This window comes from Equus caballus, chromosome 19 (assembly GCF_041296265.1).
Source record: "Equus caballus isolate H_3958 breed thoroughbred chromosome 19, TB-T2T, whole genome shotgun sequence".
Lineage (NCBI taxonomy): Eukaryota > Metazoa > Chordata > Mammalia > Perissodactyla > Equidae > Equus > Equus caballus.
In genome coordinates this window covers 38,662,622-38,785,620 of record NC_091702.1, presented here as the reverse complement: position 1 = coordinate 38,785,620, position 122,999 = coordinate 38,662,622, and the positions used below count along the sequence as shown (strand labels likewise).

Genomic DNA, 122,999 nt, shown 5'->3' with positions numbered 1-122,999 from the left:
GTAAGACAGAATGTGGGAAAATGTGTCATAGATTACATTTGCAGAAATGACCACAACATCGGTTCCTATCACACATGGCCTCCTGCAATATGACATCGTAACCCTTCATCAAAATGGAGGCATTAAGAATGCTAGGCAACTTCTGTTTTTATGCTCTGAAAGAAGTCAGTTGCTTTGAAGGATATCTGACTATCCTAATATTTCTATGTTGTGAGAAGCTCAACTTGCCATGTGGAGAGGCTATGTGGAAGGGAACCAAGACCCCCAGGCAACATCCCCAGTGGAGCTCCCAGTTGACAACTAACACCAAGATGATTGCCAAGCATTTTGGAAATGGATCTTCAAAAGCCAGTTGAGACATTCCAAGTGAATCCATGTGGGAAAGAAATAAGCTGTCCTTGCCCAATTTGTGGAATAGTAAACAAATAAGTGAATGTTATTGTTTAAATCTAATAAGCTATAGAGTGGTATATTATGCAGCAATAGATAACCGAAAGAGTATGTTTTAACTAAATCTGTAAAGTTTCGATTCTTTGAGAAAAGATCACATAGTTGAGACAAATATGGGAAAATACTGACCACGAATCTGAATGTGATGCATTGGTGACTATTACATTTTCTAGTTTTTTTCTTTACATAGGAAATATTACATATTTCATAATTCAAAATTTAAAAACGTAATTAGACTTGCTCTTCTGGCTAGGATAGAGTAAATAGTTCCAAAGGTGTCCTCCCTCCATAAACAATGATAAAGCTGGAGAAATAGGTGGCAATTGTTTTCAAGTACAGGGCATTAGGTAGAATGATCCCTGAGAGAAGATGACTGCATGAAGTGAGCCTCTCATGCCATTGCCAATGCTGGAGATTGGTACAATTGTCCAACTTTTATACGGGGAGTGGGGTCCAAGCAGAGTCTCTCTGGGGAGGTAGTGCTGCTGACACAATCGGAACTTGTAGGGTAGGGTACTGAAGAAGAGGGTGCTGCACACAGGAGTTCCCAAGTCCTTGGTCAAAGGCTGAGTTGCGTATACTCAAGATGAAACACTATGAGGCCTAACAGAGAGCAGCATCCACAAAGAAGATAAAGGAATAGTGATTCTAGAGGTCACTGGTTGTTGGGAAAAGTTAGATCAAAGACCTACTTAGAGTGAAGAGATCTCATCAGCACACCTGGCATTCAGATAAGATAGTGAAGAGGCCATAAATTATATGGATAGCCTACTTGCAAAGGCTGTTCTGGAGCTAACCTGTCAAAGCCTAAAACCAAGCTTTGACAGAAGGAAGAAGAGCTTCTAGGAAATAGCTATGTGCCAGCTCAAAACTCAGCAATCATTAAAAAAAAGGGCAATCTAATCCAGACTCTTTACAATGTATCTTTCACAACGTCCACTAAAAGTTACTAGATGTACAAAGTAGTAGGAAAATGTGGTGAATAATCAAGAAAAAAGCAATCGGTTAACACAGATGCCAAGATGACCCAGATGTTGGAATTAGCAGGCAAGGATATAAAGAGGCTATTACTATCAGTTATTATAAATATTTTTAAGGACTTAAAGCAAAATATATGGTTATAAAGAATGAACAGCTGGGGAATCTCATTAGAGAATAGAAACTATACAAAAATCAGTGAACAGATATAGAGTTTTAGCAGATAAAAAGTAAGAAACAAATGGAAATTCTAGAAGCAAAAAGGATAATATCTAAAGTGAAAAAAATCACTGGATGGGCTTGGTAGTAGTATGGAGATGGTAGAATAAAGACTGTGAATTTGAGAACAGATCAATAGAAGTTACTTAATCTGAAAAAACAGAAAATTGTTTTTTTAAAATAAGTCTCAGGTAACAGTGGTATAATATCATACTGTTTATAATTCAGTACTTAAAGATCCAGAGTGGAGAAAGAGAGAATGAGGCAGAAAAAATTATTGAGAGAATAACAGTTGAAAGTTTCCCAGATTTCATTTCAAAACATCAATCTACGGGTCCAAGAAGCTCAGGAAACCCCAAAAAAGAGAGATATAAAGAAAAAGCATCTGGGCCGTTCTAGCCCAAAAACTAACAACCACAGATGAAGAGAAAATCTTCAAAGCAGCCGAAGAAAAATGGCACATTACATACAAGGGAATGATTATGTAAATAATGACTGTCTTCTAATTATAAACAATACGGGCCAGAAAATAATAAAATTACAACTTTAAAGTGATAACAACAACAAATACCTGTCAAGTCAGTGTTCATGTGTAGCAAAATTATCCTTCAAAAATAAAGATAAAATAAAGATATTTTCTGATAAATGAAAACTAGGAAAATTTGTAACCACCGTATCTACACTACAAGAAATATAAAAAGAAGCTCAAGGCTAAAGTAAAGGATAACAAATGGAGTTTCAGATTTGAGGGAAGAAAGAAAATCTAAACATGAGGATAAGTTTTCAACAGGCTAGCTTCTTTTATTTTTTCTCTTTATTTCTCTAAAAGACAATTTATTGTTTAAAGCAAAAAAGAAAAAAATCATTGTAAGGTAGTGTTTATAAAGTATGTAGAAGTAAAATTTAGGACAATAAAAGCACAAAGTAATGGGTGGATAAATGAAATTAAATTCCTATGAGGTTAAAGTGTAAAAGATTCAGATAAGTTAGGAGGAGGGAACACTACTCAATTCATTTAATGTGTCCAGCATACACTGAGTACAAAACCTGATGGAGATATTATATGAAAAGAACAATATAGACCAATATCCCTTGTTAAGATAGACACAAAGTCCTAAACAAAATATTGGTAGATCAAATCTAGAAATATGTAAAAGAAATAATACATAAACAGCAATTGAGGTTACTCAGGAACCCAAAATTAGTTTAACATTCAAGAATCAGTCAATGTGATTCAATATCTTGATCATCTCTATAGATATTATCAAAAACAATTTTGACAAAATGCCACGCCAATTCATAATTTGAAAAAAAAGAAAGCAACTCTCAGCAGACTAGGAATAGAAGGAAGCTTCCTTAGTATCATAAAAGGTATGTGTGAAAAACATATAGCTTGGTGAAACATTGTACTGCTGCTATGATTGGAAGCAGTGAAAGTATATTAACTCTCCCTACCTTTATACAACATTTTACCGTGCAACATTCCACAGTGCAATAGGAAAGAAAGAGAATAAAATACACTCATTGGAAAAGAAGTAAACTTTATTTATATATGATATTGCTTAAATAGAAAACCTAAGAAATCTGCAAAGCAACTATTAGAAATAATAAATTTAGCAAAGGCACAGAGTATGAGGTCAATATATAAAAAACCAATTGTTTTTCTATATACTAGCAACCATTAGACAATACAATTTTTAAAAGTCTAATTACTGTAGCATCAAAACCTAAAATTCTTAGGAATAAGTTAACAAATAAATGCAAGACTTCTAGGCTGAACACTACAAAAAATTGCTCATGGGGGCTGGCCCTGTGGTGTAGTGGTTAAGTTCAGCATGATCTGCTTTGGTGGCCCAGGTTTGCGGGTTCAGATTCCGGGCACGGACCTACACTCATCAGCCATGCTGTGGCAATGACCCGCATACAAAATAGAGGAAGATTGGCCCAGACGTTAGCTCAGTTCTAATCTTCCTCAAGCACAAAAAGAGGAGGATTGGCCACAGACGTTAGCTCAGGGTGAATCTTCCTCAGTAAAAACCAAAAAATTCTCATAGAAATTGAAGATGAACTAAAGTAGGGAATCAATCTGTGTTCATGGATTGGAAAAATTAATTTTTTTTTTTTTATGCTGAGGATGATTCATCGTGAGCTAATATCCTGCCAATTTTCCTCTATTTTTTAGTATGCGGGCCACCAGCACAAGATGGCTGCTAACAAAGCAGTGTAGGTCCGTGCTTGGGAACCAAACCTGGGTGACCAAAACAGAGTGTGCTGAACTTAACCATTAGGCAACCAGAGCTGGCCCAAAGACTAATATTTTTAAGAGGTCAGTTCTCTCAAAACTGACCTATAGATGAAATGCAATTCTATTTAAAATTCCAACAGCCATTTTTTCCTTTGGTAGAAATTGGCAAGCTGATTTTAAGTTTAATACAGAAATGCAAATGATTAGAATGGTCAAAGTAATTTTGAAAAACAGCAAAGTTGATGGTGTGGGGGATCAGAATGGGCCACCTCAAAATGTGTCTGTTTGGCTTGATTATTTTTAGGGATAAAAGACTCTGAAAGAAACTTTGACCTTTCCCCTAACTGCCTAAAAGGATTTAAGACAGAAGGCCTGTCCCAGGACAGGCCATCACCATGGATAACTCTGGGTATGGGCAGAAAGGAGGGAAAACAAACACAAGGTGGTGTTTTCTTTGTAAGCCACATTTTTACAGCAATGGGGACTCCCCACTTTTAACTCTCTTCAGTCAGATTCCCATATTACAATTTAATTTGAATTACTCACTTATTGCAGTGATCTTGCCCTTTCCCCCATCTAACAAAGGTTTCACATTATCTTATACTTATGGTCTAAGAGTATTAGCCTGGGGGCCGGCTCTGTGGCCGAGCGGTTAAGTTCGTGCACTCCGCTGCAGCGGCCCAGGGTTCGGATCCTGGGCATGGACATGGCACTGCTCATCAGGCCATGTTGAGGCGGTGTCCCACATCCCACAACTAGAAGGACCCGCAACTAAGATATACAACTATGTACCAGGGGGGTTTGGGAAATAAAGCAGAAAAAAAAAAAGATTGGCAACAGTTGTTAGCTCAGGTGCCAATCCTTAAAAAAAAAAAATTATAAAAAATAAAAAAAGTATTAGCCTGTCCGTCAAAGCCATTTGCAGACCTTTTTTTTTTTTCCTTTTTTTTGAGGAAGATTGGCCCTGAGCTAACATCTGTTGCCAATCCTCCTCCTTTGGCTTGAGGAAGACTGTCATCTGTGCCAATCTTCCTCTATGTTTTGTATGCGGGATGCCACCACAGCATGGCTTGAGGAGTGCTGTGTAGGTTGGCACCCGGAATCCAAACTGGCAAACTCCCAGCTGCCAAAGTGGAGCGTTCAAATTTAACCACCACATCACAGGGCTGGCCCCAAATCACCTTTATTTATTTATTTATTTTTTTGATGAGGAAGATTCGTCCTGAGCTAACATCCATGCCAATCTTCTCCTATTTGTATGTGGGTCGCCATCACAATGTGGCCACCAATAAGTAGTGTAGGTCCATCCATGCCCAGGAACTGAACCTGGGCAACCAAAGTGGAGTGTGCCAAAATTAGCCACTAGGCCATGGGGCCAGCCCCCAGTTTAATTCTTAGACCACCCAAAAGGACATAGAGGGAGAGGAATAGTTCTTCCCCCCTTTACACTTACTTACGCTTTACAGGCTTACGCTATGTGTTCTCAAGTTTTACCAAAAAACTAAAATAATCAAGACTATGTAGTATTGGCATAAGGAAATAATTCAGTAGAATGAAATGGAGAATCCACAAAGAAACTTACATATATATATTTAATTGATTTTTTTTTTCTTTGAGGAAGATTAGCCCTGAACTAACATCTGTGCCCACCTTCCTCTATTTTATGTGTGGGATGCCTGCCACAGCATGGCTTGCTAAGCAGTGCATAGATTCACGCCTGGGATCTGAATCTGTGAATCCCGGGCTACTGAAGCAGAGCATGCGAATTCAACCACTACACCACCGGACCAGCCTCACATTTAATTGATTTTTTTCATAAATATGCCAAGGTAATTAAATGGGAAAAGGATAGTCTTTTCAACCATTGAAGGAACTGGAACTCATACATTACTACTGTGAGTGTGAAATGTTACAACACTTTACAAAACTGTTTGATTATTAATGTTAAGTATACAGTTATCCTAGGACCCTTGACTTCCTGTAAAAATGTGGCTTGCAAAGAAAACACCACTTTGTATTTATTTTCCCTTCTTTCTGACTCATTTTCTTTTCCTCTTTACTCCTGTTGCTGTCACACCTCCCAAAAAGGTTAGCATATAGTAAGTTTTGACGTAAGTTCTGTTTCCTAATTGCCCCAGGCAAAGATAATTGATACAAAGAGTGACCCTCAAAAGCCAATCCTTGCGATAAGATTTTGTGGTTAGATCACTCATGTTCTGGAAGCCAAAGCAACTCACTCCAGTGCTATTGTTAAATGAAGTGGCAAAACTTCCTGGCCTGTAATGGAATCACAATTATTAAAGCTTTCACCTTTGGTTGAGTGGAATGAAGTATAGGTGGAAGGAAGGCATTAGGAGGTCAAGTGGCATTACACTTGATCGGTATAGAGGCATTCGTAATTACCAAGTTGCAAGACTTGCAAAAAAAGAAGTAAATGCAGACTTGATGGATCTCTGAAGATGAAGGAAAGGAACAGGTCTCTGATGCCTGGGATGAGGATATTTGGGTTTTGAACCTCCTAAATTCCCTGATCCCTCATGACCAGGAGAACCAGTCCTTGCCACCTTCTGGAGGAAAACAACCTAACCTAAAGTATGCAATAACCTTACTCAAAACAGATGAATTTTAATATGCCCATTGGTGTCGTCAGGATCCATGCCTTCCATTCCTCATTGCCTCCAGGGCTGATATCCAGAATCTGGTTTTGGTAAAACCTGAATAGGAAAGTACGAGCCTAAGAATTTGCTGGTATGGTTACTTGAAGCCTGGCAATAGTGATGGCCTGCAGTAAATGAAGTGGTGATACCAGAACATCCATGCTGTTGTACTGAGGAATTTGTCAGAAGAGGAAATGTTAGACTGGATTTATTGTGCAGCACCTGAGAACTATCACCTAAAGCCCAAAAGATACTACCTTTACTAAGGCAATAATGAATGCATGGGTAAGGAAGGCATTCACATGATTGAAAAGCTCAGTGGTAGCTGCCTCCATTACTTGGAGATGCTACTGTGGAACCAGGCTATCTAATAAATATGAAGAATATGGGATTCTGGAATGTCACAGTCAAATACAAAGTTAATGTGCAGAAATTCTGGAGTGACAATCAGAGTAGTTTGACCATCAGTAAACTATGGTGATGGTAAATGTCATGGTTTTCCTAGGCATAACAAAGATGGACAGTTGTAATATATACATAAATGGAGAGAGAGAGAGGGAGAGGTATATAACATCGAATCCACATTGGAAAATCACAACTCTTTCAGTTTCCACATCTAAGTCTATTCACAGAGCTAGGTCCTTTTCATTGAAGCGAGGCTGGATCCCTGCAAGCATGTGCAATACATTTTCTCCAACCTTCTCCATAGGGACCTGTAGACATTTGCCATTTGACCACATAACTTGCCCTGGGTGATTTTTAAAAGACTGTTAGATATGAGATCTGAATTAGGTAATATCAGGGGACCTGAAATGCTGTCTTAAACCCCTGATGAGAGAGAGACTTTAAAGAAGTATTAAGTGAAGTTGTGATCCAAGTCTGTCTCTCAGTGGGCCCTCTCTGTCTATAGACTAACTTATGGTTATTTCCGTAATCAACAAGTGCATAATCAGGATGGATATACTTAGCAGTCAACAGAACCTTTACATTGATTCTCTGACCTTGGAATAAGAGCCAACTGGAGGTGCCAACTGGAAGCTTCTGCAGCTGCACTTCCCTACCCCAAAGATAGTAAAGAAAAAACAGTATCACATTCCAAAGAAACTGGAGATTTGAGTCACCATTAAAGACTTAATAGATGTAGCAAAGTTAGTCACCAGCATTTTCCTGATCAATTCGTCTGTCTGACTTCCATAAAAACATGTTGGATCATGGTGGGTAATGGGAGATGACTGTAACCTTAATCAGATTATAACTCCAATCATTGCTGTTCTGCTAGATGTCAAGAAGTGTGAAGGGTCTGAGATTTTATTCCACTTGCAACCTAATAATTTAGCCTGCCACAGTTTCATGGATGATGGCAGAAAACACAAGATTCCTGGGGTAGAGACAAAAGAAGTTTATTACTCACAGAAACAGCAGTAGACAGCAACAACATTTGCACCAGTTTCCCAAGTCTCAGTTCATGCAGGATGATGCGAAGAGAGCCGAATGACTCTTTCGCACTCAGTTGGGTGTGTCACAGGAGAGGAACCTCAAGTTGGGGATTCTAAATCTTTTATAATGGGCAGTAAGCCTGCTTGACCTTTGCCTTGATGGGTGATATCTGTCTTATACTCAGTTGTAAATAAATCTACCATTTGCTCTGAAGGAAGATGCTTTCTCTATCTTCCAAGGCTGTCATACAAATATCCTTTGGAAGATAGCCTAGGACAAAGGAAGTCAGTGCCTCTGTTCACAAGATGTGCAGGAATGTGGGATAACCATTGAGAGTTGACTTCCAATAGCAGATCTATTACCTTTATTGAAGCGTATTAACTCAGTCTCTGACACTTGGTATGCTATTATGGAATTAGTGATCCCTTTAGCATGGAGGATCAAATACAGTTTTCCTTTACATGACTATGTCAACTGTCCTACTCTGTTTTGTAATATAGTCCTCAGGTGCCTTGACCAGGATGATCCTTCTCACATTCTGCAGAATATCCTGGTGGTCCACTCTACAGATGACATCATTCTCATTGACCTGGTAAGCAAGTGGAGATAAGAATCCTCAACACTCCATAAGATACACATATGTCAGAAAGTGGAAATAAAGATTCAGGGGTAATGTTTTTAGGGTCTGATGATCTGGGGCATACTGAATCATTCTCTTTAAAGCAATGGTTATCAACCAGGGATTTTGCCCCCGAGAGACATTTGACAATGTCTGGAGACATTTTTGATTTTCAAAAACTGGAGAGGGGGTTGCATCAAGTGGACAATAAACCAGGGGTAGAGGCCAGGGTAAGAACTAAGGTGGTAGAGTCCAGGGAAGCCACTAAGCATCCAACAGTGCATAGGAAATCCCCCTCGTAATGAAGAATTACCAACTCCAAATCTCACTAATACCAAGACTGAGAAACTCTGCTTTAAAGTAAATAAATATGATGTTGCCTCTTGCAACTTCTACATGACAAAAAGAGATAGAGAGCATATAGGCCCTTTGGAATTCTGGAGGTAACATTTACAGCAACTGGTAACACTACTGTGGCCTTTTAACTGTGTGACTTAGAGGCTGCACGTTTTGAATGTGACCTTGTACAAAAGAGGGTTCCCCAGGTGGTCCACGTTGCAGTGCAAGCTGCCCTACCACTTGGAACGTGTTCATGTGGCTCACCTCCACCCTTATCCCTGGGCCTAACACTTGCCTCGCTTCCAAACCACAGAGGTTTTAGCAATAGCTCTTGCCATTCCCATGATGATAAAGGCTCAACTGTTTCTGCTTGTCCCACCAACACAAAGGAAAGAGCCCCAACATAAGGTACTGACTGACAAGGAGAGACCACTGCAATGGCTTTATTGGTGGAATGAAGTTGAGGAGGGTCTAGCTTTCCTACTGGATTCCTTCGGGGCAGGGAGGGGAATAACACAGCCTGAAAGTGCAGGGAGTTAGCACTCCATGGGGTTGATCAAAGATACAAGAGATGAGAGGGAGGGAACAGAGAATCCCTTGCCCTTCCAATCCACCGTGGACCCAACTGAAGTACAGTGATTCCTTGAAGTCAGTCCAGATTTATTCTGCTGGACTCAGCAATTGAACATGTTTTTATGTGAGACTGTAGCTGGCACAGAAACACCTCACCCTGTATTTGCTTTCCCTCTTTCCATGTCTTTTCTTTTTTGTCTTGTGGTCCTTTGTACTATAGGAGAGGAAAAGTACCGTAATCCTCTTAGGTTTTTTTGGCTGGGCCTGAGAATTATATTGACATAAGATAGATTAATAGGAGAAAAGCAAAAAATGTATTTAATGTAAGTTTTACATGACAGAGAGCCCTCAAAGGGAAATGAAGACCCAAAGAAGCAGTTACATTTGAATGCTTATATATGAACTGAATTGGACGAAGAGTGGCAAATTGTGAAAATGCGACAAAGCAGAGAGGCTTGGGCTAGGGTAATTAATTGGGTAGAGAAGTAACTAGAAAGATAAGGGTGAGTGTAACAATGTTTATTTTTACAGATTTCTCTCAGTGATAGGAATGTTACTTTCCTCCTGGTACAGGAGACGTCTTCCATATGGGGGTTTTATCTTCTGCTTTCAGGAAGAAAAAGAGGAGGTCAGATCTCCCTTTTCGCACCTGCTGTTTTTCAAGTGCCTTTAGCTCAAAATAATCCTTATGTCAAAGTGACATATTTTGAAGTGGTATATTCTGCCACCTTTTCAGTACCCTCCAATAAAGCTTCAGCATGTAATTTTGCCTCAAATTTTCTTTTCTAAAGGACTCAGGCTAAAACACAGTACTAGAATATGGAGGGCATATAGAAACGTGGTCAGTGTGGAGACTGGAGAAATAGGTTGAGGCTAGATCATGGAGAACCTTCAATGTCAAGCTAAGGATTCAAAGCACACTCAAGTTCCAAGAATCTCTGATTTTGTATTCACATAGAGTGGTGGGAACAGGACTCCACATCAATAAAGTGACTCAGTGCCTGTCCAGGCATTCATTAGCTAATTAAGCTGGGTAGTGAAGATTGCTGATTCTTTCACTTCACATAATTCCTATGAATCTCTCTCATTTAATTATGTGGGTTGCACTCCGGTTACTGTCAGTAGCCCATCTCTCATGTGCTGGGGAGGCAGGTCTGCTAGAGGTGAACCAAGGCTTCTTTAGGGAATTAGTTAATGAGAAATCAGCAGCATCAAGCATGAAAATTTCCCCTCCTGACCGGCGGGGACTATTTAGTTCTCAAGCAGCTTACAAACCCCAAAGCAGGTCTTGTGTACTATTACCAACTTCTCCATGGTGCTTTAGGCAATTTCTGAAACTAATATGGAATCAGGTTGCTATTTTATGTTTCTGATTCAAATTTTTTGGGGGTTGAAGCAAAACTAGATATGAATTAACAAAATACATGGCAAATCAATTATTTGCAAATTGTAAAATGTGCTTGGGTTGAATCATCATTATGCCTAATTTACTGATGCCTATGCCTTATTTGCATTATGCCTAATTCACTGATGATGAAATCAGTGAGCAGGTTGAATATATCCCTGAAGTTAACTTGTGCTCTTTACATTTTTAAAACAATGTAGACTTTCTTTATCTTATAGGATACATGAGGGAAAAGATAAATAATGTAAACATATGATGTTTTTAGTGAGTTTCTGTACAATGGAGTTTTGAGGTTAAAAATGAGATGTGAATATTATATTCACATTGTATTAGAAGTGTCTTAATTTGCTTTCTGCAGAAGCACACCCTGAGACAAGTATTCAAGAGCAAGTAGTTTATTTGGGAGGAAATACCAGAAGAAATTGATGGGATGAGGAGAAGTGAGCCCAGGAAAGGAAGAAAATAATAGAGTATGCTTTCAAGCAAGTTACCACTGTGGCCAACTGGAGCATAATCCACTAGGGAACTTGGGGTCAAGGTGAAGAACACACTTCAGAGTTGTCTCAACCAAGGTTAAGAAGCTGGCATATTTATTTTCCAAATTCCTCTCTTTCATTGGATGAAGGCTGTTTCAGGGAGTTCTGCTAGATTTCCTTTTAAGGACATCAGCCAAGTATCTCTTCTGCAGTACATTCTTCCTCAGTGAAGGGTTTGGTGCCAAGTTGGACCTAAACAACTGTGCCGCATTCTATTCTATATCTGGCTACACAGAAAACTGTAACCCCAAATGGCTTGAGTGTCGGTCAAGACCGTGTATATTATACTTTACAGACAACTGCTCTTTGTGCATCAGCCTGAAATACTAGGAAGAACACTGGATGAGGAAGAAGAAGATAAAGAAATCAGGACTCAGCAATTGTTGTGACATTTGTAAGTAGTACATCACAGATTGAATTTAGGCATCCTGAATCTTAGTGATGGGCTTCTTCTATCATGGAACACAGCTTCTTGAATGATTTTGTCTCTCACATCGCTTAGCCCACTGATGGTCACGTGGTTGGAGATAAACAGGTACTTGTGAATTAACAGTGATATATTTTTTAGAAGGAATGTGTTCCCAGGTACTAACTGTCCAGATTCTTGTCTTAAATTCCCCTTTCCTAGAGGGAATATCTGTCCAAAGGATGTAAAGGGTGCCTGATGGAGGTGTCTCATACCAAAGCTATGTATGGAGCTGAATCTCAGCAGCCAACAAATTGATTGTTTCTACATCCTCCCCCTTCCAGGGACCCTTTTCCTCTCAACGCACACCACTTAGCAAAGCTCCCAGGAGTAGCAATAAATCTGAGTTCATCCTGTTATAGTAGTTAATGGACTTACGAACAGTTGAGCTGAAAAGTCATCTCCAGGCAGGAGTTACAAATTACACAAGTCAGGATAAAAGCTTCATAAATATTGACTCCACCTAATGGTTTCTGTCAGAGGAAGAAATCTCATTATGATAATGGCATCTTCTCCCTAAAGCACTGAGGTTCTCTAGATATATTGATATCACCAAGAATTTAGTTAATAAAACTGAATTGTTACTATCTATCTTCATCTATTACTTAATGTATTGATAATGTAGAAGGTTCCTCACAGTGAAATCCTCAAAAATATTGTGGCAAGAGATAAAGGGAAATTTGTGGAAGGCAAGGTAGCATCGTGAATCAACTAGGACCGATCAAAATGGATCCTGCGAAGCCAAGGATGTTTCAACTACTTGATGGTTTTCCATCCAAATCTTCAGGCCGTCAGCTAGAAGGAGACAAATTCTCCTGATGGTTTGACTAAGGCTTATGTAAATTCTTAAATCTAGTTGGCTACACAAAGACTTGCTGGAATCCACCTAAGGAGGAGGCGGCAGCTCAGTCAAGAGGAGGAAAGTGACACCACGTGAGTAAGCATCACGTCCTTCCTATACAGGTTTCCTCTGCTGTCCGATAGGAGAGCTTTCCTATGAAACCTTCAAAATGGCATAAAGCGAGGAAGAATTACCTCAAGGCACTTGTGTTAAAGGATGCACAAAATAAATGGAGACAATGCACAGATGCTCACAGACACAGTTCAAAGCTATGGCGGCTTGATGCTGAGATGCTGAGTGTAGTTCCCAGAGAAGGAACTTGGCAGTGGCGCTCTCCTTGCTGGGGGTGCGTTCTGCCTCTATAACAGCTGGCTGCAAAACAAAGGCAGAACGCTATTTTTGCTTTTTGCCTTTTTTTGTAACAGCGAAAATCCACTTTGGATTTCTTTCAGTTAGGAAAAACAGGTACTAATGTAGGTCTTTCATAAAAGCCAAGTGGCTTAAAGCAAACTTTCAAAAAGCAGGAGATACCTATAAACGAAAGAAAAGGAAGTAATAAACTAGAATACACATGAAAAATAGATTTACCGAGGAAAAAGAGTAACCATTCTAAGTTAAACAAAGCAGTGACTTTTTCATAATTCAAGTCAATGAATTTTTTGTGAGGCTACTGTGGATCTGTTATTGTGCTAGGTATTATGTTGGGTGTGAAAATGTATGACAAGAGTCTGAAATTATCTTTTTTTGTAAAAAAAGATAATTATATGCTACAATAAGAGAAAAATAGGTTATAAGAAAGTGTTCAGCAGAATATTGCCACAAAATATTCAAGGGGAAAGAATCTCGGATATAATTAACCTCAACATCTGACACATTAGAGACCAAAGCCCAGAGCTAGGAAGTCCCAATGTTATAAGGCAGAGGCAGAAGGTGTTGGTTGGATAACAATGTAAATATTTCTTTTAGTGCATTATATGATGAATAATGTTTTCTTAAAATTAATTTTCTTATTAAATAGGGATAGGTGAAATTAAGATAATCAATGTTGGAACGATTATTCATTTTAACCAACATTTATAATCATAAACTATGTGGCAGATGCTATGCTAAATTTTTTACATCTGTTTTCTAATTTAGTTCCCACCGCAGGTTGGAAGGTATATATGAGAATGAAAAAGGAGGAATTACTGTCCTCGTTCTCAAGCAACTCAGATTTAGGAGACCCAGACACTTACTTAATTAGTAACAAATATAATACAACAAATGCAATAAGACAAGTTATCTTATGCTATAAGTATATGGAAGAAGAAGCAGTTAATTCTGCCCTAAGGAGAAGATCAAGGAATTCTTAATTGGAAAATATAATCTTGGACCTACTATTTTTCTTAATGAGTTTTTCAGGTAGGCCAAATGGAGGATAAGGATCTTCTAGACAATGGGAGCTGTGTGAACAAAAGAACTGTCTCGAAAGTATTCTTCTGTCTTCACTGCACAGTAAGGCAAGGTCTAAACCAGCCCTCAGAGTAAGAGAAAGGAAAAAGCTGAAACCAAGGTCAGAGAAGAATAAATAGAGATTCATTCCTAACAAGAGTAAAGTCAGGAAAATGGCCAAACACAGAAGTATTACTCCATGAGTCAGACAGTTCTAAGGGACAAAACCTTGAGATTAATCTGCAGTCCAAATCCAAAAGTTACACCAAGGAGAAAAGGCACAGACATTATAGGGATGCTCTTCATTTGAAAAGAGCCTCATAGAAAAATGCTTTTTGCTTCTCAGCTCCCCTGGAAGGAGGCTTGGTTCAGACGTCAAGTGAATCTGCAGGATGCTTGCCAGTTTCCTTTTCTGGCTTTCTTGGCTTCAGCACTGTTCTTCCTCACTCTATTGACATTCTTTCTCAAGCACAGACAGCATCGTTACAGTTTATTGCCAGGTCTATATACACATTACGGTGTTCACATATTATGAATTAATTTGTGTGTTAAATCAAAGTCATGTTTGGTTCCCCTTCACCTCTCTTGCTCAATGACAGCTGTTTCCTCCACTTAGGAGAAAAGAAAAAAATATATACCAGCCTTTGCCTTCTCCTCCTCTTTCCCTCTGCACACTGCAGAAATTCCTCTAAATTTGGAAATCTCAGCCCTACTTAGTTTTGGAGACACTCATCCTTCCCCTTTCCTTGAGATAGCCCTATTCTGTGTCTAGAATAGTCAGGAAGCTGCTTCCCTCTAGCAGGTGGAGTTTGAATTGGTCATACTAATGAGAGGCACCCAAGTACAAACAGAACTACAAATGGAGTCTTATTCTACTTATTTACTCATTTGTTTAATCATTAGATATTTTGTGGGGGACCATGATGGACCAGGACCCCTTCTGGTGCTGAGAATATGGTTGTGAACAAGGCAAACATACACCATGGCGTATCGAATCTTATAGTGCAAGGGAGACAGACAACACACAAGAACATATATAAGGAATTGACTTACAGTTGGGACATGAGTTATCCAGGAAATGCACAGTGCAGTGAGAGGCTATGACAGGAGGACCCACCTAGACTGGAAAAATCAGAGGAGATCTGCTGAGGAAGTGAAAATTTTACTGAGGCTTACAATGGAATATGAGTGTGTGTGTGTGTGTGTGTGTGAGTAGGGAGAGGGGAGCGTGCCTCGCTGCAGATGCAAAGTTCTTGTGGCAGAAAGTAGTTTGACATTTTTGAAGAACTGAAAGAAGATTACTGTGGCTGAACTGTGGTAATGGAAAGATGAGTCTGGACAAGATTGAAGATGTAGATAGATGCAGGTAATGTGGGAACTTTCAATCTTTATACTAAATGTAATGGAAAAGAGTTGAAGGGTTTTAAGTAGGAGTATTACAGACTGGTATTTGCATTTCCCAAAGATTACTCTAAAAGCTTTGTGGAAAAGGGGTTGAAGGGGAGCAACAGTGAGAATGAGGAGACTTGGTAATACGGGTATTTTAGTAGTGCAGGTGTGAGATGACAGCTTGTTAGTCTAGGGAGGTGACAAGAAAGATAGAAGTGAGAAGATCTGAAAAATTCTTGAGAGGTTTAACTTACAGAACCTTGCAATTGGTTGGAAAAGATGGGAAGTAAGGGAGAAGAAGGGGTTTCTTGAATGAATTCCTGGGTAAATGACCAGGTTACTTAGGTGGTAAACATTGAAAGAGAAGTGAAACACTGGAGTGAAAGTGAATGGTTCACTCTTGGACATGGTTGAGAAGCTTGTAAGAAATCCAGGTATGGCACTCAGAAGAGAGGGGAGAAGATAGATATGAGTTTTGGAGTCATTGCCACTTAGATAGGATTAAAGTAATTTCCAGAAGAGATTGAAACATGATAAGAAAAAAGAATCTAGAATCAAACCTTGAGAAAGTTCAGAAGAGGAGGAAATGGTAAAAGAAACCAAAAGAAAAAAGACTAGCAAAGGAGGAGAAAACCAGGGAGTTTTTCAATGAGAATGGTATTGTCAACCAAGGAGATTCTGCAAAGATGTCCAAGAAAATGAGGACCCAAACGTGTTCATTGCATTTAGTGGCAATGAGATTATTGGAAAGCACTGCTTCAGTGGAGTTGGGCAGGGGAAGGTAAAAGCAAGATTGAAATGGGCTGATGTAAATATGTGGGAAAGAACTGGAGGGAGGAAATTATTTCAGAAAGTTTGGCCTTGTTGGGATGGAGAAACTAGAAACAGTTGGTGGAAGATTTTGTGAGTAGCCTAAAAAAGTTTATTTGTTGTTTGTTTTAAGAAGGAAGAGAAAAAGTTTTGTTTAAAGGATAGTGGCACATGGAGACCCTGCTCCTTGATGGAAGGATAAATCATCTTTACAACTACCATCGCCAAGATAGCTGAAGTTCGTAGAAGGTAAGCTTAGCGACGTTTATCATAACCCAGGGCCTCTCTCGGCCAAGGAGTCTACCCTTTAAACTGAGGCCCAAACCCTTTTTTTGGCAAGTTCCTCCTCTAGTCTCAATTCTAAGAGTCTGGTTTCCTGCTGCTTACAAAATCTTTAGGCTTAGAGAATCTTTTTTAAAACAATTTTTTGCACTTGGGCCTGGCCCCGTGGCCGAGTGGTTAAGTTCGTGCGCTCTGCTGCAGGCAGCCCAGTGTTTCATTGGTTTGAATCCTGGGCGTGGACGTGGCACTGCTCATCAAACCACCACGCTGAGGCAGCCTCCCACATGCCGCAACTAGAAGGACCCACAACCAAGAATATACAACTATGTACCGGGGGCCTTTGGGGAGAAAAAGGAAAAAATAAAATCTTTAAAAAAAAACCATTTTTTTTTTTGCACAGACACTGCTAATGTAATTTTGCATCTTCTTATAGATCCTGGATTTTTTATCCAGTTTTTCCCCTCTTCCTGTTACTGTAGACTATATTTCATATGATTTTTTGCTTAGTGGTTTCACCTCAGTTATGATCCTGAATGATGTTACGTTTTTTATCATGTGCTACAAGTGAAGAATCATATATTTGCTCCTTGATTAGAGGTCCCCAGTGTGGACCAGAACCTAAGCCTCTACTCACTTCTTCTCAGGCACCTTCCATGCTGTCAACCATTACCGAAAATGCTACTTGAAAACAGACTAAACTCTCACATGACAGTGTGTCTGTGCCTAGAAATTCCTGCTGCCATGGCCCCTTCTGGATGTTAATTCTGGTTGGCATTCAATATTTGGTGTATATGTTATTATTAGTATCACTTGCCCGTGGGATCTGCCAGAGAGGTCTTTGTATCTCATGGCTCTTCTTAATAAAGAAGTGACAAAATATCTCAGTGTCTTTTTCTATATTTAAAATATATATCATCAAATTACAGAGGTTTGGGACATTACTACTACCTTACAGATAAAAAGGCTTATAAAGAAATACTATGAATAATTGTATGCCAAAAGTTAGGCAACCTAGATGAAATGGACAAATTCCTAGAAAGACACAAACTACTAAAATCAGATCAAGAAGAAGTAGAATAGACCTAAAAGAAGTAAGAAGATTCAATTAGCATTTCAAAAATCTTCCCACAAAGAAAAGTCCAGGACCTGATGACTTCGCTGTTGAATTCTACCAAACATTTAAAGAAAAATAAACATCAATCTTTCAGAAACTCTTAAAAAAATGAAAGAGGAGAGAATGCTTACCAATTCATTCTATGAGGCCAGTATTAGCTTGATATAAAAACTGGACAATGATATAACAAGTAAAGAAAACTACAGAACAATATCCCTTACAAATACGATGCAAAAATCCTCAATAAAATACTAGCAAATTGAATCTAGTTACATATACAAAGGATCATACACCATGACCAAATGGGGTTTATCCTAGGAATTCAAGGTTTGTTTAACATAAAAAAACCAATCAGTGTAATACACCATGTTAATAGAATAAAGGTCAAAACCACGTAATCATCTCAATAGAGGACAAAAAGCATTTGACAAAATCCAACACTCATTTTAATAAAAACACTCAACAAACTTGGAATTGAAGGGAATTTCCTCTGCTTGGTAAAGGTCATCTACAAAAAGTCCAGAACTAATATCATACTTAAAGGTGAAAGATTGAAAGCTTTCCCCGCTAAGATGAGGAACAAGACAAGAAGGTTTTTTCTCACCATTTCTATTTAATATTGTACTGGAGGCTATAGCCAGAACAACTAGGCAGGAAAAAGAAATAGAAGGCACCCAGATTGGAAAAGAAAGAGTAAAACTACATCTATAGATGACATGATCTTCTATACAGAAAATCCTAAGGAATCTGTAAACAAAGAAACAAAAAATTTTGTTAAAGTTAACAAGTGAAGTCAGTGAGGTTGCAAGATGCAAGATCAATATATAAAAATCAATTGTATTTTCATACCCTAACGATGAACAATGCAAAAATTAAATTATGAAAATAATTCCATTTATTATAGCATCAGAAAAACAAAATATTTGGGAGTAAACTGAAAAATTAGTGTAAGACTTGTCCCCTGAGAACTATAAAACAGCTTTTAAAGAAATTAAAGACCTAAATAATTAGAAAGATACCCTGTGTTCATGGATGGGAAGATTTAATATTTTTAAGATGGCAATATTTCCCAAATTGATCTACAAATTCAATGCAGTTCCTATCAAAATCCCAGTTGCTCTTTTTAACAGAAACTGACTAGCTGATTCTAAAATTTATATGGAAATGCAAGAGATCCAGAAAAGCCAAAACAATCTTGAAAAAGAAGGACAAAGTTGGAAGTCTCATACCTCCTGATGTCAAAGCTTACTACAAAGCCACAATAATCAAGACAGCTTGGGACTGGCATAAGGTAGACAAATTGATCAATGGAATAGAATTGAGAGTCTGAAACAAAAGCATACATCTGTAGTCAGTTGGTTTAGACAAGATACTGAGACTATTCAATGGGGGAAAGAATAATCTTTTCAACAAATTGTTCTGGGACAACTAGATATCCACATGCGAAAGAATAAATTTGGACCCTTACCTCACATTACATATGAAACAATGCAAAATGTATCCAAGGCTTACATTTTAGAGCTAAAACTATAAAACTCTAAAAGAAAACACAAGCACACATCTTTGTGACTTTGGATTAGGCAATGGTTTCTTAGATACGACACTAAAAGCAAAAATACAAAAGAAAAAAATAGATAAATTGGACTTTATCCAAATACAAACTTTTGTGCTTCAAAGGACACTATCAGGAAAGTGAAAAGACAACCCATAGAATGGGAAAATACATTTACAAATTACGTATCTGATAAGAGACTAGCATCCAGAATATAAAGAATTACAATTTAATAAAAAGACAACCTAATTTGAAAAAATTGTCAAGGTATTTGACTAGACATTTCTGCTTTATTTTGGCAAATAAAGGCTGTTCTGAATTCTCTTGAATGAAAAAAAATCCATGTACTGGCTTGTTAGAATGCCAGAGCCTCTATTTTTGCCTTCTTCCTCTGCCTGCTGTTTTCATTCACTCATTTAATTATATGTTAGGAATTCTACCAAGAATTAACAGGGTCAGAGAGAGGTCAAAATGAAATTGTTCTATTTTTCTACTCACTGGGAAAAAAAGCCCAAGTGTTTAATAAAGTCAAAAAGTAATTATTCAAATGTATTTGAGTTGTCATATGGACTCTTGTTATCTGTGCTTTTCCTGTGCTCATTATGAGAAATAGTTATGATGTAAGCGAATCTTATAGCTATGTGTAAATTATCATATAACTTGACAATGTCTTCACTGACAAAATGGAAATGATTTTTATATGCTATAATTGAAATACAGACTAAGTGATCAAAATGATTGCTTTTGAAAATGAGAGGTTAAAAATTGTAAGTGTCCTTTAAAATTGGGGTCTCTTATTGGAATAGTCCATCATTTTCCGTCTCTGTCTTTCCCCAATCATGGGCAAGAGACAACTTGGGTTAATAGTGTGGCTCTGCAGTTGGATAGATGTAGGTTTCACTTTTGACTTCATAACTTTCTTCTTTTGTTATAAAAGGTGAAAAATTAAAACAATTTTATAATTGCTGAGGGACTGCTATGGGAATGAAATAAGATAATATATGTGAAGTGTTTATAACAGGGCCTCACATGGGATAATTGCTCAGTAAATGGCAACAATAACATTGGTATGTATTATTACTGTGTGTACTAAGGGCTCCAGAAACAAATATTGAAAGTTTATCTGTTCAATACAATCTGTTTCAATACAGTTCTAACATTTATCTGTTTAATACAATCAATAGTGAAAATTTGTTTTTGTCTGGGCAATTAATTTCATTATACACTCATGAGAAGAACTTAATAAAATACTTTGATTAAGGAAAGAGAGAGATGAAAGACTTATTGAAAGGTCTTTGTAGGCTTTTCCCTATAGTAGATGGAAAGGGTCACAGATAAGGAAGTTATTTTTTATTGCTTTGCCAACATCAACTAAAATGTAACAGAAGAAAAGTTTCAAGCAATTGCATCAGATTTTCTGAAACAAATGTTTGTGGAATAAATGTCATACATATCATTTTGTTTAGAAATGAATCATCAGTATCCTATCTTATCAGAGAAGGCAGTTAAATTATTTTGCCTCTTCTAAGAACACACCCGTGAGAACTGGACTTGTACTGCTTACCATCAAAATTTAAAAAAAAGGAGAGAGAAAAATTTTATTAAAAAATTTTTTTTTCTTAATTATGGAACCATGAGCCGAACATGTCTTTAATACTGGCTCATATTTAACTTTCCCATTTCATTGGGTAATATATTCTGGTCTTCATTTTGAATTATTAGATTTATTATCAGTATTTTTAATAAGTGATTGATTAGATTTATTATCAGTGTATTTTATATCTTTTTACTTTAATATTTAACTTGTAATTATACTAATTTTCATCATATTTATATATTCTTTGTCCATCAAGTGATACTGATTTCCCATTTCCCATATTGATACAAATGCTTTAGAGTTTAAAAAGCCAATTTAAATAACTTACTAAATAAATTGACAGATGACATCAAAGTGTATTTGAATGACAGAAGGTTTTCAAACACTATGGGATGATAAACTTTTAGGATCAAGTTTCAAAGACATTGTTTATGATTGAATTTTTAGGCTCAAGAAAAAAACAGACGCTTAAAGAATTGTGATTATTCCTTCTACTCATTTAACTTTATAACTAGACATAAAATTTAAGAGCGCTATCCCATTTGCCTTTAAATTATCAGAAGTTTCAGTTATTACTTAAACGCATGTCAAATACATTTTCACTTCAAATCACTCTGATATTTGCAAATGGGGGCAGAAGTGGCTGTGACAATAACTGCTGTCAAAGTATTTACAATTTAATAGTGGAGGTGGACACATAAACACATAACCATAATTAAAAGAGGAATGGATTTTGAGTTATGATAGATATATAAGCCAGGTATTGCGGCAGTCCAAAGGAGGTGAAAAAAGTTATGCTGGTAAGTTTCTTGACATGAGTCTTAGCAATGTCTTTGTGGATCTGGCTCCAAAGGCAAGGGAAACAAAAGCAAAAATAAATAAATGGGACTACATCAAACTAAAAAGCTTCTGCCCAGTGAAGGAAACTGTCATCAAAATAAAAAGGCAACTTACTGAATAGGTAAGGATATTTGCAAACCATATATCCAATAAGGAGTTAATATCTAAAATATATAAAGAACTGATACAACTCAAGAAAAAAGAAAACCAAACAACCCTATTGAAAAAATGGGCTGAGGATCTGAATACACCTTTTACCAAAGAGGACATACAGATGGTCAGTATGTACATGAAAAGATGTTCAACATCACTAATTACTAGGGAAACGCAAATCCAAACCACAATGAGATATCATCTTACACCTGTTAGAATGGCTATTATCAAAAAGACAAGAAATAACATGTGTTGGAGAGGATGTAGAGAAAAGAGAACCCTTGTACACTGTTGGTGGGGTTGTAAATTGCCACTATGGAAAACAGTATGGAGATTCCTCAAAAAATTAATAATAGAACTACCATATGACTCAGCTATTCCACTTCTGGGTATTTATCTAAAGAATACAAAAACACTAATTAGAAAAGATATATGCACCCCTATGTTCATTGCAGCATTATTTACAGTAGCCAAGATATGGAAACAACCTGAGTGTACATCAATAGATGAATGGATAAAGAAGATGTCGTGTGTGTATATATGTACAATGGAATACTACTCAACCATAAAAAAGAATGAAATCTTGCCATTTGCAACAACTTTGATGGACCTTGAAGGCATTATGCTAAGTGAAATAAGTCAGATGAAGAAAGACAAATACCATATGATTTCACTCGTATGTGGAATCTAAAAAGACCAAAACAAGCAAACACAATAAAACAAAAACAAACTCATAGATACAGAAAACAGATTAGTGGTTACCAGAGGGGAAGGGGATTGGGGGGAATGGATGGAATGGGTGAAGGGGGTCAACTCTTTGGTGCCAGATGGTAACTAGACTTGTGGTGGTGATCACTTTGTAATGTATATAGATGTCAAATTATAAAGCTGTACACCTGAAACTTATATATAAAAAAAGTTATGGCTGAAAGCTAAAAAAAAAAAAAAAATAGAAATCCAAAAGACTAAATAGAGTTGGTGACATTTGAACAGAGGCTTGAGGAATTAATAGGTAAAATGGTGGTGGAATAAAGGAGTCCCAGATGTACAGAAATATGTCAGCAAAGCTCTGGAGTAAAGAAAGTATAGGATATGTTCAGGAAAGTGCACAAGGACATGTAGTGGAAAATGAGCCTTGAAGGAAAAACAAGACTAAATATCAAACTACATAGTTTAGACTTTATTCAGGGAATTTATTAAAACCATGGGTTAGTGAAAAGTTCGGTCATTGTCCTTCTTTAACATCATCATGTACTGCAGTGTATGCACTTGGAACTGAGTCAGTCTTACTGCTAATGCAACTAAAGTCTCTTAGGACAGGAAGTAAATGCCAAGGCCAGAGGTCATCATTGCATCTTTGGAGGCATAAAATTGGAATTGGAGATACACTGAAAGACTTTGACTTAGAAAGAAAACCATCACGATTAAAACAAGTATTAAACAGAGTAATTGACGGGACATTTGCCAACTTTGAATTAATTAGATTTCACCTTAATTTTTTAAAGTGCTGCTTGCAGCAAAATGAAACCATCCTTCTTCCATGTAGTGAGACGTTAATGTTCCCATTATGATTCATTGCAAATTTGAGCTCTTCCCAACTCAAATCTATTTGGTTGGTTAAAAAATGAAGTGATGGTTGCAAATAGCATCACTGTCAGGAAGACCTCCATCTGGCTCTAAATTGGTCAAATGAAAGGCATTGTTCCCACTTTCATCTGCCTTCTACACACTCATCCTCAGTATTAATAGGATTTGAGGTTAATTAATCCCAGAATCAGGAAGTTAAACAATAAATTATGAAAATCTAACCAACAGGTTCTACATTCTGAGTTTGTGCTTTATGCTTGTGCGTGTGTCTGAGTGTGTGGGCATGTATAGGAATGCCAGCTTTTAGTGAAATTGGCAGGTATGAGATAAATCGATTGGGTTCTTCCTGTCATTGACTGAGCAGCAAACCTGTCACTTCTCCAAGTAGTGAATCATATTGACAGGATGCATTACACTTTATACGTTTTTTTTCTTCGTCCAGATCATTTGTAGTTGAAGCACACTTACTGCCTTTTATAAGTGAGCTCTGCAGCCTTCCAGAGCCATTGAAATATTCGTCTTGACCTCGGTAGTCAGTTTTCCTGCTAGTGCGGAAGAAGATTTTTAAGATGCGCAAGATACTCTCAACCACTCTTTGCTTTAGACTCTTAACTTTGTTATCTGTAATGATCACTTTAGAATCGGTACATGGACGGCCATATCTTATCCAAGGTATGTACATAGGAATTAAAAATCCTACAGGTGGGTAAATAGTTCTTATCTTCCTGTTTGCATCACTTGATTTTTCTGTCATTATCACGATAACGTTTTAAGACATTAATATAATTATATCATCAAACATCCCTTCAAGTAGTTGCTGTTTTAAATTAAATGTAATCTGTAATGCTGTTCTTCTCAAGTAAATTAATCTTAACCAATATTACACTAATTTCAACTACATTTAATTTTTTTCTAATCATGGGGCATCTCTTTCTCATTGCTATTCCATCACCAAAAATAGGCAATGTGTAAATAGTAATACAGTCAATTTCACAATCTGTGCATATTTTAAAAGTATATCTTGGGGAAAGAAAAATGCAATTTTCATCCTGTGAGATTGTTAGTAAATCACTTATGAGAGGAGAGTGGCTCAGAGAAAAACACATCAAGACAGAAACTTGTGTTTGCAGAAATTTGAGGACAATAATGGATGGCGAAATCTACTTCATCCTTTGAGGATGCCACCAGCCGCATTGTGAATTGACTGTATTTATCAGATTTCTAACATATTTATGGTACTTACGTTAAATGATATAATTTAATTTATGATTTCTAAAAACATGTGCCATGATAAAGTTGGAGAAAACAAGCTTCTGCTCTTGTAATATTGTAATTTGTATCGATGTTTCTTTAAAATTTCAATGCACTCAGTGGATAGAGTTCTTAATCAGTGGGGCTAGATTTAGTGCTGATTTATCAGGCAAATAATCTCATCGAAACTTTTGAATATTTCTTTATTTTTTAAGAATAGTAACTTAAAATAGTGCTCTTTACTATCCCTTCCAGTTTGAAATTCTGAGGTTATCTATTTTCTAACTGATCTCCTTGTCAGGAAGAGGGAGATATCCTTTTACTTTTGTTTTACACAGAGGAACCAAGAGAGAATGTCACAAATTTTGTTTACATGACACTGGTTTGTGAAAAAGAATCAAGTTTCTCCCTTTTGGATCTAATTCAATTTTTCTAGACCTTGTTGCCTGAAATGTGGTTTTAAAAGTCAATGAAAATTAGAGCAGTTCTTTTGGCAGTGGAAATAAAATTGCACAGACCTTTATTATTTATTCATAGGGATTTTCCCATTGAAAAACATATTGTCCCAGAAACCTAAATATAAGCTGGGGAATCAAAGTTTCTGGATTTTATCCATGGCACTCACATTTTGTTATTGGCCAGTCAAAATCATTGCCCTTGGTAGGCTTCTGTTCTCTTCCTGTGAAATAATGAAATTTTCAATGTTTTTATCACAGTGTAAATATGCAAGAAAAAATGTGGCCATTTATCGAGGACTTTGCAAAATTGGGATGTTACTAGTAATCTTAACTTCTGATTTCATGTGTATATGAAATACAGAAAAATCTAACATTTAGCATTTTGCTAGATTACAATTATATAACACTTCAGAGCCTAGAATACCACACATTGATATGCATATGTCACTGGCAGCATATTAGAAAGGTTTCTCTCTGGGACCCCCCCTTTGATCTCAGTTTCATATGTAAATGGTGAAGATTAAATTATTAGAAAGGTTATTTTCTAATCTAAATTATCCATGATTAGAGTACACATTTTTCAAAGCAACCAAATGTTTGATTTATCTTGACACATTTTTTCAAATAATCATTTGTCTGCTGACAGACTACGATTTGGGGTCACCATCCTGCTCTCTCTCTGTTAGACAATATCCGAGACAAATGGCACAATCTGCCAGCTTTCATTTGCTTGAGACCATAGAAGAGCATACCTCAATGCACAAGCCTGAAACTGGGCAAATTGGCTGCTACAAAATGTGAAAGAGTGACTGTCATGACCAAGAAGACTATGAAAATTTAAATTTTTGGTTATATTATCATTTTGGGGGTTTCTGACTTTCTTTCCAGCAAAATTTCTGTCTATATGCAGTAAAATCATCACATTTGAATGATAAGCAAGAAGACAACTGTCTTTTAAGATTCAATATCTCAAGTAGTAATCAATCAGTACTTTCTGTGTATTTGCAAAAGTAGTCACTCTCTCATATCTGGGTAACTTTTCCATCCATTGTGCTAAAGGTGCATCTACATTTGGGTATTTTTTTATTCAATCATATCTTTTATCAATATTAACTTTTAGTTCAAAGATAGAACATATTAAAAGTACATGTGATTTTTTTTCTTTTGAAGCTGTATCTGTTTTAAAACTAAAAATGAAAACAAACAATAAAAGACATTTTCTACAATTTTTCTTAGCCAGTATCTTACTTAACTTTAGAAATAGAAAAGAGTTTTTTAAAAAAATTTTTTGAAAAAACTTTTTCTTCAGAGATTCCTATAAAAGATGGTTATCTTAAAAGGTAGTGACAAGAATTTCTGAGGACAGTTATGCAGATGTAATCACTGGAGATAAAACTGGTAAAGAAAGGCAAATATATTAATTTTCCTTTTAGAAAAATGCTCCATTTAAATAGGCAGAGAAGTGGACTGTGAATTAAGCAAATAAAAGCTTCAGATCTGCACTTTCCTGGTTATCTTCCTCCCAGTCTTATAAATTCTCAAATTGAAGGCAATGGATCTGTTTCTGTCATTACAGTTCTCTTGTGAGACAAGTGATCATTATCATCTGGCTATAAAATGTACCTTATTTGTTTTTTAATTTAAATATCTTAAAGATTACAATTTAGCATTTTAATGAACCACCATAATAAAAATTACATTATTGCATAATCATGTCTTCTCTTAAACTAAACTATCTCTGAGGGTCTTCATATAACTCATGTTAAGTAAAAGGTCTATTGATATTCTATTAACATTTTAATCACTCACTAAAAATCCCCCAAAATTTCACAGATAATTTCTATGTCTATGAAGTAAAGGAAATTGAAGAATTGAGCAACAATTGTCTTTCGTCAATGTAGAAAACTCTGATGCTATCGCCTGCCCCAAGGCATCCATTTTCTTCCTCCACAAGGCTTCTGTTGTTGCTTTAATCAGCCACTTAATTGTTTGAGTTCATCAACTGATATTTTGCAGACACAGGGAAAGACAGATGATTTAAAGGAAGAATCTAGTCAAATTATGAGCCATTTCTCTAACTGAGACCACAATATTCTCACTTCTAAACTTCAACCTCACTAATCTAGCTTCTGCCCACACTGTATCAGTCAGTATGAGGAGACAGAGAGAAAGAAGAGTGATCCTATAGAAATAATATGATAAAGCTTTGATTTTTCAAGCCACCTCACAGAAGTTCATTTTGTTTGTAATACGCTAATTATTATCTCAATTGCATTGTTTGTTAATAAATGTCTTGTTGAATCTTCATGATTTATAACTTGAATAAATTGTATTGCTCTGATTTCTACTCCAGATAAAATATTTAGAAAAATGTGGGTGATATTTCAGTTTTTAGAGTGCTGAGAGAGTTGAGCATCTGATAATGAATGGGCTGTGAAGTAAAGAATTAAGATGGAAAGACGTCAATAGGGAAAAGTAGACATCACACCACCTCTTCCACAAGGCTCCCTTGGATGGTTTACAGGTGATCCCCAGAACACAAAAGGGCTCATATTTAAGTGTTATATTAAATAAAATCTCAAAATTAATGTTATTTATTTTTTCTTTTAAAAACAACTTTTAATTTATATTTCTCATGTCAAACACAATAGCAGAAAATTCAAAAACACAGATAAAAAGAAGAAAGTAAAATTTATCTGCAATTCTACTACCCAAAAATAATTGCAGGAAAACGTTAAGGTGTAATCTTCCACGTGTATGCTCTGTCTCTGCTTACCTGTCTCTCACAATCTGTCTTTGACTGTTCTTATATATTCAATGATTTTTAAAACAGCCCATGCTTTTGGATTCACACCTCACTCTACACCCCTTTTATCAGTGAGTATACACATTGATAGTTACCTGTAAAACCAATGTAATTAGAAACACTTTCAGGGATACAGGTTGAAAATGGAGGTTTCATCACATTGAGGTTATCTTTGCAGGAAGTGAATTATTTCCAGACAAAGAAGATACAAATCAAGAGGAACTGTTGCTGACTCTACTGAAAAACAATGTTGATTTCCAAAGACCTTCCAACATTGGTGAGTTAAGAATAAAATCGAGCTTTATTTACTCTATCTTCTGACCTGCTCTTTCTAAATGTTAATTTATATTAAATAAAATAATAACTACTCCCTTTTTAAAATATTTTATTTTATTTTATTGAGGTCATATAGTTTATAACATTGTGAAATTTCAGTTGTACCTTATTATTTGTCAGTCAGCATATAAATGTGCCCTTTTACTCCTTATGCCCCCCCATCTCCCCTTCCCCTCTGATAACCACTAATCTGTTTTCTTTGTCCATGTGAATAACTAGTCCTTTTTATGTTGCACTGAAGGTTTAAGTGTTTTTTAGTTTCATATTCATGCTAAAAGCAATGGTATTATTATAAAGTATTAAAATCCTGTTTTGTTCAACTAGAGGGTCCTGATGGGATCAGTAACCATCTAGCTACAAAATAGTTATCTTTACTCATATTTCCTTCTCATCTTTGCAACTCTCCACTAGTACGGTTAATATTTTCTTTTATTAAATGCTTCAAGATTATTACTAAATGCTTCAAATCACAAATTAACCACAGTTTTGTGGCAGTTAAATTAGCACCTTTTGCAATCAAATTCTTTCAATTTGGGAAATGGTTGGAGTAGAGACCATTGGGAAATTTAAGCTACACAAATTGAGATTTTTTTTTTTTGAAGAACAAGAAAATCTGATTTACAATTAGGGATCAGACTGCTCTCCTAGAAATGGCAAATATTTCAGAAACTTAGCAAGGCTAGCTTAAGAGAAAATGTGACAATGTGGGTATCCTCTCAGAAGACGCCTGGTCTTGGGGCTGGCCTGGTGGTGCAGTGGTTAAGTTCGCACATTCTGCTTCAGCTGCCTGGGCTTTGCCGGTTTGGATCCTGGGTGCGGATCAACACACCGCTTGTCAAGCCATGTTGTGGCAGGCATCCCACATATGAAGTAGAGGAAGATGGGCACGGATGTTAGCTCAGGGCCAGTCTTCCTCAGCAAAAAGAGGACGATTGGTGGCAGATGTTAGCTCAGGGCTAATTTTCCTCAAAAAGAAAACATCTGTTTTTTAAAAAATTGTTTACCCATGGGATAATGTATTAGTTAAAATAATACCTTTAAATATGTTAAAAATACAGTGTATTAAAATTAGAAGTAAGAGATTCTCATTGAAGAAAATGAACAAAATTATAAAAAAGAAAAAATCATACTAAAATTGTAAAACTCAGAGGGAGATATTACTAATATTTGGGGGAATTTCCTTTTCGATTGAATTATATAGATAAGATCTGTGTCCTGCTTTTTTTCACTTAATATTGTTTCATGAGACTTTCCTGTCAGTAAAATCGTTTATTCCTAAATGACAATCCTTGTTAGTACTATGATCTACTTTAGAAAAACTTGTGCTTATTGTTAGAAATTAGGTGTTTTGTCATGACATAACTGATTACATTTCAATAGTACAGAAAAAATATTTGGGATTTTTATATTAGGGATGGGTGTGTCATCTCAAATCATGTGAAAAAGACCTTTGTCTTCCACATAAGATCCTGAATATACGTCTTAAAGTGAATTAAACATTACTTGCAATGTACATTTTTCATATGACAAAGGTGTCTTGCAGATATAGAACTGGCTGACAAGTTGGAAGAACTGAACCAGGTAAGAATGTGAAATACTTAAAGTTTCAATTTCTTTTTTTAAGATTTTATTTTTTTCCTTTTTCTCCCCGAAGCCCCCCAGTGCATAGTTGTATATTCTTCGTTGTGGGTTCTTCTAGTTGTGGCATGTGGGATGCTGCCTCAGCATGGTTGGGTGAGCAGTGCCGTGTCCGAGCCTAGGATTCAAACCAATGAAACATTGGGCCGCCTGCAGCAGAGCAAGTGAACTTAACCACTCGGCCACGGGGCCAGCCTCTAAAGTTTCAATTTTGAGGCAATTTTTTGATGCAGTAATTTAAGCAATTCATACTTTTATATTGTGAAACTTTTATTTCCGCTAGAGAAAGAGTTAAGTAATTGACTAGGGAAAGAAAGTCAAATTATACTGAAAAAAATAATTTAAAAAAAAAGCAAAACAGGGGCCGGCCCGGTGGCGCAGCGGTTGGGTTCGCACGTTCCGCTTCTCGGCGGCCCGGGGTTCGCTGGTTGGGGTCCCGGGTGCGGACATGGCACTGCTTGGCAGCCATGCTGTGGTAGGCGTCCCACGTATGGACTAGAGGAAGATGGGCACGGATGTTAGCTCAGAGCCAGGCTTCCTCAGCAAAAAGAGGAGGACTGGCGGTAGTTAGCTGAGGGCTAATCTTCCTCCAAAAAAAAAAAAAGAAGCAAAACAAGACTGTAGCTGAAGTGATCATGGGATAAAATGTCTAGAAATGTGGATTCTGGTTCTGGCTTTCCAATTACCTAACCATGAGACCTTGGACAAATTAAAATTCTTTAGACCTAACTCTTCTCATCTGAAAATGCGAAGCTATAACTAGATTGGTGGTTTTCAAGAGTTATTGTTATTTTTAAAAGTGGAAATACTTTTTCCCAAACAAAATTGGATGTGGCCCCAGGAAATGAAACATACAAAAATGGAGCTGTTTTGCTTAGAGATGGTTTGGGAGGAGCCTGAAGCTGCCTTCTTAACCTGCATTTAGCGTCCTGACAGTGGCCTTTCAGCACACTTTTCCCCCAACTCCGTGATAAGCTATGAAGAAAATTTGCAAGTCGTTAGATGAGATAACTTTTAACTCTTTCAAATACAACTGCATGGAAGCCCTTATTATACAAACTGTGTGTCTGTTTGGGAGAGAAAATTACGCCCCATCATTCTGAGCAGCTAAGGCATGCACGTGCAGTAGTTCAGGCTAACTCTACTTCAGCAGAGTTAGGTCTTTGGCACTTAGGCAATAAGAGCGCTTGCTAAAAATTAACATGAGTTGAATTCTGGGAGGAAACCCTAGGGCCTCAAAATACTTCTCCCTTCCTGCTAGAAAGGGCAAATATTTTAGGAAATCCACACATTCACATAACTCTTTGGAGCTCCTTAAAAAGGACTGCTCATTATAGGTGACATAAAATCAAGTCCAGCTAAACAGGCTGTGTTTACAGGCTCCCCATTAATTAACACCCGGAGGTGACTTCCTTCACCATAAACTGTTTCTTCCTGGTCTACTGTTGAGTCATGTACCTTTCCCAGCCGGTCTTTAGATGCAAGTTTCCTTTTACTTTTCTATTTAATTCTTTTTGCTTATTTTCTTTCATTTCATTTCTTTCTTTTTCTGTTTCTTTTTTCTCCTTCTTTTCTTCCTTTCTTCCATCTTTCCTTCTCTTTTTCCTTTCTGCTCTATCTTTCCTCTTCCTCAATAGAAAACAGCATGGTTGTTGTTAAAGACTAATAATTTTCATATTTGATTTTTAACAGCTGGAAAAGCTAAAGGAACAACTCATGGAGGCAAATGATGCTGAGATATCCTACACTATAGATGGTCTAGCCTCTTCCTATCCTAATAAGCGAGGTAAATTTTCATTTCACACTTTTAAAATTGACTTCTAAAAGATCACTTTTGTGATGATTTCCGAGAGAGAAGAGATCTAGTTGACATTTCTTAATGCTATGGTGGTGATCAAGATCAAGGCTCATATTTTTAAAAAAAGATTCTAATGAACATGTTCCCACATGAATGTATCTGAGCTCTGTCATATTTACAACAGTGGGTAGCAAGGTCAATCACTCCCGGTTTAAGTTTAGCAGGCCCTTATTGTTTAAAATTGTGGCCTCCCTTTGCTATTTTGCTTAAACACTGGAAGTGGGAGGATCCCAAATAGAAATAATCAAGTTTTAAGTCAATTCAGTATGTTAGAGCATTTTCATTAAAGTAAGGAAAGCCCTCCTTGCTAAAACACTTGGTCCAAGGTTTGGTTCATAACCTTTAATTTTAGAAAGATTTGTCATTTGGATCCCTCTAACTTTTTATAACATTTCCTGTGAAATTCTTGTTTCTTGCTAAATTAGTTCTTATATTTGAAAAAAATCGTGTGTATGTGTCCCCATTCTTGTAGTGACATGAGATTCCCTAAGGCATGTTTTATTTATCTTTACTTATCCCCCTCCTCCCAGATTTGTCTTTAACTTCTGCAAAAACCTGTTCTTAAAATGCTACTAAGAGGGAAGAGGATGAACTTTTATTACTAAAACACTTATCACATACCAGATATTTTATATTTTAATACCTCAAAATGTTATGGTTGAGTACATGGACTCTAGAGATAGATTGCCTGGGTTCAAATCTTCACATTGACATTTCCTACCTGTGTGATCTTAGGCAATTATCTAACTTCTTGTGCCTCATTTTCTTTGCCTCTAAATGCAAATAATAGTAATTATCTTTATGAGATTGTAGGTAAGATTTGATGAGAATATATGAAAAGCATTTAGAATAATACCTGGCATATAGTAAGTTCTAGGTAAGCCTTTTTTTTTTATCACTTTGATCATTATTACTATAATTATTATTTTATTCTCATCATAAACATCATAAGATAGCTATTACTCTGCCTATTTAAAAGATAGGAAAATTACATCTCAGAGGGGTTAAATTACATGCTGGAAATTACCCAACTGCTAAGAGACTTAGCTAGAGAGCCTGAAGGAGAGAGTGGTAGAAGGTGAATTGGAAGGTGAAAGGGAGGGAACCTTCAGGCTTTTTAAGGACTTTAGCTTTAGGAATTAAGTGGGAAATCATTGGAAAGTTTTGAGCAAATGAGTAATATGAAATGTTTTAACAAAACCACTCTTGATGTTTTGTGAAGAATACACTGCAAAAGAGGGGCGAAGATGGAAGCAGAGAGACAGATAATGAGGCTAACTTAATGGTCCAGATGATAAATGGTGGTAGCCTGGATTAAAGTGACAGTAGTGAATTGATAAGAAGGGGTCTGATTCTGGGTATATTTTGAACAAAACGTCAGCAAAATTTGCTGTAGGATTACATGTAGGTTTTACAAAAAAAAAAGGAAGATGTCAAAAATGACTTCGAGGTGTTTGCTCTGAGTGACTAGGAAAAAATGGCAATTCCTATTTATTGAGCTGGAGATAGGTGGAGGAGGAGAAAGTCTGGTAGTGGAGAAGAGGTGGAATAGAGATTTATTGGACTTTTCCATAGTTAGTATAGCCTAGGCTATGATGTGTTACCAATTTTAATCAAAATCCCAGAGGCCTACTATAATAAAGCCCAAACATAAAGTTCAATGCATGTAGTACTACCCTCTTCTATTTTGTACCTATATCATCTAGAATAGTGCTATATCTTGACTGCCTCCAAGATTGCCAGGATGTAGGAGAGGAATGGAGGACACATCCCAGCTCTCTCCTGCCTCAGCTGAGAACTCAGTTGGATGACATGCATTATTTCTCCTGAAGTTCATTGGCTAGAATGAGCCACTTGGGCTGCCACCAAAATATTGGCAAGACATGCTGGTAAATGTTAGGAAGTACACATAATATTTGGGGAGCACCGCCTCTACCACAGTCAACCCTTTGATGTTTACTTGACTACATAAACTATACTCAACCTATTCACATTAGAGAGACGTATGCCCAAATCCCCTTCACTGACTGCACCCAGAACATAGAGCAGGCTCTCCAGCAGATACTTACTAGTCTTCATTGGGTACAATGTGGTTCCTCTTCATTCACAGATCTATTAACTAAAAGGACAAATCCAGTAATAGGCAGAGAAACAAACAGGATAACCACAATCAATCCTGTTCACAAAGGAAAAGATCAAGAGACACAACATCAAGAATGCTGACCTTCTGGGGCCAGCCTGATGGCGTAGTGGTTAAGTGCGCACATTCTACTTCTGCGGCCCGGGGTTCGCCGGTTGGGATCCTGGGTGCAGACATGGCACCCCTTGGCAAGCCATGCTGTGGTAGGCATCCCACATATAAAGTAGAGGAAGATGGGCACAGATGTTAGCTCAGGGCCAGTCTTCCTCAAAAAAAAAAAAAAAAAAAAAACAATGCTGACCTTCAGCAATTCTGAAATCCAACTGTGCAAATATTATAAAGGTCTACCCTGGGGATGGAGGAAGGTTTCTTGATTAGGGCCTGCTGGTATCTATGGGGAGTCTTTTGTCCATTGTGTTGTTATCACTGGCTCCACCCTTTCTGAGATTTTTGCTTTCTCACTTTCATCCCTGGACACATCTTATGTGCTGCTTGGGGAATAATCTCTTCTTGAGGATCACACAGTTTTCTCAGGTCTCATCCTACTCTTGCAAAGTTGGAGGCCCAAGGTTTATTTTGTCTTAAACTGTCAAAGATATTTTTTATGCTGGGGTCTATGGTTTCTTTGGTAATGATATTATTTAAAAAATTTAGGAAGCTTCTCAACTGTTTGCTACAAAACAAATATTTTTTCAACAAGCATTTTAAAAACTATTTTGCAATCTCACTGCCAATTTAGTGGCAGTTGCTTTGAAAGTGTCTGGAACATACCTTAAAGGCTACACACTTAATCTGAGTTTTGCCCTGAGTTCTTTATCTCAACTGATATTTACAGAGCCTCTGCCCCTGGGAGACATTTTAAATCCTTTTTTCGTGTTTGGGATCTAGAAGCAGTTCGTTCTTTCAATATTTCAAGACCCTGTATTTCTGAACTCTCTTTACTCCCTTTTATTTGTTTGCAAAGACACAATTTCCTTCTTAACCTCATCAATTTCTTGCAATATTTTGCTGAATATATCCAATAGCAACCTAAAAAGACTGCCAATATTCTGTTTTCCAAGGTTTTCCTCTAGAAGTTCAAGAGAAACACAACCTGAATCTGAACTGTTGCTGATGTCAGTTTTACCGCATGTTTTCCTACTTCATAAAAGGGCTCTTCGCTTTTCCATCCCATGATATCCATTTCCTTGTTGCCATTAACCAGTTGCTGAGACTGTGCAATGATTTCTGTTCTTAGAGCAGCATGCTACTTCAAGTTATCAAATTGCATTTGGGGATAAATTAGGCAAACTACATTAACAAAATGACCTTACAATCCCAGTGATGTCACTTGCTTCAAGATTTATTTTGTGTTGACATGAAGCCTTATGTACGTGGGTCACTGTCCTTCACTTTGTGCCTTTACCATGTGTCCCTGTAGCAGGATAGGAGAGAAACGGAGGTAAACCCAATCTTAACCTCCAAAATTAGACACATGATCTCCATCTAACTTAACAGGGCTGAGGAAGCACCTGGGAAATGTAGAGAAGCACAAGGAATAGTTGGATAGTCCCATCCCTACCACAAACATTTTGGACTTGTTATACGATGTATAACAAAATCTTCCCAGTGGTGATTTGAGTGGACCATTGAATATGTGAATTTGGGGTTTAGAGAAGCAGTCCAGATTGGAGACATAAATTTGACAGTTATCAGCATATCATTATTGCTTGGTATTGTGATGAGACCATCTAGGGAATGACTCTGGATATAAAAGAGAAGACATCCAAGGACTGAGGTCCAGGTCACTCCAAGGTTAGAGATTAAGCAGATGAGAGAATCAGTGAAAGAGGCTGAGTAGGGGCAGCTACCAAGGAAGGAAGCAGCAAAGAAAGGAATGCCCTAGAAGTCAAGCAAAAAACTGTTTTCATGAAGAAATAGTTCAACTGGATCTAAAGGTATGATGGGTCCAGTTAGATAAGAACTAAGACTTTCTAGCTAAATAGCAACGGAAAGGTTGTTAGTGGCTCTGACAAGAATTTTTGGTGGACTTTTGGTTAAAGAGAACATAATAAAAGAATGGGAACCACTGAAAATAGACAACTCTTTTGAGGAATTTTGTTCTAAAGGGTAGACAAAATTGGGATATTAGCTAGGGTAGTTTGAAAGGGTCACGGAAGCTTTTTGTTTGTTTATTTGTTCTTAAGCAAGGAGGTGTTAAAACATCTTTCCATGTGATAGGAACTAAGTATTTGTGGTGATAAATGTATGAATTACAGACCCAGGTTAGGTCACAAAAATTTAACCCCCATATCTGAAGTGTGGTTCTGTTGGCAGGACTAGAAACTGTATGCCACAAATAACAATGTTGAAAGGTGAAATAGACCCAGAGATCTAGGCGAAGGCAATAGTAACTCAGACTTACTGTGCAATATTATAATTTGTCTTATCATTTAATACATAGTTGATAGGCACCTAATAAGTTATTCCATTCACTAAAAATACCGGTGTGCAACACCTAGCGTCATGCTAAAAACAGGGATTACAAGAGTGAAGCAGACAGACATCAAGGGACACTGGAATGCTGGCTAGGGTTTTCCTTCACATAAATGACAGGCGAAAGATAAACGCTGGGGAGTTGTCTCTACTGGTGATGCCATTCATGACTGTTCCCTTCAACCAAGCCCAAAAAAGTTTCAAACTCTATTCCATTGCCTGCTTAATTGACCTGCTCCTGTGGCGTATGTCTTGGATATGTGTCGATTTATATTTTCCGCCTAGACTGAGATATTCAAAGATATCTGAAGGGACAGGAAGGGTAGTGACGCTAATTTTCCAAAGCACACTATAAAAAGAAGGTTGGATTAGTGAGCCAAGCTTCTCAGTTTAACGTCTGAAAATAAACTTCTCCTTTCATAGGATTTGAATGTGGTTTTGTTTAAAGGAAGCTGTGGCTCTTGTAGAAATGAAAAGTAGACTCTGAGTGCTAGCATAACACTGCGTGTGTTTGTGGTATGAGAACCTGGGCTGCAGTTGACAGAGTGAGTAGAGTCAGGAAGGGAAACCGGGGCAGGCAGATAGACTTCTATCATTTACTTCACTGAGTGCCTTAACTGTGCTATAAGTTTTCAACTCTTTTCATTGTGCATCTCATCAATCAAGAGTGAATCAAAGACCCATCTCTCTGAGGTCTTAATTTGATAAACCATTTAAATGGAAGGAAATTAGAGAAATTTATGATTAGCTAAATGAAACTACTACAAGTCAGGCAATTGATTGGGAACAAACTACAGAAGATTTAAAGTGACTCATTCATGCGTTTGAAGATTAAAATGCTGTTAGATTTTTGATTTTAGAATTTGATTTTTCTGAAGAATTAGATTTAGGTTTAGAATTAGAATTAGATTTAGATTTAGAATTAGAATTAGATTTTAGAATTTGATTTTTCTGAAGCATCGTTTTATGAGCAGGATGGGAAGACTCAGTGTGACAAATTTCTTAAATATCATTTGGTGGTTTGCAAAGTGAACTTTAAACTCTCTTCCTTTTTTCCCCAATAAATAGAAACACATTTATCACGTGCTTTTACTTATGTGACCTCCTCTTTGCAATTTCAGTTACCCCAACTATAAAATAGAGGGGTGCATCTAATAGGACAACCTGCTATTCACCGAACTGTATGACATGCATTATAATGTAGAACAGTGCTAACAGATCTTTCTGTGATGATGTGACCATTCTCTAATTCGCACTGCCCATTATAGTAGTCACTGGCTACAAATAAGTATCGAGTGCTTGAAATGTGGCTAGTATGATGGAGAAGCTGAATTTTCAAATTTTAATTAAAGATTCTCATAAGCCTAATAACTATCATATAGAACATCCCTTTTACAAAACTCTCTCACACTCAGGCACACATAAACGATTTTTTTCAAATGTAATATTTTATCACATATCCTCCTAATAAAGAATTTGTTTTGTTTACTTTTTTAGCTTGCTTTTGGAAATACTGTGTCTAAAGTTTTTTCTCTGAATGCAAGAAAGAACATTAGAAAAAGATACACATCTACTCAATCTACTGCTTAAAGGTTGTAGTTATTTCAAGCATAAAGAACTGTGGCATTTATCCTGCATATTACACGTTTGAGGTTTATGTTGTAAATAATGACAAATCAGATGCACTTTTGAATGGCATGGGACTGTCAAAATGGTTTTGTAGAGCTAAAGTTGAGAGTGCTGAATCTATTGTATACTTTCTATAAATTCATTGTCTGCATAGAGTTTTGTCCAGTGATGACTATGCTGTTGAGTTATCAATTAAAATATTTTAAGAAGCATCTTGGAAAATTAAAATAAATTATATTATCTTAATTTTTGTGGAAAATATGCACCATTGTCCTTTCTCTTTTTTATGATTGTGCTGGCTACTATCTCTTTTCTGTTAATTTGAACAATTGTCACTGAGACTACTACAACCAAATAAGTACATGACTAGGGAGCAGAAATACATCATTTATTGGACTCTAGGAGAAAGTGGTACTAGATGTCTCAAAGATAGATATTAAGAAAAATTTCTTACAGAACAATTTGCCTTTTGGTTTCTTAATTCTCATCTCTGCCTCCTCCACAACATCAGAAACTATTTGAGGCTCTCAGCATATCTATAAGAAACTAGACTCAGTGTGCTAAAAACAATAAACAAAACAAAACAAACTCATTGGCTTTTCCTTTATTCATTCTTTTTTCACATCTATACATCAAGCTGCTCTTGCTCACATCTGAACAAGATTATTTAATCAGTTCAAAGCTGGGAATTCAACTGCCACTTGTGCCGGCACAGAAACATTGTCAAAGTAACTTTATAATTAAAGGATATTAATGACTAGAATAGCTGGCCAGATGAGCCTACCCACATTCCCTTACTTCATGATATGGGGGAAATGCAGTTTATCTACATAATATTAATTGTGTGGTGCTTAAAGATAAAACTATCTCATAAGACAGATTGAACAACATGGCTTGCACTAAAACAATTTTAAAAAATACATTAAACAGACCAAGTTGAATTATATGCCCGTAGTGCTACATATGTGCTGGTTAGGAGCCACTCAAATGTACATACGTATTAGTTGCTCAATAATGCCTGAGTATTCCCATGTATTTATACCAGTTGTGAACACAAACACAATATTATCATAAAGAAAGACAAAAACTCCTGCTTTCATCATCTCGTATTTATTAACTTTGGAGCAGTTGGACAATATTCAAGCATTTTGAAGCTTTAGGGGTAACGTCATTCAAAAAAGCTTTTGATACTTCTTCCTTTCAGAAGAATCTATTAAGTTATCTTTTAATAATTTACTTTTAGAAATTTAATTCCCTAAAGCTATCTGTAGATTAAAGGTAGAATTTGCTAGACTTTTCCTAGTGTGAGTAAATTTCAAGACAATGTAGCTAGGAATTAATGTCCCCTCATGAAAAACTGGCTATGCAATTGGTGTCAGGACTTAGAAATCCACATTCACAGTTTGCTCTATGAAGCTTCACATAGGAAAAAAGAAGAAAAAAAGATAATGTGTTTCTTAGAAACTAAATGAAAAGTCCCTTTAAGTTGGTGACTTCCCACTGAAATATAGCTGGATTTGGTAATATGCAACACATTGGAGAAATAAATGAGATGATTTGTCATGTTCTTAGAAATTATCTCTTAATTTCCTACTATGTTAAAAGAATGCCTATTTCAAACTATACTGCTGACTTATTTTCTACTCTGTATAAAATATTAGTAAAAATTAAAATGTGAAATAAAATAGTTGTAAGTAGATAAAACATTTTTCTTTTTTCTTCATGGAAGTCTTGTATGTATATATTATATTATGAGACAAATGCATTACATGTTAGAATAGAGTATAAATCAATATACTGTGATTCTTATTTTAATTAAATTGAATTCCATAAGCATAATTTTGAATTAAAAAAATAAGATAGGAAATCAATTTGTTTAATCTCACTTTAAATCTTCACTATGAGAAATTTTTAGGCTAAAGAAGGTTGTAATACCTTTGGTCAAAGCACGAAGCAGCAACACCCGGTTGGATTAGAAGCTTACGAATATCAAAATGGGAGCAAAAGGAAAGAAAGAGCTTCCAAGGAATAGGACACATTTTTATAATTCATCAGAAGGTTGGGGAAAGGTGAGCAATAGAGACTGTAACTTCTTCTTAAATAATTCTTTCAAACAGCAAGTCCTGCAGGGTATTAACTCATGTTCCACTGCTAACTTTCCAATGAAAGTTTATGAAAAGTGGAATTGGTTAGCTTTCTCAAAATTCATGTCTCTTTGCTACAGCCCCTCTATTGCAATGAAAAGAATCATTCATTTACTGTTTTTTCCTCAACTTAAGTTTAAAGATGTTCAGCAGTTGGAAAGTTTTCCCCAAAACTAAAAAGGTATAAACAAAACCACTCTGTGTTTTAAGTACATGTGTTCATTTTCATATTTCTTTGCATTTATTTTATTCTTTGGATTGTAGTTTAATTCATTTTTAGTTAAGATTAATAACTACCTATTTCTCTCTTCTAATACAAATATACCTTCTCATAACACTCTTCCTTTCTATGCTAAAATGAACCTCTGCTCTACTGGCCAAACTTCCTTCCTCCCACATATCAGGTCTGTTTGATAGTGATTATTAGGGTTTAAAGAAGTGCCTTCCAGAGGTTTAATAAACTTCTGCTAAATCTCTGGTCCAAGGAATAAGTTATCTTTGTGTTTTGAAAGCATATCCAATGCACAATGGGCGTATGTGCCTAAATTACAGTAACGTCATAGTTATTGCTGAGAACTGGGCCTTCCAGAATATCAAATCTCATACTTTGATAGGTAAATTAAAAAGAATTTGAATCATTTTAAAGCAATCATTCTCAAACACATTATACTCTTCAATGCCTTATTAAACACAGTCTATGAAACAGATTAAATGGTTTCTTAGGTGATTCAGTAACATCAAGAGATTGCTTATTGTGCTAGGCTAAAATTATGCACCCACCCCAGACTGCTCTGGTGGCTTCCTACTGCATGATTCTTTGACTTCCCCCATACTTTCCGTGTGTAGTTGTTCTCTTCATAATCACACACTGCTGCTCTTAATTAATTACCAGTTGTAATTAGAGAAACGGAGAGTTATTAGGGAACATGAGATATCCAGGCTCGACAAATGAGTAATATCCTTAACTTCTTAGTTCTAAATCAATATTCTCTGACATGCAGGTATTTTTTCAGTTCTTTGGGAGGATAAAGTTTTTTGGCTTAATTACTGCTTTTTCTCCTTGCTCAGAGATCTTTTTTCTCTTGTTTCTGGAACTGGGGCTGTGTTTTATTTGGTTGAGCCTGATTGAAATTTGGATATCATAAGAGATGCCTAATTTCATAACCATTACCCAAGAGGCTCACAGACAAAGGACAAGAGAGTAGTAAAAGTATTCAAGAGAAAATACATAGCATTGTCTTTCTTTGTTTCCCAATAACGAACAAACAGATTCTACCTAAATTTACCTAAATTTTAAATCAGCCTTCAGTTATCATTCTCCAACTGTATAAATGTACTTGGTAAATGCATATAGACAGCATTTCACTGTATTGTGTTTTTTAATTGTTTCTTAGAAAAGTAAGATTTCGGGCCAAGTAACCATCCCTGAATAACTACAATATGTATTTTAAAAACATCCATGCATTGAAATGACCTGTGTAATTTAATTGAAGCTGTAACAATACTGTGATGTGATGGACTGAAGTTCAAGCTTTGAAAAGGATTTGCAGAAGGTCAGTTCCTTAAAAGTTTAATTATTACAGAGTGTGAAGAACTTCACTGAAGCATCTTCCATGTTTCTGTGACATTTTACCCAAGGAAGTCGCGTCTGCAAAAATGAAAGTTGAAATCGTTAGAGCTAATGAGAACTCTGCAGATAAGGGGAAATCCATTAACTTCAGTTGAGAAGAGTGAAAACACTAATTACGTGATGTTTCATTATAGCTTTTATTTATGTTCCATATTTTTATTGTAAAGACAATGTGAAATGGTAATTTCAGATCAAAATGCATTAAAAAGAACATTTTCAACCTGTAAGCTAAGTGCTTGTGCTCAAGCCACACTTCCTTTCTTTGGGTACCTGCTATATTCTATTTCTTTTGAGTTTTCAATCTTCATTCAAAGGACATTGCTATGACAAAAAGAAACATAAAGAAAATCTGACTACTACTTTCTGTTTATTGTTATGATAACATGTTGATAACTGTGTATACGTTACTCTTTTTCAAGGGTCCAACCATATACTGGCATTTAGACATGGTATTTCTGCTATTTGAGAGTCATGTTAATTTATTTGCATAATGGTGTGTCAAAATTGTTCTAAAATTGTCAGTATAATACAGCAATGTGTGCTTCACGTTATTAAAAGTCTTAATGTATGTGGCAGCAAGAGGTGGCACAATTAACGGTCTTATTTCTACTACATTTCATCAAGAATCATGTATCCTTATTTGAATGTCAGGGACCTAGAACTTGCTAATTGCATCGAGAGAAGCTTGAAACCTTAGGTAAAATACCTGTCTGAATCTGAGTTGCTCACAGCTGAGGCCTATTAAAAACTCAAAACTTTGGTCCAATATTAATGATTTGAGGAGGACATTGTATAAGTATCAGATTATCCTCTTTTCCAAAACACATATCAGGGAAGAGGTTAGCATTTGTTCTGGAAACTAGGTAACACACAGCAGCTATATCTAGACTTGACCTCAAACCAAGCAAAATTTCCACGATTAGTACCAGTTTCACTTTTAGTGTGAAGACACATAGTGAAACCCAGAAGGTGAAAACCCACAAATAAACCTCCTCCAAAAGAGTATACATCAACTCCCACAGAAGTGAAAGAAAGATTTTCATAAATTCTGAGATATTGTTTGTTTTAGAAATGTATGACCAGTGAAGTTAGCATCTGGCAATGACAAATTAACACCCAGAAGACCTTATGGGTCATGAAGAAAATATTGGCCTAGAAGTCCAGAGACCTGGATCCTGGATCTTTCTCTGAGAATCTGTAAAATTCTGTGCAAATCAACTTCCTCTCACTGCTCCAGTGTCCTCATTTGTTAAAAAGAAAAAAAAAAGAATTAGATTAAATGAGACTTTATGTTCTTGAATCTCTGAACACTTAGCTGCATGACTGTATGAACATTATTTAATGACCCTTAAGTTATCTATTAAATGATGCAATATGACATCTCCTGTTTAATTCACAGGAATAGTATGATAATAAGAAATAATATACCAAAAACTAATTTTGAAAAGTTGAATGGAAATGAGAAATATATTTTTTATGGTTTTTATTTTTCATAAACTATAAAACACGAAACTTCACATGAGGAAGTCAAAAAATATCTGAGATATCTTGGTGACAGTGGCAGGAAGCAATGAATAGAACTAATGGTTGAGCAGGTGAACCCACAATGATTGCCAAAAGGCAAACAGAAAATATATGATGTTAAGTTCTTTTCTAAAACTATTCTTTTGTGATATTACTATCTTGAGATTTTAGTAATAAGGACAGTGATTGTCATGATACTCAACAAAGTCTATTAAGTGAAGGACATAATACACTAATTTAGATTTCACCCAATAGTGATTCAGGAAACATTATTTTAATTCAACTCCCTTTTCATAGTTTAGTAGCTACCTGTAGTTTTTATGGTCTAAAACTTTATATGAAAATTTACTTGAAAAATGACTTTCCTGTATGATTTTTTCATCATAACCTGTTTTGGCTGAATTCAGAAATACTAAAGTGGGTGATAATCAAGGGTGGCACAGGTGATAGGGTACACGTGGAAACCAATTGAAGTTATTTATTGAGTTCAGTGTCATCACGTTTTCAATACATTAAGAAACTGGATGATTGTGACCCTGATTTCAAGGTTACTTGGTTTTTAACAGCAATTAGTTAGTTCCCACTCAAGTATAATGTGGTGATTTTTAACATCCATGAAGAGTGACTGAATCTCTAGATATAAAGAAAGAAATATCTCTAGATACAAAGAATGAAAGGCCAATCTGAGTTTTGAAGATGGTGCTGCTCAAAAGGCAGTGTTCTTGGGCGTATTCAGCAAGTCCTTTTCTATTTGCGAACATTCAGTACTTCATAACTTCAGTGATTAAGGACTCCATGGGGAAAAAAATTTCTTTTAACTAAGTCATTCTGAGAATGAGAAAGTTGAGGTAAAATATTGACTTCTCGTTGTGGTTTAGAACATTTGATGAAGAGAAAAAAATGGTGTGATTTAAATTAAGAGATGTTCTGGGGCCCTGACGTCATTGGTCTGAGGACCATCTTGAGAGAAGCAGAAAGAAGAGTTCTCTCTTCTGTAGCCTGAAATTGTCAAAGCAGTTCCAGGTTCTTATCTGTTGGGAGGGAGAATGCACCCTTTGTAAGCCCTACTGGGAGAAAATATATTGCCTAGACTTTATATTTAACAAACATTTAGTGTTTAAAACATATCATATGTATGATTAAATACACTGTTTAAAATATAAGCTCAGGATTTAAGCTTTCTGGATTTGAATTCTACTTGTATCATTTACTAGCTATGTGGTATTGTGAGTTAATATATCTAAGCTTTCCATTTTTTTGTATTATAATAATATTAACTAGTGATTACTGGGTACTTAACACATCAGGCACTATTCAAAGTGCTTAATGTGTATAAATTCATATAGTCCTCAGGATTTGACCCACAAAGCCTGACTTCCCTAGCTGACGATTTTACCCCTTATACTGTACTACTTCTCAAGATACTGGAGATAAAAATAGTACCTACTTTATGGAACACAATGATGAAATGAAGCAATGCATGTATAATACTAAGAAGAGGACCCAGTACAGAGTAAATTTTTAGAACTGTAATATAAGCTGTTATCACTTGCATGTATGGTTTGTCCAGTGCATTCTGGGACTAGTACAAGCATCTAATTTAATCTTCATAATACCACTACATTATTATCTAAATGTACAAACTGTAAAGAAAGTATCTTGATGGGAACAAGATAATGAATGATAGAACCAGGATTTGGATTAGGTGTCCTGATTCCATGGCTAATATTCTGTCTGCTACACCATTCTCTCTCTTGTGTTCCACGTTATCATAATTCTGGCAATGTAGTTATGGGCAACAAAAAGGTGTGTGTCGCTGGAATATGTTTTCTTCATAATGGAGGGATTGCTACCCATTTGTGTATATTTATGAAGGTGATTTATTTTGGTATCAGGATTTTAACTCTTGTTTGAATATTAACAGTCGATAATTATATAGGAGTTTGTGAGAATAACTAGATCATTTCTTTAGGGTAAAGTAGATCTAGTGCATTCCTTTCCTTCTTTAACGTCATTTAAGTTATTTAGCATCAATATACTAATTGAGCACAGAAATGTTTGAAAAAGTGAATTTATAACCTAGGAAATCAAAAAGGGGGTTTATAAACCAAGATGGGCCAATTAGCCCATTGTGAAATATGAATCAAAAGCCTGCATGTATTGTTACTTATTCAAGTTGTAGTCACGATTGGAATCCATTAGCCTCTTGAATTTGAAAGCCGGTTTCTACCAATCCGATCCATGGGGACACCAAATCGTCTTTTTGGATGATTTACTACTTTCCTGAAACAAAAACCAAGGAGAACAGTTTTAAGCTAAAGTCCAAGTTATCAGTCATTATCTTTGCTCTTTTATTTCATGCAGATCTGGGAGCTTTCTTCAGGAGTTGGAATAACCATGATCGTTATCATTCATCAGTACCCACTATGTACTAGACGTTATCTCTTATCCTTTCAACATCTATCAAAGTAGGTAGTACCATCTCCTTTTTACATCTGAGGAAACTGAGGTTTAGAGAAATTAAATAACTTACGCAAACTCAAATAGCCCAGATGAAAAGCTAGGTCTTATCAGTTTACCAATCTGCTAAGTATTCAGTTTGGGTAAGTTCCTCTGTCTTCAGATTTTGGTGTATTCTTCTGTTAATTGAGAGGTATTGCACTAGGTTAGTGGTTTTCCCCAAGCTCTGCCTCAGAATGGTCTTCTGGGGAAGGATGGTGGTGGGAGAGGAACAGGAGCTGATGCCAAGACTGAATGTGGAAGTCTGCCTCTCATCGCCTCACTCACATTTTACCTAGAGAAGCTTTGTATGTGATGGCCTATGTTTGCTCTATGTTCTCTGAGTCTAATTACCTTACAAGACAACTCAATCAATTTTCTTTCTTTTTTTTTTTTTTGAGGAAGATTAGCCCTGAGCTAACTGCTGCCAATCCTCCTCTTTTTGCTGAGGAAGACTGGCCCTGAGCTAACATCCATGCCCATCTTCCTCTATTTATATGTGGGATGCCTACCACAGCGTGTCATGACAAGAGGTGCCATGTCCACACCCGGGATCCGAACTGGCGGACCCCGGGGTGCGGAGAATCGGAAAGTGTGCATTTAACTGCTGCACCACCGGGCTGGCCCCTAAGACAACTTAATCAATTTTCAACAGCTTAACGAGTTAAAAAAGATTTGTTTCAGAACATTTTCAATAGTTTATTTAGTTCTTTTCTGATTACTTGCATTATCTTGTCAATATATACTATATAATTTAAGCACTATAAATGAATGAAAACTGCAATATCTATGATTGTTTTCCTATTATCATTTCCTATGTACCCATTATGTATAAGGTTCTTTTTGTGGCTGCCTTGGCATGAATAAGTCAGAAGTAGTCTCTGCTTTCAAAAACTTATAATTAAGTACTGTCAGATTGGTAATGATTTAATGTGAATAGTGGAGAAAAAATTCTCTCATTTTTCTTCATGTCAAGTTTTTACCTAAACTATCAGGTTTTATCAATGTTCTTTATATTACTCTTAGATAAATAATTTATTTAAAAAGTTGTGAAAAGTATAGAGAAAAATGGAAACATGAGAGATCTGTATTACTGTATCTTACACATAGAAATTTCTGTAAACATTGTTTAATTCTAATTAAAGCAATTAATCGGAAGGTAATTAATATTTCCTTAATGCTTTCTGTATACCAGGCACTGTGCTTAGAGCTGTGTATATAAGGATGATAAAAATAGGCATTCAACCTGATGTCAAGCTGACCCTCGAATGATATTGTACGAATAGAGCCATGTTATGTTTTTTACCTAATTCAGTCTTCTTTTCTCCTGATTCACATCCCTTTTCCTCTCTAGATTAGCCCTTAGTTTTGTTAATCAATGCAGATAGCATTGTATGCATGATCTTATAAGACTGGCTCCTCAACAACAGTTTGATCGGTGGGGGAAATCTGGGAAAAAATATACAGTGCTTATCCTTAGCTGAGCCATACCTCTGCCTCTGTTCTTCAGATTTCTGAAAAAACCCACCCTCTTATGCGGTGCCTATTCATTGCACTTCTGCATTTCTTGACACTAAATTGAATACATATTTTTCAACTTCATAATCAAGTTGGAAATATGCTATCTGTCAAATTAGCAAAAAATTAATGGTCAATAGTCCTATGAAGCTATGCATATCCGTCGTGCTGTAGGTCTTCTGAGGTAATTATAAATAACGACTGGTGAAAAATGAAGAAAAAATGTCTTCTTTATATTTTTTGTTATTTTTACTCACATAAGAAAATACACAGACTCTTAACTTCAGCAGTTATTTCTTTGTGGTAGTCAGAATAATGCCCCTCTCTCAAGAATGTCCACCTCACAGAATCTGTAAATATGTCGCCTTACCTAACAGTAACAACTTTGCAGATAGGATTAATAAAGACCTTGAGTTGAGAATATTAGCCTGGATTATCTGGGTGGGCCCAAACTAGTTACAGGAGTCCTTAAAAGTAGAAGATAACTGAAGAAGAGTGGGTCAGAGAGCTGCAGTCCCAGAAGGATCTAACCCACCTTTGCTGGCCTGGAAGATGGAGGAAAGAGCCAGCCATGGATCAAGAGATGCTGCGGCCTTTAGAAGCTCTCAAAATAAAACGGGGACCTCAGTCCCACAACAGAAAGGAAATGAATTCTACCAACAACCTGAATGAGCAGGAAATGAATTCTCCCCTAGACCCTTTAAGAAGGAACACAGCCAAGGATGTCCTGACTTCCTCTGTATCCTCCTGGCAAACCAGGCAAAAGAGAAAGCACAGAGCAACGTGCAGGAGGAATTTGAGGGCCCACCCACTGGCTAGCAATCAATCATATGGCTGCACCTAATTGAAAAAGAGACTGAGAAAAGTTGTCTAGAGTGATATCTGGTGACTGGTGCGGATCTACTGGACTTCTGACCTACACAATTGCAAGATAATAAATTTGTGTTATGTCTGGAAGTTTGTGGTAATTTACTGCAAATACATTTGTCTGTAGGATTTAGGAATTAGGGCTGACGTCCAAGTTTAATGTAGTTAATACATAAAAAAATTTAACTGATGGGATTTTTATTCCTTTAACTCTTAAATTCCTTCACTGACTACCAGTATTATAGCTCCAGGGCAGGGGTAAGGTGGAAGCCACCTCAGGATGGAGGAGAGTGCTCACAGGAAGTCCCAGCCAAACAGGAAGAGGAAGTGAGAAATCAGCCCCTTCCAGGTGTTTAAAGGGCTGGTGAGAAGAGGAAGGAAATGGCAGCTGGGAAAATAGTAATGCCACACATGTGTACTGGCTTCCCCACACTCCTGGGGTGTTGATGATGCCATGAAAAATAATCCTTTTTCTTCTTTAAAGAGAAGTGTGATGGTCTCATACATCATTATAAATTAGAACACTTATTGGTCCACACTACTAATGTATTTTTTTCAAAAATGAAGGTGAAAGAAACGAAAATAGCATTTTTCTTTCTTTACTGCAGTAAACGAGAGGTGGCTGTGGTATGGCAGGCAGCAAAATAAACTCTTTTCTTCCTTCCTTCGTCCCTGGTTCTCTTTCTTTCCTTCTCTTCTTTCCCCCAGAATTGATTCAAAAAGTGTTAGGAACCAGGAAACGGTAGAAGTGGATTCTATTTGACTCTTCCACTTACTGATAGTGAAAGTGTGTGTAAGTCTGCTGTCGTTCTGAGCTTCCCCTTCCTTTTTGATAAAATTCAGATAATACCTGCTTTGCCTATCTTCCGGAGCTGTTTATTCGCTTAACACACTTATTTTTTAAGTAATATGTGATTGTTTGTGCGTAACCATATGTATTTGCTCTCTGTACTGGGGAAACAGAGGTGAAGAAGACAGATATTAACTGCTGGAGCCCACATTTTACTTGGAAGAAGCTAACGAGGTAACACGCCTGAAAACAGTTTATACATTTGAACTGATTTTATTATTCTTTCCTGTCCCAGTCCAGTGGTTGTCAAGCTCTTTGTAGCTTACTATTTCTACAAATAGAAGCTCTCTAAAAGAGAGCATTATCTAAAGAGCCAAGTGAAGAGTTGTCTCAGTAAAGGAGCCCCTCACCTTCCCCGTATATAGTGGCCCCGTAAGAGCTTCCAGAAACACTTAAGGGTCCTTAGAGCAGAGTTTGGTAACCACCCAATAGAGACATAGGTCATGAATATTTTTGTTCTAGCAATAGAGCCATAATTACTTTGATTCATTTTATCAAATTTGGGATCGGTTGCAAATGTTCACAGGTATCTGGAAATCGAATAAGGAAAATAAATAAAACATATATATGAAAGAATCCATTCAGTGTTTAGAATTTTTAGCACTACTGGAAAAATTGAAACAGTTATTTCCGTAAAGCAGATAAACGAAAAGTGGATCGAGGCTTACTAAGTTAGATAATTCCTATCCAGTCTCTGTCCAGTCAAAAGTAAAATGGCAAACTAGTAGTTAACATTTTTGCTGCTATGAAATGGAAATAATAGACTACACTCAATAACACATACACTGACAGGAATACACGGTGTGTAAAACGTACACTTTAAGATACAGAAATATTCTTATGACCAAAAGGGAAAACCGTACTTTCTGACTATCTAGTCCCTCTTGTGACAAAATAATGGTATGACATGGCTTATATTATATATCCATTTGACTCAACTCACCTTTTCCATTCTAAAATATTCTGAAAGTAGTTTAAGGATATAGAATATCTAGCAGACCAATATAAAGAGAATGGGTTGTTTATTTTAAGTATAACTTTAAACTTCACACTAAAATATCCACTTCCGGTGCCAAATAGTATTTTCAACATTTATATTCTTCAATAATTCAATTTCTGAAAATGTTTTACATCCTAAAACAACAGTTAGAAAAACTGCATTTAAGCTTTTTATTGAGAATCACTTCACACACACGCATCTATAAATTTATGTTCAGTTTAAAGAAAAATAAAATGAACATTCCTATCAGTAGCACTAAATTAAGAAATAGAATATTACCAGTACTTTAAATGTCCCCAGTTTTCCCCCTCCAAACTGCATCCCTTTCATGGCTCAGTCCCAGAGGTAATCTGTAGATTGAATTTTGGTTTAATAATTCTCTTGATTTTCCTTATAATCTATATGTATTCTTTTTTTTTCCTTGAGGAAGATTAGCTCAGAGCTAACATCTACTGCCAATCCTTCTCTTTTTTGCTGAGGAAGATTGGCCCTGAGCTAACATCCGTGCCCATCTTCCTCTACTTTATACATGAGATGACTGCCACAGCATGGTTTGACAAGTGGTGTGTAGGTCCGTGCCTGGGATCCGAACCGGCAAACCCCAGGCTGCAAAGCGGAGCATGTGAACTTAACCACTACGCCACCGGGCCCTCCCCTATATGTATTCTTTAAAATACTCCTGGGTAGTTTAGATGGTTCTAGAATTTTATTTAAAAGGAATCGCATACAAATTCTTCTTGACTCCTTTCAGCAAGTACTATGTGTTTTGAGACTTGTCCACGGTGACATGCAACTGCAGTTCCTTTAGTTTTGCTGTTGGATATTAATTCACTGTATGAATATACACTAACTTATTTATACATTTTACTGTGGATAGGAATTCAAGGTGTTTCCTTTTTTGTTATTATTGTTATGTACTGTTCAGCTGAAAATTTTCTTATATACGCTTCTAGTGTACAATCAAGGATTTCTCCATGGTATATTTTTAGAAGTAGAATTGCTAGCTCCGCCTATACTTAATTGTATTACACAGTGCTGTTTTCCAAAGCTGTACCAATTTACACATCCAAGAGCAGTGCATGACAATCTCTATTGTTTCAAATCTATGCCAACCCCTGTTATCATGGACTTGTATTATTTTTTTTGTGTGAGGAAGATTGGCCCTAAGCTAGCATCTGTTGCTAATCTTCCTCTTTTTGCTTGAGGAAGATTTTCGCTGAACTAACACCTGTGCCAGTCTTCCTCTATTTTATTTGGGATGCTGCCACAGAGATGCTGCCGCACTGTGGCCTGACGAGCAGTGCTAGGTCTGTGCCTGGGACCTGAACCTGTGAGTTCCAGGCCTCCAAAGTGGAGTGCATGAACTTAACCACCATACTACGGGGCCGGCCCCTATCATGGGCTTTTAATTTTACCAGTCTAATGCATTTGTAGTTGCTTCTCATTGTGGTTTTAAATTGCTTATCCTGAATGCTAATGAAGTTGCTCACCTTTTTGTTTGTTTATTGGCCACTTGGATTTCTTCTTTTGGAAGTGCCTGTTGAAGACTGTTACCTGTTTTCCTATTGGTTTCTTTTTCTTTTAAATATTAATTTGTAGGAGGGTTTCATAGACGCTGAATATTAGACTTTGTCAGTTATGTGCATATATTCTTACTTGTGTTTAGTCTTCTTTATTGTCTTTTATGAAAATCTTTAATGCTGTTTTAAAATTTGCCAATATTTTTACATTTTGTTTATTACATCATTGCTCTCTAACATTAGGAAAATATTCTCCTATGTTATCCTAAGATCTTTTTGTATTTTGCCTTTCACATTTACATTTTTAATCCTTTTGAAATTATTTTTTATCTATGGGGTGCAATGGGGGCCATGTTTCTTTTTGTGTGTGTGTATCCATATCTAATTATTTATAAATTTTAGATCCAGCTTGTCAGGTTTCATGGGAAATCTTTTTGCAGTTTTCCCTGGAATTGTATTGAATCTAAGGTATAAACCAATTAAGAGAGAATTGAGATCTTAATGATATTGAATCTTACTTTCCAAGATCATTTATTTGGGTTATCTTTAAATCCTTTTCACACATTTTTGCTATTTTCTCCATGAAGACCTTCCATAGTTTATTGGATTTATTGTTGTTGTGAGTGATATCATTCAAGACTATATGTTATAGGTTTTAATAAGTGTCCCTTACTTGGTTAAAAAAATTTTCCTCCTATTGTTAGTTTACTGGTGATTTTGATCTTGAAAAGACGTTTAATTTTACTGGATGCTTTTTCTGCATCAGTTGAGATGATATGCCTTTATTTCTTCAATCTATTAACTCTATTAATTGACTTTCTAAAGCAAATCAACCTCATACTGTATTTTTGTAATAAACCCAACATGATAATGGTGTATTATCTTTTTGATACACTACTGAAATTGTTTTGCTAATTTTTTGGTAGGAGTTTGTATCTATAGTCATTAATGAAGTTTTTCTGTAATTTTCTTTTCTCGTTTTCTCTATATATGATTTTGGTGCCCAGATAATGCTATTCTCCTGAAATGAGTTGAGGACTGAAACTTCTTTTTTGGTAATCCTTTTGTTATTTATTTAATTACATCATGGTCTGAGAACATGTTCTGTATGATAACCAAGACTACAATTTTTAAGGCTTATTCTGTGGACAGGCATTTTATTAATTTTTAAGAGTTGTTTCATGTGAACTTAAACATTTTTCTCCCCAGTTGTTGGATACAAAACAACTTTTACTGATAGTGCGTATGGTTTTGAGTTCCAAGGAAAGAAACCTAGGAATTAGGGTGTGGAGAGTGTTCCCTAGAGACAATGGTCTGATTTGCTGCTACATCTTACGAGGCAATAAAATACTTGGCCCCTTTCAAGAAGGGCATGCAGCTTACCCAAAACTGATCAATATGCAAGCCGGGAGGATACAGTGATAGCTAAGAGGATGCTCTTTTAAATAGTTCAGTAATTTAGATTAGCAAAACATGAAATTAAATTACTACACTATAAAGCTTAGATGAGTATAATAGCCAGGCTCCAAGCTGGACCACAATAACTCTACTGTAACACAGTCTCCTTCCACATTGAACAGGGCAGACCTCTCTAACCAACAGTAGATTGTGGAAATGACGTATGACTTCCAAGGCTAAATCATGAAAAATATTGCCACTTCCACCTTGCTTCATTGGATCACTCGTTCTAGGGGCAGTCAGCTGTTGTTTCCTAAGGACACTCTCGTAGCCCTATGGGGAAGTTTATGTGGCCATGAACTAAGGCCTCCTGCCCACAGCCAGTGAGGAAGTGAAACTTTCTGCTGTCAGCCTTGTGAGTGGGCCGTTTTGGAAATGGATATCCCCAGTCCTGATATAGCCTTCAGATGACTGCAACCCCGGGCAACTTCTTCGCTGTACCCTTGGGAGAGACCCTGAGCCAGAAGCACCCAGGCAAGCTTTCCCTGGATTTCTGATGCACAGAAACTGTGTGAGAACGTAAATGTTTATTATTGTCTTAAACTGCTAAATTTTGCATAACTTATTTGCATAACAGTAGATATCTAATCTAGTGAGATTCAAAGTGCTCTGGGATTCCACAAGAGAAGAGATCACAGCCACTGGGGGGAGGGGATTCCAGGAAGAACTTATGGAACAGGTGAAAACAGTGAAACAAATGGTGTCCCTGAATCCTGAAGTCTTGGTTATCACGATTTAAAATGAAAGTATAGAATTAAGAAATGACTTTAGGAAGACAGATACAATGATATGAGTTTGGAAGAACTGATGTGTGAGGATATACTCAAATGAGGGACTCAGCAAGGCCCTGGAAAGAAGGAAAAGGGAAATCATCAAAGTCCGCAAATCATGTTTAAATTGAAAAGAGACAATTAGGCTTTCAAATTCAAATTCCAGAATGTTAGGATGAAGGACCATATTAAGTCTGAGTGATGATGTAGTTTTTAGGAGCCAGCAGATAATGCCCTTTTTTCCAGAGTCCACACTCAGAAACAATAGAGAAATAAGAAGCGAATGATCAATGCATAAAAATCAAAATGTCATTTTGATCAAGCTGGATGTAGAATATGGCTTTAATCTACATTTAAAAGGACTTCCTTACATTTCTTTTTTGGATTAGACAGATTTATAAAACTAGTCATAGTTATCTAATAAAAGCAGGAAGAAAGAGGATGAGCTGAACATGCTCAACTACTCCTGCCCAACTGACCTCTCAGATAAATGACTACTTCTCTGGATGGAGTGAATAAAGAGGTGAGCCAAAGGGCCAGTCTTTCCCTAACCAGACTTCCTCTATGTGGAAATATGAGGCTGGAAATCTAGGACTTAATAAATGGGGTACTTTCAGAATGATGAAAGAAAGTGCTACTTCATTAGCAGGAAGTTGACTTATGACTTTTGGAATTCTATCTCAAAAGTGGTAATTCCATTTTAAACAGATTCTACTAAATGTATGACGATGGTGCTGACTAGGCATAATGTCAGTTTCTAGAGTATTATCACAAGGAACGGGCCATACGAACAGGCATTTAGAAACAAACCATGAGCACTGGAATCAAATAATGAGATTTAAAGGGTTTACTGTAAAGTAACCCAGGCATGCTTGATTTGGAAACCGCTGCAGAGTTATAGGATAAGGAAGAGGGGATCTTCATTTACTTGGCTGATGAAACTTCTTGAGGGTCTAACAAAACTTCGGAAGCTCCTATCCGGCAAATGGAGTTACACAAAAATGTTTTCTAGAATTTTCTTTTGAGAAGAGTGGGTAATATACATTTCAAAGCATATATATCCCAGGCTTTTCAACAGGGAAGAAGGAAGCATGGAAGTAGGGCACCACTCTGAATCTTTGTGCCATGTTACTCCCTCTGAAATGGAGCCCATTTGGAACTACACCTGTGAGGGTACCAAATAAGAGCTAGAATGAAACAGCAAAAATCATGAGGTACCTCGTTTGGCCTCAGTCTGTGGCATTGCTTCACAATGAATAAGAAAGGAAGATGAAATATTAGGATTTTTACATTTAATCTTTGGGACTGTCATCAAGAAGGGCAATCATATCTGACAAATTGAAGCTGGAATTGCTATTCTCAACTTTAGTCTGAACTTTGTGTCTGGTTTAGGATAGAAATCCATATATCATTGTACAGTTGTTCCAAAACTATTTATTTAACGCATATATTCCAAGTGAACCTCTCTGTTCCTGGCCTTGGACAAATACCCTATTCACACAGAAATTTAATTTCTTTCTCAGAAGCAGCTTATTAAGTGGAAAGTCATGGACTTGGAGTTAAACAGCCTGACGTTCCAGCTAGGTAATCTTAGGGAAATCATTTTATCTCTCTGAAAATGTACCAACAAAATGGTGATAATATCTTCTTAGGGTGTTATAGGGATTAAAAAAAATGGTCCCAAAATGGAATTCTTTCTATCTCAGTTCTGGCTGTGGCCCAAAAAAGCTGGGGGGGGGGGAAGAGTAATATTTCCTCTCTCATTCCAAAGTGAGGTGCTAGACTTAAGCAGTATTTACAACGGAGGTTGCTACAAACTGATTTTTCCCACTTTAATCCAGTAAAAGGATTGATGTTGAACAGGTGAAGAAGGAGAATTTCTCTGGAGCAAGTTATTGGAGAATAGTGGCATTTCCCTCCTCTTTCATATAGAGGAAGGGCCTTAAGAAAACCACTCAGAGAGCTTCACGTATGCCCAGTGACGCCGGCTAGACCTGGTAGAACAGTGTCTATGAAATCTAAAGGGCAAGAAGCTGTGAGAATTGGCTCCATGTGGGAACGAAGAGCTGGTTACGTAAGGACCAGCTTCACTTTCAGTGACCAGAGTCGAGGATGTGGGTTTTCTGTGGAACAGATGTAGAGCGAGCACGTGGGTGGAGTTGGCCTGGGTTAATTATAAAGAGCACCTTCCTGGAAGGGCTTTTTGCCAGAGGTCATGGGTAAGGTGACCTCAGCAGGATGCTGGTGGTGGTGTCAAATGAAGAAAGTGAGAGAGTAAGAAGAGGATGAGGAACAAAACTAAAGAGAAGGGCAAGAAGGGAAGAAACCTTTCCTGCTGGAAGAGAAGCATTGCTGGAGGCAAGGATATTTGTATTGATATTTTCAACGGGGGTGATGAGATGACCCCACAAAAACACCCCATGATAAGGAGTCAGTTTTGAGCATTTACTGAGGCCAGAGAACACTAAAGCCAGGTCGTGATACTATCAGTCAAGTAAGACTTTTCTTTACCTCTCTGTACCCCTATCCCAGATACTGGAGGAGGCAGAAGGCAGCCCACCGTGGCAGGGGAAGGTGTGAGAATAAACCCAATGCATCCCCCTTCCCACTGCGGCTTTCCAGCTTGAGTGGTGCCTAAGCTGGGGAAAAGAGGAACATTAATAATATTCCTGTGGGGGGTAAGACATAAGAATGGTTATTTTAATTACTGAAATATGCTTTTTTCCTAATAAAAGTGGCCAGAGGGATTTTTATTATTTCAGTGTGACCAGTAGAGCCCATGTACCCACCTTTGTTTTTATCCAAGAGATAGGAAACAACTCCTACCGAATGAGTTTAAATGCATGTGGGTGGGGGATAAGATTGTTTTTCTGATTGTGTCCTGTGGAGTCATTCTCTTTCAGTTAAGTGGTTATAATGACAATGTTATGGAGTAAAGTGTTTATTGAATCTACAGAATGTGTATAATTCTGAATCTACAGAATGTGTATAATTGTGCTGGGTATCTTCCATCTGCTCTCTAGATCCTCTCACTACCTTTTCTCATCCTACTTTCAGTCCAGGATGCTAACCTGTCTGGATCACAGAAAAGTTCCTGTTCTGTGTGGCTTTGGTTTGAGGCAGGCAATGGGCAGCCTTGTCAGCAGAGACTGGAAGGAGAGGGGAAGTGAGGTCGGGACAATCTTCTCCTGGCTCCCTCCTTGCAAGATCACTTCCCTCTGACCAAATATCACTGCTTCTCTTAAGGCGTCTGACTCTTCAGACCAGGGCCCCCACCTATTGCGCCATATGCCATGATTTGCCTAGACCTGGTCTCTTGTAAATAATCTTCTTGTGAAAACTCTTCTCAAATCTTCCTATTTCAAATGCATTGCCTGTTTCCTGCAGGAACCCTGATTGACCAAATGACATTATTTACTTTGCTGATCTCAAAACATTAATGGGAGAATGAAAGCAATAACAGTTGTAAAAATGTTTATAGCAATTGAATTTAAATAGAGTGTATTATTATTATTATTGTTATTAGGTTTTTTTGGTGAGGAAGATTGGTCCTGAGCTAACATCTGTTGCCAATCTTCCTCCTTTTGCTTGAGGAAGATTGTCCCTTAACTAACATGTGCGCCAATCTTCCTCTATTTTGTAGGTGGGACGCCTCCACAGCATGGCTGATGAGCGGTGTGTAGGTCTGCACCTGGGATCTGAACCCATGAACCCCAGGCCACCTAAGTGGAGTATGTGAACTTAACCACTATGCCAGAGGGCTGGCCCCTTATTGTTATTGTTTTTGCAAGGTATTTTCAGTATTGTGTGAAGGAGTGAGGGAAACTATCCTTTAGAAAAATTTCAGGCAAATCATCAACATCCAATATTAAAAGGATCATTCAGATAGTAGATAATATTTTCCCAGAGATATCATCATAGCTGCTTCCTTTTATTTGCATAAATGGGATGCACATTCATTAACTTCAGGCTTTCAACAAGAGAACTGAATGAAGAAAATATTTTGGACTTCAAAGCACAGTTGAGTTAACTTTGTCCTGAGAATTGAATTAATTTGTACGTCCTTCTGAAAATGAAGCTAGTGTTATATTCAGGTGAAAAAGAATATCTTACATATAATATAACATAGGAAACAATAGATGGTTCTTTGCTACATTTTAATATGATCTGACATACACTGTGCCCTGTTTAACTTTTTATGTTTGTTTGTTTTCATTTTAACTTTTTCTCAGCTGTGTATTCATTTTGCCATTTCTCTCTCTTATGGACCTTTTTAAAAGCAAAGTTTAAAATTTTTCTTTTCTGAATATTTTATAGTAACTGGGGATAAAATAATATATTTAATATGCTTGAAACTCAGAATTTTAAAATCTGGGGTCATGTACCAACATAATTCAGGGATCCATAAACACAGATGGGAAAATGTTACATCTTTAGTTTCAATACCCTTTAACTGAAAAATAGCATTTGCTTCAATCATGAATGCAGGGAAAACATCACAATAGTATTAGTAGTACCTAGACCTTTGTCACAAATAGAAATCACAGATACATTTAGACCACATTTTAGTTGCTGTAGATACATTGAAATTATTTTTATGTTCAGCATTATTGAAATTACTGCTTGTTAGACCTGTCTCTTAGATCTTGTTATTTCATATGTTAATAAAGAAGCATATGTGTTGTCATATTACAAATTAATTTTTAAATATTTTGATAATTCTGTTTCTGTTAACTGGTAACCTTTGAACACTTACGAATTTTATTCACTTAAAAATAATATTCTGAGAAAGGGTCCATAGGTTTCACCAAGGTGCCAAAGTGGCCATGACACAAAAAAAGCTCAGGAATCTCTGGATTAAGTGATGGATGCGATCTTTAGTGCTACAGCATGAAAAATGAATCTCAGGTCTATCACCTCCACTTGGTGAGTAAGAGAAGATAGAGAGTGCATGCCTGAGAAGAGGAAGAAATGATGACATGTGCAGGAAAGCCAAAGGTGTTTATAAGCAACAAAGAATGTGTTCATGTGCCATCATGCATATTAGAGTAACAAGATAACTCCTGGCTTTGTGAAAAATTCAAAAATAAATTAGGAAGGAGTAATGTGATAAAAGAGCAACAAATAACCTTATATGCAGCTCTCCTAAGCGAAATTACTATGACTTTTATGAACCTTCTTTTTACAAAATAGTTGCAAAACTCTAAACTGTACATTCTTGCTACTAAATATGTGAAAATATTCATTTTAGCCTTGTGACTTTAATATAAAGATTTAAGTGATGCTGAAATATCTTCGTAACAGATGATAGAAAATTTTAACTTTTAATCTTGTTTGAGTTATCATAACACTTTTGAAAGAGATCTAAAATTAGTTTTCTATTAAAACTCAAGAACGTGTATAGATATATTTTATGCAATAGCTACTACTCATCTCTCACTGTTTTCCAACTCGCTAATACACAAAGCAAATTTAATGCTTGCTTTAAGACCAAGAACAGAAATTCCTGTATAAAAAAATGAATCTTGACAGAAAATCTCACAGGAAGTGCCCTTGGAATTTGATTTGAAAGAGTAAAACATCAACTATCAAAAATAATAATATAAAAGACATAAATAAATTACGTGTAAATAAGAAAATTATTAATGTATGTACATCATTCTAAATAAGTTTAAAAAAATTAAAATAAATAAATAAATGCATTCTAAATAAAACAGTCCTGACATTGGAGGTCACCTTCGTTGTTAAGCCATGGAATACAAAGGAGCAGAGTCTCTGTATTCTAATTGCGGGCATGAAGCAAGATAAAGAGTCCAGATTTGTATAATCCTCAATTTTTCAAGCTCATGGATAAACTTCTGCGCTCTCCTTAACACTTCCAACCTTCTGAAAGTAGTTGGAGGTGAAGGGAAAGGTTCAGAAAAAGAGAAAAGAAAATAATTATTTTTGACATCCTAAGATCATCAATTACTCTACTGAAATTCCTTCTTGCTTTATACAGCATTGGATGGGAACTTCACAGTCTGGCTCCAGAGATACTGACTAAGCTTATATAGGTTTCGCACTGCACGGTCCAGAGGGCAATGATATGAATGGTCTTTGACTACAGCATCCTTGTGGGGCCCTAACCCTCCCTCTCAATTTCATCTCTTATCCTACTTCTCAGCATCTGATATTGAGCCCACACCAAGCTATTTAGCCCCCCAAGAACATGCCCTGATTGTTCAAGCCTGCAAGTTGTCTCTTACACGATTTCCTCTTAACAAGTTGACTGTTCTTAATCTCTTTACTCTTTCAAAAGTAGTACTAATTATTTGGGTCAAAATTTTGTCATTATTCCTGAGTTTGAGAAGTCATCTTTTTTCATCATTTCTGGGAAATTATTGAAAACATACCCGTAATCTCTTCATTCTCTTCTATTTGTTCCAACAAAACTCTCATTAATTAATTTGTATGTTACAATTTCTCCTTCTGTTCTCCATCTCTGTGATATATTCTGAATCACTTCCTTAGCTTTATCCTGTGATGAATTTATTTAATCTTTTTCCAGGGCTAATCTGTCATTTATCTCATTTAGTTTTTTAAAAAATTTATTCTGGACTATTTCAGATACATGCCAAAATGGAATGGTATAATGAACTCCCATGTATCCCTCATTCTAGGTCAACAATTACCGATACATGGAAAATCTCATTTCATCTATTCCAGTCCGAATCCTGTATTATTTTGAAGTAAATCTGAGATAAATACTTTCAATTAAATATTTAAATGAAAATGTCTCTCATTTTTAATGTAACCACAGTACTATTTTCATATTTAAAGTACACAATAATTACTTAAAATCATCAAGTAGCCACCATTCACATTCACAATTTTCTCTTACATATGTGATTTTTTTTTTTTCGGTGAGGAAGATTGGCTCTGAACTAACATCTGTTGCCAATCTTCCTCTATTTTGCATGTGGGATGCTGCCACAGCATGGCTTGATGAGCAGTACGTAGGTCTAAGCCTAGGATCTGAACCTGCGAACCTTGGGATGTGGAAGTGGAGCATGTGAACATAACCACTACACCACTGGGCTGGCACCCACATATGTGAATTTTTAAACAAATAATTGTTTGAATCAGGGTTCCCCAAAATTGTGACTAGTTAATAAGTGTCTTAGCCTACTTTAGTCTTTAGAATCCCCTTTCCCCATCATCTCTTCTTTTTTTCAAGTTCTTGTAATTTATTTATTGAAGAAACTGGATTATTTGTCCTATAGTTTCTATAGTCTGAGTTTTGCTCTTTGCCTCCCTGTGGTATGCATCCCTCTGAAGTCATTCCCTGTCTTCTATATTTCCTAAAAATTGGTACGTGATCTAGAGGCAAGACTAATTTTGGCAATTCTATTTTATAGAGAATGTTGGGTTCCTCCATCAGGAGACATATCATGCCTTGCTGGTTTTTCTTTGTGATGCTAGCAGTAAGTGATGATCATTGTCTAGATCCGTCATTTCATTAGAACCTGCAAAACAGAGATATTCTAATTCTATCATTCCATCTTCATTTATTAGCTGGAGTAATGCTATAAAGAGGAATTTCTACATCTAATTCTATCATTTCCTCATTGCTTTAGCTGTAAAAATTCTATAAATAGAAGTTTCCACTTCATCCACTATTAGTTACTTAGTGGTGCAATTCACACAAGAAAAGTAGGTTTAATGTTCTCTATTTACAAATTTTCAAAGTGATGAATTTATAACTAGCATTCTCCAAAGAGGATCAATTCTTCTTTAAAATATAATTTTTAATTCAGAGATTTAAACCTTTACTGCATTACAGTTAATATTTTTATTGATGCTCAGATTGCCATACTTGGCCAGAGTGAATCTCTTTTAATGGCTCTTGAGTTTTTTGACCTGAACTTAATTATAGCAGGCTTCCTTGTTATCAGGTATGGCAAGATATTCAAGCTCAATTTGTACATTTTCTGCCCTAACTCTTTTTGGGAGGAGCTCAAATTTCTTGAAGTGAGAAATGATATTGAAAGATGACAATCTGGGCACTAAAGTTGCTCATTGTCCCTAGATCAGTGATTGTTCTGCAGCATTTCCAGTGTAGAGACTGAATCATAAGCTCAAGCTGACAGTAATTCATACATGTGAGTTCAGACTAATATGAATGTCTCAGGGACATCCCATTTTGAAATCATGGGATATTTAAGGACCAGGAGTTTTTATTTTATTTAACATGTTCAACTTACAGCTTGATCTCATTTTTATTCCATGCTGTGAATCTCAGTTCTTAACAGCACCCGGAATGACAGAATTAGAATATCAAATAAAGACTTATTTGCTTTTCCCACAATACACAATCAGGAATCTCAGAATAGCAGTAATAATAGTACTACCAACGATATAATTTCTGAAAATAATTTTGTTTTTCTTTTTTCTATCAGGGCTTTTTATCTTGTATATTTCAATAAGTCTATACAGTCAAATTTTTTTATTTCATCAATTAGAATGAATCTAGTTTGTGTAGTAATGCCATCAACTAATATATATATTTAATTAGTTTCAGTTATTTTTTAATATTTAGGTATAACAATTTATTATTTTTATAATTATGTAAAATACTGAAATGGTTCTGAAATCAAAACAAGGTATATTCAAATAAGTCTAGCTTTTATTTTTGATCCCTTTATTCTTTTTTCATCTTTCTTTTTAGATAAGCATTTAAAAATATTTTATATTTATCCTTTTATTATTTTTTTTTAGGAAGATTAGCCCTGAGCTAACATCTGCCACCAATCTTCCTCTTTTTGCCGAGGAAGACTGGCCCTGAGCTAACATCTGTGCCCATCTTCGTCTATTTTATATGTGGGGCGCCTGACACAGCATGGCTTGACAAGTAGTGCATAAGTCCATACCAGGATCTGAACAGGCAAACCCTGGGCTGCTGAAGTGGAGAGTGCGAACTTAGCTGCTGTACCACTGGGCTGGCCCCTATCCTTTTACTTTTTTAATCTCAGAATTTTTGTATTTGTATTGCCATTTTTAAAGTAGCATGCTGTAGTCAAGTTTATACATCTTGCTCTTACTAATTAACAATGTCATAAAACTCACCCTATGTAGACATAACTCAGAGATATTGTGGTTCATTTCCAGACCACTACAATAAAGTGAATATTGAAATAAGGTGAGTCACACAAATGTTTTGGTTTTAGTGGATATAAAAGTTACGTTTATACCATACTGTAGTCTATTAATTGTGCAATAGCACTATGTCTAAAAACCAAGGTACATTCCTTAATTAAAAAAACTTTATTGCTGAAAAATGCTAACCATCATGTGAGCCTCCAGCCAGTTATAATCTTTTTGCTGGTGGAGGGTCTTGCCTCCATCTTGAGGCTGCTGACGGATCAGAGTGGTGGTTACTGAGGATTAGGGTGGCTGTGGCAATTTCTTAAAATAAGACAACAATGAAGTTTGCTACATGGACTGACTCTTCCTTCCATGAACCATTTCTCTGTAGTGTGCCATGCTGATTGATAGCACCTTACCTACAGAACTTCTTTCAAAATTGGAGTCAATTCTCTCAACCCTGCTGCTGCTTTATCAACTAAGTTTACATACTGTTCTGAGTCTTTTCTTGTTATTTCAACAATCTTCACATTATCTTCACCAGGAATAGATTCTATCTCAAGAAACCACTTTCTTTGCTCGTCCATAAGAAGCAACTCCTCATCCATTAGTTTCATCATAAGATTGTAGCAATTCAGTGACATCTTCAGGCTCCACTTTTAATTCTAGTTCTATTGCTATTTTCACTGCATCTGCAGTTGCATCCTCCACTGGAGTCTTGAACCCCTCAAAGTCATCCATGAGGGTTGGAATCAACTTCGTCCAAACTCCTGTTAATGCTGATGTTTTCACCTCTTCCTATGAATCATGAATGTTCTTAATGGCATCTAGAATGGTGAATCCTTTCCAGAATGTTTTCAATTTGCTTTGCCCAGATCTATCAGAGGAATCACCGTCTATGGCAGCTATAGCTTTATGAAATGTATTTCATAAATAATGAGCCATGAAAGTCAAAATTACTTCTTGATTTGTGGGCTGCAGAATGGATGTTGTGCTAGCAGGCATGAAAACAACATTAATCTTATTGTACTTCTCCATCAGAGCTCTTGGGTGACCAGATGCATTGTCAGTGAGCAGCCATATTTTGAAAGCAATCTCTTTTTCTCAGCAGTAGGTCTCAACACTGGGCTTAAAATATTCAGTAAACCATGTTGTAAACAGATGTGCTGTCGTCCAGACTTTATTCTTCCATTTCTAGAGCATGGGCAGAGTAGATTTAGCATAATTCTTAAGGACCCTAGGATTTTCAGAATGGTAAATGAGCGTTGGTTTCAATTTAAAGTCACCAGCTGCATTTGCCTCTAACGAGAGAGTCTGCCTGTCCTTTGAAACTTTGCAGCCAGGCATTGACTCTTCCTCTCTAGCTCTGAAAGTCCCAGATGGCATCTTCTTGCAATAGAAGGCGATTTCATCTACACTGAAACTCTGTTGTTAGTGTAGCCACCATCATTAATCGCCTTAGCTAGACCTGGATAACTTCCTGCAGCTTCTCCATCAGCACTTGCTGCTTCACCTTGCACTTTCACGTTATGGACACGGCTTCCTCCCTTGAACCTCAGGAACCAACCTCTGCTAGCTTCAAACTTTTCTTCTGCAGCGTCCTCACCTCTCACAGCCTTCACAGAATCGAAGAGAGTTAGGGCCTTGCTCTGGATTAGGTTTTGGCTTAAGGGAATGTTGTGGCTGATTTGATCTTCTATTCAGATCATTCAAATTGTCTCCGTATCAGCAATAAGGCTGTTTTGCTTTCTTATCATTCCTGTGTTCACTGGAGTAGCACTTTTAATTTCCTTCAAGAACTTTTCCTTTGCATTCACAACTTGGCAAACTGGCACAAGAGTCCTAGCTTTCAGCCTATCTTGACTTTCGACATGCCTTCCTCACTAAGCTTAATCATTTCTAGCTTTTGATTTAAAGTGCAAGACATGCAAGTCTTCCTTTCACTTGAACACTTAGAGGCCATTTTGTATTATTAATTGGCCTAATTTCAATATTGTTGTGTCTCAGGGAATAGGAAGGCTCGAGGAGAGGGAACCAGGGAACGGCTGGTTGGTAGAGCAGTCAGAACACAGAACATTTATTGGTTAAGTTCTCCAACCATTTTCTTACCCCATTTTTCCATACCCTTGTTCTTTTTCTTTTCTATTCTTAAAAGTTCTTTCTTTATTAACCTTTGTCTTTGAAATAAGTTACAAATATTTCTCCAATTTATTCTTTTTGATTTTACTTTGATTGATGGTTTCTTTTGCTATGGAAACTTTAAAAAAATAGATAATCAAATGTATCTGTTTTTTACTTATTTTTTCTGAATTTTTCTGGATTTTGCATCAGAATTTAGAAGACTTTACCTATTCCTTCTCTGCATAGAACTTCACCAAAGTTTTCCTTGAGTACCTATATGGGTTTATATGTTTTTTCATCCAAATTTATCATCCATTTAGAATTTATTGTACTGTATACTTTGAAAATGGATCAATTTTATCTTTTTGCCATATTCCAAAATCACTTATTCAAAATTTTTCCTTTTACTATCCTTTTACTAATATGAGATGCTGCTTTTTTAACATATTAAAGTTCCATATCATGATTGGCTTTGTTTCTTGAATTTCTGTTCTGTTTTATTTGCTTTTGGTTTATCCATGGCTTGATATTATGCTATTACAAAGAAAGGAAAATAAAATACCTAAAAATATTTGGTAGGGCTCTTCTTCCTTCTTTTTTTCATGGTTTTCCCGGTAGGCTAGTTCCAATTCTTTCAAATGATCCTTATGGTGAACTTCTTTAGCTCTAAAAAAACTGTTGGTATTTTTTGGGAATTGTGTTGTTTGCAATTTAACTTGGGAAGAGCTGACATTTTTCTGCTTTTGACTCTTTTGATGCAAGATTGTAGTATAGTATGTGTCTTCATTTGGTCGAATTTATTTTTTGTATTTTAGCTTTATTTTTGTAGTTTTTCTTACGTATTCTTTGGACAATCTTTGTTAGCTTTATGCCCATGTATTTTCCTATCTTTATGCTATTGTAAATGGGGCCTACCTGGTTTCTGTTTGTATATATCAAAAGAGTTTTATTGTACTTGGTCTTCATTGATTATCTTGGTTTTCTAACTTGTCATTTGTAAGCAAACATAGTTTTACTTCTTCCTTCCCAATTCTTATGCCTGTAAATGTTTTTTGTTGTCTAAACCATTTCCAAATTGCAGTGGAAATAATGGGCATGGCTTTCTTGTTCCTCATTTTAGTAAAGTCTCCTATATACCTCACCATTAAGTAAAATATTGACTTTTGGGCTGAGGTATACATACACACACACACACACACACACACACACACATCATGTTAAAGAAGTATGTCAGTTCTTATTTTGTTGAATTTAAAAAATATGTGAATAAATGTTGAACTTTGTCTATACCCTTTCTTCTTTCTCTGGATATGATCACATACTCTTTCTTCATTGTTCTGTTAATATGATGGATTATATTAAAGAAATTCCTAATATTGAACCATACTTACTTTCCTGGAATAAACCCCACTGGTTAAGGCATGTTATATTTTTAAAGCATTGTTGGATTGCTTGCTAACATCTTATCTATTGTGTTTTGCATTGATATTCATATATAAGATAAGTCTAAAGGTTCCATTTTAAAATGTAATACTTGTGATTTGAGGGTCAATGTTATATTTGTTTCAGGAAATGAACTTGGAAAATTTACTTTCTTATCATGCTCTGAAAAGTTAAAATAACATTGGGTATCTGATAATTTAAGACTTGGTAAAATTCTCCTGTGAAAATATCTAGATCTGGTGCTGTCTCTTGGCAAGGTTTAAAAAAAAAAAAAATTCTCCATGGTAATTGGACTGTTTTTGTCTTTTTGGGGGGGTCAATGTTTGTAGATTATATTTTTCTAAAATTTTATCCATTTTTTCTAGGTCTTCAATTTATTTAGGCAGAGTTGAGCAAAGTAGCTTCCTATGCTTTTCTTATATTCTTCTGTTTTGATGGTTATTTCTGTCTTGTCATTGCTAATTTTGTGAAGTTGCTTTCTACTTTTTTCTTAACTAGGTTAGCTAGTGGCTTGCCTTTTGTTGTTTTAAGAAAGACAGTTTTGCATGTATTTATTATATCCTGTGTTTGCTTTAAAAACTTACTGATTTCAGATTTTATCATTAATTTCTACCTTCTGCTTTTTCCCCCCTGCTTTTTCTGCCTAACTTTGCTATTCTTTCTAGATTTTTGTTGTGTAGTGTTTGCTTTATTTTTACTTTTATTACTATAATGCTGATTCTTATCTGGTGTTTGCTTTATCTGCCCATAATATTACATTTTCTATATTATTATTTTCAATAAAATATGTAAACTTATTTTGTATTCCTCTTTGACCCAATAACTAATGTAATGGCATGGTTTATACATTCCAGATTTATACCTTCTTGTTTTCTGGTTTTGTTATTAAGTTCTGGTTTCATTGTATTTTAGTTAGTGAATGCTTTTGCATTAGATCTGTTCTTTAGAATTTCTTGAGGGTTTGTTTGTCATCTCAGATGTCATAAATTTTGTGAATATTCCGTATGCACTTGAGAAGAAGTTATATTTTCTATCTGAAGTTCAGAGTTCAAAGCAGATTTATAAATTCTATAAATTTCAATATATAATCTGTCTTGGATTTTAAAAAATGAATTAACGTCTCCTATTAGTAATACTTCTTTTTTTCTATTTCTCAGCATTCCCTGTGGTTTTTCTTTGATAGATATTGTTGCATCTTTTTTTATTTTTAATTTATGATTTTTCTTGTATAATCTGTCCATTCTTTTGTTGTCAACCTTTATAAATCTCTTTATTTTTAGTTGTGTCTCCTAAACACAGAAAAGCGTTGAATTTTCCTTTATCAGCCAATCTGAAAATACTTGTATTTTAATAGGCAAGTTACATCTGTTTACATTTACTGATATGATCAATATTTTTTGAAATCCATCATATTTTGTTATATTTATATATATGAATCTTTTATACAAAGTTTTTCACTTCATCTTATTTTATTGTGTTTTCTTTTTTATAGGAAAGTTTTAGTTTTTATTCTTTCTTTTTCTTGCACCCGTCTCCACAATGGAGTTCGCGAACTTAACCACTTCTCCACGGGGCTGGCCCCTTAATTTTTATTCTGGTTATTTTTGTGCTAATATTTTTATATGAAAATCCTTGTTCCTCTCTCTTTTCAGTTTTTGTCTTTTATTAATTAGAAAAAGATTCATTACATTTAGTTGGTATTCCTTTTTGCTTCTTCTCCATGTCTCCAGGCAACTAATTGTTGTTATATCCTTTTATTCCCGGTTAATAGCCATGAAGGAATCAAAAAATCATTCTAAATTTATATGCTCTTACTATTGTCCCTCAGTTGTTTGATACTTTGATGTATCTATATTGTCAGACTGTATAACTGTAACACATGGCACTCTTTTCCTTGCAACCATCATTTCACTTTAATTTTAAAGTTATGCTCACACCAATTCTTATGATGATATCTCTCCAGTCATTTTGTTTGCCTGAAGAAACTCATCTAGTAGCTTCCTCAGAAAGTGCTCATGAGAACAATATTCTCTAATTTTTTGCACACTCATAATAGTTTATTTTTAACTCATATATAGAAATCTGTTTAAATGGATACTAAATGCTTGTCAATTTCCCTTTATTCTTTGTAAGCTATGTCAGATATATACATATCTCTAACATGTCTATAGATATATATCTATATATCTGTATATCTAACATATATAGATACATGTTAGAGATATATATCCTAATACAGTCTCTCTTTATGACACTTCCTGCAGAAATTATTGTGATGAAATCTCAATGTAGATTATATATATTGATAAAATTAATGCAATATATATTTGGTATATATTCTATGTATGCTATTATAAGTTTATATATAAATATTTACATATAACATTTATATATTGATTTTCAAATTATTTAATAGACTATGTTGCAAGATCCAGGAATCAAAGAAATAAGACTTCTTATAAGACACTTATTTTCTCCACTTATTTCTTGGATTTCCATGGCCTTCTTTATAAATTGCTCTTTAAACATATTTTTTTCTTGCTTTGTGTTACAACTCATTATAAATATTTCTATGTTTCTTATTAATATTTGATTTCTTTGAGGGGTAGGGACTATATTTTCCTCCTCTTTTCCACCATAGCCCAACACAGTGCCTAGAACATAAATGAAACTAATTTGTATTTGTTTAATTAAAATAGGTCTGAATTTCAACATGTAAGTGTGAGATTATTTTTCAGGTACAGGTAGGATAAATTATAGTCCCAAAGTGATGATTTTATTTCCTAGTGTAGCTTTGAGAATCTTTCAGAACAGAAGTCTAGCAAATTGCATCCTGCATGTTGAGAATCATTGAATATAGCAAAGTCATAGACCCAGGCACAAGCAGGACAAGTCCTAGAACTCCATGTAACCAGGTAAGACTGGAGCAAAGAATGTGGAGACAGGTGCAAGAAATAATGAGGTGCCAGATTATAAAATTCTTCATAGGATTTACATAAGGAGCTTGCTTTTATCTCATAAGCAATGGGGAACATTTCACAAAAAGATTCTTGTGTTAGATGATCCCCCTCATAGCAGAGTAAAGGACATATTGACGATAAAGGGGTGGTGATGGTGGTGGAAGTAGAGATGAAGAAAGAACAGAGAAAGAATAAAGATACATGCACCTCTATGTTCACTGCAGCATTATTCACAATAGCCAAGACTTGGAAGCAACCTAGATGTCCATGAAGGGACGAATGGATAAAGAAGATGTGGTAGACATACACAATGGAATACTACTCAGCCATAAGAAATGATGAAATCCGGCCATTTGTAACAACATGGATGGACTTTGAAGGTATTATGCTGAGTGAAATAAATCAGAGGGAGAAAGTCAAATACTCTATGATCTCACTCATATGTAGAAGATAAAAACAATGACAAACAAATGCATAGCAACAGAGATTGGATTGGTGGTCACCAGAGGGGAAGGGTGGAGGGGGGAGGGCAAAATAGGTGATTAGGCTCACATGTGTGGTGATGAACTATAGTTAGTTTTTGGGTGGTGAACATGATGTAATCCACACAGAATTTGAAACATATTATGATGTACATCTGAAAGCTATATAATGTCATAATCCAATGCTACTGCAATAAAAAAAATAGAATATATGGTATATATGCACAATGGAATACTACTCAGCCATAAAAAATGATGAAATCTGGCCATTTGTGACAACATGGATAGACCTTGAGGGTATTATGCTAAGCAAAATAAGTCAGAGGGAGAAAGTCAAACACTGTATGATCTCACTCATAAATAGCAGGTAAAAATGATAACAAACAATCAATAGAAACAGAGATTGGATTGGTGGTTACCAGAGGGGAAGGGAGGAGGGAGGAGGGCACAGTTGTAATTAGGCACATGTGTGTGGTAATGGATTGTAATCAGTCTCTGGGTGGCGAACATGATGTAATCTACACAGAAATCAAAATATAATGATGTACATCTGAAATTTACATAATGTTATAAACCAATGTTACCGCAATAAAAAAATTACTCTAACCTAAAAAAAAAGAATAGAGAAAGAAAAAATATGAAAAAGGTAAGGCCAGAATTAGGGAAGCCTTAACAGGAAAGGATATTCTGGAGATATTTAACATATAAAACAAATAGGAGTTAGAGAATTTAGTGAAAAATGGAATGTTTAGAGTGAGCAAAAGGAATTCTGGTGAGTAAAAGGAATCCTAGTAAATTCCCCCAATTCCAGACATTGCTAATTGGGTGGTCTCTTGTGCCATTGCTAACACGAAATGTACAGCATGAGAAGCAGATATTTAGGGGGTAGAAAACGAATTGTTTGGAGTGACTGCTTTGAAGTACTGAGTTACTCAGTGATGACAGGGAGACTTAATTACTCTAATTCTGTTATCATAATTAACAGCTTACACAGCACTCATTTGATTTTTATGGAGGTAAGTAATTATCCCCATTTTACAGATAAATAAGTTGAGCATCACACAGGGTAAGATTCTTTTAGAAGTCACATGGTTAGAAATGATCAGAAATTTGACTTAAACACACGTGTTTCAACTCCAAGTCCTGAGAGCTTTCCACTACATTTTGGTATAGGACGCACTCACAAAATTTGGAAAGCTTTGCATCATGGGTAATAATAAAAGTAGTATTCTGGTTACCTCTATTAAATAGAAAACCCAGTTCATCAGAACATTTATCCCATTGCACACTCATTTCCACTTACCTCTCAAATACTGTCATGTCTCCTAATAACTATTTTGTATCTATACACAACAGAATCTTCCTTGGGAAATAGCATGATAAAAATATTAATGCATACTGTAGCAATCATTTTTCTCCGTAAACGGTTATTTCCAAAATCATACTACTAAGCGCATGAGTTACCTAACACAATGTCAAATCTGCTAACCTACAAGGTTTTCATTGGATTTTTAACGTGGAATTCTCTCTGTTTCTGAACTCAGAGTGGAAGAATTAAAAAAATAAAAGCGTTTCTTCTCCAAGAGTTCCTTACCTCTGTTTACCTTTATGCTCTAGAGAGCCAGCTGAGAGTCGGTCCAGGGGGGAGCCAAACCCAGAGAAGCTTCTTTTCTTCTTTGTTTCAATCACGTCATTCTCCAGAGACACAAGTTCATCAAGAAGCAAGAGTTTTGCTGCCAGATCAGTGGCTGATTTCTCTTCCCTGACTGTGGGTGGTGACTGCACATGTATGACTCCAGAATCAAAGGCCTATAGGGCAGGAAGGTGATTCCACTCGTTAAGAAAAAGAAATCTCAAATATGTATAATCGTCTGCATTTGGCTTTTGCTGTCTTTAGCTGATGTGCCTGTCATGAAACTTGATTTCTTGTGGAGTTATGGTCCGGAGAGAAAGACTTTGGGGGCAAAACCCCACAGAGGTGAAGTATATCCAAAAGAAATTAAACACACACACACACACCCCCAAAGAAAAAAAAGGAAAAACTCCAGGCTTGCCTCTAAAATTTAGCATATTAACTGATCATTCTTTCAGATTCTTTCCCAGTATCAGCTGCGTCTTTCCTTATCATTCCCATAGCACTTTATACGACTTTCCTCATTACACTTATTACATTTTCCTTTGATTGATTCCAATATATTTGTGTTGCATATTAGATTGTGAGTAACTGGAAGGCAATGACTATGTCTAATCAGTCTTTCATTTCCTCTGTTCAATGCCTATCCCAGTATTTTGCTCACAGTTAGTACTCAATGAATTTATGATGAATATTTATTGAATGAATTCTGAAAAAACGAAACCTCATGCTGTTTTATTTTCACTATTCATTCATACTTTGTTGATTCAAGCCTCTAAGCATCCACTACGTACCAGGATCTGTATTAGTCCTGAGGGATAGAAAAATGAACAAAATCCAGTCTCTACCCTCAGGCAGCTTACCATCTCCATCCATGTGATTTATTAACAAATATTAATGAGTGTCAATAGTGAGTCAGAGCTAACCCAGTGACTTTACTATCTCTTGTAAGATTTCTTGTTTGTTTATTTGTCTCTTACACATATTGCCACTTTGCGCTTCATCCAAGTCATAAAAGTATGAGTGTCCAGTTTGTGAAGTCTGTCTTTTCCTTTCCAAACCCCACTCACAGCATTTTTTTAAATACTCCTATTAACAATCTCAAGACATTGTATAGTCCAGGGGATGTTATTTTTTCCCCAAGACGCATATAATATTCCCCTATAGCAAGAAACTTTAGCTCCAGGTATCTCTTCTTTTTCCCTTTTTAGACACATTATTCCATGTGCCATACTCTTGGTCTTGGCAAGACTCTTTTAGTTCACTTCCTATCTTTCTTCTTCTATTATTTTTTCCATTCTCTTTCTATTCTCTTCATTTTCTCCAATAAAATGAAAGAGCAGTACTTTCTTTTACTTTTTTTTCATTTTCCTTACATTTATTATTATAGGCTTCCTTAAATTCAGCAGTTTTTTAAAATTTTGTTTTCACAGATTCAGATTGTAATATAATCTTTTTTTAATAAGCTGAGTGTATTTTATTCTCTTTTTATTGCAGTAACATTGGTTTATAACATTATATAAATTTCAGGTATACATCATTGTATTTCAATTTCTGTGTAGATTACATCATGTTCACCACCCAAAGACTAATTGCAAGAATAGCATACCATAAGAATAGCACTTTCTAAGCCTTTTCATCATTGACTCAAGCAACTCTTGAAACACTTATAGTCTGACACACAGACTCAAAGCTATTGAGCCTCCTCTTCGCTAAACCAATCAAATCTACGCTGAGCCTGGTCAGTTCTCTCTGGAAAACCCCTCTTGCCCTGCTGTTCCGATTTCCATCAGAGATGGCTTTCATCAGGCCCTCTTGACTGCTTAGTGTACACTCTTAATCCCCTTATAACTTGTTTATCCTCTATCTCCCTCTCTTTTCCATTCTATCCCAAATGATGCCATGAAGTTAATTATCCACAACACTACTTTCATCATACAAAAGGAAAATTAAAAATCTCTACAGCTCTTTGTTACTTACAATGCAAAGTCCACAATATGGTTCCAAACTCCTCTTAAAATCTCATGTTCTATCACTTCCCTATATAAGCTTGACAACATAGAAACTGGAGAAGGGAAGGTTGCTATAATCATGAGAAACACTAAGGAGCAGGAGATAAACCTTCGAAGGGCAAAGACAGGAGATATTTTATTATCTCTCAGAGCATCCTCCAAAAAAATGTTTTCATTCTTCCAACTGACACACATACAAAATACAGGGGTTTTCTTTGTTTCTTTTTCTTTCTTTCTTATTTCTTTTTAAACATATTCTTAATCCTCAGAGAAAAAATTATAGAACTTAATTAAAACTTGTCCTTCAGTAAAATCCATTTCAGATTCTCACTTTGTTATTTAAGAAGTACAAAGAATATGTTTCTAATAAGATCAAATAAGCCAAATTAACTTTTCTCTGTGTGGCGATGTCCTCAAATTTCTTTTCCTTTGTAGTTTAGTCACGGCCACAAGAAAACATTTGTTCAATAATAAAACGTTTGGCCCAAACTACTCAAATTTTGACATGTAAACAACTTCAAATTTCACATAAAAGGACTTCATCTTTATGTAATTGATTTAATTATAAATATGGCTGAAATGATAATGAATTTTCTCTTATGCTTTTTTGTTCAAGGGATACAAACCTTTGTTATTTTTATTTATTTATTTATTTAGCATTTAGATATCTTGCTTTCCCTGAATCCAGGGTGAGGATAAGACATAGAAAAAATTCCTATTTGCTTGATTTTGTGGGTCGAGTCATCTCCCTATTTGTCAGCAGCACTTGCTTCTGACATTAGCAGAAATGGCTTATGTTCATAAAAATACATATGGTCGCTTAAGCTAGTTTCCGTTACCTCTGTTGTGACATCCACTGAGAGCACTTTTCCTGAGCTCCACAGCATCAACATCACAGCCAGGATCAAATGTGCACTTGCCAATCTCCAGTCCAGCATCTAAGGGTCACATACATCACGGTTAACATTTCTTAGTGTGGCACATAAAGATAGAAAACGAAAAATCCGATAGAGCTTGTTATAGACAGGTGATAAACCAAATTATTCAGCTTCTTTGTGCTGGAGTTCACCTCTGCAAAACTTAAATAATACTTAATAGAAGCTGTCAATCTCCTAGGATGAATTCTATGGAGACTTCATTTCCATGGAAACCTAGACTGGGGTTGTACAGCTATAATCATTATTTAATTCAAAGTAACCCAAGTCTGAGAAATCTAGTTTGTGTAATTTTATTCTTTGACTGTCTAAGTCAGGGATTATAACCTCACATACCTAAGGGGAAATGTGTAAAATTGGCCAGGTATGAGAGAATACGGCTGGGTGAGGTCTGTGATCAGCCAGAGAGAATGTGCTGTGTCCTAAAGCATTTAAATTCAAAATCTGAAAAACAGCACAGATCTAATAGGAGAATATCTTTATGTCCCTGTGATATGTCAGGATTTCTTAAGCAAGATTCAAAAGGTGAATCTCTTAGATTAGAAAAAAATATTAAATTCATCATATCACAGTTGAAAAATTCTGTATGGTAGGATATAATAAACAAATTACAAAGTGGAATATATTTTCAACAGATATGAAAAAGAAAGATTAGCATTTGGAACATTTAAATAACTCTGATAAATAAAGTTTTAAAAATAGACACAATTAAGTAAAAAATGGGTCAAAGTTTGTAAGGAGACATATATCTGAAAGTTCATAGCCTCATTGTTTATAGTAGTAGAAAACTGAAATCGACTCAAGTAGGAAATGGATTTATCAGTTGAGGTGTAATCATACTAGGGACTTAAAACAAATGATTTAAATATATGTGTATTTACTGTTAAAACAAATGACCTAATTGTTATGTGTATTTATATGTATGCATTTCAGAAAAACAGTTTTGGGGGAAAATCAGAATTTCTAGAACAATACATATGGAATGCTACCATGTTACCTAAATTGGAAATATACAAAGCAATTCTATATATTTTGAAATCTACGTATAATTAAAGTATAAACCGATGAAACTTGATTCATGATTATGCTTGCCTCTGGGGAAGATGGGAAGGAAATAAGATTATGGAGGAAACATAGATAGTTTTTATCTCTCTCTATTTTTTAAAGCAAATATGTCAAAATATCACATTTGTTAATTCTGTGTGGTAAGCACAAAGATGTGCCATTTATACACTTATGACTTTTTACATGAACAGCTACGGTACATCCAATTAAGGCCTATCTATGATCTGTATCAGGCCTACTGGCTGCCAGATTGGCCTCTGGGAAAGAGGGAGGCGGTGCCCGGCTGGGTGAAGATGAGGGACTGAGCTGTGACAGAATGGGCTTGACTTTGCCGCTTAGTACACGACTTTGGGAAGTCCCCCAGTCCATCCTTTATGAACGAGAAGTCGCAGTAAACTTCTATTTCCTTAAAAAAAATGATTTGGAAACCTGCTGGGAGCAGAAAGGCAAGGATGCTAGGATGGAGCTGAAGAACTGAATTTGAGTCTCATTTTTGCTTTAGTGTTAGTGTGACCTTGGGTGTGTATCATTTAACCGACTCGACCTTTATTTTCCGTATCTGTGAAGTGAGGAGTAATTCTCACCTCAGAAGAGCTTTGAGAGGATTGAATTGATTCATGCATAACTTCTTTATCCCATATAGTATTTATCATTTATAAATCAAAGAACATTTATAAGTTACTACTAAGTTTTACTTCAGTAACTACATTCTCTTTGGTGTGACCCAAGATTTTCTTTATGTTTCTTCCTTAAAATACTGTTTTTGTGAACCTCAGTGTACATCTTGGTAATCAATGTTATCTGCTAGAATACAGACAAATACAAGTATTTTATATAGACAGAGAAGCATCTGTATTTCCTTGTGTGTTAAGGCTTAAAATAGAGATAAAATATTTTAGCATTGTCTATGACATTTATTTATCAAATATAATCTTAATTTTCACATAATGTAGTCTAAACTAGTTCTTCATTATGTTACCAATTAGTCTATTTTGGAATCTGGTCACATCTTAGTCACTAGCTGCTTCTCTGTATTCCATCTTTTCTGGAAGAGGGCAGTAAATTGTCTCTGTGTTCTCTTTCTGACAAATTGATATTTAAGCTGAGTTTTTTGGTAAGTGTCAACAACAATAAGTCACGATTATGTCTCTAAATTGAGACGGTAGAAGAATAACGAGAAAGGATGCAACAGTTACCTGGTAAAAATACCAACCAAAACCTGTATCACCTACTCCTTTAGAAAATCCGCCACTGAATCGTATTTTTCCCTTCTGGATTTGCTCTTTGACTTTCGTCAACAAAAAGGAAGATATATGAAAAACAAAACTCTTTTAAAAATGATCTCACAATTCTGGCTTATCTTTCTAAAAATAGCTTTCTCATTCAATCAAAGATAAACTACAATTGTGGTATTTTTCTTCCTCGTTTTCTATCACGTTAAAAACAGGTCACAAAGTGTGAAATTGCCCAATTTTATAAGCCTTTCCATGTGGATTTCCTTTAACTATTTTTACGCACATTTTACTGACCAGGTTTCTCTCCATCTCCACAATCTTATAAATGGCAAAGAATGATGAGTGTTTATAATATTGATGATTATGTCTGAGGCATATATTTTTGTGCTTGGGTGTATATAGGAAAAATGTCATAATGTATCATCTTACAGATAACCACATCCTGATTATTTGGATAGGGCGATGTAAAAATAAATGCTGAGTTTAAATACACACATTTAATGGTTTAAAGACATGCTTGTAGCCAGTTAACCAAAAGGCCAAGTTCTAAATATGGCATTTGGTACGCTAATGAAAACAAACACCCTGGCACCTGCCACACAAAAGACATTTGATTAACTAGTTGAAACTTGATTGCTACAAAATTAGAAACAGAGGAAATTATAGGGAGGGAAGGAAAAGACCAGGTTCAGCCCCATTTCTCTATTTTGTTGATAGTGGATAAATATAGCCCATAATTTAAAAATCTGCTCCACCCCATATACACTCCAGATCACAGAAAGAACCCTCAAAGGATGTTCATTGTATGAATATGCTAAAGTGGATGTGTTTGCAATGTTTACAGTATACCAATAAATTTTTTTTTTTGAGGAAGATTAGCCCCGAGCTAACATCTACTGCCAATACTCCTCTTTTTGCTGAGGAAGACTGGCCATGAGCTAACATCCGTGCCCATCCTCCTCTACTTTATATGTGGGATGCCTACTACAGCATGGCTTGCCAAGTGGTGCCATGTCTGCACCCAGGATCTGAACCAGCGAACCCCGGACCACTGAATTGGAACGTGTGAACTTAACCACTGTGCCACCAGGCTGGCCCACCAATAATTTTTATTGAGTAATTTTTGAATAACATTTCTCTGAGTAGTGAGGAGCTTCAAAAGAGACAATGGGCATGGGAACTGCCTTATAAGAAGATGAGGTTTGTACTTTATTCATTTTCAGCCAGTTGGTTACTATGTGGATGAACTTTCACTTTTAAAATAATACTGCTGAATAAAGAAACATCTTACTTTACATGACATCGTAACCTTTGTTTCAAAGACTTTATCACTGTAAGAACTCATTATACCCAGAAGGGATCCTCCAATCTGGCTGGAGTGGCAGTGGAGGGAGCAAGGTGGGGAGGTGTGAAGTTTTTTTTCTTTTTAATTTTTTATGTGGTCTAAGTAGTTTATAACATTGTGAAATTTAAGTCGTATATTAATGTTTGTCAAACGCCATATAAATGTGGCCCTGCACCCCTTGTGCCCACCATCCTCCCGCCACCCCACCCCGGTAACCACAAAATTGTTCTCTTTGTCCGTAAGTTTGTTTATATTCCACATATGAGTGAAATCGTATGGTGTTTGTCTTTCTCTGTCTGGCTTATTTCGCTTAACATGATGCCCTCAAGGTCCATCCACATGGCTGCAAATGGGCGGATTATGTCTTTTTTCACAGCTGAGTAGTATTCTGGAAGGTGTGAAATTTTGTCACTTAAGTTTGGGAAACAGCACATATTCTGTATTCCTTCAAAACACTGATAGAGCACATTGACGTATGAAAGGCCTTGAAAGTCCAGTAGTAAAGCAAGTGGTTTAATTACACTAAAATCAGAATTAAATGAGAAGTCTGTTAAAATGAACAAAGATATTTGCATTACTGAGAATCAGTGGTGCAATGAGTCATTATTATTGTGAAAAAAATCTCTCAAAGGGCTAGGGCAGAAAAAGAAAAGATTCAGAATCACTGATCTAAAAAAGAAAGGGCAAACTGGGATGGGAGGAGGTGTTAGAGTAAGAGAGGATTAAGTTAAAAAAGAGAAGCAATATTAGCCAGTATCTGATCTAATGCACTTTGTAACTAATGAAACTTTTAAACTATCTGCCTTTGAGTGCTGGCTGGTGCTGAAGAAAAACAGGCTACTGAGGTGATTACAGAAATTTCTCTTCAACAATACCTGGCTTATGGATAGCAGATCTACCCATTAGAAATTCACAACAGGACTGAGTTTGGGAGTGAATCTCGGTAACTTCTGATAATTATTTCAATTTACTCTAATTTCTTGATTGGAAATACTCAAAATAGACCATCCACCCCTATGTTCAACAAAAATTAAAAATAAAGGACTTAATTAAAGATAAAGAACTTAAAAAGTAAACTTTTTAAAAAAATTCCTCTCTTCCCACTTTGATACAGCACAGACATTTAAGTGAAATTCAATAGGACATGTTATAACGGGTCTCTAGTTCTGATACTGTGAAATGACCATGTGTGCCTGTCCGCAACGGTGCCCACAATCCTCTTTCTCTGAAAACAACGTTGTTCTTCTAGGCAAGTGGTGAGTCAGCTTGGCCCCTACGTAAGTCTGTAAAACACCAAGTTCTTCTTCTGTATACCCTTTACCCTGACCCATAAGTTATCATCACCGAGGTCTTTCTGATAATAGAGAAAAGCCCCAGGAATAGTAGATAACAGAGAGACTACAGTGTTTTATTTTAAAAGAAGGCCTAAGAGGGACAATGCTTAACATAACACATGTGTGGCTCAGTGTCATAGAAAGACCAGATCTAGGTGTTATGAGACTCAGGCCCTGCCTTGGCTCCGTTGCTATTTCATGGTATGACATTGGGCAAAACCTTTCCTGTCTAGACCGAGTAAAATGGGTTTGGTGTAACTGACTCTAAATTTGCATCTAGCTTTTTAAAAGTCTGTTGGTGAATCTGGCTCTTTTCTGGTGGAAGCGCAGACCCTGCAGGTAATGATAGCAGCTGGTGCAGGTTTAGCTAGGGAAATCTTCCTGCTGCCCCTCCGGTTAGCCAAGTCTAAGCATTAAGATTGCATCTAGGTTTTGACATAAATATGAGCCTCTTGAATTTTAAGTATTTCTAGCTGAAAATAGAAGTCCTCAAAATCTTTGGTTTTAAGATGTCATTTATGCTGAGAGATCCCATTTTACAATTGTATTTTAAAAAAGAAAAAATGCTACCAATTAAATTATGGCATGCTATCAGGTGTAAGATTCATTCCAATTTAAGAGATGTTAGGTGTGCGTCAGAATGGATGAATTACGGCATATCTATTTACTGTTAATTGTTTACTTAGCTGTTTTTTTTTTTTTTTTTACTTTTCTTCATCATGCTTAATCATTGTGCTCAATTCTTCCACACTTTTAAAGCAAGAATTGTCAGACCTGAGGTTCCAGATTCCATAATGTGCAGTTATATCCCCTCTTTTGGGCTCAGAGAAGGCAAGGATGGTACAATATTTAACTTATCACATACATTTTAAAATAATATAATTAATATTAAAAATTTTAAGGATTTGACTGAGTCCCTATTCCTCTGCATTTGGAGTTAATAGTTTGTATGTCTATCCAGGTAAAATAATCATTTGAATATTTTCACAGTAACCATGAATCTTCATGTTGGTGGATAAAAATTAGGGCTTTTTGATAATAGAAATTTCTATATCTGAAACCACCACCAATATCACATATACACCCATATATGTACAGTATTTTTCACATATTATTCCTCCAAAAATCTTCTCTAGATGAACTAACGAATATTTTAGAAATAAAACTCTTTCAGTCAGTAAATAGGTATTCAACATCAGAATGGTATTTTTGTGATGGTGAGGAAAAAACTCAGAATTAGACTTGAAGGACGGGGGCAAATGTTCTTACTGCACTATTTATTGGCCTGAGATCTTAAGTAAGATGTTTAAAGTGTTGAAACTGTCCAATAAAACCAACTTTATGAATTCACAAAGTTTTAATTAACTAATTTTAGTTAATTTAAAGTTATTTAATTAATTTATGAATAGCACAAATCGTTATGGGTTTGGCTTGTTTGCCAAACAAGAGCAATAGAAGTATTTAACTTTATATTTAATTTTATTTATTAAAAAGGTACAAAGACATACATTTATCTGTGGAAAAAAACTGGATTATTTTTACTGTTATTTTATCATAGTTAAAAACTTTTCAATGAGAACTCTAAATTGCATGTAAAATTTTGTAAAGTATAAGATAGCATGGAAAGATTTATGGCGTGGTACAAAAGTGATTATTACTGAACTGAAGGCAGGTCTTTGAAGCAAGTCCTTCCAGGAATGTAAAGCTTATACTCATCAACCACTTAGGGGATTTGGAGTCATTCATAGAGACCATCTGAAAAATTGATAAACAATCAACAGGATACATTACAGTTTGACATTCTACAGATAATCTTGATATTTCAGTGAGTGGCACTTGAATAAGGTGTTAAAGAAGGTTGTTTTCAGTTTCTTTGATGAATGACACAACCAGGTGCTTGAGACTCGGACTTCGGGGTCTCTTATTGGCTCTGCGATTCCACAGCCTTTGGTGAAATTGGCTCCAAGAAGAGAACTCACTGTGGCTATGGCACTTAGAACTTTAGAAGTGGCGAATTGCTTTTGGATTCTCCTAAGCTCAAATAAGAAATTTAAAATCACTGAGGATTTTCACCCAAGAGCCATTGAAATACAAATTGTAGCTTCTATCACTAACAAATATATCATCTATATCATCTCAAAAAGGTACATCTGAGAAATACTCATGGTGCTTAGCCATTTATTTAAAATTCTCTTTGAAATTTGTCATTTTCAGTAAATTGGGTGAGAAGCGTTGTGCTTTATGTTTGAGTATGATTCTGAAAGGAAGGAGCAAATTGAGATTGAGAAATGTAACATTTCACATTTCTTTTAAATTAAAATATTAAGAATGCATTCTTTCCCATTTCTCACTGCTCTTCAATCGGCAGTAGTAAATTTTCCAAACTCACAAAGCCAGCTAGAAGAAGAGCCAGAACAACTTACATTTTCAGACTCTCACTTTTGTGCTCCTTCAAGTATAACCTATTTGTAGAAGTAGAAAACATTTTTCCATTTCCAAAAGAAATGGCTTATAAAGTAAAATGTTTATGGGTGAGGTATTCTTAATGTGGCAGACACCTGCATTTTAAAATGACTTTCCCTGAATGTTACAAACCAGGAAAAATGACAATTTACTAGCATACATGTGTTAACTTATTTTAGTCTATCTGGCACCATTTTTATTCTTTTTCAGACACTATTGCCTTCCAAAATTGTAAAATTTTGTTGTTAACTATCTCTATTTCCTTTTTCTATTTGGAATTTTCAACCAGACTTCTAGTATCTTTCTTGCAAAAATTTAAGAAAGCAGAAACCTACGATGACACTTTAAAGGAAGATCTCATTCTTAAAAAGCCCAGGTATGTATGTTTAACAAAGTAGTTACTCATCACTGTAAACTCCTTGAGAGTAGGAACTACGTCGTGTTTACCATTGTATCTCAGGACACAACATAATGCCTGGCACAGAGTCAACATTGTAGGATGAACGAATGAATGAAGCGGACTTACGTGGTGGGTAAACAGGAATGCAGGGCAGATATTAATATCCCAGTTTTATTGATATGGAAATAAGGCTTAGAGAAGTGAAGAGATTTGCCCAAGCTTTACATCTGCAATAATATGTGATAAAGTTCATGCCAGACTCCTGGGTATGTCCATTAACATTTCACATCCCAGATTCTCATTCTAATGAAAGGGACATGCATCAATATTCCCCAATAATGATCCCAGTAGAGTTTAAGATTTCTCCTTATCAAACATTAATTTGTGCTTAGATCCCTGAATTACTACAGGTTTCTTGATATAAAACTATGTCACTTAGAAATAGAAGAGACTTTGTGTATGACTGTATATAAAGAAATGTGGTATTTAATTCTAATGCTTAATTATGGGAAAAACAAGAATCTTTAAAACCATGGATGAGGAAGCTGGTAGAGTTGCACATGAGCACGCTGTTTGGCCACTTGATACTGAGGCAATTTTTATGCGGTATAAAGAGGCTTTCAAAGGGTAAAGTTGGATCAATGCAGTTAAACATGGCATATGTAAGCCTGAGGATCGTGTGGAATATCACCACCTCCTTCATCCTTTATCCCACTTTGTACTTATATATAATATTTAATAAAATATTTACTTACATTTTAATTACATTAAACTAGCCAATATAATCAATGAAAAAATACTCTCTAAGATGTAAATGAAGGGCTAAATATATAAATGTTATAATACCCAACAACAGAATGCATTTATCAGGTGTACACTGTATATCAGGCATGAGGGATACGAAGGTGAATAAGACACTCCCTCTGTCCTCCAGCTGCTCTCAGCCTGGGGAGGTGGCAACCTCTCAACCATTTGCCCTGCCCAGGGATTTCCTCCTGCAAGAGCAGTCTTCCTTGAAGGCTTCATTTCCTTGAAGCACAATTGTTGCAAATAACTTTTTTTTTTGACACTTGTATAATACTTTATTATTTTGAAATGCATCTATCTCCTTTCTTCTTCACAACAGTCATGTTAGCTCTATATGGAAAATATTATAATTCTGTTTTTTTAATAGATGAACTGACACAACCTGGGTTACTTTGGAAACCTGGTCTCCCAACTCCTGGTATTGCATGCATACTTTCTAATAGAACAAAGCACCTTAGTAGAAAGAGGTTGGTTGGCCATTAAGTTACACAGACCTGGACATGATTCCTGACTGGTCATGTCACTTAGTCTCTCTGTTTTAATATCTTCATCAGGAAAATGGGGCAAAGACTTGGTTTGTAGGTTTATTATAAGGATTAGAAATAATACAGGTGGGGTGACAGGCACAAAGTAGTTAATAAATAATAGCTGTCATTATCCTGATCCGGCCTTCTAAATATGGTAACTTTTGAAAATGTTTCTTTCCACTTTTTTGTTTTTATGAAAAAAATCTTTTTTTATCTTTGTTCATTTTAAGGAACAAAATTAGTCCTTGGAGTCTAGAATTATGGCAGAGTGATGGAAAATAAAGTATAACAAAGAAAGTAATATTGAGTGTGGGAAGGAAATTTCCCAAAGACAATTAAAAGTAGCAATCACTCTAACATTTGACGTTGCAGTGTATTATGCATTACCATTAATTTCAGCCATAATATTCCCATGAAAAGATTAGCATACAACTATAGAGAATATCACAATGGGAAGAAAAAAAAGGGAAGAAATCTCAATTATAATCAGAGCATAATTATTCTTAAAGCTCTAATTATATCAACAAGAGAATTTTTAATTTACTTTTATATGATATATGTTTTGTGTTATAGTTCATAAGATATATTTATTGACTTTGTTTTTTAAAAAATCACTCATTATGTAGTTGGAATCATGATTTTCACTGTTTTTGTAATATTGACAGTACAGCATAGTCAGGCTTGTGTCATGGAAGCAGAACCACCATGGGTGTTATGAGAATTAAGGACCTTGTTACAGAAACTAGACCTTACACGACTGCAGAGGAGGTAGAGGAAGAGGGGACATCAGTTTTTAATCTTCTTAGAGTCCTGGCATGGATGGACAAGTCAGAGCTTGCTGAGAAATACAAGCACCAAGGTGGGACCACAGGGAAGCCCATGGAGAGGTACATGGAAAGTCACAATTACGACTTGGTGGGTCTGCAGCCAAATTGCCAGTGGTAACCTGGAGGATATTTTAAAAATGCATTTTTCACATGTTTAGAGCCTTATGTGTCATGGGAATATAGAATTTTAGAAAGGAAGGGGGCATTCATTAGAAATTGTCAAATTTAACACCTTCAATAGATAGAGAGATGAGGCTCAGAGATAGTTAACTGGCCCAAGGGAGAGGAGATGAAGGGGTGCGATAAGGCAGATGAAGAACTGGAGGGAGCAGGGGGAGGCATGGCAGAGGAGTTGTTTCTGGAGGGAGAGGGTGCTTGGTGCTGAGGCCTGAGCTGATGGGGGATTGATAAGGGAGAAGGGGTAAGGCTGGTTAACAGCCAATTCAAGCCAACCAAGTTACCAGGCAATTACTGGCAGGTGATGCTAACCGCTGCCCCAGAGAGGTACCTTGAGAATTGTTTGGAGGAAGGAGGGGGAGGGCTCAGGTAAAAATGCTTCTAATCAGACATCTTCAGGCTCATGGGAGTTGGCCTGTGTAGAGAGGTGCCCAAGGCTAGGAGAGAACTTGTAGCTCACCTTTTGTACCCTCGGGGACTCCAGTGTTACTGAGGAGAGAATGAAGCCCCAGGGAAGCTGAGGGAAAGCTGTTGAAGTCAGGACTGGGATTAGAAGTCTGGTTAACTGACTTCAAAGCTGTGTTCCTCCAACAGCACCACTGAATCTAAGCAAAAGTGATCTGGTCGGTAGGGACCACAGGAGATGAAATATCGGCAAGGAGGTTAAATTAGATGATGTCTGAAGATGAGCCCCAAGATTCTGTGATACCGAGTTTTCATTCCCCAGCATAGGGAAAACTGATTGAGATAGAGCTTCCCCGGGTAGTTCTTATACTCAGAAGTGCTGGCACTTCTAGTTCTTTTGTCTCTTTCAATAATAACAGAATATTATTGAGCTCTACTTTGTGCTTAAGGCTTGCTTGAAGTTGCACAACCACATAGTGACAGAATTGGGACAGTGTTTTGGGATTGCTTACTTTGAGTTCTATTCCTTTGAGACAAGCTTAATTAATCTAATTTTATTAATCAAATGTTCAAATCACTGAAAGCATTTGAACAAGAAGTTAAAATTATAGCCTGAGGTTCCCAAACCTAGTCTACTAAACATGTCCTCTTCTCTACTGCGCATGATTCGTTATATAAGATTCAGTTCAAAACCCTGAGAAATAAGGGAGAGAAAGCAAATGTCAACCCTAAATACCTTAAATGACTTATTGAGTGAAGCAATAGTGCAATTCACTGACAAAGAGAAGACTTGTATTTATATCTATAGGAGGCTTTCCTTAGAAAAGTTCTGTAAGAGCGCTGAAGAGTAAGCACCAGGTAAAGAGAAGACACAAAATGTGCCTGATGTTTTTGGGGAGACCACTACATAAAACCTTATCAACTCTATAGCTTAGAGGGTCATTAAAATCATCATAAATCAGTGTTAAAATTATTTAACTTCTAGGGTAACTCAGAAACCAATAATAGTCACATTCCTAAACCTATAGAATCTATAGCTGGAATTTGAAAGAGCAATATTTTTCAAGAACTGAATTTATTGAGTGTACACTATTCCCATAGATCAAAACCTGAAACGAACTCTTGACTTTGTTCTTAAACCAAACTCAAATGTATGTTTCAGATGAACTCTTGATTCAATCACTTATTAGCAAGAGCACTTCAAATACTGAATAGACAGGATCTAAGTCTGCTCTAAACTATGTTATTAATATCATACTTGCATATTTGAGTTTTATAAAAAGAACAACAGAGGATACTTTAGATTTGAAGAATATGGAATATAGAATTTATAGTTTGTTTAATTTAGGGAACTTTTTAAAGCTCCAATTGTGATAAAAATAAAGATAAGAAAAAAACTTTCTTTACTACCTAGGTTTTTAAAAGCAGCCCACCTCTCTACATTTAAAAATTTCCGAAGATTGGACATCTTTAATGAAAGCAAAATTAATAACGTTAACATACGGATAAAATCATTATCTTGAGTTCCCTTTCTCTTTGTTTTGAAATGGAAAATAAAAAATAATGTAATAAATATGAAATATCTGAGCAAACAATTAGCTCCACCCTAAGTTTGCATTACAAAAATATCTGCTCAGATTTTCTACTTATTTTAGAGAGGAAAATGTTACCAAAAATCATTTCTAACAAAATCAAGATATAATAAAAACATTTGAAAAGTATGTGAAAATAAAAAAATAGTTAAGAGGAAAAACAACTAAATCTTTATCAGCTTTTCTATTTAACTTACCTTGTGAAAATCAGGAGATTCTGACTTTCGAGTCCTGTCTGTGCAGTTTCTCTTAAACTCAGCCCTGATGGAGAGTTTTCTCTCTGAGTTTTTATAGTCTCAGTTATACACCCCTTACTCCAATCCCTGCCTTTGCTTTCTCTTACATCATTTCTACAGATTTTCCACTGAACATTTTCCCAAGCCTCTCTTCAATTTCTCTCTCTCTTTCTCTCTCTCTCTCATTCACTTTTCTCTTTCTCTCTCTCTCTCTCCAGTTCTTCCTCTTCATATTTATTCTATCTATTGTTTTTATCATGGCATTTAAATAGCAGTGGGAGCTTTGGCTCTGGAATATTTCAGTATACATTTTGTATTGTGTTTCGCCTTAGACTCATCGCCTCTTCCTGAGGCTTTAGTCCAGCTCCGATAGTTAGAAATCATATTTGGGAAATGAAATGCACTAAGATTTGTTAAAAAGAAAGTCACTAGGGTCCTTGAAAGTAAGATTTAGGGAGATTATAATCCGAAACCCAAACTGATTTATTGCTATATATTTCGGACCTGTAATTAAATGATCATGTACGGAAACACTGAGTAGTTTCAGCCTCAGTCAGGTGCACAGCGCTGTGTCAGTGAAACTGACAGCTCCTTCGTATTAGCATTGCTATACTGGGAAGGCTGTCACTAACCTATAAATACTGAACTGTGACATGCAGGCTATAAATGCAGACACTGTAATCACTCTTATCTTGCTCTTGTTTCTTAGTATTTTAATTTCTTTTTAACCAAAATATTCCTGCCTCGGTCTGAAAGTTTTCTTCATTCCCATTTCCTACTGATCACATTTGCAACCTTACACACACGAAATGTAAAAAAATAAGTCATTAAGTCTTAAAGGTAATACGTTATGTTGTTAGATCATTATTAGGGCATTTGATTCACTGGTAGATCCCCATTTGACAGATAATGAAACTGAGGCTAGATAAGTTAAGTGACTTTATGAGATCACACAGCTAGGAAGTCGTAGCAGAGGTCGATTTCAAATACAGATCTTCCTAATTCCGTATCTAGTTCTTTTCCCATGACTTATTTCTGTCTCACTAGTTAAAAAGCTAGAAAAGAGAATCCAAAGCAGGTTATGTTTTTGCATAAATAGAAATAAATTTGTTCTTTCTGGTTTTCTTAGAAAACCATTTAAAATACTACTCACTAGTGTAGGAACAATTATATGGTTAATTTGAATCTAGAAGGGGAACTGACCAGAGCACGCTGAATTGGTGGGACAGTAAAATGCTTCATTTTTATGAAGGGTTTCCAGGGATAACATATGTCTCAACAAGTTTGAAATTCGAGTAGTTGGCAGTGGTGGTTCACAAGTCAGGATAAAAATACAGCCTAATTGTGGACCCTTGTTTAGACATTGCTGCCATAAACCGATTATGTTAGCTTGAATCCACATGATGGAAAACTCTCAATATAGATTTAATGGATGCATCATAATGCCACCAGAAGCCAATATTCTTGACTTACCTTCTACCCTTATTTCAAATGCCTCCCTCAACATGCTGACAAGTGATATCTGTGGCTGATTTATTCCAGATCTGTCCCTGCTTAGACAGTCCAAAGATTCCACCCTATTTGTGGATTTTGTTGACCTAATTCAAAAGTTTGACTTAACTGTTCTGCAGTGGTAGAAATAGCAACAGTTTATTCCAGGAACAGAACCATGGTACATTTAAGCCATTTACACAGGCTTCTGCACTGTATATACCCCTATGCAAATTACTTCTGCATTTATGCAAGATGGAGAAATTCTGTTATCTTAAAAGAGAGAGTAGAAATGGGAGCATATGAAGAAATAGAATGAGAATAAACATCCATTGATGAGTAGGAGAGACTAATATGAGAAAGGGAGAATATATTAATGAAAATGTTTTCAGCTAGTATATTATTATTTAATTCCCATAACAACCAGGCCAAGGAATATTACTATTCATGTATAACAGATGAGAAAACTAAAGCTCAACTATGTGAAATGCATAGCCCAAGTGCTCACAGCTTAAAAGTGATGGCACCAGAAGTTGAACCTTACTGTCTGTATCAGTCAAGATTCTCGAATGAAGGAGATGGCACATTCAAATTCAGTGATTTGAGGAGAATTTAATGTGAGCAGAGTGTAGAGGAACCAGAAGGGATAGTGCAGTACCCTGAAGAAATAATAGCCAGGTATCCCTAATCTTGAAGGGTTAAAGGTGATTACAGGAACTCAGAGACAGAGGGATCTGTGTAGAGAAAGTTGCCTGGCAGAGTGAGACCTTTGATCAAGGGACACAGCCAGTCAAGAACAATTTACAGGGGAGGTAGCTTAGGAAATAAACACCGAGATTTCTCTCTACTGCCTTGATGCAATCTCCTGTCCTGTTTTGGTCAAACCAACTGGAAAAAGGATTGAGAAAGGGGCGACAAAAGACCTACCACATTGTTTAACCTCAAAACTGTACTAAGAGACATAAAAATGGGATCCTTTGTAAAGACCAACATGGCTGCAAATGCCACCATTGTCCACATTATAGTCTCATACTTCTTAACATTTTTTTTCAAGTCAGGTTTATTGAGTATAATTTACATATACAAAATTTACCCTTTTCAAGTGTAAAGTTTGATGAGTTTTGACAAATGTAGACAGTACGTAGCCTCCACTACAATCAAGATATAGACCATGTCTATAACCCCCCTGCAACACACACACGCCAAATTTTCCCCATGCTCCATTACAGTCAGACCGCTACCCCAACCCCAGATCTTGGTAAATACCAATCTGATTCCTGTCCCTATAATTTCAGCTTTTCCAGAAGGCTGTAGGAAATTATACAGTATGCAGTCTTTGGTGTCTAGCTTTCTTTCACTTAGAATAATGCTTCTGAAATTTATCCACATTGCTAAATGCATCAGCACGTTGTTTCCTTGTTTTTTTTTTTTTTTTTTTTTTTTTGCTGAGGAAGATTCACCCTGAGCTAACATCTATACCAGTCTTCCTCTATTTTGTATGCAGGTCACTGCTACAGCACGGCTGCTGACAAGTGGTATAGGTCCATGCCCAGGAACCAAACCTGGGCAGCTGGGGCCCAGTGCACTGAACCTAACCACTAGGTGACAGGGCCAGCTCCAGCACTTTGTTTCTTTTTAATGAGAGTGTTATATTGGATGGATGTACCACAGATTTGCTTATTCACCAGGTGGTGAAAATTTGAGTTGTTTCCAGTTTTTGGTGATTATGAATAAAGTTGCCATAAACATTAATGTAGAGATCATTGAATGGATATATGTTTTCATTTCACCTGGGCAAATACATAGACATGGGATTCCTAGATAATGTAGTAAGTGTATACGTTTAACTTCATAGGAAAGCTACTTTCCAAAGTAGCTCGGCCATTTTGCATTCCCACCGGGAATGTATGAGTTCCAGTTGCTCTGCATTCTTGCTAGTATTTGACATTCAGTGCCATTTTCAAAAACTTAGCCATTCTAGTAAATGTATATACTGGCATCTCACTGTGTTTTAATTTGTATTGGCATCTCACTGTGTTTTAATTTATATTTCCCTCATGACAAATGATGTTGATAACCTCTTCATGTATTCATTTCCCATTCATATATCTTTTTTGGTGAAATGTGTTCAAATCTTTTGCTTAATATTCAGTTGTGAGAATTCTTTATATATTATGGATACAAGATTTTTATAAGATTGTGTTTTGCAAATTTTTTCCCACTTTGTGGCTTATCTTTTCACTCTCTTACCAGTTTCTCTGCTTTCAAAGAGCAGGCATTTTTAATTTTAATAAAGTCCAGTTAGCCTTTTTAGAAAAATGGATGATGCTTTTTGTGCCCTAAGAAATCATTCCCTTACTCAAGATTGCAAAAATTTTCTCCTATGTTTCTTTCTAGAAGTTTTTCAAAATTCTTTTGGCTATTCTAGGTCCTTTACACTTCCACACAAATTTTAGGATCAGCTTATCAGTGCATATGAAAGAACTTTATTGGAATTTTATTGAGATTTCATTGAATCTGAAGATTAATTTGGGAAAAATTGATATTTTAACAGTATTGAGGCTTCTGATCTGTGAACATAGTATATTTCTCTTTTAGTTAGATTTTTGATTTCTCATAACAATGATTTTTTATTTTCAAAAGCATATAAATCTTGCAGATATTTTGTTAAATGTATCCCCAATTATTTTTGATGCTACTAAAAATGGTAGTTTTTCAAATTTCAATTTCCAAGTGGACATTCCTAGTATATAAAAATACAATTGATTATTGTGTATTGATCTTGTATTCTATGATCCTGGTAAACTCATTTATCAGTGCTACTAGGTTTTTGTAGATTATACAGGATTTTCTGTGTATGTAAAATTCTCTTGTTTGGGAATAAAAACTGTTGTAGCTTCTGTTTCAATCTTTGTGTCTCCTATTTCTTTGCAATTGCCTATTGCCTCAGCCAGCTCCTCCAGTGAAATATGGACTAAAAATGGAGAGTGACCATCCTTGTCTTGTTCCTGATCTCGAGGTGGGGAGGGAATTCATTTTTTCACCATTAAGTACGATAATGCAGGGTTTTTATAGATGCCTTTCATCAGGTTGAGGAAGTTCCCTCCTATTATTCCCTTCTATTATAAGTTGCCTCCTATTAATTTTCTGAAAGTTTTTCTTTTGTCATAAATAGACATTGAATTTGCCAACTTTTAAAAATATTTTCCTGCATTTAGTGAGGTGATTTTGTTTTTAGTCTCTAGATATGGTGAATTACAACCTTGCGTTCCTCAGATAGACTTCAGTTGATCGTGACATGTTATCCTTTTCTATATTTCTGGATTTGAAGTGCTAATACTTTTTAAGGATCTTTATTCGTGAGGGATATTGGCCATTTATTTCTTTAAAATATATTTTTCAGGTTTTGGTATCAGGGTTATGCTGTTCTCATAAAAAGATTGGGAGGAATTAATACCCTTGTCTTTGTCCATTTGAGCTGCTATAACAAAAATACCATAGACTGAGTGGCTTAAATAATAAATACTTCTTTCTTATGTTCTAGAGGGTGGGAAGTCCAAGATCAAGGTGTCTGCAGGTTTAGTGTCTGATGGGGGCCTACTTCCTGCTTCAGAGATGGTGGTCTTCTCAATATCTCCTCATGTGACACGAAAAGTGAGAGAGCTCTCTGGGGTCTCTTATAAGGGCACTAATCTCATTCATGAGGGCTCTACCTTCCTCAGCTAATCACGTCCCAAAGACCCCATCTCTAAATACCATCACACTAGGGGTTAGGATTTCAACATCATGGTTTGTGAGGGACACAACATTCAGTCCATAACAACCCTCATCTATTTTCTGGAAGAGCATGTGTGAAATTATCAATTTATTTAAAAATTAAAAAAAATTTATGCTTACCTACATTTACCATTGCTGATGCTGCTCTTTGTGTGTGTGTTTAGATTCACATTTCCAAGTAGTACTAGTTTTCTTTTGCATGAAAAACTTCCTTTAACGTTTATTATAGCGTTTCGTCCAAGCAAGTGTTTAATTCATCTTTATTTTTGTGTTATTATTGTGTATGATAGAATTCTGAGGTAATAGCTTCTCTTCTTTTAGTATTTTAAAATTAATGCTCTCATTTCTTTTGGATTGCACAGTGTTTCATAGGAAGTCAGTTAGCAACTGTTTGTCTATGATGTGCTGGGTTGTATTTTTCTTTATATTTATCCTAAAGGTCTCTGAGTTTCTTGATTGTTTTCTTTCATTAATTTTGGAAAAAAAATTGGTCATTATCTCTTCAAATATTTTTTGTCCCATCCTCTCTCTTTTCTCCTTCTGTTGCTCCAATTACATGTATGTTAGATCATTTGATATTGTCCCACACTTCTTGGAAGTCTGAGTTTTTTTTTTACACTTTTTCCTCTCTGTATTTCACTTGGAATTCTTTTTATTGACTGAGCTTCAAATTCACTTACTGTTTCCTGTTCTGAATCTAGTCTCTGATATTTTGTGTGTTTTAAAATTTTTTTTAGCATATTGCTTATGTCTGGGGCTTCCAGGAATTCTAAACTCTCATGCAGCCTACACATGTACTTTAAAAATTTGTTAAAATTTTGACTGTTTTTTCTTTCTCAATCACTTTTATACTAGTCTCTTCTTCCTTAAATGTTCTACCAAAGGTGAAATAATTTGTGTGGCCTCTCTCCCCTCAGGGGAACTGTAACCATTTGAAATTTACTGCCCCTCGTTGCCTATTGACCTCAACTCCCTGATGGGCTCAAAAAGAGTTATAGTTTTGCATGACTTTGTGAAAGTAACATTGCCTTGCAGCTTCCTATATGTTTGGTGGAAAGAAGTCTCTTTCCTTTTATTTTTCTGCTTGTTTTGCAGTAGAAAAATATTTCAATAATCCCTTTCCATTTCTTTTTTCTGACAATATTGTTTTTATTATCATCCCAATGTTATAGACATGAAAACAGATTTGAAAGCATTCATATTACAGAAATAAGATGCAAAGCATGTCTCTTAGCTAAGTCCTACCTCTTTCATTGTGTTTTTCATCTGTGTAAATCATCCCTTTAATGATGGAATTCAGAGGTGTGAGAACTGCATTCATGAGCCTTCTCATATTTTCCCTTGTATTTATCCTGAAATGAACTCCAGAAGGCTACATTTTCATTTTGTCCTGATCTCTCAGGTCAGAAGACTGATGTCTACCTCTGGACTCTACAGAGCTCCTCCTCTTCCTCGGGTGTTGCGTTGATTTTTGATGTATTCCATGTCTAGGGCCCATTGTGCCTAGGTAGTTGCTATGGTGGGGGCTTTACAACAGAATAGAGGTTTACAGATCATCTTTGAGCCAAAGCACATTAGCTTTCACCTTTATTTTAGAGGGCTAGAGCCTCAGTTAATCTTGTTGGCCTTATTTCAAGAACTGTTTTTACAGCCACACCAATTGCTGACCCTGAAGGAATGTCCTTGCCATTTGATACCTCCGTCCTTTATGCCTTTTCCCAATTAACATTACCCCTACTGGTTACATTAACTGCAGAATTCTACCTGCTAAATTCTAACAGTTCAAATCGCTGACTTTATTGGTTTAAGGACACGGAAATGTTGGGGACACCAGAATACACCCGACAAGACCAAGTACATTTATATCCCCAATTTTATCACACATATATATGCACACACACACACACACACACAACGCGTAAACATAGAATGATTTAATGACCTATCAACATATAGCACTTCAAAATTTGTGAATCTCTTTATCATTTATGTTACTGCTATAGTAACTATTCTATTGTTGATATAACAATGTTCTCAGATAATAGGGCAACTATTATTAACACCATTATACAAATGAAAAAATTGTAGTTTAAAGAATTATATTTGCCTATTCCATTGACGTGCACAGAATTTTGCTGCGTCTGTGGAATTGCTGGCCCTGCTCTTAGGGAACCTATACTCAAATAGGGGAGGCAAAACTGAAATGCAAATCACTCCAGGATGGTCTCTATGTTATCCTGTGAGGAATTCAACCTTCCTTTTTTAGCTCTTATTTGCATGATTTTTATGGGGCTTCTTTCCTTAACAGATCACCTGATACTCTGGAAAGTTTTGCAACAATCATCTTATCAAGCGTGGTTTCTTTCATGTTGAGTCAGGAACTATTTGTTTCAAGTTAAAGTTACATGAAATTATAGGGGTGGACACTGAATCATCAGAATAACCATTTATTTATTACCTCCTATGAAACAGGTACTATATTATGTTTTTTACAGCAAAATTTATTGAAAACTTGCCATATGAAAATTGTTATTAAATCCTCACTTCTATACAGTGAAAGAGAAATTATTATCCTCATTTTACAGAATAAGAAATCAAAACTTAGCTAAAGTCAATAAACTAGTTAATAGTAAAGCCAAGATTTCAATCAAATTTAATTTTCCCGACCTTAAAGCTTATGTTTTTAACAACTACACTATACTGTCCCTCCAACTAATCCTAGGAACCGTCTCACAAGGTAGGTATTACCCAAAATTAAATTATGGGGATAGTAGGTTTGGAATATGTTCAAAGTCATGCAGAGCTGGGATTTGTGTGCATGAAAGACTACTCCAAAATCTCTTCTCTACACCCCACTCAACACTGCTTTCCGCTGCACTACACTAATGACACTGAGAAGTCAAGTTGACAGCTTTGAGTATCCCTACCACTCCTGGAATGCATCTATTTAGGCCATCAACTTCCATCATTGTCGAGAAGAAGTGTTTCTGTGAATTATGGGTCTCTTAAACTCATCTCTCTGAATTCACACTGGGAAGGATCCCCAGGCATATCAAAATAAATAAATGTTGTTCAATATGCCGTGATAACTAAGGTAAGCAAACTGGAACCTCTCAAGTAGGAAATGCCCCTAATGAGATTATTAAATTCTCTAGCATCTAGTAAAGCAAGGCTTTACCCTAAGCAAACATACCTGGTACAAATCAACACTATGATATGGATGCTAAAAATGTGAATAAAACTTTTAAACATAGACATGATATCCAAAGGATGGAGGTAAGAGTCCTACTCTACTCTATGCTGGTAAGATTATACCATACAAGAAAGACACAGACAAACTAGAGTGTACCAAAATGGCGGCCCAGCATAGGTTGGAATCTGAAAAGCAATTAATCTAAGGACCATTTAGAAGTACAGATATGTTTAATTTGAAGAAAAATAAGTGTATAAAGAGTCCTAATAATTATCTTGGGTTATAAATTATAGAAAGACAAATTTGAATTCAATAGGAACAAAAAGATTGTTTATCAATAACGTTTTTATTTAATACTTTTTGACAATAGAATTATTTCTCTCAAAGAAAAGTTAGTCCGCACATCAAAAGACACTTATGAAAAAGTGGCAATCTCAGGGGTGCTGAAGAAAGGATTGTCACATCAAGAGGGAGGTGAGATTAGGGGACTAGTAACATTCTTCTAAGCTTTGTGACCTATAAACAAAAGTGAAAAGTAGATATATACTTATATTCAAATAGATAAAGAGTTGCTTGTTTAGACAATCCTCCATTTATTGATTGAGTTATTACCATATGAGAGTTTTACCATATAAAACACATACCCTTGTGTGATTGTCAGACATATTGAGCAAATCAAAACACATTTTCTTTTGATAGAGCTCATCTTTGCCACATAGTCAGTTTACATCCTATTCCCTAAACAAACACATTGTTCAACAAAACATACATATAATATGTGATATGATTGTTGCTCTTCCTTGTTTCAAAATTAGTTCTTTATTACACTGTATTTGCTCACTAACCTATAAAAATTTTTATTCCAAATGGTGGTGGGCAGATGTAGGTATGAGTGTAAGTCCTGGTCAAGCATATTCCTGTCAGATTTCACTCATCTCACCGATTATTACCTCCATGTATTAAATATTAGTGATTTTCTCAAACTTGCGCAAAACTTGAAAAGAAACTTTCCTTTTTTTTCAAGTTTCAGGTTAGGAGGCATATTGAAGGATTCATACCTCTGTGTTTTGGGATTGGAAATAAAATATATATATTATTTATAATACGTATAATAATTATAGATTTAGCATTTATATATATATATGAGATTTGTTGAGTAGTCACTACAACACACACTGCTCTAAGGTGTTTTACATGTTCCAGTTTATTTAATCATCACAATAATCCTATGAGGTGGGCTCTTTTTTTTATTATATTCATTTTGAAAATAAGCAAATTGAAGTGTACAGAAGTTAGTCAACAGATTCTGTTTGGTTCCAAGACCGGATGCCTGGTCGTTACTCCTTATTAAAAGAGAAAGTGCATGGTGCCAAGGCAGTGACAAGTGGCAATTTTAACTACAACAGCAATAGGTTTTAGTCATAAAAAATAGTCAATAATTAGAAAAGTAAAGTTTTCCTTTTTATTTTTTAAAATAAGTCAATGTTTATGTCACTATACTATATTTATTTTTGCATTTACATACAATTAATTAATATAATTCCCTTGAGAATATTTTCGTATTCAAAGCTTTCTCTCTCTTGCTCTTTCTCTTAAACACACAACAGTAGCATTTTTAATGTTTTAATGACTTTGTGCACTTGAGATGAATAGATATTTAGCAGAGGCAAGCAAATTTCCTTTTTCTTCATGCCGAATCTTCACACCCCACGGCCTTCTGCAAACCTGGACTTTTGGCCACCAGCCGTGCTTTAACTGAGGAGCCTCCTACCGTTTTTTCCTTTGCAGATTAGAAGTAAGAGACTCGTTGGAATAATGAACCCTAGCGCCATTTGGTCCTCCATGGACTGGTGTACTTGGGATCCGGAAGTGAGCCCAGGTCTCCCCTGTCCTGTGCAGGTCCTGGACAAGTCTTACATTTTCTGGGCTTTTGGCTCCTCACCTGTGAAATAAGGAGCTTATTCAAGTGATCCCTAAGTCGCTTTCAAGTTTTCAAGTTTCTTTGACTTACTAAATCAGGCAACGGCTTATTGGGGAACATGCCTACATAGACTACACTAGTGTGTGTTTCATTGGCACAGATATTTCTGAGAGTTTTCCTGAGAAAGTCAAGGCACAGGGTGAAGAGTTTGCAAGGGATAGCCCATGTCTTCAGGTAACTTAAGGTCTTCAGAGGAGAGGGTTAACTTTAAAAATAATCACATTTCAATGTGATTGGTGCTATACAAATGGAATGAAAAAAAGTTTTATGGAAGCATATTTTAAACATGATTTGAGAGATTTACCTTCTGTCATATTATTTTAGTTGCCAGGGTGCCTGAAGAGTGGCTGACAGATCTCACCCTAACATTAAGTAAGTGCACACATGTTTTTTGAATAAGGATGTATCTTACCATCCACAGGCCAAGACTGGAAGAGGCTTTTAAGGTCCACACTACTAAATCATAAATAGACAAAAGTAAATTGTTTTTTTACATCAAGATTCACATACTCTTTCAGCTTCCATGAATATAAAAATAATTGAAGCTATAACTCAAAGTCAAGGCTTAAAATTATCTTACCTACAATTATTGCCATAAACTATTTCCTTGAATAGAAATCACACATGCTTAGCCCTGTTTCTCTATATTTCTTAGAATATAAAAGGATACCATTTCTTACTCTTCATATGGAGCTCTTGTTTCACATTTATACTGATCTTGCTCATTACCTGAAATAAACTCTCGCTCATTTGTCTGCCAAGTTACTAGAATTCACTGACATGCCAAAGTAAGGCAAAACTATATACCTCTCATTAAAATGTATACTTTAGTCTTAAATATAATTATAAATGTGGATCTGGTAATATGAAGTTGAATGTAAAGTTAGAGTTAACGTTGTGCGAAGTTGACAAATGAGAGTCATGTGGGTGTAAGCAGAGCCATCCTCTTCCCACACTGTCCCACAATATTTTCCAGTTTTATCCAGTCCATTCTGAGCAGCATCATCAAGTGCTATCATCTTGTTTTCATTTTTCACTTGTGTTAAAGTGTAGTATAAAATAACAACAAAAATAATTACCTTATTGGAAGAAATATTCATTTATTGACATAAAACAAACAGATTGAAGTAAAAATCACTGACAATGACAAACATTGAAGTTCCAATAGCATCGTATTAAAAATACTTAATTAAAATTTATAAAGGATGAAGTCAGCTAGTTATTCATTTATCAAAAGTTTTAAAACACTTTTCAAAGAATCTGAGTCATAAAGCAACATAACTCTCAAGAAAATGTTTCTCAATTATTTTGTTCGTGGATCCTTTGTCATAATGTTATTAAGTAATCACGGTTTATTGAACGTATTTCGCTGAGGAAAAAGCATCTATCTATTTAATTATTTGGTTATGATTATCTGATCTAAACGCTTTCATGAGCCTTTGTTCCTGTAAACAGAAGGGTGATATTTAGGTTAAGGTGAAGGAAATTGAACACAGAATGGCTCATTTACTTCAATATTCCCAAAACATGAAGTCTATTAACAATAATGATAACCATTAGTATTTATTCAGTGTTTACTTGGAGCTAGTGCTCTGCTAATAGTGTTCCATTCATTATCTTGTTTACTCTTCACAGTAATTCTAAGAGGTGGGTATTGCTATTAGGCATAAGTTTAAAAAGAAGTAACTTTGGCATGAAGTGTTCAAATGACTTATCAGAGGTCACCCAGCTGGTAAGTGGTTGAGATGGAATGCAAGCTGATGTGTTCAGAGGCCATGCATATTTCTGCTTACATATAATATGCCTTCTAAATATAAGCAATTTCTATTCACCCTTTTCTAACGAAAACAAGTTACCTAGAATTACACAGCTATCTTTTCATTCTTTGTTTTCTTTTTTCCCCAGAAACCTTCTGCTAGGGTGAAGAAAGTATTTGGGAAAATTCAGAGAAACATGTGGAAGAGGATATGCTGAGCATATATGTAAATAAAAAATCTCTTTTTAGAAGCAGGGCTGGCCAGATTAAGGAAGGAAAAAATCAAGGGTAGAGCTATAGAATTTGGTCCAGTATCTGTTACCTTAGTCCAAATAATTCAAGGTCCCAGGGGGAAAACTCTCTACAGAATTGGGGATTTAGAATGAAAAGGTTATTGATATATCGAACTACTCTGAAATAGGAATCTGCTGGAAATGTTTTTCTATATCTAATGGCTTAAAATTAAAGCTTTATCCATTTATAAACATGAGCAAAAATTGATTTACTTAACTCTGTATTTTTCAGTTGATTTAAAAATAGTATTGATTCTGGGTACATAATACAAAATTTTGTGCTTAAATTTAATCATTAAAAGGGAGTTTAAAGATAAAAAGCAGTGTGATTCTTTTATCACCTCTCTGATTTAGACCATCTTCAAAAATTAGCTTTCACTTTCTCAAAAGCTTGGGTTTCTATATCAACACACCTTTATTGGGGCAGAGAGAAAATTTTGATTCTCCCAAAGTTTCTCTTTAGATAGGTTTGTATCTACTACAAGGAGAGATTTACTTCTAGGGTTGCTGTGGAAGACAGACCAGGTAGACTTAAGCTGGTACATGGAAACTGAGATTAAGAAGGTGTGTCTCCATTTCTAGTCTACACTGTCCAGATCTTCTGTATAAAGGGATGAGTACTCTTCTGCTCTTCTCAGGCTCTATGAGATGCTCTTGACCTTCAAAACCCTTCCCTGACTTGGGATTGGTTGCTGGAGCCATCCTTACTCCATTTCAGGAACATTTGCAGATCACGTCCTCTTTGTCCACTCCATGACTTTTTAATCTTTAGTTTTTCTGGTTTCTCAAATCACCAGTTGGTTTTTTTGCTGACTCTCACTGGTCACCTCACTATTTGGTTTGACTATTTGATTTTTTAATTGCCAGTGGATTTTAATCTTTGGTGCGTGACTTCTGGCATCTGTCCTCTATTTTCAAGCTATCAAGGTAAAAGTTTCCCACTTTTGAGCTTTTTCAGTCCTGACTGGAATTGCCTTTAACTCATACTCCACTTGACAAGGGGATAGAAATTGTTATTTTTATTTACTAAGATGAAGTTATATATGTGGAGAAAGTGGGGGTATGGTGGTTGGAAAGAGAGTTATCCAGAGAGTTGGTGTTAAAAAATTTATTCACTAAATATTAAATTAGAATCATGGAATTTAGTCAATTAAAATTATGGAATTTCATTTAATTCCATAATTAATTTACTTTCAAAGACACTATTCTCATTTCCTAGATACAACTAAAAGAGAAACTAAGCATGGTTGTTTTGCATTCCAAACTTGGCTGAATTTCAGGAAGAAATGCAAAACATGAGCTAAACTTATATTTTTACGGGTTCCAGTGCTGTCCAGCAATATACTTTTTAGGTAAATTATGAAATAGTATTTTATTTTATTGTTTAAATTCTGATGATTAATATGTTTTGGTCACATGGTAATACCGCAAGTTAACCTAGAATTTAGATTCCATTTTTGGAACACATGTTTTTTGGATACACATTAACCGGAATACAGCATCTCAATATTTTCCAAATAGACTAGGTTCTCGAGGTGATATTTCTAAATAGTACATGATAACCCTGTGTTTAATATCTCTTATTCCTCAACTATCAATTATTACTCAGTTCCCAAAGACCACAAAAATGAAGTCCTTCCCTCATCTTTCCAGTTGAATTAGTTCTTTCTTTCGCTGACATTCTATAATGTGAGTACTTTTATTTCCTCTCACTATTAACTTAAAACTTCCACTGCATCTCTGATTCTTCCACTGCATTTTATGATCCTTCATGGTAACAGCAGCATCCAACCATCTTTGTTTCCATCACAGCAATCTAGCTTGATAATTGACTTGTGTTAGATAACATAAGTTTTCCCTTGAGTTGATGATTTGTTTTAGCTTTATCAGGATTATATGGCCTCTTATGAGGTTCCATCTCAGGAGACCTTTTTGGTTATTTGCTAAAATATTCTTATTTTTACTGTGTTATTAAAAATACCAGCTCCTATTTGAAAGCTGATTGCTAGTTTATTGTCTTAAGAACCTTATTATTACACTTGATAAAAATCCATATTAACTGAGTGGTTTTAACTCCCTTTTCCAGCTGTTCACTTGTCATATTTCAACTAACTCTGACCAGATTACTATACTAGATGTGTCCTCCTCAACACACACACACATACGTATATCTTTGGGCAAATTTTATGTAGACAGTGGATACCAATACTTGTTCTGTAATGCTGTAGGGATGACTAAATTTAATAATGAGTATAAAGCAAATGTAAATGTGAATATTTAGTCAATAAATGGTGACTATCATCACAGTTTCACAGTCAACTGAATTTTATAAAATAGAAATGTTTTGAGGTACCACCTCTATCTATCATTACCAAAATTTTTCAGTTGGGGACATGAGACAGACTGAAGTTAAATCCAAATCATATATCCAATAAAGTATAGAGATTGTCTTGAACCTTGAGCAAATTGTTCTCTCACTCTCAGATGATTTGCACATTGGAAAGTACTACTGTACAGAGAAATCAACGGTTGATCTTTCTCAGAAGCATTTGAAAGTTGAATAGGACTGGGCGGTGATGTAAAGGAAGACACTCTGATGGTAGAGGTTCTGGCCACAGAGGCAGTTCTCAAGAGTCCCTGCAAATACAACAGAGAATAGGTCTCCTATATTGTGTATCTATGAATATCTTCTGTCTCGCCCCAGAGATGGGCAATGCAGACAGATACAACTCTTTGAACAAAACTATTGTAGTAAAAAATTTGACAGATTTTAAAGTGGTAAATAGGCCCCTGTGTCTGAAGCATAATAAAATGCATGTATGGTACTGGGGTGAGGTATTATGGGAGATAAGATCCAGAAGGCAGATTGGCTCATTTAACAAATTACTACTGTTTTTCTCAACTATGTTCCAGAGCTGGGCTAAACAGTGAGGCATTAAGAAGCAAGATATGCCACTCTTGCACTTGATAAACTCATTCTGAGAGAGGAGGTTGAAAAATAAGCATGTTATTACAACAAATGCAATGGCTGCTGTACGTTCAGTGGGAGCACGAAGGGAGAAGCCTACTGCCTCTGCTAGGGGAATGGAGAATGGTTCCATAAAGTAGGAAATATCTGAGTTAAGATTTGAAGAATATGTAAAAATACTAAGTGATGAGGAAATGCTATGTGCAAAGGCTTTCATGGATTAAAGTGCATGTTCTGGGAGAAGTGAGTATTAATATTTGAGCCAGAATATATCATAATTGGGGACACAATCTTAATCTTGGAAATGGAAAAAATATCTTAATAAAAAACAAGATGGTTGCCTTATATTTAAGATAAATTTAATGCAGCTCTCCTACCAAGTACAGATTTCACACATACTCACCTCATGCCTATTATCAGAGCTTTTTATTATAGACCTGGGTTTTCCAACCAACACATGAACCAGTTAATGATCACAACTTGCTTATTTCCACTGAGCTATTAAGTACACTCCACTCTGAAGTAAGGAGAGTAGAAAAGTAGGGGCTATATATAGTCAGAAAGTCTAAAAACCTCAGTAACTAGAACAGACATTTGCTTACTGGCATAGGTACACTGAAGGATGCCCTCTGCTCACATTACCAACATGTCAGGATTTTTAACAGATGTTATTAAGACACCACAGCAATGCAGAGATGTATGTAAACCGAGAGCATAATCACTATGAGGACTGAAGGCTGATGATTTGACTGTGTTGAAGTTACTCTGGTGTCCCTCTAATTTGTCACATGACTTAACGTTTAACTCTGTTATATGGTTAAAATCTGGGTTCTCGACGATTTCTTTTTCTTTTCATGAAGTGAATGACGATTTGTAAACTGACTCTTCATGTTCCTAAACCACTGGGCATTTCAAAAATTAGTTTCCATGAAATAGAAGTGGTTTCAAAGGAAGTCTTGGCTCAAGTTGCTTCTGTTTGGGGATTTTGACTGCCAGGATATCCATTCAAAGAAAGATGGTGATTTCTAAATTATTCTATTTTTACTTTGATATCCTCCCTGCAGACTGAAGTTAAATCTAAAACTCTACGGTTTTCTCCATGCAGCTTCCCAGGGTCCCCCTCTTGTTTGTCCTCAGGATATGTTACCATTAGCAACTGCAATTACTGGCCCTCCTTGTTCCACCAGCTACCAAATCTTAGCGTAAAAGTGGAAAAACCTTGCAAATATAATTGTTTAAGAAAACATTTCCACATATATTACTGGGGGGTGATCTTTAGTATTCTTTTTTAACATATTGATAGAAGAAAAGCAGTTGAGAATCACAAAAATTATCTTCATTATTTAACACAAATTAAGTCAAAATGATTAACTTTAATAATACGGACACAACATTGGATTTTCATGTTGCTCTTTTGACTTGACTTAAAAATTCACTTAATTTCCACACAAACTGAAACAACAAACATTAACTGAATGTTTATTTCTACCAGGCACTGTGTTAAGTGCTTAGAAAATGATAAGAAAAATCAGAACAAGATTCTGCTCTTGAGAAATTCAGCAGCTAGACGGAAAGAGAGAGACACTTAAAAAGATGATTTTTTCAGTAAGGATACCAGAAGAATTCAAGTGACGCAATGTTAAATATTTTTCGGGTGGAAAACAAATTTTATTTTTATGTATTAGGAGCTCAGAGACTTCAGCATAAAGTGTCGCTAGAGGATTTAGATATGTTTGGACATGTCTGGAGGTTCCACAGTAGGGACTCATCTCGAATTTCTCTGCATGAGAAACCAAAGCCTTACAGGGAAGAACTCTGAGTAGCAAAGCAAGTTAAGAGGCATAAAAAATTGGTTTGTGTCCCATTGGAAAAGGGGACTTTTCTTTGGCCTTTCTCTTGTGGACATGTTTTTGAGTCCTAAAGAGAGGAAAAAAGCAAAAAGCAAGATGTAAGTCTCTAACATTCGGTTAAAGACATATGTGGTGCACAGCATAAGTGCAAGTCATGGTGGTGGTTGACATCGTAGTCCAAGTGGGCAACACCCTCCAGCGAATGGGCCAGCTTAAAAGTAGGGGAAGATGTCACACTTTGGCATATGTCGACAACTCTGACAACACCATAGGCATCATGTCATCTTCTGCATGGGCACCCGCAATTGTGGCTTGGGCACTGGGAGCTCTGGCTGCTTTGGCAGTGTCTCTGCAGCTTATGGGGATTTTAGCATTCTCAGCAGCTGTCTTCTTTCCATTTATCCAAGCAGTAGAGTAGGATAATGGCAGCTACATATGATCACTGAGATGAGAGCAAATGTATGATAATTTGGGGAACACAAAGCACTAGGTTGTTAGAGTTTGGAAGTACTCAAAACACTGGATAAAAGCAGAACAGAGAGCGTTATTTTGTACTTTATTTTAACACCACCTAGACCCCATTTTTAATTTCTTCTGTTGGGTGATTTTTCTTTAGAGAAAAGTAAACTATAACTAAAATTATATTTATCCTAAACAGCATGCTTACAACTCACTCTTCTATATCTTCTAAATACTATCATATTATGGACTTTGATCACTAAGAAGCAGCTAGTATCTTAAAAATTTAGCCCTCTGCCAGAAGAATTCATTCTCTGACTCTAATCTAGTCTTATGACTTAAACGTTAATTGAGTCAGTTCTTAAAAGAGCCACATGAGACATTCACGTATGCTCTGTAAATTTGTTTTTCCACATGTGCCAGTTATCAACTTCCTGTTTCTCAGAGTCAGGTCCATCTTTCTTTGCCCCGCTTTATGATACTGGAACTGAATCTTGTGGATCTTCCCAGCTGGTAGAATGTAAGGCTTCATCAATAAAGGGCAAAGGAGCAAAACTGCAAGGTGATGGAGGCAAGAAGACTTTTCCTTGCTGGGTCCTGATCAGTCCTCTATTATTTTATGCGGCAAGGAAGTTTCAGTTGCATCTTCAGACTATACTTCCCTAGAATAAACCACTTCCAAGCAGCCCAGTGCTTAAACAAGCCAGCTCTGCCATGGTAAACTGCTTCCACACACCAGCTCTAGGCTGAACCCTACAGCTAGTTCCTTGACCACTGGCAGGCTTATGTATTCCTGTGGTCACCATGCCCAAGCCAATGACGTCTGAATTTCAGTTTTGGAGGTAGGATCCTTCTCCTAATTCTTAGTTCCGTTATTGTGCACTCTCTCAGGCTAGAAGTAATAGAGGCTTTTTTTTGTACCTGTTAACACTTGGATCTCATAAGAGTTCTCTTTTGCATTTTTTAGTAATTGATTTTCTTCTAATGGCTAAAATTTCTTTAATTGTTTTCCTGTTCAAATTACTGATGTGGATTTTTTCTTCTGATTGGAGCCTGATTGATACATCCCATTTTCTATTATGCCATTCAAAGTAACATATACATATCCAAATGACAAATTTAGCATCAATTTTTAAAAATAAATGTTACTTTTCACTCTATTATATAATGAAAATCCATTGTGTTTTACTTTCTATTTTGGTGTCCAGGAGACTCAGAGTACACAAATATATATTACTGGGAAATAATGGAATGTTTATTCTAGGATTAGCAAACTTTTTCTATAAAGAGCCAGCTAGTAGACAGTTTAGGCTTTGGGTCATATGATCTCTGTTGTAGGTATTCAGCACTACTGTTCTAGAGCTAAAGCCGCCAAAATAACACGAAAATGAAGGGCAGTGGCTGTGTTCCAGTAAAACTTTACTTACAAAAACAGGCATCTGGCCAGATGTGGCCTTCAGACTACGGTTTGCCAACTTGTGCTTTAGATAATAATCTCATTATAAGGATACATGGTAAAAATATGACGCACTAAAAATATGATTTGTGAAATGTATTATTCTTGTTTTAAAGCTATAGAATTATAGAAAAAATGTAAAGAGTTGAATGGGTTTTCAAGTTAGTCTAAAATGATGGAACTTGGCAGAACCTCAGCTATGGCATCAGACTTTGAATACGAACTATGCCATTATCAGCCCATGGGGCCATGGGGAGTCCAGTTTACTTTTCTAAACTTTCTTTTCCTCTTGTTCAACATGGAGATATTAACAATTTACCTTAAAAGCATATCACAATGGTTAATATTCACAAAAATTTAATGAACGCCTAGGCTGTGGAGTATACTATTTTAGGCAGAGGCAACAAAAAAAAAAAAAAAGAAAAAGGAAAGTTAGATCTGAAGCCTGCTCTTAAGGAAAATAATATTGGTTTTGGGAATTGAATAGGTACATACGAATAGTTTGTATACAGGCCCAACTGAATCACGTAGGTGTATTATGGAGTCTACTATTTTAGCACTGGTTAAATATTATATCCTTTAAATATTTGCTCAATATTAATTTAGAGGATATGCTGACCACTGTGTCAGGGGAGAGATCTGAGCCAAAGTAGAGAGGACAGCTGGTGCTATATCCAGTCTAACTACCCAAAATAGACTATTTTTAAAAAGAAGAGACTGAGATACCTTATTTGTCAAGGTCAAGTGCTGTCCATTATCAGTTGTCATAGAGGCTTGATAGTAAGTTAACTTCAATTAGAGAAAGTGCTATGTTTTGTCATACTCCAATTTCTGATTATATTTATATATTATATTATATCATGTTATATTATATACATACATATATATTTGTGTGTATATGTATATGCATATATAATTATACAATCTCATATGCAATTTGTAATATATAACACATATATGGAAAAGAATGTAGTGAAAACATATTTGCAGAGTTCAACTAAATATCACAAAAAGAACATCTACGTAATCATCACTCAGTTCAAGAAATGGTATATTGCCAATACCCATTCACCCTCCCACTGACTGTTTCTTCCCTCTGAACAAACATAACAACAATACCAATTTCTAATATTACCCTTTAGTTTGGCTTTTATTATCCTTTAGTTTTTGATTTTCATATAAATATAAAGATACAGTATATATTATCCTTGACTGAGTTCTTTTTATCAATATTAGGTTAGTGATATTTACATATGCTGTTACCTTTAGCTGTAGCTTATTTTTATTACCATATAATATTCTAAGTTATAAATATGTTGCCAGTTAAATATTCATTCTTCTGCTGTTGGTTTTTTTCCTAGTTCTTGGCCATTATGAATACAGCTGCAATGAACAATTTTGTATGTGTATTTTGGTGCTTATATCTATATCTCTATCATCTATCTATCTATCTATCTATCTATCTATCAAGTAATGAGAGTGGAATTTCTCTGCCATAAGATAAGATACGTTTCATCAATTTTAGTAGAAAATGCCAAGAGCACATACTCTAAATTCTATCGTTTAGTCATTTTCTATGGATATTCCATGTGTTCTTGAAAGAGTGTGTATTCTGCGGGTGTCCAGTGCACTGTTCCACATATTTCAGTTGTGTCAAGTTTGCTAATCTTGTTGTTCAAATTTCCGCTATACTTACTGATTTTATTTTTTCTGGTTGTTCTATCAGCTGGTGAATAACTTGCATTAATATGTCCCCCTATTAGGTATTTGTCTATTTCTCTTCCTACATCTGTCATTTTTTGCCTCACGTATTTTGAGACAATGACGTTAAGTTTGTACACATGTATATTTTGTGTCTTTATTCTATATAATCTGGGTGGATAACTTTTTACCATTTGATGTGCCTGCCTTTATTTCTAATTATGATTCTTTTTTTTTTTTTTGAGGAAGATTAGCCCTGAGCTAAACTACTGCCAATCCTCCTCTTTTTGTGAGGAAGACTGGCCCTGAGCTAACATCCGTGCCCATCTTCTTCTACTTTATACATGGGACGCCTACCACAGCATGGCTTTTGTCAAGTGGCCCCATGTCTACACCCGAGATCTGAACCGGTGAACCCCAGGCCGCTGAGAAGCGGAACGTGCGAACTTAACTGCTGCGCCACCGGGCTGGCCCCTAATTATGATTCTTTTTGTACTAACGTTTACCTGTTACTGATAGAACTTAAAAGCTTTCTTTTGGTTAGAATTTGTATTCTATATATTTTTCCAAATTTTTAACCTCAATCTTGTGGTACTCATATCTTAGAAATATTTTTGTAGGCAGTATATTATTACTTTTTGAGTCTTATCTCTATTCTTTAATTAGAGCACTTAGTCCAGTTATAAGTAATATAAATAATGTAACTATTGATATACTTGTATTAAAGTCTAGCATCTTCCTATTTGCTTTCTATTTATCCCTCCTTTCTCTTTTCTTGTTCTCACTTTTTGCTTCTTTCAGGTAGATTACATATTTATTTGGTTCCATTTTTTCCTCTGTTAGGTGAAAGTTTTTTATTATTCTTTTTGTGAAGTCTTTAGGAGTATAACATTCTTGTCTTAGTCTAATATTAATTAGTACTTTAACCTTAAAAAAGTTCAAGGGGGGCACAGCCGTTAAGTGCGCATGTTCCGCTTCAGCGGCCAGGGGTTCGCCAGTTTGGATCCCAGGTGCGGACATGGCACCCCTTGACAAACCATATTGTGGTAGGCTTCCCACGTATAAAGTAGAAGAAGACGGGCATGGATGTTAGCTCAGGGTCAGTCTTCCTCAGCAAAACGAGGAGGATTGGCAGCACTTAGCTCAGGGCTAATCTTCCTCAAAAAAAAAAAAGTTCAAGGAACTTAAAACATTTTAACTCCTTTTACCACTACATTTCAGTTATATGCAATTGTTATATATTTTAATTCCCTCTCAATCTCACTCTCTCTATATATGTATATCCTAAGACATTATTATTATTTGATATAGTAATTATCATTATTATATTTGATATAGTCAATGTTTATTTAGATTCACCCTGATATTGACCAGTTTTATTGCTCTTTATTTCTTCCTGCACCTCTGGTCTTACACCTGAGATTATTTTCCTTCTCCTTGAAAAATATGCCTTGTAATTAATTTTGTCTATGTGGAAAAATCCTCTTAATTTTTATTTTTATGAAGGTAACATTATTTCCCATTAACTCTTGATGATGTTTATCATTTTGTTTTTCTGGGTAAAACATTTTAAATTTGCATGTATTTTATTTTAGCACTATAAAGATAGCATTCCACTGTTTATTTTATTTCATTACTTCCCTTGAGGATTCAGCTCTCAGCCCAATTGTTGCTCCTTTAAAAATATTTTATTGTGTTCTCAGCTTCTTTTACATACTATTATTGTCTCAAATTTTCAGGAACATCAGTAAAATGTAGTTAGGTGAGAATTTGCTTGGATCTTGTATGCTTATATTTTATGTCTGTTATCATTGGATAATTCTCATCCGTTATCTCTCCACATATTGCTGCAGCCTCTTTCTCCTCTTTCTTTCTGAGACTCCAATTATACATATGTTAGACTCTTTTACTATATCATTTACATGTCTTACCCAACTGTTTTCCTTTTTTCATTCATTTTTCTCCACAATTCATTAGGATGTTTTCTTCTGACCCATCTTCAGGGTCACTGATTCTCTCTTCAACTACATCTAAAGTTTAGATCCTATCATCAATTTTCGATTTCAGTTTTTAAATCTTTCAGCTGTGGAATTTCTACTTTATAAATTTTCAGTCTTCTGTTTTATTTATTTGAGTATATTCAACATAATTACTGTAAAGCTTCGTCTGGCAACTCCAATATCTGGAGCTTCATTGGATAGGCTTCTGTTATATTTTGTTTCTGCTGGATTTACTTCATGTATTCTTGTTGCCGTGTGTCCCTGATTATTTCTGATTATGTATAGTTGAAAATATTTTCAATGATTTGAAGTTGGACTATGGTCCCTGAAAGTGCCAGTCTAGATTCAGTGCATGTTTTCTCCTAGGATATATGTCTTTCAAATTTCAACCAAAAATATGCAGAAGTTTATCAGAGACCTACCATCTTAGTAGGTCCTCAATGCCAATTTTTATCCACCCAGCCCTTTATTGAAAATGTGACTCATGTTGTCTTCCTCTTAGTAGCCTTTGACAGAATCAATAGATTTCTCCAGGGGCAAAGTGTCCAAAATGATAGACTCATCTTCCAGAGCCTCATCCCCTTCCTTCTTACACAGTCACATTGAACAGGCAATTCTTCACTGCCTTAGTGGCTCTTTAAGGACTCTTCAATGGAATATCTATCTATTATCCATCTATCTATCTACTGATTTCTATCTATTCCAGTTTCTCTAGTTATTCTTGTAGAAGGGTTAGTCTCAATTAACTAACTTTCCTTAATCAGAATTGGGCTCTTGCTTGCCAAAATGCTGTTCTTTATTATTTTGCTTTGAAATGTCAATGTAAAGAATGTCTTGGGGTTGGCCCAGTGGCGCAGTGGTTAAGTGTGCACGTTCTGCTTTGGCGGCCTGGGGTTTTCTGGTTCAGATCCTGGGTGCGGACATGGCACCGCTTGACAAGTCATGCTGTGGCAGGCATCCCACATATAAAGTGGAGGAAGATGGGCACGGATGTTAGTTCAGGGCCAGTCTTCCTCAGGAAAAGGAGGATGACTGGCAGCAGATGTTAACTCAGGGCTAATCTTCCTCAAAAAAAAAGAAAAGAATGTCCTATTATGGGGGGCCAGCCCTGTGGTGTGGTGGTGAAGTTCAGTGTGCTCCACTTCAGTGACCCAGGTTCACAGGTTTGGATTCTGGCTGCGGACCTGTGTCACTCATTGGTCATGTTGTGATGATGACCCACATATGAAGTGGAGGTGGATTGGCACAGGTGTTAGCTTGGGGCTGATCTTCCTCAAGCAAAAAAAGAGGAAGATTGGCAACAGATGTTAGCTCAGGGCTAATCTTCCTCAGCAAAGAGAAAAAAAAGAATGTCCTATTATGCTATCATACAACTTTTCTGAGAAATTACTTTTGCTTCTTTTTTTATTTTAACAATTATTGTATAATTGTAATTACATCTTAAACTGTTAAATTTGAAAATAAATAAACTCAAATTAATTTTAGTTTTATTTAAACTTGATTTTTATTATTTATTGGGACATGTTTCCCCTTTTAAAAAGGTTTATCTTAAGTGTCTTTGGATCATGAGAACCTTGTATAATTTGAAGCCAATGGTATATTTTTAGACATGAAATTTGCACAGGACTTGCTTAAATATTACTTTAAATATCTGCTTAAACATCACTAAATATTACTAAATTACTAAAATATTATTTAAGTATTACTAAAATATCTTCCTAATAACCACCAGTGTTAAGCAGTGTTAGGCAGAATAATGACCACCCAAAGGTGCCCCTGCCCTAATCCTCTGAAACCTGCAAATATGTTATTTTACACACAAGAGAGACTTGCAAATGTGATTAAGGGTACAGACCTTGAGAAGAGATTAGTGCGGACTGTCTGGGAGGGTCCAAATTAATTATAGGAGTCCTTAAAAGTGGAGAATCGTTTCCAGCTGTAGTTAACCAGAGAGATGCAATATGAGAAGGATTCAATTTGCTGTTGTTGCCTTTAAAGGTAGAAGAAGGGAGCCCTGAGCCAAGGAAGGCAGATGGCCTCTAGAAATTGGAAAAGACAAGAAAATGGATTTTCCTCTACCGCCTCTAGAAAGCAGTGCAGTTCTGCCAAACCCCTTGATTTTAGCCCAATGTGACCTATGTCTGACTTCTGCCCTACAGAACTAAAAGATGATAGATTTGTGTTGTTTTAAGCCACTAAATTTGTGGTAATTTGTTATGCCAACAATGGAAACTAATACAGCCCCCAAATGAGTTCACCATTTCTCCTTTTCTTCATGCAATTATTTCTTCATACTCCACTCGTGTGATCTTTTAAAACAGAAGTCAGATAGCTACTAAAACTTTACAGTTGACAAAGTATAATAGATACTTTTATGTTTATTCCCATTCTATGGGGAAATGAGTCCAAAGAGGTTAAGAGAATTGTCTAAGATAACACAGCTGGCAATTTGCAGCACTGAGATTCAAAGCCATGCAGACTGATTCCAAAAAGCCCTGCTCCTCATAACTAGGCCGTACTTCCTTTCTTCATTTTGATTCTCACCAAGATCCTTGACCTTACATCTCACATGGAACTGAAATTGAACTCCTAATCATAGGTACATTATCTGATATCTGCCTACTTCATACTTCTCCCTTTGATGCCTTTGTTTCAACTAAAATGGCCCAACCAAACTATGTTCCACCTTAGAGTTTTTGCATTCACAGTTCCAGATTCCTGGGATGGCTTTTCTCATATCTTTGCAGCCAAATCCTTCCTATCCTTTAGCTTTCTGGCTCAAATAGCCTATCCTCAAGGAGGTTTTTCATGGCCAGTCAATCTAATAGTCACTTGGCCATACTTTTTTATTATCCAGTTTTATTTTCTTCTTGGAATTTTTCTATATTAACACTGCCTTTTTAATTTATTTTTCAGTTTATATATTTCCCCACTCCTCACTAGAAAGAAATCTCCACAAAACCTGTGTTCATGTATCACTTCCTTGTTTCTGTATTTCCCCAAACTAGAATAGTGCCTGGCACACAGAGCCACTTAAATATATTTTTTTGAATGAACGAATGATCTCATGCACATGCATAAGTATTTCAGTATACTCTCTATAGCAGTTGAGAAAGAGGTGATGCTCTGGGAATTATGCAAACCCGCAGCCATTTTCCATCTGCACTAATGTCAATCAAGAGTTGTGGAAATTTCATATTATTATAAAGCTTTGCAAACATATCTATAGTATTTAGAAATTTCTACCGTCCCTATTTAAGGTGGCTGGATTGGAAGTCAGGTATATCTTCTTGCTTAAGGAAAGTAATGAATAGGACTAAATTATCCAAGATAAACAAGGGATAAATCTAGGGGGTTGGCTCAGTGGAGTAATGGTTAAGTTTGTGTATTCTGCTTCAATGGCCTGGGGTTTGAGGGTTCAGATCCCAGACATGGATCTACACACCACTCATCAAGCCATGCTGTGGTGGCGTCCCACTTACGAAACAGGGAAAGATTGGCACAGATGCTAGTTCAGGGACAACAATCTTCCTCAAGCAAAAAGAGGGAGATTGGCAACAGATGTTAGATCAGGGCCAATCTTCCTCACCAAAAAAAAAAAAAAAATGTAAAAAAAAGGGATAAAGCTACCTGGAGGCAGGAGAGAGAGAGAGGATTAAAGAGAAAGAGAGAGAATAAAAAAAGATAGAGAGAGAATAATGATTTAACAACAGTTGCCATGCCAAAGGGAGAGGAATCTCTTTTTTTTAAATTGAGTTGATGATAGTTTACAATCTTGTGAAATTTCACTTGTACATTATTGTTTGTCAGTCGTGTTGTAGGTGCACCCCTTCACCCTTTGTGCCCACCCTCCACACTCCCTTTCCCCTGGTAGCCACTAATCTGTTCTCTTTGACCACATGTTTAAATTCCTTATGTGAGTGGAGTCATACAGAGATTGTTTCTCTGTCTGGCTTATTTCACTTAACATAATTCCCTTAAGGTCCGTCCATGTTGTTGTGAATGGGATGATTTTATTCTTTTTTATGGCTGAGTAGTACTCCATTGTGCATATACACTGTATCTTCTTTATCCAATCATCGGTTGATGGGCACTTAGGTTGCTTCCACGTCTTGGCTATTGTAAATAATACTGCAACGAACATAGGGGTGCAAGGGACTTTTGGAATTGCTGACTTCAAGTTCTTTGGATAGATACCCAGTAGTGGGTTGGCTGGGTCGTATGGTATTTCTATTTTTAATTTTTTTGAGAAATCTCCATACTGTTTCCCATAGTGGCTGCACCAGCTTGCACTCCCACCAGCAGGGTATGAGGGTTCCTTTTTCTCCACAACCAGGAGAGGAATCTCTTAAAGTTTTGTTGAGTTATGTGCAGTTTCATTCTTCTTCTTTGTTCCCCCAAAACTCTTCAGCCAAAACCTACTTATTTCAAAATATTGTGCTATGTTTTGTTTTTGGTGTGTCTGGTTTTAATTTTTTCCTTTTTCCTTTTTTATTGTTATTGTTACAACATTTGAGACTGGACTATATAAGAGTAAGGTGCTACATAGGAGTAAGACTGCCCATAAAGGCTCCATTGAATATGTGTTTACTTCTGCACAATTTATCTCTATGTTATTAAAAAAAACAAAATCAAGATTCTTTAGAGAGTATAATTCAGTACTGAAAAACGTTGAGAGAACATAAATGTAAATGTCTCAAATACAGTTTATTCTCATTGTGCTTTGATTAATCGAATGTCCTAGCTATCATATCAATCACCTACATAATATACAGAAAGCTCTCTTCATTTCCAAGAAAAGTTCCAGAGATCAGCATAAATTAGAAATTCCAGAACCATATTCCGAATCCATGGCAGATTGGTAAGAGACCTCAGGAGCAAGCCACAAAGTCTAACTATAGCTCTGATTTAGAGATCTGATGCAGTGGATGTAAAAATTGGTACAAAGCATCTTGAATAACTAAATTTATATTATTTATACACAACACAAATTTATATTATATAACATAAAGAGACTAAGTCATTATTTTAGCTTTTTTGTTTTTTTTAGGAAGATTAGCCCTGAGCTAACACACTGCTCTTAAAAATCACTACTATAAATTGGTTTAATTCTCATGAAGAAAAAGAAGAAAGAAAAGGTTAAAAAAAGAAAACCCCTTAAGATTCTATCAAATTAGGATGGCACCATTATTGAATTTGCTTCTCAAAGTTTTGGCAACTTTGAAGTATTCTCCTGGATCCACTTAGACAATCATTTCAGATGAGCTTCCTGCATTCAATCAACAAACATTTATGGACACTTACTATGTACTAGATATCGGGCCATGTTGGTTATTAGTTCAAATACAAGCTCTGTTCTCATGAAATACTTAGCAGGCAACAAGTACAAAATAAAATAATAGAGGCAGAAAATTATAGAACATTTTTATGATACAGGAAATAAAAGATGCTAAAGGAGCAGAAGTAGAAGGATCTAACATATTCTAAGGACTCAAGAAATACCTCTCTAAGGAAAAGAGTAGGCTAAATTAGCCATAATGGTGGAGAAGGGTGATGTGTATTCCCAGCAGGAATCTGACAGAAAATCAGAGGGGTGAGAGTAGGGTACATTTGAGCGGTTTGCTATAGTCAGGCATTGCCAGAGGGCAGTGTGAGGGGCGATGAGTGGCTTCAGGATGTTAAAGAGATGAACAGAGGAAAGATCATTAGAGCCTTAATGGTGAGAGCAAGGAATTAATGTTTTATCATAAGGGCAATAAGAGTCTACTGAAAGTTTTTTTTTTTTTTAAAGATTGGCACCTGACCTAACAACTGTTGCCAATCTTATTTTCTTTTTTTTCTGCTTTGCTTTATCTTCCCAACCCCCTCCGTACATAGTTGTATATCTTAGTTGCAGGTCCTTCTAGTTGTGGGATGTGGGACGCCGCCTCAACGTGGCCTGACGAGCGGTGCCATGTCTGCGTCCAGGATCCGAACCCTGGGCTGCAGCAGTGGAGCGCGCAAACTTAACCACTCGGCCATGGAGCCGGCCCCTACTGAAAGTTTTAAGCAGAGGAGACAGGTGGTCCAATAAGTGACTTATAAAGACTTCACAGCTTGGTGGAAAATAAATTAGAAGAGAGATATACTGGATGTAGTGAAATCCTTTATAAAAGTTGTGTCTTGGGGAGAAATGTTAGTGATGACTAGGGTACTGGAAGTGGGGACATGAAGCAGTGGATTGACTTGAGAGCTATTTAAGTAATAAAATGAAAGGAGGGGCCAGCCCGGTTGCGTAGCAGTTAAGTTCACACATTCTGCTTCGGCGGCCCGGGGTGTGCCAGTTTGGATTCTGGGTATGGACCTGTGCACTGCTTGTCAAGCCATGCTGTGGCAGGCATCCTACATATAAAGTAGAGGAAGATGGACATGGATGTTAGCTCAGTGCCAGCATGGATGTTAGCTCAGCAAAAAGAGGAGGATTGGCAGTAGATGTTAGCTCAGGGCTAATCTTCCACAAAAAAAAAAAAAAAGATAGGATGAGGAGATTTATCAGTACAGTGGATACTGTGCCACTCTAATATACTATTTAGGGAGTGCTGCTGCTAAAAAGCCCCAGCTTCAGCTGGGAACAGCTCCCTTTGCCAAGGGTACACCCCTTCCTAGGGTGGCCCACATCCAACGACTAATCCGTGTGGGGATATAAATGTTCATTTGAGAATAGCCGTAGGAGGCTGAGGCTTCTATTAAGACTGTATCTCGACTCTTTTCCCTCTATCCAGTCCTGTTTCCTTCTCTTCCCTTCCATAGCTGTTGATCCCAAGAGCACTTTCTACTGAACGTCTGAACACTAATTTCTGCCTCAGAGTTGGCTTCCCAGGGAACTCACTTTATGGCAGTTGGGTATGGGGTGGGTGTTATAATGAAGAGTGATCATTTAATAGATGCCCAGATTTTTGTCTTGAAAACTGGGTAATAGATAGAGAGGTTATTTAAGAAGATAGAAAATCCCAGAGGAAAGGCATATTTTAAGAAGTTTTAAATGCCCATGTGACATCTAAGGGGAGCTGTTCAGGCATCGCTTAACCCTTCAGGTTTGCATCCCAGGAGATAAGCCATGAAAGTTGAGTCAAGCAGGTAGGTAAGGGAATTAGACAACTGAATAGAACAGTTGACCTCATGACTGGGTAGGGGGGAAAGCAAATTGACTAGAATGTGAAACAAATTATAAGCTCTAAACTCCAGTGCAAGGAACCACAATTTGACACATTTCATGCGAATTCTTTTAAAAATGAGGAGTTAAGAAAAGATAGACTGGGATGCTACCTCTTTTTGACGTGAGACCTAAAGCTCAATTCTTTGGTGAGGCTATCTTCTACCCTCCGCTCTCTGCCTGTCCTGAGATCAGCTGAAAATGTGTCTGCAGAGGTCAAATTTAACCAGCTAGGAGGGACCAAGAAAGTATTTCAATTCATTTGACAGAAATCTTCTATGAAAAGAATACATCCCAAAATAAATGTCTCTGGATGAGAAAAGCATTGCAGTACAGTGGAAGTTTGATCCTGTCTTTTGAGGTCAAGAGCATATTTTGGATCTGGCATGATCCTTAATTCAAAACATCTGCCCTTATTAATAATGTGGTAAAAAGGGTCATGTAAGATTTGGCACCAAAGGATTGGCTACCCTAACAGGCAACACAGAAGACACTCTTTAGGTGCTTTTTTCCATCTGCTTTGCAGAGAAATAAATCCATCTTTGCTGCACTGGGAATTGCCTGGTCCGAAAATTGCTGCTAAATAGAAACTCTGTGTGTCACTCATGACTGATTTTTTATTGACCAGAAACTAGATCAGAGACCCAGTTTTCAAACCCAGGGGAACCAAAATAAGACCTGTGGCTGAGAACTCTTTATCTGAGTGCATAGAATGTAATTTTCCTGGTTTATTTGAAAAGATATTAGATCCACAGAAGATAGAGATTGTGATTATAGGTCGAATGGAAGCTCAGACTTAACACTTGCTATTTATTAATACAAAAAATAATTATCTGTCTATCATGGGAAAACATCAACATGGTCCACGTTCCAACCGTTTTGGGTAGAGTCTCTGTGTTGGACATGTCTTGTTTGAGCTTCCAGAACCTCTGCTCCCCTTTCTCAGTCTGTTCTTTGTTCAGGGAGGCTGGCCTCATAAGCTGCATCAGCTCGCTCCTTGTCCTCTAGCATTCAATTGGTTTTGACCAATGCGAGACACTTCCAGATTGGGTGAGTGGGAGGGAAGTAAAATCAGGGTTTTATGCCCCTGCTCAGTCTTCCTCAGGTATTTTGATGGGCTGGCTCTCCAGACAGAAGCTTGCAGCTCCATCCTATCAGGTGGCCTTCTGTCTATCTACACAAACCTGCTCCCTCACTTCACTCCTATAGGACTCAGGTAATGATAGTACTCTACCATCACTAGTGCTGTTACTGAGCTATTTCTTCTAGTTTCCTTCCATCAGACCTACAGCTTTTTCTCAAACCCCTGCTTGAAACCCTCCTCCGATTACTCAATTTGAGGGTGCCATCTTTTCCCCGCTGAGACTGTAAACTGAACTCCAGGTAAAGGGGGATATGTTACTCTTCATTGTTCTTCAAACCTCCTCAAGATATTGGCATCTGAAGTAGGATTTAATCATCCTTAAATGAAATTTAAAAAATCTTTTGCAACTCTTTAGCTAGGCTTCTAAATATATACATTCATTATAGATTGAGGATTTATTTTTATTTTTTATTTATGGATTTTTTTTTGAGGAAGATTAGCTCTGAGCTAACATCCACCATCAATCCTCCTCTTTTGCTAAGGAAGACTGGCCCTGAGCTAACATCTGTACCCATCTTCCTCTATTTTATATGTAGGACATCTGCCACAGCATGGCTTGATGAGCGGTGCATAGGTCCACACCTGGAAACCGAACTGGCAAATCCTGGGCTGCCAAAGTGAAGCACACAAACTTAACCACTACACCACCAGGCCGGCCCTGAGGCCTTAGTTTTTAGTGCCTACTACACTCACAGAACTGGACACAGAGATGAATCAAATGTTACACCAGCTCTCGAGATGCTGACTGTCGGCAGAGTAGGAAACATATAGCATATTAAACCGTGTGGATGGCAGACTTTGGAAATTTATAATGTGTTCCATATTTTGGACTTCTAATTTTATATTTGATTTTGTTTTCATTGCTTCTCTTGATCTCCTTTACTTTCTACTCTACATTTGCTTTGTTTTAGATACTTTGCTTTTATTTTCTTCTGGTAATTTGGGTAGCTATATTCTGCTTGCAATTATTCTTTACTTAAAACTGTTTCCTAATTTATAAGCTCTGAGCATTATGTGTTGTCTTCTTACTTTAAAGGATGAGGAATTTGTACACACATGTCTTCCTACCTCCTCCACTTGCTCCCATCATCTCAGTTTTTATTCAGTGCTGTTTTTACAGTGTCAAGATTTACCACTCTACATCCTCTTCAACAGCCATAATTCTCAAAGCTGTTTAATTTTATTTATATTTAAAAGATTTCAGTGCTCACAGACTTTTATCGTGTAGCATATCTTCTTCCATTTAGTGTTATTTTGAGTCATTGTTTATTTTGGTGGATTGTGATGTTAATAAATTTTATGTGCTCTTTTTATATTCTAGAGATATTTATTAGTCCTATTAGAAGTTGTAAATATCTGCTCCAGGTCTTTTAACCTTCTGTTAACGTGTCATGAACACAAATTCTGAATTTTAATATAGTCAAGTTTATGAAGTGCTTATCTTATGATTCATCTTTTAAAAAATTTAAGGGGCCGGCCCCATCGCCGAGTGGTTAAGTTCGTGCGCTCTGCTGCAGGCGGCCCAGTGTTTCCTTGGTTCGAATCCTGGGTGCGGACATGGCACTGCTCATCAAACCATGCTGAGGCGGCATCCCACATGCCACAACTAGAAGGACCCACAATGAAGAATATACAACTATGCACCGGGGGGCTTTGGGGAGAAAAAGAAAAACAAATAAAATCTTTAAAAAAAAAATTTAAGAAGAAATTTTATTAGCTTGATAGTTTTATCTTTCATATTTAATTTTTAAAAAGTCACTTGGAGTTCTTAATGTCTTCTTTACCAGACAGTGAACCAGCATCTACAACACCATCGACTAAGGGGTGCACAGTTTCCTTCCTGATATGTTAATAATAACTAATCTTTGTTGAGCACTTACCCTATCCCCACTAGGGTTCTAAGTGCTTTGCTCAATTAATTCTTACAACAATCATATAATGAAGACACTATTTTTTTTTGTTTATTATATATATTTTTAAGTTTCAGCTTTATGAGGTGTAGTTAATATATAAAATTGTCAGATATTTAAAGTGTACTTCGGGGTAATTTGAGATATGTACACATTGTGAAAGCATTCCCCTCATCTAGCTATCTAGTGCATCCGTCACCTCACATGTTCACCTCAAGGGCATTATGCTAAGTGAGATAGGCCAGACAGACCAAGACAAATACTGCGTGGTATCACTTACACATGGATTCTAAAATAAAAAGGTCAAACTCACAGAAACAGAGAATAGAAAAGAGGTTGCCTGGGGCTGAGGGGTGGGGGGAATAGGGAGAGGTCGGTAGACGATACAAATTTTCAGCTGTGAGATGAATAAGGTCGAGGATCTAATGTATAACGTGGTGACTACAGTCGATACTGCTGTATTGTATAGTTGGAATTTGCTAAGAGGGTAGAACTTACATGTTCCCACCAAAAAGAAAAAAACAGAAAAAAAAAAAAGAAAAAAAAGGAAGGCACTATTTTTAATTCCTATTTTACAGAAAAGGAAATCGAGGCACAGACAGGTGAACAACTAGGCCAAGGTCACGTAACTACTAAGTACTGTATCAGGATGATGTTTTGGATACAACAGTCTTGCTGCAGTATTCATGCTTTTAAGCACTACTGTCTACTCATTTTTATTCTCTATGTGCATGGGTATTTTTCAAAAATCTCTGCTTTGTGGCTTTGTTTTTTGCTCTAGTAATTTGTTCCTGAACTAATCCCACAATATTTTTTATTACTGTGTTTTATAATATATCATAATATCTGGTAAGATGAGTCTTTGTTCCGCTCTTTCCCATTTGAAATAACCATCTGTGGATGTTTATTCTTCAAAGTAAGTTTTGAAATAATTTTCCTTAGTTTCTCAAAAAAAATCCTGTTGGTTTTTTTATTCAAATTTGTGTTGAATATATAGATTAATCTGGAGAAACATTCACATCTTTAAAATGCTAAAAATTCCATCCATAAACATGAAATTAATCTCTTTGTTTAGCTCGTGTTTTATGTCCTTTAATATAATTAATATAATTAAACGTTTTTCTTCATAGACTGTGCAGGGTAAATTCTTTGTTAGGTGAATTCCTATCTTTTTTTCCCTGCTATTGTGAATGATATCTAATATATACTCCAGTTGCATATTACTAATATAAATGTTTTTAATTTAAATAAATGCTTTTCTATTTTTTAAGTTCATCTTGTATTTAGAATTCCAGGTGAACTCTCTAATTCTAAAAGTTTTTCATTCTGTTGAGTTTTCAGTGTAGTTAATTCCATCATCTGTAGATAATAACAGCTTTATCTCTTCCCTTCTTTTCTTTACATCATCTATTGATTTTTTTTTCAATCATAGGCCTGTGATCTTGTTTCTGATCTTAGAGATAATATGCCCAACTAAAGATTTTTCAGGAATCATGAGACTTCCTATATGTTTGTGATCAAATTAAGAAAGTTTCATTCTATTCCTTTTTCATTAGGGAATTTTCCTATTTTTTTTTCTTTTTTACTCAAGTATAATTGACATACAATGTCCTATTAGTTTCAGATGTACAACACAGTGCTTTGATATTTTATAAACGTAAATATACTTGTTAATATTTATCAAATGCCGTTTTTGTTTCTATTGAATAACCATTTGATTTTCTCCTATACTTCACTAATGTGACAGATCATCTGAATTTCTGAGTTAAATCTACTTGAACAAAATATATTATTTTAAGACACTTTTTTGTTTGATATTCAGACATTTTATTTAGTATTTTGCAATTATTCCATATATATAATAGATTTATGATTTCTGTTCTATCTTTATTCCACTTTGGGGCTTAGCTCCATATGGCCTTATAAAATGACGTGCACAGCTTTCCCTCTTTCTATTTTTTTTTTCACAGCAATGTGCTTAACGTAAAATTTACAAGAAATTATCGTACAATTGTTTTGGTTTGAGGATTTTTTTCTGAGATGGAGAGGAGCTGTTCTTTAATTCCCTTTTCAGTTTTTAAGAATGATTATTGGATTTTGAAGTTTCATATTTTTGGGTGTCAACTTTTCCATTTCATACTTTTCTATCTTGTCCATCTAGGTTTTTTTTTTTTTCTTTTTTGGAGGAAGATTAACCCTGAGCTAACATCCACTGCCAATCCTCCTTTGTTTGCTGAGGAAGATTGGCCCTTAGCTAACATCCGTGCCCATCTTCCTCTACTTGATATATGGGATGCCTGCCACAGCATGGCTTGACAAGCGGTGCATAAATCCACACCTGGGATCTGAACCGGTGAACCCCAGATCGTCAAAGTGGAACATGCGAACTTAATTGCTGTGTCACCAGGCTGGCTCCTCCATCTAGGTTTTCAAATTTTGCAAATTTCCATTGAAGCCTATTTATCTTATTCTTGGTGATATTCTTTTACTATCACATAAAATAATAAAATGATAAAGAACGTTTTACTTTTATTTTTTTCATTATCCAATTGTTTTCAAATTTATATTTTTTATTATTTTTGAGTTAATTATATTTATTTATTGATAAAAATCTTTTACAATTTTTAAACCTTTGTAACATTTATATCTGCATTTATTATTCTTTTTTCATTCTCTATTTTACTTTATTATTTGAGATTTGTAAATTTTCTCACTCCCTTCTCTGGCCCTTCTGTGGCCGGTGGTCCGGGGTTACTTCTTATTTTGCCATGTTATTCTTCACTTGAGCAGCATCTCTCCTAACATATATATT

The 122,999-nt window shown here is 36.0% G+C and overlaps 2 protein-coding genes across 3 annotated transcripts; one reads left to right on the top strand and one right to left on the bottom strand.

Annotated features, from left to right (window-relative positions):
* The first annotated feature begins 15,441 nt into the window (after positions 1-15,441).
* On the top strand, positions 15,442-42,412 carry UTS2B (urotensin 2B). The gene is made up of 7 exons (XM_001500184.5): positions 15,442-15,562; positions 16,529-16,644; positions 17,322-24,192; positions 28,214-28,312; positions 29,915-29,952; positions 31,702-31,795; positions 37,980-42,412. Exons 3-7 carry the CDS (start codon positions 24,090-24,092, stop codon positions 38,003-38,005), a joined length of 360 nt encoding a protein of 119 aa, XP_001500234.2. The 5' UTR covers positions 15,442-15,562; positions 16,529-16,644; positions 17,322-24,089; the 3' UTR covers positions 38,006-42,412.
* On the bottom strand, positions 39,206-87,135 carry OSTN (osteocrin). Of its 2 annotated transcripts, XM_070242694.1 has the most exons (5): positions 86,978-87,135; positions 74,508-74,606; positions 71,618-71,832; positions 45,577-45,692; positions 39,206-41,903 (listed from the first exon to the last, which is right to left on the bottom strand). In XM_070242694.1, the coding sequence occupies exons 2-4, from the start codon at positions 74,604-74,606 to the stop codon at positions 45,608-45,610; spliced, it is 399 nt and encodes a 132-aa protein (XP_070098795.1). In that variant the 5' UTR covers positions 86,978-87,135; the 3' UTR covers positions 39,206-41,903; positions 45,577-45,607. The 2 variants fall into 2 exon arrangements, with proteins under 2 accessions (XP_070098795.1, XP_001500223.1); XM_001500173.4 differs by lacking the exon at positions 39,206-41,903 and having other exon boundaries at positions 42,004-45,692; positions 86,978-87,132.
* Positions 87,136-122,999: the final 35,864 nt, after the last annotated feature.

Excerpts from the sequence above, each read along its gene's own strand:
- UTS2B (XM_001500184.5), top strand. The coding sequence starts at position 24,090 with ATGCGCAAGATACTCTCAACCACTCTTTGCTTTAGACTCTTAACTTTG. Across the intron at positions 24,193-28,213 it reads ACGGCCATATCTTATCCAAG|GAAGTGAATTATTTCCAGAC; the intron begins GTATGTACATAG and ends TTATCTTTGCAG. Across the intron at positions 31,796-37,979 it reads TTCCTATCCTAATAAGCGAG|CTTGCTTTTGGAAATACTGT; the intron begins GTAAATTTTCAT and ends TTACTTTTTTAG.
- OSTN (XM_070242694.1), bottom strand. The coding sequence starts at position 74,606 with ATGCTGGACTGGAGATTGGCAAGTGCACATTTGATCCTGGCTGTGATG. Across the intron at positions 71,833-74,507 it reads CAGTGGATGTCACAACAGAG|GCCTTTGATTCTGGAGTCAT; the intron begins GTAACGGAAACT and ends CCTGCCCTATAG. Across the intron at positions 45,693-71,617 it reads GAGCATAAAGGTAAACAGAG|GAAAGTAGTAAATCATCCAA; the intron begins GTAAGGAACTCT and ends TTTTTGTTTCAG.